Below are 144,179 nucleotides of genomic sequence, written 5' to 3'. Positions count from 1 at the left end.
ATTCGTCATATACCTTTCTTTGCAGGCAGAAACCACTATCCAGAAAATCAATTAAATTTCGCTCTCTGTTGAGTCACGGCCTCGCCTGGTGTGGCACGCTAAGACCGTGACCTTCTTAACCGGCAACATCATAGCAGGAATAACACAAGAAACCTCAGCATCCAAGCTGAACAGGTTTTCTGAACAGGTTTTCTAGCGAAAGGAAGGTTGTGCTGACATTGTACAAGAACTGAACAGAACTATTGAAAGGAGAAGTAACTACGCTATTACAGCATAGACAGAGCTTTGAATACAATGACTCGATGGAAAAGCGCGGACAGTGAAGTCATTGGTGCTCAGTACCATGCTTCGTGCCTCCATCCTGTTACGGCTTAAAATGCAAAAGCACTGCCCTTCCTGAAACAACAGCAGAGCAGTATTTTCTATATACCATCAGTTTTAGACAGATGTCGTCATCCCCCCACAGGAGCCAGCTGCGAAAGGAAGACTACTCCAGTCCCTTGTGGAAAAGGTGCCGTCGACAGACGCTGTGTCCGATTAGCTGCGGGCCTACTGGGCTGGATCTGAATGCTACCGTCTTGTCGCCTCCTAGCCAGCAGACTACCTTCTTCCATCTCCTATTGGCCATCTTCCTTGGTTGTGCCATATGGCAGCCCTACTGCTGACTGCCATCATGTTCTGGCTTTCCACTATCGACTAAGCGTGCAAATTTCGCTGCTGCTTACCGGCACCAGCTAGACAGTGATGCCACCATCTATTCTGGAGTGCATGCCTTGGCGTGCCGAGCTCTAAGGTGCATTCGCAAACCGCGTTCACAGCCTTCTCTGCCCAGGGCCGGACTTGCCAGATCCTGGCGCCAAACTGTCGATGGACAACTGTGCCCGCTTACACCTCAGCTAATAAGGCCTCTGGGGATGGTTGCGGGGACCAGCATCTCTTGGACTTGTCTGGATGCATGATCGACTCTGGCCGATAACCATGTTCGCAGCAGTGTTGTGTTGATGACGTAGAATCAACGATACTATGAATCTACTGTCGAAATGACAAAATGTTGGGGAGTCACCCACAATAAAAATGCTTAGGATGCAGAACTGCAGGCTGTCCTGCTGTCTAGCTCCAGCAACCATTTTAGACTTCATGAACGTCTGACCCCTAGATTTGACTAATAAGTATATATGGAAGAAGAAATACAGTCAGGCACTAAACATATCCAGAAGGATCCAAACAATGCAGCTAGCATAATATTTTAAAGAAACCAACTTCAAAAATTTTGCACGTCATTTGGCAGTTTCAGGTACCACGCGTGCTGTGGTTATCAGCCAGCAGCAAAAGCAAATTTCACCTTTCGCAAATCTTCTGCAGTAGTGTGCTAACAACATGAAACATAACAATGGGTTCTGCCATTACCCAAATGAATGGTTTCATTCAAGAATAATCAATATGTCGTGCATAGTAGGGCTTACCTTGACGTTGTGTACAATCAGTAGTATAAAGAAATTAATGGCGATTTGTGCTAACACTGTTAGTCATTCGCCGTCCAAACAAAATCTCACAACGTGGTTCAAACTATGCTTCTGGAATACAGAAGTACACTGCATTCGCCATCATAAATGACAGAGTGAGCAACATTACAGGGCGTTGCAAAATAAATGAAAGGATTCTAAGGCTTTGTAACATCTATTTCATCCAACTTACAGTTATAAATAATACTTCGAATCAAAGATCAGCTGAAATTGTTTTTCTTACAAGTGTTCACTTAGGTGAAATATCAAGTGATCACCGAAGACGACCCGATCCAGAATACCTTCATCGTCATGTAAAGCTGACACATAAAGCGAACGCTGTAGGCTTTTGACAGCTTGTAACAACTGCAGACGATAAGGATGTAATTGTAAGCGTCTCCTTAAAGATCTCCACAGACACATCACTGGAAATGCTAAATCACGACTAGCCATCAAAACTGATTTCTTGGTGCTACGCGTGAATGGCACTCACTAGTTCAGCACGTTCTTCAGTCACTCTTGGTCGTTCCAGTGTCTTCCCTTTGCGTACAGGTATGCAAACAAAACTGTCTGAGTTGCTCTTTCATTTGATGCATTATTTATATTTGTAAGGTGAACGTAATAAATGCTACAATGCCTTAAAAGCCATATATTCAGTTTGAAACACCCTGTATTTTCCCAGAAACACTAATACCATTGAAAATGGATAGTATTAGGGGAATGATGTTGTCGACAGCATTACGCAGAACGCAATGTATCAATGAACAACTGTGCGGTTCAGGAAGTAGGGCTTACCTTGATTACGCGTATAATCAATTGTATGAGACAACTGATCTGTACTGCGCTATTACTCGTTCAAGATTAAAAACCAACTGACAAAGGTGGGTCGTATTATGTAGCTCGTATTATGTCTCTTATACTCGGTGGTTCTGTGATGGCGCTATAAACTTTCAGGAATAATGGAGGAGGGTAATTTATCACTTTGACGTAAGGGAGTCCGCACCATAAACGACCGAGACGAAAGTTATAAGCTAAAATCGTTCTTATATCTCTGAAGTGGAGTACATGTACCCATGTTCCTGGAACGTATCCCACTTTTTATTCGTCAATGTATGGGGTTGCAGCATGATGGAAATCCACTTCACTCTGGACTGAGAGCTTGTGAACATCTGGAGCAAACGTTTCGCGAAAAGTTAACAGGAAGAGAAGGTTCTGTTTTGTAGCTTGCAAGTACTCCTAACCTCACCGTAGTTGATTTCTTCCTGTGTTGCCACATTAAATGCCTTTTCTACGAGACGCCTGTCGAGACTGCAGAGGATCTCCTGGTAACAATTCTGCCTGCCAGCATCACTGTTCCCAAGACTCCAGCAGCTTTGTGAGACGATTCCGTGCCTGCATTTACTCTTGGGGACGCCATCTTGACCAACCATTACTTGTCGATTGACAGGGGAAATTATCTGAGGGTTCTGAGCAGTATTGAACGAGAATACTGTACATCATGTTCAGGGTTCTGAAGTTGATGACTTTAGTATGAGTGCTGTGCGAGACTAAGGGAAATCTTGAATAGATTTTCGCTTAGAATTTTTAAATCGATGATTTCTGTACCAGGGTTCCTAACTTCAACCTGACACATTTCCCCTTTTCCACTATCCCCGGAAGCTTGTAACATCATCTAAAATCATCCTGTAGACAGTTACGCTCACGATCATAAATGACACGACTATTCGATGAGATTTCGGGATTGCAGCCGGATCACGTTGACTTCTTGCCACGATATTTCGGCTGGCAATCGTCCAGCCATCTTCAGGTGAGTGTGCGTCACTGGAGACTGCAAGTTCCGGGAACTTGCAGTCTCCAGTGACGCACACTCACCTGAAGATGGCTGGACGATTGCCAGCCGAAATATCGTGGCAAGAAGTCAACGTGATCCGGCTGCAATCCCGAAATCTCATCGAATACTCAGTACGCCGGGAAAACTTCAAGAATCACAATGACACGACTGATTATTTTTTAAGTATGGTCTCTTTCATCATACTCATGATGGAGTAACTGTCTCCACGGAGTTCTTCGTGGGTGTTGGATTTCACATGATCTGCAAATAAGTATGGGTGGTTCGTCATGTTATTTTTTAAACGATGTGTATGTGCCGATTCTCCTCGCCGATAAATTTCAGGAAATCCCCATTCAGACCTTTTTTTTTTTAAGAATACAGATTTAGTTCACAAGAAATTTCTGGGGGTAATTCCCTCTATAGTTTTTCTTAGAATCTGGATTCTGAATAAGCCTCGCCCCATGGAATTCTCACTATAATATAAAAAAGTACTCATGTTTCAAAACAGGTTTTAATTTGTTATTTTTAAAACTTTCTCGCAAGACGCCTCCTCTGCCTCTAAACACGGGCGGGAGGTTTTGGCAGTCGGAGATGCTGAGCTGCTGTAAGTCCCAGCAAACAAGTCTCAGCTTGCTTGTTTCTTGTCTGAGAAAACATGTCCCACCGTGCTGTTTCCCTGTTTCCTGAAAGATGATGCAAGACTCGGACTTGTCTGTCAGAACAAACTTCGTATGAGAAACTGAGGTTTTCAGGAATGTTTCTGTGCAAGCTCTGTCTAACCAAAGGTTACTAAAAGGAACCTCCCTCTTTACAACATACCTGTTGGAACATTCTTGGAACATGCTGAGTGCGCGTTTACCAATAGATAAGAAATTTTGCGGAATCCCACACCCATAATTTGCACGGAGACAGAGACAGGCTTCCAACTGCCTGAACTCTTTTCTCAACATCGTGCGTATAGGTTTGGAATTGGGAGAGGGATATTCTAGAAAAAACCGTTTCTTCTTTTTTCTTCCTGAAATCTTTTCCTCTGCTATCATTTTGTTGTACGTGTTTCTCACATACTTGGATTTTCTCATTTAATGTCACAATTCCTGCTGTGCTCAAGCTCTGATTCAGCAGTTATGAGATAAATAAGAGTGCTGACTCAGCAGCAGCAAGAAGTATTCAGAAGTATTCAGTCAAGGGCGTGACAAAGGTTATAAGACCATCATGCAGAAGTCTTCCTGTTAAATCTTCAGAGCTATAGAAGCCTTTTTTTGAACTCCTGGAGCAGTGGAGTTTTTTTATGATCTAAGAAAACGGTTGGCAGCCGTATATTCGGGAAAATTTGTAAATAGTCTTCCTCATCTCACGAACACTACAGTTCAAAATTTTTTGTCGTATCTATTAATACTTGTTAGTCTCGTCTCGTGTAATGATACAAAAACTTGCAGAATTCTTGATGAAGCAGCGGAAAACCTGTAGGCTGACCGACGAGCAAGAGTATGTAAATAATGAATAACTTTGATCTTGACATCAGTCAAATATTACATCAGAGTTATGTGTGTGCACATAAATAATGTAACTTGACACTATTATTATCTCAGAAATAATGAATATCTTCCACATTCAAGGAAATGAACACTGTTGGATTTCCAGGTGGAGATTGCATATTTTTTTACTGCATGTATGATTATTTTTAAGACGACACTCTGATTGACTGGAAAGAAGGTATAGTGTACACAGCTGGATATATATAAATAATGTAAACTGACGCCATTTTATGTGCAAAGTAATTAGTGTCTTCGACATTCGATTGAGTTACGTAATTTTTACTGTTTATCTGACATAATTTTTAATACTACAATCCGATTGGTTGCAAAGAGGAGAGGTGGGGAAGGGAGGGATGGGATATAAAGCTCAACTGGTGCATTTACGTCATCCTGGAATTATTTGATTGGTGGAAGATAGGGAGATAGAAAGGGTGAAAGGAGACTGATTGATGTTTGTTGTTGCGTATAAAGTAATTTGATACTATATTCATACACCGTTTGAACACTACATTCCAACAGGATGGGGCTTTAAATTTAGCGCTAACAAGACTGACCTGTTAACACCTTCGAGGCTTTTTTTTTCATTTTAATACTGCACTGTGACTGGCTGGAGATATGGAGCAGGAGAGGTTTCTAAATTTTCCTTTAGCATAATTGAGCCATTTCCGAAGTTTTGGATTTTGACTGGCTCTTTCATTTTTAGCACTGCATGTGACACTAGATTTTGCCTCCAGCTGCTTGCAAGTGAAAGAACTGGGAAAGGGTGGGACTGAACAACACCCGCAACATTGACAAGTTGCTGAACAACGTTTATTACCCGTAAGGACGTTTGTCGAAACAAGATTAAGGTACGATGTTGAACAGAATAGTTAATGTTTTGCCAATAATGAAATGTGAAAGATAATTAAATTGTTTACTCCAGTCATTTAAAAAGAAACATTTCAATAGTTAATAAAACACGGAAATAGTTTGCCAAGATTAAGAACATATTAAAATTCTAACCTAGAGTCAATAAGTTCACTAGAGAGTCCCAAAAACAATTTCTTACATGAAGACCTGCGAATTAATAACATTGATGCCAAAGTTGTAAATCAGAGTACCAAAATATCTCCAGAGCGTAACTTAGTTATCCTGTGGCTAGCTAAATTTTACTAAGTCCTTTTGGAAACACAATATAAAGACAATGGTTTCACACTGCCTGCCGCTAGTGGTCCCCACTCAGAACAATTAACAAACAGAATGGCTCCGGATTTTCTGCTTTCGTCTTCTGGAACACACGTATGAGACACATGTAACTATGTAATATATAATGTAGTTAACAGTTGGACAATTTGAAATTATGGGTGCAGAGAGAGAGGACGCTGTGTCAGGGAGCACCGTAACGCCCAAGAGAACTGTATAGCGCGACTGATATGATAATCGCAAAATTTGTGTATAAATTATAGAACCATTGAAAGACATTAAATACACTACTAGCCATAAAAATTGCTACACCAAGAAGAAATGAAGATGATAAACGGGTATTATCCTGCTGAAATGTAGAGTTTCGCAGGGATCGAATGAAGGGTAGAGCAACGGGTTGTAACACATCTGAAATGTAACGTCCACTGTTCCAAGTGCCGTCCATGCGAACAAGAGGTGACCGAGACGTGTAGCCAATGGCACCCCATACCATCACGCAGGGCGATACGCCAGTATGGCTATGACGAATATACGCTCCCAATGTGCGTTCACGGATGCGACCATCATGATGCTGTAAACAGAACCTTGATTCATCCGAAAAAATGACGTTTTGCCATTCGTGCACCCAGGTTCGTTGTTGAGTACACCATCACAGGTGCTGCTGTCTGTGATGCAGCGTCAAGTGTAACCACAGCCATGGTCTCTGAGCTGATAGTCGATGCTGCTGAAAACGTCGTCGAACTGTTCGTGCTGATGTTGTTGTCTTGCAAACGTTGTCTGTTGCCTGTCACCTCTACTGCTAGTGATACGAGGCCGTTAGGATTCAGCACGGCGTTCCGTATTACCCTCCTGAACCCACCGATTCCATATTCTGCTAACAGTCACTGGATCTCGAGCAGAAATGTCGCCATACGATAATCCGCAATCACGATAGGCTACAATCCGACATTTATCAAAGTCGGAAACATGACGGTACGCATCTATCCTCCTTACACGAAGCAACAAATCAACGTTTCACCAGGCAACGCCTGTCAACTGCTGTTTATGTATGAGAAATCGGTTGGAAACTTTTCTCATGCCAGCACGTTGTAAGTGTCGCTATCGCCGCCAACCTTGTGGGAATGCTCTGAAAAGCTAATCATTTGCATATCACAGCACCTTCTTCCTGTCGGTTAAGTTTCGCGTCTGTAGCACATCATCTTCGTGGTGTAGCAATTTTAAGGGCCAGTAGTGTATAATCCGAAGCCAGGTGGTAGAATTTTGCACGGAGCATAACTTAATCATAGATAACACTTGGTTCAAGAATCATGAAAGAAGGTTGTATATATGGAAGAACCCTGGAGATACTAGAAGGTTTCAGATAGATTATATAATGGTAAGACAGAGATTTAGGAAACAGATTTTAAGTTGTAAGACATTTCCAGGGGCAGATGTGGACTCTGACCACAATATATTGGTTATGAACTGTAGATTAAAACTGAAGAAACTACAAAACACTGGAAATTTAAGGAGATGGGACCTGGACAAACTGAAAGAACCAGAGGTTGTACAGAGTTTCAGGGAGAGCATAGGGGAACAATTTTCAGCAATGGGGGAAAGAAATACAGTAGAAGAAGAATGGGTAGCTTTGAGGGGTGAAGTAGTGAAGGCAGCAGAGGATCAAGTAGGTAAAAAGACGAGGGCTAGTAGAAATCCTTGGGTATCAGAAGAAATACTGAATTTAATTGATCAAAGAAGAAAATATTAAAATGCAATAAATGAAGCAGGCAAAAAGGGAATACAAACGTCTCAAAAATGAGATCGACAGGAAGTGCAAAATGGCTAAGCAGGCATGGCTAGAGGACAGATGTAAGGATGTAGAGGTTTACCTCACGAGGGGTAAGATAGATACTGCCTACAGGGAAACTAAAGAGACCTTAGGAGAAAAGAGAACCACTTGCATGAATATCAAGAGCTCAGATGGAAACCCAGTTCTAAGCAAATAAGGGAATGCAGAAAGGTGGAAGTAATATATAGAGCGACTATACAGGGGCGATGTTCTTGAGGACAATATTATGGAAATGGAAGAGGAGGTAGAGGAAGATGAAATGGGAGATATGATACTGCATAAAGAGTTTGACAGAGCAGTGAAAGACCTAAGTCGAAACAAGGCCCCGGAATAGACAACATTCCATTAGAACTACTGCCAGCCTTGGGAGAGCTAGTCCTGACAAAATTCTACCGTCTGGAGAGCAGGATGTATGAGACAGGCGAAATTCCCTTAGACTTCAAGAAGAACATAATAATTCCAATCCAAAAGAAAGCAGGTGTGGACAGATGTGAAAATTACCGAACTATCACTTTAATAAGTCAAAACTGCAAAATACTAACGCGAATTCTTTATAGACGAATGGAAAAACTGGGTGAAACCGTCCTCGGGCAAGATCAGTTTGGATTCCGTAGAAATGTTGAAACACGTGAGGCAATACTGACACTACGACTTATCTTAGAAGAAAGATTAAGGAAATGCAAACCTACGTTTCTAGCATTTGTAGACTTAGAGAACGGTTTTGACAACCTTGACTGGAATACTCTCTTTAAAATTCTGAAAGTGGCAAAGGTAAAATACAGGGAGCATAAGACTATTTACAATTTGAACAAGAAACCAGATGGCAGTTACAAGAGTCGAGGGACATGAAAGCAGTGGTTGGGAAGGGAGTGAGACAGGGTTGTCGCCTCTCCCCGATGCTATTCAATCTGTATATTGAGCAAGCATTAAAGGAAACAAAAGAAAAGTTCGCAGTAGGTATTAAAATCCATGGAGAAGAAATAAAACCTTTGAGGTTCGCCGATGACATTGTAATTCTGTCAGAGACAGCAAAGGACTTGGAAGAGCAGTTGAACGGAATGGGTAGTGTCTTGAAACGAGGATATAAAATGAACAATAACAAAAGCAAAACGAGGATCATGGAATGTCGTCGAATTAAGTCGGGTGATGCTGAGTGAATTAGATTAGGAAATGAGACACGGGTAAAGTAGTAAAAGAGTTTTGCTATTTGGGGAGCAAAATAACTGATGTTGGCCGAAGTAGAGAGGATATAAGTTGTAGACTGGCAATGGCAAGGGAAGCGTTTCTGAAGAAGAGAAATCTGTTAACATCGAGAATAGATTTACGTGTCATGAAGTCGTTTCTGAAAGTATTCGTATGGAGTGTTGGCATGTATGGAAGTGAAACACGGACGATAAATAGTTTAGACAAGAAGAGAATAGAAGCTTTCGAAATGTGGTGCTACAGAAGAACGTTGAAGGTTAGATGGGTAGATCACATATTTAAATAGGAGGTATCGAATAGAATTGGGGAGAAGAGGAGTTTGTGGCACAACTTGACTAGAAGAAGAGATCGGTGGGTACGACATGTTCTGAGTCATCAAGGAATCACCAATTTAGTACTGGAGGGCAGCGTGGAGGGTAAAAATCGTAGAGGGAGACCAAGAGATGAATACACTAGCAGATTCAGAAGGATGTAGGCTGCAGTAGGTACTTGGAGATGAAGAGGCTTGCACAGGATAGAGTAGCATGGATAGTTGCATCAAACCAGTCTCAGGACCGAAGACCACAACAACAACAACAACAACACCTCAATAAAACTTTGGTTCGTTTTGGATAGTTAAATTTGTTTTATCTCATAATTTTCTAATAAATACCAAAGTCAGTTCGTGACAAAATGCAAGGGATGGCAAAGAAATGAGGCCTGGTCAAGCTATTGCCTAACATATAATGACCACGTATTAAAAAGTAAGTAGTATTCAAAAACACCACATCTTTCAATGTTAGTCTGCAAGTGAGCATGAACCACCCACCTCTGTTCATATTTTTCAAACTAAGATTTTGTTTTAATTATAATGTCCCCATAAGGAAGGACCATTGCATTTTTGCGATGGTGGTAAATTAAGGGAGGTAAATAGTTCGTTTACATGAAATACACCTACTTTACCTACAAGGCCTACTATTTACAAAATAACTATTATAGAACGAATATCCGTAGAAATAATGCTCCAAACAAACGTACATATTAAGAACATCACCTTCTATAAAGAAGATCTGAAATTTTCTGAAACTGTTGGTCATTCCACGACTTTCATTGGAGAATTTTTTGAATACATAATTTGATATATTTCTAAGGTATTTCCAATCCTTGTCTTGTTTAGGAGTAATAATGAATTTCGTGCAATCTTATCCTCAACAATGACTTCACATTCCTACTAATAACAACGTAAGTAATCAACACATTAATTACTAAACATCGTTCGGTTCTTTGTGACAAAACTACCAAACTTCTTCTTGTTTATTCGTCGGAAATCGTTACGGTTCCTGATTAATCTTTGTGTATCCTGACTTTTTGTTTGTCTTAGTGGCTGATAAATAAATTTTTGAAGACAATCTTTCAACGGCAATCCGCCTTCGTCTGAGGACGTTTCCCAGGTATCCGAGATAGATGTTTATTGATCTATCCCCAGGACGACTGTTCCTGCGGTCAGGATTTTCATTCCATCCCTTATATTTCCTGATCATTCTTCAGTTCCGTATAGCTAGGCCTTTACACTGATACGCGATTACACGAAATATCCTCTTCCAGCATCTGAAAGTTAGAGCAGTAGACGCTTAAACTTTTCAACTGATGATCAAATCAATTTGTTGAAAGATTATGAAAACAGCATTTGCCGTACTAGGGTCAGCGAAACAGTTGAGCACGTAAAAAAGAAAAGTGATATATATCTCAAATGGCGAGGAGATTCGGTATTTTTGCAATTAAAGGAATTAACAAAATAAAAATGTTACAGGCCAGTAATACTTCCTGGATACATTTGTATCGGAGATGCATCTTGAACATCTTTTGCTATCCATTTTGCGTTATCCAAGGCGAAAATGCTGGCTAAACCATGAAAACCTCCATAAGATCAATTTTAACATAAGGTAGAAAAGAGCTTGTTATGGCTGCTACCAGGAAAATCAGCAAGTTAGAAAAATTCCAGAACTAAAAATTAAGAACTTGTACAGGTGGATTAAAATAAACACCATTAGCGTCTAAGAGAGTTCTAAAGGGACTAGCATCTACTGAGATAAGCATTCAGTTTCTTAGCACTGCTTCACTAGGAGAAACTGATTCGTCCTCCAATGATATTAAGTGGCTAATATATGAACATTCATGAAACAATAATAGTAGACAGTTGAAAATACTAAATAGCTTCATTCAAAAAGCAGAAGGTATAAGATGACAGTATCAGCAGCCAAAAGTTGAAGCGAAAAAAATTATTTTCCGGCTCTCTCCAATTTTGCTTCCTCGTTTGCAGTACCTGATAGTCATTATAGATAGTTATAAAAAGGTAAACATATAAATACTCGTAAATAATGAGAACTGCAACACTGGAATAAATAAATCTGAGATACTCAGAAGATCTGTGGCTACACATGCATATAGATGGTTCGTTAATGGAAGAAGGACACACTGATGTAAGAATATACAGAAAAATTTTCTCTTTCGATCAAACTTTAGAATCACACTACTCAGATTTTGTTGATGAAGATGAAGGTATCAGAATTGAAACAAGTCAGCTAAACAGCTAGTTACAAACATTCGACAAAGTAGTTATATTTTGTGAGTCTAGAAAAGCAATATCGACAATTATCAACACATGAGGTACAAAAATAGTTCAAGTTAAAAAAGTTCAATAAGTAATAAAATTCTTACAGTAAAAGAATAAGACAATTGCAGTTCAGAGGATACCTTCACACTATAGTTAGATGGGGGATTTTCAGCCAAACAGGGCGCAAAAATTAGAGAGGCTGGAAAAACTAACATGTATTTAGCACAGAAAAACATTAACCAACAACACGTTTTATGAAGAATTATAATTATCCAATAAAATCTAATCTGAAGGAAAGACCTAGAAAAACCTCTGGACGACTCGGCAGTGGCTAATGGACCAAGAAGAGAAGCAGTGATCGTTTGACCACTGGACATGACTGTTTGGTCGTCGATCTGCATAAGGTCTCCATCATATCGTCTCCACAGGATGTTCTGAGTCGTAAGATTGGTTCGATTATGAACAAAGAACATTTAAAAGACTGCACAAAAAATCAAGTAATTGTGATTCAAAGTCAACAACTTTCTATCGGGAAGCTGCACGACAAATGACAATAAGTCAAGCGCAAGAACAATTTAATAATAATAATAATAATAATTTTTTTCTGGTGGCCCACGAGCTGCTGACGCGCTGATGGAATGCACGCTACCATCCACGACACAAAGGCACATACGCAACGCCACGGTATCACACAACGTAGTCCTGACAGGTCCTGCCTAGCAGGTTTCCTTTTCAGACGAGATTCTGATCTCCCGTCCTTGCAGGGACAAGTCGGGGACAAGTCGGTGGGCCGGTAGCTCTAGCCACACTGCAGGATAAAACGCGAAGACCGTCATTTTCAACGCACACAGTTACGAGAGTGATACCCGGTCAGCTACTGCAGTTAAATTATTGCACTGAGCAATAAAACCGGGGCATACACGAAAATAAGAGGTCGAATAAGGGTGGGTTGAATTGGAGGTTGTGAAGGGGCATTGATGATAGTTCAGTACAAGAGAAGTGGGATATAACAAAGATGAAAAGATGGAGGCTAATAATCGTACGCTGAGTAAGAATCGATTAAGATTTTTGGATACAAACTACAAGGTAAAAAATCCGTTATCGAAAATAAAATTCAAGTTTGCGACGACTTATTGGCGGACTTAACCGAAATGTTTTACATTTGAAACACACTTATACAAAGAAAAGACACCAATGACAATTTTTTCTGCTAACTGTGGTGCACTCTGTTTATTCGAATGCGCCTCTTAGAACTGCCACGTGATGTGTGTCGCACTAGGTTACAGCAGAGATGTTATTAAATACGACTACTTGTGTAATCGCTTCCTGGCTATCAGTGATGGCATGCGCTGCAACTGGCATTCCAGGGATTTTCTCGCCTCTTTCATATAGTCACTGTAAGCACAAAGTGTTGATAATTCACTATCTCTGCAGTTTTTTTTCATTTTCATCCATGACGAGTTGAATTCTCATGTCCGATTTTTATACATTTTCCCATTCGTGGAGGATTATTTCATTACAGTAGTGAGGCCACTGTTGCCGAGGTTTAAAATGTATTCTACATGCGATATAACGAGTTGCTTGTGCAGCTCACAAATAACACACACACAATAGATACCTCTTCACGTTTTCGGCTCTCAAATGTTTCGGCACTGTTCAAGAACTTTAGTCTCCAGTGGCTGTTTCCGATATTGACCACCACTCGTCTCACACTTGCATCAAGTTACAAGTCTATTACATCGAAAGTGCATTCTGATGACCTAGTGACACACAAGTAAAAGCGGGTACATTATATCAAGGTGAAATCACATGTTTGACTCAAGGAAAGCGAAACGCTGTGCTTTCGAAGCAGATTTGCAAATCATGCTCTCACGACAACTTTTACTGTAAAACTGGCTCACGTTATAAGTAAAAGCGGGTACATTATTTCAAGGTGAAATCACATGTTTGACTCAAGGAAAGCGAAACGCTGTGCTTTCGAAGCAGATTTGCACATCATGCTCTCACGACAACTTTTACTATAAAACTGGCTCACGTTATAGAAAAAGGTCTGATTAATCCGATTTTTTTTTATTTTGATAAAAAGTAGCACAATCAGATCAGAACAGTATTTACTGTGAAAGTTTGCAGATCGTTCACTCACCGTTAATAACAGTGTAAGCAGGTACTCCAGATCCACATTTTGTTCGATATCCCTTGAGGAGGCAATAAAACGAATGAAATGCTTACTCGTGAAGTTTCGTCCTGGCCTCTTTAGTAACATGTGTAAGATTGAACTTTATTATTTAAAAAAAACTGTTAAAAACGAAATATAATGTCGGAATTTTGACACCTACACCGTTCTTCCAAAGTGTTCCGACACATTTTACTCCTATCGTACAAGCGACGTCAGTACAATAACCTTCGTTGCAGCTGACACTAACAACTGTAAACAACACACGGACACGCGAATAGTTACTTGTAATATAGCAGTGTTAAGTAGTGCACGTGCGTCCATAGTGTGTCGACGCTACAGTGTCTTCTGACAGTTTGACATGAGTGTAATATGCTTTACATTGTATTCCCGTGCAGAAAAGAACAACACTTTAAACTTTAAAACTATGAGTCACATTTTTTCTATTTTTTTTTATTAATCTACTCTCGAAACTTTTCGAACTGACTAGGTAAACTACGAAGAATATCCCTTTTCAATAAATAGTACTGAATTTTAAAAAAAGTTAAGAAACATATGGCATCCACTACATGTAAACAGAGTAGGAAATTCAGTAAAAAGTTTTGTTGGGAGTGTAACGGGAAGACTGAAAATTTGTAGTAGCAATGACACTCGAGGGGACATTCTTTTAACAGTTTGACGATGCTTTTCAAGGAGGAAACTACGGCTATTTCTCATGCCCCAAAAAATTAAAAAGTGTTTCACTTGCTGGCAGTCACCTATAAACGTTTCCACATTTCAGCCGTAAATTTAGAAGACCGATAAAATGTTAACTCCATCACCCGCCATAGAGTGAATGGTCTATGCAGTCAGTTGTTTACGCAGACGGAATGGTTAACATCAGTTGTCTTCAACGGGTCAGAATTGCGTCGGGAAGTGAAATGAAAGGATAGTTTGGCATCTCCACCCCTCGGAAAGTAGTGGAGTTGCAAGTCTCTTTAGTTAACGCCACGTTTGGCGACTTGCGTGTAGATGATGACGTAATCCCGTCACTCAACGGAAAAAAATCTCCAGTGCAATAGGGCATCTACCCGGGACTGTTACATTGCACTCAGATGTAATCAACACTCACATAAGGAATCAGATATTGTATTGGGAATCCCGGCACACACAATGCAAAATGACGTTGACGAGGGATCGAAGTTCTGGCTTGGAAGCAGACATCGTGGGTTTTCCTGAGTCGGTGATACAACGCTCTTGAAGATCACTTCAGACGTAATTTCCGCCTGACCTGAAGTGAAATAACTGGTCTCGAGTACGCCCATCCAGTCCTCCGCCACTTGCGGATCAGGTATAACCTGTGTTAGGCAACTTCCAGTTAAACTTCCGCTGCGCGACTGCCATTGCCAATTCGGCTTAGAGACAACGCTCTCTATCTAGATGTTAAATTAATCCTAAAGTGCTTGCTTTTCTAGTGGCATGTATTAAGGCTTCTTGCCATTCAGTTCACTGCTGACACATGTGAAAAATAGCTAAGTACACTTTATAAACAGAATCTTCAGAGACTGCTGTCAGTCATAATTTTTGTTAACTTACTTAAATTATTTAATACTGCAACGCGTTTCGAGGGAAAATCTCACCATGAGACCAATAACAGCAATACAAAAATGTTTAACACAAATAGACATTGATCGGAAAATAGTAGTTTTTTGTCTTGGTATGTGCTGTGGTTTGCATGCGAAAAAGTAGAAGTACAATCCCTTGAAAGAACGTATATAACCGTTCACTGTCTGCATCTGAAGTGGCTGTATTCCTGCGGCGTATGAACTTTCGCTAATTGCTGTGACCTTCTGGGTGTTATTGCTGACTGTTTACAAATTTGTAAAGAACACAACGTGCAACATATCAGTAACATTTCTCCTTCTCTGTAGGCAGTCAAGAACAGAAGCATATTACAAGGGGGCATCAGGTTATATAGTCTGAATGTATACTAACTAGCCCTGTTATCTGACGTAAATCAATTAGGCACCCTCCAAAACAATGAATTAGGAATTTAATAACTATTAAATGTGACAAGAAAGGCGATCAGTTCCATTTATTCCGTTAAACCGAGTCATAAATCATGTGATAAACAATGACAATTCTAACTTAAAACCTTGGCGCATCTCACAAAATGGTCTTTGGTAGGATTCTAATAATTGCGGATAAAAATGAAACAACTGGGCAAATTTGTATCATAATTGCAGTGGTGAGGAATGACAGATAGTACAAGAGAAGGGAAGGTGTTGCATCTGTGGTCGGAGCTGGAAGCGCATTGGTCGTCTGAATTTGGAAGCAAGGCTTCAGAGTGAAGTCTGATGCTACTGAAATTCTACAAAAATGACTTTATTGACCTGTATACCATATCGCTGTCGTGGATATCTTTCCCTAGTCAGTATGCAGGTGGTGGCTGGAGCGAGAGCAGGATCAGCCGTTGGCGGCAGACCAACGACTCTGGCCTACTGCTAAGTTCAAGTCAGCAGGTAATCTTTCCAAGACCCTCAGTCCATGTGCTTGACGATAGACCCTGGTGGGGTCACAGGCCAGTGGAGCAGTGCCTGACTACGAAGGCTCCCGGAGGCGAAGAGTCAGAGTTCAATACCGAAAATCGAATGAATTTTTACCAACAGATTCTTAAAAGGAGAACTCTTATTTCTGCGTTTTGGGTTCTTTACCCTGTTCGGGACGGCTTGGCTACAGATATTCCCGTTACAGAACAATAAAAGCTTCCTTAAAAGATACAGGATCTATTCTGTGAGTTTTTCTTTTACGTTAACTTCTAATTCACCTCCTAAGATGTTGTGCTAAAACAGGGCATTCACTCTCCATCTCTTTCTGAGGCCAATGAAGTGGGGCCTCATCAGCGCAATGGAGTTTCTCTCTCTATTTTCCAGTTAATTTATCTTACCCAACCCTGACAGATCTTATAACACGTAGACATTTCGTTTCTGAGGACCTCACTTTCGGCAGCATTCCACACTCACAATGAGATCCAAAACTGTGGGCTCTTACTATATTTCCTAGATGTTATTTATGGCATCCAGTGCGTCCCAAAGACCGACGTTCTAAGTTTTGTTAACAGTTGTGCATTTCCTGAACATTGCTAGAACATCATTTCTTCCCTTTCCACCCTGAAGCCGTAAAACAGTCGCTGTTTGAGTCCTTGTGTCTTGGAGATTATGAGTTGCCCAGCATGCATTTGGTGCAACACAAGTACAAAGCCTCGTCTAACGTCGTACGTAGACCACTCAGATCTGAACAAAAACGTAAAACTACTGACAATCACCGGTACTAATTTGCATTTCGCTTCTCGGTACTGATTAAATTTTCTTATCTAATGGGTCTTTATATTCTGATTTTATATTAGCTACGGGAAAGTTTTGGAGACAAATTTCGAGTAACACAACACCAAAAATTACCATTAGAGAGCTAAAGAAGAATTTTACATTTTGATTAGGAAATCGTTGTAGGTGTTATCTGACGTGTATAGTGCGACGTATGATGGAAATTTGTCCCAGTATTTTTGTTTTGATTTTACCATTACCTGTTTTCTCGAAAATTATGTTTTTAGCATTTGCCTAAATATGCTGCTACATTGTGTCAAGCTTTCAAGGGCCTTATTAGTTCCGCAAAGGATATCTACATCACTTCATCATCGGCTTAATCTAGACTACAGAGGACAATAATCTTTTCCTTCCTCTCGCGAAGGATGTATCATAGCTGTAATGACTGAAACTAAATAAAAATGATTCTAAAATAAGGGAATGTGTCTGTTTTACAAGATATGAATGTTATTTATGTCTGACGTTCTCCGTTTGCGTTTGTATGCGATCGATTTTTGAAGTTTGTCGTATGCAAGAGTACAAGACCACAACTCACTGAAGAAACAATGCCGTGTAACTGACAATTGTCACCAGCAGCTTCACAAGAATCATGAATGGGTTGTTACATGGTGTAAAGCAAAACATTTTCATGAAACAATATATGTTAACATAAGCAAAACTTACTGAGTTATATTTCCCTTCTGTTGTCGCAAGTCCTTCACTTATTCCGAGGCGGCCGAAGTGGCCGAGCGGTTCTAGGCGCTACAGTCTGGAACCGCGCGACCGCTACGGTCGTAGGTTTGAATCCTGCCTCGGGCATGGATGTGTGTGATGTACTTAGGTTAGTTAGGTTTAAGTAGTTCTAAGTTCTAAGGGACTGATGACCTCAGAAGTTAAGTCCCATAGTGCTCAGAGCCATTTGAACCATTTTTGAATTTATTCCAAACGGAAGTGCAAATGTGGCGTTTCCATGGAATAATTACATCACAGCGGAACGATGAAGCTCATGGCAATATTCTGGGTAATGTAATCGCAGTGGCTTGCGATACTGGACTGTTGGAGTGTTGGAGTAACTCGTCCATGTGTGGCCCTTGCCAAGTGTGCATACTTGTCCATTGGGCTCTATTTTAATAACTTCACTGAAACCCTACATATATACTTCGACGACAATAAAGTGAACGAACTACGATAAGACAGCAATTTATATTTTAAGAGACACGACGGTAATACATGCATTAACATGTACAAAATTTGACGTGGTGAAACTGTGACTTCTTGAAAATACAGATATTCTTACAATAAAGCGAAAACCGCAGTCAGTCACTGTTAATAATGCTACTTGTTAGGGTAAGTGATTGCGTTACCAATTTCGAACCGACAGGTTCATCCTCACACTGCTGCTTATAATTTAAATTACACCAAAACTGATAATGGCACTGCTTGTTTACAACTGGCGCTGTTAACAGTGGTTAATCGTTTCTATTGTACTGTAAAGTGTATAAACACATATTGTTTCAATGAAATGCTCAGCTTCCCCATTCATTCCTACCCTGAATCTACTGATCGTTACTGTTAGACCGTAAGTACTGGTCCTTATGCATCTGTATTCACGTTGACCTTCGAAACTCGACGTTACGCAAATGTAGGGGTTTACAGATAAATTAGCTTAATGAATTGTGGGACGCACACACCCCCATATTAAAGAACCATTTCTTTCTGTTGTAGCTGATTCAGGTTGGGTTTTCTGTTGTTATTTTCTAACTCAGACATTCTTCTACCATTTGTTGCAAAAATTTCGGTTGCTGTTTTTATAATAATGTTACTATTGGTCTGAAATTAAGATCTTTTCCTCTTACTGTCTGCGTTCAATAATCGTCCAACTCTGCCGTCAGTCTGTTTATCTTTCTCTCCGAATTTCCATTTTCTGATTAGTACCAGCACTGCTGAATGTCTGTTCTGATTCACGCCCTTCATAATAGTAATTTTTCGAGTCTACGAATAGTCTGATGGTATATAAATTAATGCCATACAAGTTTACATGCTCTCTGGATACGTATTTTTATCGTTAATTTTGTTTCTCTTTATCAGCCTCATGAAGATAAGAAGGTTCGCAGCGGCAAAGTCTGATTCTCAGGAAGTGTTCGGTCATCCATGTGTCTTACATTTATTCAGCATTTTACAGGTGGCTACATGAATCGTTGGTCACGTAATGACACAATTCAAACTAGACAGTTGTCAGGCTAATCAACACTGATTGGAAGTTAACGATTGTAAGGTGTTGGGAGGGGGTTGTTTTTTTGCTTATTATTGAACTGAGAACAACTGCGTGAGGTGAAATGACAAGATTATTGTCGCAATATTTCTCACAACATTACGTATTTTCACACAGTTTTCAACTCAACAACAAAAAACAGTGCAATGGATAACGCATCTTGCCCAACATCAAAAGTGAATACGTTTATACACAACACTGTTAAATGTTCATTCTCTGAAAGGACATTAATCTTAAGCTCAATATTATGAAGGTTTAATTGGAAGTTTCTTTACATTAATTCTAAGCACAATAATATGAAAGTTTAATTATGGACGTGTCATTACAAAATTGCTCCTACACATACGTTATGATGTTGGTCAGTACTACGACAATCGTCCATTCCGGTTCAAACTTCGGTGCTATTTAAGATGACAATTAAGTGCACAGTGAATGTTTAGTCAAATGAAGTGACAAATTTGAACACAAGATTACCCACGGCCTCTCGAGTTTACAGTGAACGCAAGCTGGTGAACCAACAAAGTTTATGCCTCTGCACGCGGTATTTACCTTAAGCTGGGACGTGCTGCTGTCTGCAAGGCCGCTCTATCCCACTGAAATTCATACAAAACTAATCGGTCCTTTGCTGAACTTTCCAGCAGAAACTTTCTCGTTATGCAAGAAAACATGCACTCAGCCCTGGTCCTTTGATGTGGCGATCTACACGCGCATGGTTGGAGCAGTGTGCATATAGTAGTGCCCTCTCAGTTCTCGCAAGAACAATTAACTAACTGGGCTGGTTCGTTTCTCCACAGTTGGTGCTAAACGTTGCTACAGCTAATTTTAGCTGGAGTGCAGCGGCTGTGAATGCAGTGTCCACACCAATTTCTTTTCCGCATCGTACGGAGTGTCAAGTGCTCCGTTCTGCACTTGACGCCAATTCAGAGAAGGTTTCCCACTGAACATTTCACTCTTGTCCTACTCATGGCTGAACTGCCTCCCTCCACTTGGGTTCCTTTTTCAGGTCACGGCTTTTGTCGACCAGTAGGAGTGTTCTTCTCATTTTGTAGAAACACCCTCTACCAATCGCAACGTCCCTTCTATCAATTTGCGTCGAAACGTCAGTAGTTTTCTTCTTCCTAGTGAGCTTCCGCCAGTCGGACGTTTTGAGCCCGTTCTAGACGCCTAAAGTACGTTTACCTTTCCGTGTGTCACACTTGCTGGACGATAATGCGTCACTTGCTTCTATTCGTATCCCATTGGAATTTCGAAACACAGTTTTCTAAAGCTTCTTCTCTGCTCTTGTACCTATGGCCTCGCTACAGGCGGCCCTCCAGCTTGAATCGCCTGGCCTGGGGCCTCTGTCCTCTTTCCTACCACCCCTTTAAGTGGTTGCCAGTGTAACACCAACAGGGCGGCTTCGCTACGCCATTGTGGAGCTGACTTTTCAAAACTAAAAGTGACCTAACTCGCTTTCCCTGTTCTACCTTCTACATCTACATCTACATCTACATCTACATCCATACTCCGCAAGCCACCTGACGGTGTGTGGTGGAGGGTACCCTGAGTACCTCTATCGGTTCTCCGTTCTGTTCCAGACTCGTACTGATCGTAGAAAGAAGGATTGTCGGTATGCTTCTGTGTGGGCTGTAATCTCTCTGATTTTATCCTCATGGTCTCTTCGCGAGATATACGTAGAAGGGAGCAATATACTGCTTGACTCTTCGGTGAAGTGACTGCTCAAAGACATGCATTTTATAGCAACGATGTGTTAATTACTGTCAATCGACTGTCATCCCTTTTTGCATTACTTACTGGTAGGTAAAGTTCTCATAACTGTCGATTTACGTTAGGTGTCATCTTCACCTTCGCATTGCGATTTGTAAAGGTATCATGTACTGTGCGAATCTGACCATTTGTTCTGCCACGTTACACGATTAGAAGATTATGATATATGAGTGTCGGATTTCCATATACCCTGCGCGAGGCACTTTAATGTGACCACCTGTCAAAAGCCCGGATAACTACGTTCTGCAGATCGTACCCCTGTGATATGTGCAGGGAGAGAGTCAAAGACGTTCTGAAAAATAGCGAAAAGGATGTAGAACCTTGCTGATTCCAGTGCTGTGGTCAGATGCTCTAGATTTCCCTGCCTGATTGAGGAGTATCCACTGTTACACGACTGGTTTTATATTTGGGGAGTGTGGCGGCGAGGGAAGTAGGGTAAACTCATCCTGGTGTCCTTACAATCATGCACGTGCAGTGTGAGCTGTGAAACGTTATCCTGCCGATGGATACCATTATGCTGAGGAAGACAAACTGCATGCAGAAGTAGAAATAACCTTCAAAGATACAAGCATTTTTGTGTTGATCCATTGTGCCTGATGGATTGCCGAGATCAACCAGGGAATATCAAGAAAACATTCAACAAACTAGAACGCTTCCATCCTCTGGCCTGGACCCTTTCGACAATTATGTAAGGATATTTGCTATGAAACGTTTCACGCCGATGGGGCGTCAAACGTGATTGATCTCAACAGCTCACCGCTAAGTGAATGTCCTGTAGCGCAATTAGAATGCAGATTCCAGTATTCGTCACCAAAGAACAGTAATTTGCATGGGTGCATGAACAAGTGGCTACTGTGGAGGTAAAAAATACACAGCAGCGTTAGCTGAATGATCCGTTTCCGTATTACTATAGCAACTGCATTATTTGCAGCATCCCCGCGACACGCCTTATGTACCGTCCATTCCTAGTTCTGGATCCGGCCGTCTGTGAGTGGTTATTGCACGTTGACATCTAACATAGGTGGTGTTCGTATTAATACGACTGGACCGTGTATATTAATGAATAAAGACATTGGGTACGTGAGACCCAGAAAAGTAAATGGAGTATATTTCAGTCATTTTATTCGAACTATTTTGGACCGGTGTTTAATTTCATTTACGCTTTACACTACACAAATACTTAATAATTACTCATTGGTGTCACAACAAGTAAACGATCATACATACGTTAATATAAATCTTAATGGTGTTTTATCTTCGGATTTTAGTTATTGCTCTGAGGTAATCTCAACGTTGGTAGATAGACCTTGAACTGAGTGCTTATGTGCTTGTCACCTGCTAGGTGACACGTGGTGCGGAGTTGTTGCGACTCCCACTCGCAACATTCTCAGACGAGTACGGTGGCTCCGGCGGAGCCCCATTTACATCCAGAAGAAAGTTCTGCACAAACCTCCCAGCAGGCAGTAAAGTGCATCACACGAGGCGTAGAAGTATCTCATCTCTATCATTCTGAAAACTTTCCTTTGTCCATGGATTTCACTGATCTGCTCGATTTCTTCGTCGCATCAGTCAAGTTATTTGTTAAAAACATGTGTCTTTTTTTATTTTACGCTTAAACAAACACAATCACTAAGAGGTTTGCTCCTACGGTCACATTGATTTCATTTATTTGAAGTGCGCTGTCTGCAGGATGACTGTAACCACGATTTGCAATAAATGACACAGTGTGCTAAGCAATGTTCTTCTGTCCAAACTCCATGAATTTGAAGCGGAGGTGAGGAGTAACAGTAGCTATGACAGCCTAGAGATTCGTTGAGCGCTCTTGATATTAATAAAAAATAATTTTCTGGTTGTCTGATACCCTTGCATTTTTCACCTATTGGCCGCCACAACTACGGTTTCACATGTCTTCCAGCGGTATTAAAAAAAAACTTTTGCCTGACACTCTCACTTCTTAAATAATTTCAAAACCATCTGTGAACCCAAAATATACTAAGACCCAAACTAACAGCATTATCGCTGCTAATACGAGAATACCCTGTAGGCCAAAAGAAAAAAAAATTGAAACTGGGTTTGTAAAAATTACATAAAAGTTAAGGTGGAGTTTTTAACCCTTCACATGTTCCACATCCCCCCCCCCCCCCCCCTCTATTTGAGTAGAACGCACAGAAATTTCATACAACCGTGTGAATTGTCAGGAAAATATGTCTTTTTGATGTCGTTCAACACGCGCATTACATTGACGTGAACGTCCGTTCTGTCATCAAACCGTGACCCATCACACAGGGTGATCGGAAGTTTCCGTTGCGAGCTTTTAGAAGAGAGGAGTGAGCACAATATTCGAATAGGAATCCATATACGGAAAAGTACCGCTTCCGCGCTAGATACGTTTGCAGCAGGGTCATTCTGGGGATGTTTGCCGGCTTGGGTAGCCGAGCGGTTCTAGGCGCTACAGTCTGGAACCGCGCGACCGCTACGGTCTCAGTTTCGAATCCTGTCTCGGGCATGGATGTGTGTGATGTCCTTAGGTTAGTTAGATTTAAGTAGTTCTAAGTTCTAGGTGACTGACGACCTCAGAAGTTAAGTCCCATAGTGCCTAGAGCCATTTGAACCATTTTTTTTTTTTTGGGTTTCTTACATCCTATTGGCTTATGTTATTTCTACGTGTACCCTACTTCCCTGACCTGGTGCGGGCCTCATTCATTTGTCTGCGGATTTAGTGCAACATGATCGAGTACACGTTTACAGAATACACCGACGTGATACACCGACGTGATCCTTTAGTACGGCGAAGCTCACATAACGGAAATACTGCTCTTCGCCTTTATCAAGATCATTATGAAAATCGTTCGCCTAGGTTTTTCGCCACAATTACCGATGGGCCTCGAGAAAGGGATAACTTCACCGGCAGCAGGCTTGACTGTAGTGCTCCGAGGAGAGGAAGAGACCGTACCGCATCATGTTGAAGAGAAACCACCTACGAGTGCACGAGCAATTACGTGGGCAGTGGATGTTGCTCTCAGCACCGTCTGGTATGTTGTCCATGAGCAACAACTACATCTATACCACCTCCAACACTTCACGCCACCTCTAACACTTGCATACACTTAAACGAGGCTCGAACCAGGTGGAAGTAGCAGGACAGACAAGAGACATCAGCCAATCCAATGTAAGCCTACCCTACCGCTGTATTCAAGGTTTTATGTACTCTCTTCCCTCTGGAAGTCCTAGAATTTTGTAATGCGAATTTACGAGCCCCCTGTGTAAGTTTCTGCACTATGTTGCTTTGTGGTACTGATAACACAAAGTCTCGTGCTCTGATGATTTTTGTCACGCCAGGACTGGACGTGTTTGCATTTCACTCAAGTCATGGCAGGCATCAGTCGTTATTGCTTTTTCTTGTGGAGTCAATATATGTGGGGCAAACACTGCATACACTTTATCTCTTTTTCAAAACATTCTGGAGAATGTCTTGAAGACTTAGAGATGTTGCTCCATTGCGATTAGTGTCACAACAGTGTTGACACTTTACGGTCGCACACCTATTTAACATTGTCTGATCTCAAAGAATGATCGAATGCACATTTGTTGTTTATGCTTCTTAGTTGAATTTTCTACCATAGCTACTGCGCTGACGTCACTTATACATCAGGAATAAAGTCAGTCGCGGACCTTGTATGTCTGCCTGTAAATGAGGCCCATTTCAAAGTACTTCGGTATACTGCCGTATTATACGTCGTTTTTAGGCTCTCCCAACCACATCGTAATGGTTAGCAGGAAGAACGATAGGTGGTAAGTCTCTGTGTGAGCTTCCGTCTCCCTGATTTTAACACCTTTTTCCGAGATATACGTAGGAGGAATTAATATAGTGGTCGGTTCTTCTAGGAACAAAGCTTCTCGGAATCTTAACAGCAAACCGCACAGTGATGCAAAAGGCGTATATTGCAACGTCTCTCACTGGAGTGGACGGAGCACCTTCGTGAAGCTTTCGCGCTTACTAAATAAACCTGTAGCAGAACAGGACGCTCTTTTTCAGATATTCTCTGTTTACTCTATGAATCCTATCTGGGACGGACCCTAGACTGACGAGCAATATTCAGCTATTGCTCGAATGAGGACTTTTTAATCCTTTTTTTGGGTGGACTGCACTTCCTGAAAAACACTCCAGTAAATTTTAGTCTGACATCTGCCTTGCTAATAATTACTTTTATGTCGTTGTTCCTCTTTAAATCACCCAGTACACGTACTTCTAGGTATTTTATGAATGTGACTGCTTCCAGCGATTGTTCCACAATCCTGTAATCGTACAACAAAAATCTTTCTGCCTGTTTATGCGCAATACGTTTAATATGTTTATGAAGAGGGTCAACTATCAGTCTACGGGCCAAGGGTCGATCTTGTACAGGTCTTCCAACATTTGGGTACTGCGAGTGTCACTCCAAAAGAAATGCACACTATTTTTTTAAAAATACAGTTTTCATTCTGCATGTGTGAAAGTATTACAGCGTTTAGATACATCCTTCCCGCTTGTTTTCAAACTTAGTTCAACCTGTTCCCGTCAATGGCACCGTCTACAGCATGTCTACAAGATGGCGGCTACACTTCAAGTTCGTTAGAAGCAACGTGCTGTCATAGAATTCCTGTGCTGTGAAAACGAGACAGAGGGAAACATCCACAAGAGGTTGAAAAAGGTGTATGGACATGTTGCTGTCGATCGCAGTACAGTTAGTTGGTGGGCAAGCAGGTTACGTGATGAAAGCGGGCACAGCAATATTGAGGATTATCCTCGCAGCGGCAGGCCTCGTACTGCACACTCCAGACAACGTGCAGAGAGTTAACGCATTAGTGACTGCTGACAAACTCATCACAGTGAACGAATTACCACGCTACGTTCGGATAGGGGAAGGAAGTGTTTGCAGAATACTGAAAGCATTGGCGTTGAAAAGGTTTGTGCCAGGTAGGTTCCCAGGTTGTTGACAGTGGCTCAGAAAGAAACAAGAAAATCGGTGTGTAGCGAACTCTTGGAACAGTACGAGAATGGTGGACATGAATTTCTCCGAAGAATTGTAACAGTTGATGAAACATGGATCCATCATTTTTCACCAGAGACTAAGAGGCAAACAATGGAGTGGCATCATGCAAATTCATCTAAGACAAAAAATTCAAAACCAAACCTTCTGCTGGAAAAGTTATGGCTACGATGTTTTTCGATTCACCCTGCCCCCCCCCCCCCCTCCTTAGAGATTGAATTTGCAGTGCACGTGCACCTGTGTCATTTGTGTCACATGACATCAGACAAATCGTTCCCCTCATAGAGCCTTTCATTGTATCCATTCCCCCTATCCGCTCTCTCCTTTGCATTTAACAGTGGATTTCTCGTTGCACTCTTAATATTACGACCTTTGTTACCGAAGGACTCTTGCTTGTGAGCATCATGCCAAGCGGAACCACCATAGTTTCTGATGCGTATGTGACGACAATGAAGAAACTTCAAGCTCGACTGAGTCGTGTTCGACCACATCGGCAAAAGCAGCATGTTTTGCTGTTGCACGACCTCCGACTCCAGCTACTGGAATCTCCTTTTAGACGGAACAACACTCGGAAAAGACCGTACTCCTACGGCATTAATTATTGTGAAAATCTTAGCTGTTACAGCTTGTGAACACTATGAAAACCCGATTAAAGAAAAATTCATGTTACAAGTCGAACACACGCCTCTCACCAGCGCCACATAGTGGAATATTGTTTTTCCTCTTTGACTTAATTCGTTGTTGTAATCGGTTGTCATGTAACCTTTTGTGTGGAAGCTAATTAAGTATTGTTCTTCTTCAACACATCATGGATTAGGCATTCTACCCTTTTCTAGCTTCACTGTTTTCTCCAGCGTGTCATGTGTATTCCTCGATCCTTTCTTTCGGTCAGCATGTATTCAACACCACCATTGCATTGTTAGCGATCGGTGCAGTTCTCTCCGTTATTTGATATTTTATTATCTACTGACTCTATATTTAATACTCTCCTTTTGTGTCATACACATTCTCGTACACCCTTCAACACACCTGGAAAATCTCAGTTCTGCCGATTTTATTCTCAGTTGCTTTGGAGTCGGCAATGTAGCAAATAATTAAGACTCAGCGTCAAAACGTTAATTGTTATGCAGGAAGCTTACCTCCTGTGCTATTAATGGAAATTTAGTTTTTCTAATATTTAAAAAAAATGTAAAAACGACATATTACTCACTCTTGTACTCCTTCCTCTTCGACTCTTCGAGCTTCTACACGAGAAGGTCCTGTGTATTTGTTGGCGTAATTTTGTGCTGAAATAATAATGAGACTTTGAAATGTATTACGTTTTATTTAGTAGAGGTATGCTAAACATCCCATTCTGCACAGATCAAAAACAGTATATCTTTTTTCAGCCTGTAAAATTAGTTGAAAGTAGCCAGTTTGGTGAGAAAATAGTCGCGTGCCGTAAGTGTAGTATCATATCCAAATTACACTCCTGGAAATGGAAAAAAGAACACATTGACACCGGTGTGTCAGACCCATCATACTTGCTCCGGGCACTGCGAGAGGGCTGTACAAGCAATGATCACACGCACGGCACAGCGGACACACCAGGAACCGCGGTGTTGGCTGTCGAATGGCGCTAGCTGCGCAGCATTTGGGCACCGCCGCCGTCAGTGTCAGCCAGTTTGCCGTGGCATACGGAGCTCCATCGCAGTCTTTAACACTGGTAGCATGCCGCGACAGCGTGGACGTGAACCGTATGTGCAGTTGACGGACTTTGAGCGAGGGCGTATAGTGTGCATGCGGGAGGCCGGGTGGACGTACCGCCCAATTGCTCAACACGTGGGGCGTGAGGTCTCCACAGTACATCGATGTTGTCGCCAGTGGTCGGCGGAAGGTGCACGTGCCCGTCGACCTGGGACCGGACCGCAGCGACGCACGGATGCACGCCAAGACCGTAGGATCCTACGCAGTGCCGTAGGGGACCGCACCGCCACTTCCCAGCAAATTAGGGACACTGTTGCTCCTGGGGTATCGGCGAGAACCATTCGCAACCGTCTCCATGAAGCTGGGCTACGGTCCCGCACACCGTTAGGCCGTCTTCCGCTCACGCCCCAACATCGTGCAGCCCGCCTCCAGTGGTGTCGCGACAGGCGTGAATGGAGGGACGAATGGAGACGTGTCGTCTTCAGCGATGAGAGTCGCTTCTGCCTTGGTGCCAATGATGGTCGTATGCGTGTTTGGCGTCGTGCAGGTGAGCGCCACAATCAGGACTGCATACGACCGAGGCACACAGGGCCAACACCCGGCATCATGGTGTGGGGAGCGATCTCCTACACTGGCCGTACACCTCTGGTGATCGTCGAGGGGACACTGAATAGTGCACGGTACATCCAAACCGTCATCGAACCCATCGTTTTACCATTCCTAGACCGGCAAGGTAACTTGCTGTTCCAACAGGACAATGCACGTCCGCATGTATCCCGTGCCACCCAACGTGCTCTAGAAGGTGTAAGTCAACTACCCTGGCCAGCAAGATCTCCGGATCTGTCCCCCATTGAGCATGTTTAGGACTGGATGAAGCGTCGTCTCACGCGGTCTGCACGTCCAGCACGAACGCTGGTCCAACTGAGGCGCCAGGTGGAAATGGCATGGCAAGCCGTTCCACAGGACTACATGCAGCATCTCTACGATCGTCTCCATGGTAGAATAGCAGCCTGCATTGCTGCAAAAGGAGGATATACACTGTACTAGTGCCGACATTGTGCATGCTCTGTTGCCTGTGTCTATGTGTCTGTGGTTCTGTCAGTGTGATCATGTGATGTATCTGACCCCAGGAATGTGTCAATAAAGTTTCCCCTTCCTGGGACAATGAATTCACAGTGTTCTTATTTCAATTTCCAGGAGTGTACAACGCATACCATTAGAGACTGTACTCTGCAGTTTTGACGAAGTCCGATCATCATAGTTATTTTCAAGCAAAGAGAAGTTTGTGCATCAACCGTATCAACTGTACGGTCTTGCGTCATGAAGCTCTCTGTTTTCCAAACATGACCTGTCACTACGATAACCTCAACGTTTCAACTATATAATTTGTCTTCAGGAAGTAAAGTTCTGCGTCTGCTTTCTGCAGCGGCTCGACGATGGCGCCTCCTGCGACCAGCTGGAGGGGCCGTGGCACTCCGGCACAGAAAGGCCTGAGTTGGAGTGAGGCAGGTGTCTGCGGTCAGCGAGATGACGGGAACGTGGAGGGCGAAAATAGCACCGTCAGCGTTCGCCTACGCTAGTCGTAGTGGCGACTGCGGCTGAGAACACAGAAATAGCGAATATTCAACTAATTTGTACAGACTGTTAGAAACCTACGTACGTGACATTTTAGAGAATTTAGAGACGCTAAAAAACCACTTTTTTGTGACAAAAATGTGACGGGTACACCATTTCGCCGATTGGGGGCCATGAAGGTTTTGACGTTTGTTATGCTTAGAGACGGTGTCGAAATTGCCATGTAATGAATATTTTTCAACATGTTGTAAGTAGGCTGTTTAGGTTTTCTTATTGGTAACGCCGCTTAGCGCTCGGTATGAAAAATCACTGGCTGTGCTGTGGGCAGTCTGTGTTTAGTTTGCATTGTTGTCTGACATTTGAGTGTTGACCAGCGGCAGCTGAATGCTAACAGCGCGTAGCGTTGCGCAGTTGGAGGTGAGCCGCCAGCGGTGGTGGACGTGGGGAGAGAGATGGCGGAGTTTTGAAATTTGTAAGACTGGATGTCATGAACTGCTATATATATTATGACTATTGAGGTAAATACATTGTTCGTTCTCTATTAAAATCTTTCATTTGCTAACTATGCCTATCAGTTAGTTAGTGCCTTCAGTAGTTTGAATCTTTTATTTAGCTGGCAGTAGTGGCGCTCGCTGTATTGCAGTAGCTTGAGTAACGAAGATTTTTGTGAGGTAAGTGATTTGTGAAACGTATAGGTTAATGTTAGTCAGGGCCATTCTTTCGTAGGGATTTTTGGAAGTCAGATTGCGTTGCGCCAAAAATATTGTGTTTCAGTATAAGCACAGTCGTGTATAAATTTTTCTAAGGGGACGTTTCAATGTGTTGCTGAAAATGTAATCCGTTTCCGACAAAAAGCAACCTAATGCAAAAGGGAATGTCCGCACTGACTGACCCAGCATCGCCAAGCCAAAACCTCTAATGACAGAAACTTGAAATTAGGAGAGGGTATTGTTCCAATACTGTAGGCATTCTTTAAGAAAGAATTTTTCGAAATACCACTCCTATACTACTGGAATTGGTGCTGGAAGGTTTTTTGATTCTGTGTTGTTAGTAAGGTAATTCTGAAACTAAAACAATGGAAATTGGTATTTGGTTTCTCTGTCAGAAATAAAGAAAAACTTGTTTCAGCATTTATGGAAAATCTGTCCCTTTTGTTTTTTGGGTCATCATTCTTCTAATTGATTGCTGCTGGTCGCAGCGCATTCCTCTCCTACGCCAACCGCTTCATCTCGGAATAGCACTTGCAACCTACGTCCTCAATTATATATTGTATGTATTCCTATCTTTGTCTTCCTCTACAGTTTTGTCTCTCTACAGCTCCCTCTAGTACCATGGAAGTCATTCCCTCAGGTCGTAACTGATGTCCTATCGACGTTTGTGTCGTAAAAATATACCTTTTGTGTGGACTAAAAACGCATTTCAGAAATTCAAAAATTCCTTGCCCAGTGACAGATGTTCAGTGGACTTTGAACTTACCAAGTTTTGCAAGTCGGCACTTCTTCTTACGGAATCGGCACTGTGTTTTCGCACCGAATTTATGCACACGAGAGACCTATTGTTTCTGCCTCAAAGTTGTTAACTCAGACTCAGTGCGATTATTCACCAACAGAAAAAAAGGCTCTCGCTATTTTCTATGGTATGACAAAATTCTATCACTATTTTTTTGGTCTCAAGTTCTTTTTAGTGGCATATCACAGACCTTTTCAATCTTTGTTTCATCCGTCAAAGCCGGTTTCTACACGCATTCCTCAAAAATTGCAACGATATGCTTTGTTGGTTTCGCAGTATCATTGTGTACAGACCTACGGCAATGGATGGCAATGCAGACGCCCTGCATACTCTTCCGACTGGCCCATACTCTGATTTTCATGCAAATGCTGCATCCTGTTGCCAAATTAATGCACAGGACTGTGAACTGCAAGAATCTGTTCCCTTGCACTACAGAAAAACTGCACAGGCCGTGTAAGTAGACACAGATCAAATGACTTTGTTGCGTACATTCTCACGTCTTGTCCTGACTCATTGAACAGTTTTCAGAAATCAGCAGTGCGCCGATATTTTGCACGTCGGCATGACCTTTCGCTTCAACAGGGTTTGATTCTAGTAAAAAATGACAATGGACAGTCGTGTGCCTTTATTCCCAAAGTGTTGGAAAAGGATGTGTTGCGACTGATTCACCTAGAACGTCGGGGAATTGTTCGCACGAAATGGTTAGCGCGCCGGCATTGTATTTGGCAGGGCATTGGCGCCCAAATTGAACAGACGACGTTACAGTGTCGCGCATTCCCTGAAAACCAATCAGTTCTGCTACAGACATTCTTAGCCTGTCGTAAGACTCGATCCCTCTGGCAACGAGTGCACATGGACTTTGCAGGACAATTTTGGAACACCCGATGGCTCATAGTGGTTCAAATGGTTCAAATGGCTCTGAGCACTATGGGACTTTACATCTGTGGTCATCAGTCCCCTAGAACTTAGAACTACTTAAACCTAACTAACCTAAGGACATCACACACATCCATGCCCGAGGCAGGATTCGAACCTGCGACCGTAGCAGTCGTTCAGTTCCGGACTGAGCGCCTTAACCGCGAGACCACCGCGGCCGGCAGGCTCATAGTGGTTGACTCTCTTAGCAAGTTCTGATTTGAGGTGCCTATGGCTTCTACCATAGCACGTAGCACCATTCAAGCGTTGTCCTCCATATTTTGCATAGAAGGTTTGCAGGAAATAATTTTGTGGGGCAACGGACCACAGTTCACTACACTTGATCTTGAACAGTTTCGTGAACGAAATGGCATTCGTCACCTAACAAGTTCTCCGTTTCACCCCCATTCCAACTGAGAAACAGAACATTTCGTACACACTTTTAAACAACAGGTGGCCAAGCTTCGCACCACACATACACGGGAACAGGCGCTGCAACTCTTCCTCACCTCCTATCGCTCCCACCCGCGAGGCGGACAATCACCGTCGGAGCTTCTGCATGACCGCCACCATCAGAGAGAACGTTTGTCTTGCTAACAGGTCTGCAGAAAGCAGCTTCTGTGCCGGAGTGATTTTGTATGTATAACAATGTAGGATGTTTCGTAAGATTTCATTCAATGTTCTCGCAGGCGTGTCCAGCGTCCTGCAGTGTTGTGGCCACGTCTCCGATAGCCATCGGATTAACTGCTTTCCTGCCTCCCTCACAATGCACTTCCAAAGAACCTACCTTTAGCAGACATCGGATCAGTTCCTTTTTACATACTTCTGAACGTCGGTAAACTCCGCAGTGCTGCTGCAGCACAGACACTGTTGTTGTAAAGTGACTGCATCAGCAGTGTCCGATGCTTCAAGGAGACAGTGATGTTGGCTCCTCAGACGGTGGTTCTGCGCGTCTGGTGGTGTGCATATTCTGGCGCTTACAGAGCCGTCTATTGGGCAAACACTCGTTACTTCTCTTTTAGTTCCATGACGTGTGCGCGTGTGTCAAAAATATGCTGTTGAAATATGAAGTTGTTCTGAGCAGTGGTTCTCTTACTACAGCGTTATGAAAATGGAACTTTAATTATGGACACTAAAAACAGATCCTTCTATAAGTCATATATTTCATAGAATCCATTCAATTTTTACATACAATCAAAAAAAAAAAAATGCTGGAAAAATTGCCAAACAGTCTTCTCTTGGACAAAAGGTCTAGTTAAAAATCTGTTGAGAAGAAGAGATCTAAAAATTGTAAAAGCAATAGAGTAAATACTCTCATGAATACGGGACGTATAATGAGTACTGAAATAATAAATAACAGTTTGAAGAAAGAGTAAGATACGAAGCTTTTGTTGCCATCTGAAGATGGCAGTTTAGTCCTGTCGACAATAGAGAGCCTGTCTGTATACAGGCTCTCTAGTCAAAAACAGTAATCCAGTGTAGGTACACGCGATCAAGGCAATAAAAACTTCGTATCTGAAGTTTTCTTTACATTGACTTCATTGATCGCTCACCAACAGACAACGCCAGGTATTTATAATAAACAACATAGCAAATACCATTGGTAACTGACTCCCTACATTTAACCGACGTGGTGTTTCACATTGTCCGGAGCTCGCGGTCTGGCGGTAGCGTTCTCACTTCTCGCGCACGGGGTCCCGGTTTCGATTACCGGCGGGTCAATAATTTTTCTTGCCTCGAGATGACTGGGTGGTGTTGTGCCATCATCATAATTCATCCCCATTACGGCGGAGGAAGGCAATGGGAAACCACCTCCACTAGGACCTTGCCTAGTATGGCGATGCGGGTCTCCCGCATCAACCCCTACGCTCCTAGGAGCATGGGCATCATCATCTGTATCGCACTAGGTGAGTGTACTGTCTGCCAATTTAAGCAAACAAATGAGTCGTGATTCGATGGAAAACTTTTTAGGCCGGAACAGCAAGGAAATTAATCTGCTGCCTTCAGAAACTTAGATCCTTCTTTAGAATCACGTTAAACCTACTGCATTCAGTAACGTCATATGATTCAGTTGTTGACAATTGCTTCCCTGAACACGAAGATTACAAAATGTTGAAGAAAAGCATTTTATTGCAGTTGTTTAATTTATTTATTATTCTGTACCTCGTAATGACAAACGGAAGAATAAAGTACAACTACAACCACGCCTACAACCCGAAAGTCACATTAAGGTTAGTTTCTTTGTGTACCACTATAATACAGGCAGACTCCTCCCACATTTTCTGTTACAGTTGCGAATGATGCAAGGGGAAAATGACTGTTGATAAGCCTGGGTGTGAACTCGAATGCCACGCGGAGCGGCCGCGTGGTTAGAGGCGCCATGTCACGGACTGCGCGGCTCCTCCCGCCAGAGGTTCGAGTCCTCCCTCGGACATATGTGTGTGTGTGTGTGTGTGTGTGTGTGTGTGTGTGTGTTGTTCTTAGCATAAATTGGTTTAAGTAGTGTGTAAGTCTAGGGACCGATGACCTCAGCAGTTTGGTCCCTTAGGACTTCACACAGCCGGAGTGGCCGAGCGGTTCTAGGCACTACAGTCTAGAACCGTGGGACCGCTACGGTCGCACGTTCGAATCGTGCTTCGGGCATGGATGTGTGTGATGTTCTTAGATTAGTTAGGTTTAAGTAGTTCTAAGCTCTAGGGGACTGATGACCTCAGATGTTAAGTCCCATAGTGCTCAGATCCATTTGAACCATTTTTTGACACACTGAATCTTTCTAATTTCACGTTCGTGGTCTTTCACGCGATATACGACATACTGTGTACATCAGAGGAAGCAGTATATTGATTGACGTCTCTATGTGAAGGTGCTTAGATGTACCCTCTGCCCGCTACTTAAATGTGATTTGCAGAGTAGCCATGTAAATGTAGATGTAGATATTAGTGAGGGCTCGCTGCAATACGCAACGGCATATGGGGGGCGCTACAGAAGACCATATCTCCCCTCTCCGCAACAGCAGCGCCCTCACGCTGAGGTCAACACAGTGTTGAGCATGCAAGAGCTCAGCCCGATTCGAGACCTCAGCTACAGCAGTAAACAACCTGTTGTAGGACCAACAAGCTGTTAGTTTCAGATGAACATATGCTGTTGTAGATGTTGAACATTGTGTGTCAAGTGGACAGCGCGTTACTTAGTGCATCAAGTGATGTTTTCGTAGTCAATGACACTTGTAAATTAAGCAACAATCCTGCGGCGAAGTATGTCAAAGATAAGTAAATCAAAAAAATGTTCAAATGTGTGTGAAATCAGTCCCTAAGCTTACACACTACTTAACATAAATTACCTTAAGGACAAACATACACACCCATGCCCGAGGGAGGACTCGAACATCCGCTGGGACCAGCCGCACAGTCCATGACTACAGCGCCCCAGACCGCTCGGCTAATCCCACGCAGCTAAGTAAATCTTTTATTCATTTATGTAATAAAATGAAATAATATTTCACGTGTTCTAGTCTAGTTTTTGAAGAGGAGAAATTTGTTAACATCGAGTATAGATTTAAGTGTCAGGAAGTCTTTTCTGAAAGTATTTGTATGGAGTGTAGCCATGTATGGAAGTGAAACATGGATGATAAATAGCTTGGACAATAAGAGAATAGAATCTTTCGAAATGTGGTGCTACATAAGAATGCTGAAGATTAGATGGGTAGATCACATAACTAATGAGGAAGTATTGAATAGGATTGGGGAGAAGAGAAGTTTGTGGCACAACTTGACCAGAAGAAGGGATCGGTTGGTAGGACATGTTCTGAGGCATCAAGGGATCACCAGTTTAGTATTGGAGGGCAGCGCGGAGGGTAAAAATCGTAGAGGGAGACCAAGAGATGAATACACTAGCAGATTCAGAAGGATGTAGGTTGCAGTAAGTACTGGGAGATGAAGAAGCTTGCACAGGATAGAGTAGCATGGAGAGCTGCATCCAACCTGTCTCAGGACTGAAGACCACAACAACAACAGTCTGATGAGCATTCTCCCACAGCACTCAAAGAATCCACTGTTATGGCCAGACGAAAGTAGTCTCGTCGGTTCACGACAATTATTCTGTCCGTAAATCAAGTTCACGAATTTTGCATTTGAATCAGGCTGTAGCAGGTGTACAAAAGTCGTGGTTTTTGCTCGGAAGTCAAGATATCCGGGACATTTTTGCACATACTTTTTCTTCTTAAAAATATTCTGTACAATATCTTGAACAATTGATTTGGAAATGCAGGATTTACGACATGATACTGTTAACACACTATGGCTGCGCACTCACTAGTTAACACTTCCTCCTCACAACCGACTGAGCGAATACACGTCTGTTGTTTAGAGTTGTTAGTTCAAGCTGTCACCGTACTCACTGAGCTGACATCGCTTGTACTCCAGGAATAACATCAGTCTCGGGAATTTTTGAGCTGAAGATGTATTTATACACAATACATTACATTTGTTTACGATGTATCATTCGCAACTGGAAAATGAAATAGGGGGTGTGCTTGTGTTACAGTGGTATACAAAGCACCATAATGTGACTTGGGGGGGTGTAGGCGGGGTTCTACATGCTGATACCTGCACCAGACGTTGATCCTTTTCAGTTCCTACTGTAAGTAGGTTGTTTAGGTTTTTTTATTGGTAACGCCGCCGCCACATAGCGCTCTGTATAAAAATCACTGCCTGTGCCGTGTGCAGTCTGTGGCTAGTTTGCATTGTTGTCTGCCATTGTAGTGTTGGGCAGCGGCAGCTGGATGCTAACAGCGCATAGCGTTGAGCAGTTGGAGGTGAGCCGCCAGCAGTGGTGGACGTTGGTAGAGAGATGGCGAAGTTTTAAAATTTGTAAGAATTGGTGTCACGAACTGATTTATATATTATGAATATTAAGGTAAATACATTGTCTGTTCTGTATTAAAATCTTTCATTTGCTAACTATGCCTGTCAGTAGTTAGTGCCTTCAGTAGTTTGAATCTTTTATTTAGCTGGCAGTAGTGGTGCTCGCTGTATTGCAGTAGCTTGAGTAACGAAGATTTTTGTGAGGTAAGTGATTTGTGGAACGTATAGGTTAATGTTACTCAGGGCCATTCTTTCGTAGGGATTTTTGAAAGTCAGATTGCGTTGCGCTAAAAAAAAAATATTGTGTTTCAGTTTAAGCACAGTCTTGTAATAATTTTTCTAAGGGGACGTTTCACTACGACATTTCACAAGCATTGTGACTTCTCTGTACAAAGGCTGTAACTTAGTTTCTTTTGGAGACCTTGAGGACTTGTAATGGGGACGAAGACGATCAAGTAATTTCTGCATATGAACTCATGTCCAGGAAATTCTCCGTCGATCCTCCCTTATATTTAGTGGTAAAATAGCCCAGTGGATAGCCAGTCAAAAACTGAACATGGATCATGCATCAAAATAGGAGGAAGGTGTACTGAATTGCGAAAATAGATGGAAAACAGAAAGAGTAACCGGTCGAAGGTCGCGATATGCAACATCAGGCACCCTGCCGGAGCGACGGCGTCGTGTTTTTGCGCTCGTGGTGTGGGAGTGCGAAGGGGGAGACCTGTGTGTCAAATCTACCTCAAGCTCCATTTTTTCACAAAATTATTAACTGTCCGCCCGGTCATTGACGTGTGTGTTCTAATTCTTTAGTAGTGTCAATTGTTATACTACACACTGCTGGTAGAATATGAGTCTTGTGGTAAGTATATATTACTCTCACAAGTAAATGTGATGAATAGTGAGAGTAGATGAGATGCCACGTAGATCTCTCATAGTAATGAAAACAGCACAGAAACGAATGTAAACTATGTTAAAACAAAGGAATTCAAAAGTAGAAGTTTTCAAATCGGGGCGTAAGAGTCATAACATGTCGTTCTTGTATAGAACTAATAGGAGTTCCGTACGTCTGGAGCTCCCTTCCTCACATTCCGCTGTTGCAAACGGACGTTACACCTTGACGCAGACACAAATTTGAATACAGCGAACAGGCAAGTGAATGATCGGGCGGACAATTGAAAACTTTGTGAAAATATGGGCTTGGAGACAACATAACCACAAAACAACGTTCCTGCAATGTTCTTGATGTTGCATATCTTGAGCTTGGACCGTTTACTGTTTCCATTTTGCTTCTTCTTTCATAGATCAGTACACCTTTTTCCTATTTTGATGCTTGATCTGTGTCCAGTTTTTGACGGGCTATTCATAGGGCCATCTCACAAAACTGGGGGGGGGGGGGGGGGGGGGGCAGGTGCGGTGGGTTATTTCCCTTGTAAGCAACAAAATAAACGTTCAATCCCCAGCATTTTTGGCGCAGTTGACTGTGGTATTAGGGACGTCATTCATCTATCACCTACTCTTACAAGTCCACTATGGATTTCTTTACATTCTATTCAGTTGGGTTGCGATTTGCGTAGAGAGATTTTTACATGTCATTATGAATGTGGTCTTTGTTCATACAATACTACTGTACATTAGTAATCATTTACTGCAATGCAGAATGCAAGATTTATCTGCAATTCAATTTTAGTGTGTTGGTGTTCACCATGAGGAAAACATGTCTGCGGGATACAACGAAGCGCAATGCAATGGAAAGGTAGCCAGTCTGCTGTATGCGGAGCATTTTCCACACCGTCAGTCACCTCCACATTCCCTCTTTCCCTCTTTGCTACAATGTGCCACGGGGACACGGGAACGTGTGCATTCACCTCCAGGGGGCAGACTGTGGTGCTCCATGGCGGCAGGGCACGCTTGAGTCTGAAGAGGCTGTACTCCATGCTGTGGAAGAGAACGCGACGACGATAACCAACACCATAGCGAGTAGAGTGAATATGGTTCACCAGACTGTCTAGCATGTTCTGCATGAGCGGCAGCTACACCCATACAACCCTCAGGAGGTGCAGACAATGCAGCCACAGGACTTTGCATCATGATCCCACTTCTGCACGTGGTACTTGTACCGAGCCCAACTTTCCTTGGCGAGTCCTTTTCGCAGTACAAATGGTTCAAATGGCTCTGAGCACTATGGGACTTAACATATGAGGTCATCAGTCCCCTAGAACTTAGAACTACCTAAACCTAACTAACCTAAGGACATCACACACATCCATGCCCGAGGCAGGATTCGGGCCTACACCGGTAGCGGTCGCGCGGCTCCTGACTGAAGCGCCTAGAACCTCTCGGCCTCAAAGGCCGGCTCCTTTTCACGTGTCCGCCAGGAAATGTGTTACCAGTTTGCACAACAGCGGCGTGTAGGCTGATGAAATTCTGCATATGCCCCCCCTCCCCCCAATTAGTTCCAAGAGCAATACGGTCTAAACATTTGGGCCGGGTTGCAGGATGGACTTGTGACTGGGTCGTATCTACATTTAAAACATCTGATTGGTACCTCTTACTTACGATTCTTTGACAGCGTAGTGCAACGGCTCTTGGAAGATGTGCCACAGCATGTGCGTTAAAATATATTCTAGCACGATGGCACACCACCTCACTTTTCACCTGCTGTCGGAGATCATCTTGACCAACAACTTGGGCAACAGTGAATGGGTCGTAGTGGCCCGATTACTTGACCTGCAAGTTTTCCCGACTTAAACCTGCTAGACTACTAGGTGCGGGGTCACACGAAATCCTTGACGGGCAAGACCTCTGAGGCATCCAAAGAAGACCTAGCGTGGGGTATGGCTACGACGAATGCTGAAGGTACAGGGATCAGTGATAGCGTGTACCAGAATATGCTATGGAGATATCGTATCTGTGTGGTTGGCGCATGGAGCCCTGCTTGTAAACGAACCCAGAAGAGAAGCAGCAGCAGTCACAGAGCAATATGAGTTATCTGTTCTACATGTAGCGGGAATTCAGTACCTTCCTGGCTGTTAATTCCTTCGCTAACTTAACACTCTAAGCCAGCAAAAGTCTGTAGAGAAAAGGTAGTTACTCTCTGTATAGCAACGTCATCGGCAGGTATCCTACGTCATTTATGCATGTCCCACACAGTAATGGTCCCAAAACAGTCTGTTAGGGTAATTACCCAGTTTTTCATTTTCATGAACACCATAATTTTAAGTCTAACCACAATAACAGAATCGAGATGCAACAGAATAGAAGTTTTAAGATTTGACCTCATAATGTGAAAATCTCTGAGAAATACCATCACCTTAAATATTAAGTATTAATTGATAGATGTTTGCATAAAACCTCTGCTGGCTGAAAGATCTTGTGGTAGAAAGAGTCTGGGGCCAACAGACCGAATAAAGAAAACAACCATTATTTTCACTTTAGAGGCTCCTGTGACACAGCCATTAGTTCACTGTGTTAAAAAATCTCTGGTTTACCTTTTGTTAGACTGCCATTATGTTTTGAGATATCAACATACACGACTGTAGCATACACCACCGTCGGTTTTCAAGCATATGTACTCTCCAATACCAAACAGTAATGACTGTAACCTTTTCGTGATACTTGCGTGACAGCATAGCAGTGAAACTCTGTGATGACGTCTGCATCTCGCCTGATGACAAGGTGCGCGGCTCTCTGTCGGCCAGCACTCCATTCGCCGGTGCCGCGAGTAAACCGGAACAAAGCAGGCGCGCCGTGCCACCAGATATGAAATGGAAAGGTCACCGGTCCGCGCGCGCTGCTATTGTTCCACTTCCTGACGTCGAGAAGGTCGAAAAAGCCCAGCAGTCTGGCAGCGTAAAAGAGGACCCGAAAGTTTGGTACTTTGAAAGTCGCTTTTATCTAACTTCTCTACGTTTCGGGCCATGAATTTTTATTTAATTTCTGCTGGAGCACCTTTACCAGAAAATACACGCCATCATCAATATTAAATCACATCTAGTACACTCGAATTAATACTAGTGGCAAATAAGAAATAAGCGCGTCTCTATCAAAAATTTTACTTATCTAAATAAAATCTATTGCGCTACTGTAAGAAATGCAAAAGAAAGATTGTATAGAAATGATGGTCGATTACTAATTAATAAAGACATAAAGACCAAAATGTTTGTCCAAGAGAAGAGGTGACAGACTACTGTTAAACCTCAAGCGAAAGCTGTAGAATTTGTGATTGCTGGTGGTGGTTTGGAGTTATCCGAAATCACTTTTATGAAGTAACATATAACACCTAGGAATTAACAACATTAGCTATCAGTGGGTATTCCCTTTGTGTCTTGATTCATAGCGGCTACAGGATTAAAATAGTGTCTGTTCTTTCTGACATATCCGAGAGAAATGGACGACATACACGGAAGAGCCAAAGGAACTGGTACATCTGCCAAATATCGTACAGGGCCCACGCGAGTACACAGAAGTGCCACAACACGATGTGGCGTGGACTCGACTAATGTTTGAAGTATTGATGGATGGAACTGACACCATGAATCCTGCTGGGCTGTCCATAAATCCGAAAGAGCACGTTGCAAGGCATCTCAGATATGCTCAATAATTTTCATGTCTGGGGAGTTTGGTGGCCGGCGGAAGTGTTCAGACTCATAAGAGTTTTCCTGGAGTCACTCTGTAGCAGTTTTATTGGGGGTCGGGTTGTCCTCCTGGAATTGCGCAAGTCCGTCGGAATGCACAATGAACTTGAATGGATGCAGCTGATCACACACTATGCTTACGTACATGTTAATTGTACGAGTCGTATCAGGGGCCCCATATAACTCCAACTGCACAAGCCCCACATAATTACAGAGGCTCCACCAGCTTGAACAGTCCCCTGCTGACATGCTTGGTCCATGGATTCATGAGGCCGTCACCATACCCGCACACTTCCATCCGTTCTATGCAATTTGAAACGAGGCTCGTCCGACCAGGCAACATGTTTCCATTCATCAGCAGTCCAGTGTTGGTGTTGACGGTCACAGGCAAGGAGTAAAGGTTAGTTCGTGAAGTAGTCAAGGGTACACGAATAGGCCTACGGCACCGAAACCACATATCGATGATTTTTCGTTGAATGATTCACATGGTTCACACGCTGACACGTGTTCATGGCTCAGCATTGAAATCTGCAGCAATTTGAGGAAGGGTTGCACTTCCGCCACGTTGAACAATTCTCTTCAGTCGTCGTTGATCTCGTTCTTGCAGGATCTTTTTCCAGCCGTACCGATATCGGAGATCTGATGTTTCACCTGATTCCTGATATTAACAGTATACTCGTGAAATGGTCGTACGGGAAAATCGCCACCTCATCGCTCTTTCCGAAATGCCATGTCCCAACGCCGACTTTAACACCACGTTCAGACTCACTTAAATCTTGACAACCTGCCATCGTAGCAGCAGTAACCGGTCTAACAACTGCGCCCGCAGCGTCGTATTCTGCCTGTTTACGTTTTATTTTGAATATGCTTGTCTATACCAGTTTCAGTTATATAAATAATATACAATTGTATGGGGTTGTACTCGCTTAGTGTAAACTTGATAGAGACATTTTTCGGTTCAGCTCACTCATAACATCTATAAAGGTGCGACTGAAATCCGGTGTCTGAGACAATTATAACAGCAAGAGCTAAATCGAACCATGACGAAAACAAACTGGATATAAAGAACTGTGAAAAGGAAATACGACGTAAGAATACGAGACACAGGAAACAGGGAAATGAAACGTACAGGTTTATGTTTACACCTACATCTACAGCCATACTCTCCAAATAAACGTGATGTGTATGACCGAGATACGTCCAGTTTTACCAGTTATTAGGAATTTTTCCTATTCCGTTCACTTATGGAGCACGTCCCCCCCATGAACCATGGACCTTGCCGTTGGTGGGAAGGCTTGCGTGCCTCAGCGATACAGATGGCCGTACCGTAGGTGCAACCACAACGGAGGGGTATCTGTTGAGAGGACAGACAAATATGTGGTTCCTGAAGAGGGGCAGCAGCCTTTTCAGTAGTTGCAGGGGCAACAGTCTGGATGATTGACTGATCTGGCCTTGCAACACGGCCTTGCTGTGCTGGTACTGAGAACGGCTGAAAGCAAGGGGAAACTTCAGTCGTAATTTTTTCCGAGGACATGCAGCTTTACTGTATGATTAAATGATGATGGCGTCCTCTTGGGTAAAATATTCCGGAGGTAAAATAGTCCCCCATTCGGATCTCCGGGCGGGGATTACTCAGGAGGACGTCGTTATCAGGAGAAAGAAAACTGGCGTTCTACGGATCGGAGCGTGGAATGTCAGATCCCTTAGTCGGGCAGGTAGGTTAGAAAATTTAAAAAGGGAAATGGATAGATTTAAGTTAGATATAGTGGGAATTAGTGAAGTTCGGTGGCAGGAGGAACAAGACTTTTGGTCAGGTGAATACAGGGTTATAAATAGAAAATCAAATAGGGGTAATGCAGGAGTAGGTTTAATAATGAATAAAAAATAGGAGTGCGGGTAAGCTACTACAAAGAGCATAGTGAACGCATTATTGTGGCCAAGATACACACAAAACCCATGCCTACTACAGTAGTACAAGTTTATATGCCAACTAGCTTAGCAGATGATGAAGAAATTGGTGAAATAGACGAAAATTTAATAGTCATGGGCGACTGGAATTCGTCAGTAGGAAAAGGGAGAGAAGGAAACATAGTAGGTGATTATGGATTGGGGCTAAGAAATGAAAGAGGAAGCCGTCTGGTAGAATTCTGCGCAGAGCATAAATTAATCATAGCTAACACATGGTTCAAGAATCATAAAATAAGGTTGTATACATGGAAGTATCCTGGAGATACTAAAAGGTATCAGATAGATTATATAATGGTAAGACAGAGATTTAGGAATCAGGTTTCAAATTGTAAGACATTTCCACTGGCAGATGTGGACTCTGACCACAATCTATTGGTTGTGACCTGTAGGTTAAAACTGAAGAAACTGCAAAAAGGTCGGAATTTGAGGACATGGGATCTGGATAAGCTGAAAGAACCAGAGGTTGTACAGAGTTTCAAGGAGAGAATAAGGGAACAATTGACAGGAATGTGGGAAAGAAACACAGTAGAAGAAGAATGGGTAGCTCTGAGGGATGAAGTAGTGAAGGCAGCAGAGGATAAAGTAGGTAAAAAGACGAGGGCTGCTAGAAATCCTTGGCTAAGAGAAGAAATATTGAATTTAATTGATGAAAGGAGAAAATATAAAAATGCAGTAAATGAAGCAGGCAAAAAGGAATACATACGTCTCAAAAATGAGATCGACAGGAAGTGCAAAATGGCTAAGCAGAGATGGCTAGAGGACAAATGTAAGGATGTAGAGGCTTATCTCACTAGGGGTAAGATAGATACTGCCTACAGGAAAATGAAAGAGAGCTTTGGAGAGAAGAGAACCAAGTGTATGAATATCAAGAGCTCAGATGGCAACCCAGTTCTAAGGAAAGAAGGGAAGGCAGAAAGATGGAACGAGTATATAGAAGGTTTATACAAGGGCGATGTACTTGAGGACAATATTATGGAAATGGAAGAGGATGTAGATGAAGACGAAATGGGAGATAAGATACTGCGTGAAGAGTTTGAGAGAGCACTGAAAGACCTGAGTCGAAACAAGGCGCCCGGTGTAGACAACATTCCATTAGAACTACTGATGGCCTTGGGAGAGCCAGTCATGACAAAACTCTACCAGCTGGTAAGCAAGACGTATGAGACAGGCGAAATACCCTCAGACTTCAAGAAGAATATAATAAGTACAATCCCAAAGAAAGCAGGTGCTGACAGATGTGAAAATTACCGAAATATCAGTTTAATAAGTCACAGCTACAAAATACTAACTCGAATTCTTTACAGAGGAATGGAAAAACTGATAGATGCGGACCTCGGGGAGGATCAGTTTGGATTCCGTAGAAATGTTGGAACACGTGAGGCAATACTGACCTTACGACTTATTTTAGAAGAAAGATTAAGAAAAGGCAAACCTATGTTTCTAGCATTTGTAGACTTAGAGAAAGCTTTTGACAATGTTGACTGGAATACTCTCTTTCAAATTCTGAAAGTGGCAGGGGTAAAATACAGGGAGCGAAAGGATATTTACAATTTGTACAGAAACCAGATGGCAGTTATTAGAGTCGAGGGGAATGAAAGGGAAGCAGTGGTTGGGAAAGGAGTGAGACAGGGTTGTAGCCTCTCCCTGATGTTATTCAATCTGTATATTGCGCAAGCAGTAAAGGAAACAAAAGAAAAATTTGGAGTAGGTATTAAAATTCATGGAGAAGTAGTAAAAACTTTGAGGTTCGCCGATGACATTGTAATTCTGTCAGAGACCGCAAAGGACTTGGAAGAGCAGTTGAACGGAATGGGCAGTGTCATGAAAGGAGGATATAAGATGAACATCAACAAAAGCAAAACGAGGATAATGGAATGTAGTCAAATTAAATTGGGTGATGCTGAGGGAATTAGATTAGGAAATGAGACACTTAAAGTAGTAAAGGGGTTTAGCTATTTAGGAAGTAAAATAACTGATGATGGTCGAAGTACAGAGGGTATAAAATGTAGACTGGCAATGGCCAGGGTAGCGTTTCTGAAGAAGAGAAATTTGTTAACATCGAATATAGATTTATGTATCAGGAAGTCGTTTATGAAAGTATTTGTTTGGAGTGTAGCCATGTATGGAAGTGAAACTTGGACAATAACTAGTTTGGACAAGAAGAGAATAGAAGCTTTCGAAATGTGGTGCTACAGGAGAATGCTGAAGATGTAACTAATGAGGAGGTATTGAATAGGATTGGGGAGAAGAGAAGTATGTGGCACAACTTGACTAGAAGAAGGGATCGGTTAGTAGGACATGTTTTGAGGCATCAAGGGATCACAAATTTAGCATTGGAAGGCAGCGTGGAGGGTAAAAATAGTAGAGGGAGACCAAGAGATGAATACACTAAGCAGATTCAGAAGGATGTAGGTTGCAGTAGGTACTGGGAGATGAAGAAGCTTGCACAGGACAGAGTAGCATGGAGAGCTGCATCAAACCAATCTCAGGACTGAAGACAACAACAACAACAACATGGAGCACGGGAAGAACGATTACTTAAGACGCTCTGTGCATGTTGTAACTAGTCCAATTTTGTCCTCACTGTCCCGTGGTAGCGATAATTGCATAAAGTTGGTCCTTGAAACTATGAAATAGATTTTCACGGGAAAGTTTGCGACTACCTCCTAGCATTTGTGAGCTCCGTTTTTCCAGCACCTAATTGACGTTCTCCTATTGATCAAAAAACCTGTGACTGTTCGTGCTGTCCATCTTCGCATACCTCCAGTATCCTCCCTAGCGCCGTCTGGTACAGGTCACACATCGCTGAGCACTATCCTAAGATGAGTCATATAAAAGTTTTGCAAGTAATGCCTTCCATAAGCTGTAGACTGATTGCATTTATCTAATATTCTACCATTGCACAGGAGTCTGCCATTTACTTTCCTAGCAATGCCGATACGATCGTGACATTTCATGGCTTTAGATGCAACTCGTATCTCATAAATACACAGTACCGGGAGAAAATAAGTACACTCTTCTAGAGGTTTCCATTTAATTCAAGGTTTATTTTTGCAACAGTGCGTACGGAGTACAAGAAATGATTTCGTCGACATAAAAGTTTTCCGGATGTGGTACCGTGTCATAGTATGTAAAACTACTGCAGGATAGAAACCAACGTTTCGGCCACGGTTGCAGCGGCCTTTTTCTGGGTCTGCTGCATTGCCTGAACGCACCAGTAGACCCAGAAGAACGCCGCTGCAACCGTGGCCGAAACGAGGGTCTCTCTCCAGCAGTAGTTTTATACATTATGACGCGGTACCATACCCAGAAAACTTTTATATCGGCTGACACTGGACACAGAAGCCTACGCAGTTATATGAAAAATGGTTCAAGTGGCTCTGAGTACTATGGGACTAGCTTCTGAGCTCATCAGTCCCCTAGAACGTAGAACTAATTAAACCTAACTAACCTAAGAACATCACACAGACCCATGCCCGAGGCAGGATTCGAACCTGCGACCGTAGCGGTCGGGTGGCTCCAGACTGTAGCTCCTAGAACCGCTCGGGCACCCCAAAATGATTTCTTTTCCTTATCAATAGCAAAAGGGGTTCTGATGTACGAGATATCGACTCATGCTGAAACACCCTTACTAGTAAGTGGTGTAGCATCCATGAGTAGCAATGCAGACCCTGACTGTGGCATCCAGTCGATCGTACAAATGGCGAATACTATCGTTGGATATGTTATGCCACGCCTGCTCGATCTGAGCACGTAGTTCTGTAAGGGTTGTTGTTGACGTGTCACACTAGTCACTTACCACCCCATCTCATCTAAAACGTTCTCCATTGGAGAAAAGTCCGTAGATCGATTTGGCCGGGGAAGTTGCTGGGCGTCTTGCAGAGCACGTTGGAGCAAAATCATTTTCCTGTCTCGCCGAACGGTTCTAGGTGCTTCAGTTTGGAACAGCGCGACCGGTACGGTTACAGGTTCGAATCCTACCTCGGGCATGGATATGTGTGGTGTCCTTAGGTTACTTAGGTTTAAGTAGTTCTAAGTTTTAGGGGACTGATCGCCTCTGATGTTTAGTCCCGTAGTGCTCAGAGGCATTTGAACCACTTTTGAACCTGTTGCTAGAACGGCAAAAGAATCTAACACAATTCGGCACTTATCGAGTGCTGGCTATCATCCCCTCCAGGAAGACCAAAGGTGAACGAGATCTGTAGCATGTCGTACCACACACCATAACGCATGTGGCTGGACCGGGATGGACGGATATACTCCACGAGACAGCGGTCACCAGATCTACGTTGTACGCGCGGGCAACCATCGCTTGCCTCGAGGCAGAATCTGCTTTCACCGCTGGGACCACGGCACGCCATTCCAAGTGATCTTCTGACGGCTTAGTCGAGCGGTGCACGTCGATAGTGTGGTGCTAGTGCAAGAGGGGCCAGAGGTGTGCGTGCTGATCGTTCCACTGTTAATAACCGGTTCGCAACAGTTCGTATTGACACGGTTGGGCTCAAAAGCCCTCTTATCTTTGCATGGTAGCTGTACGATCTGCCACGGCTGCCTTATGATACAACGATTCTTGCCGGCGTCTGTCCTGCGAGGACGTCCAGAACCTCGTCTTTTGCTGTACGAATGTTAACGTGACCAGTGATTCCAGCATCGTTGCCCAACTTGCACAGCACATCATACTCGTACTTAAAGTGGCAGTTCTCCGAAAAAACCATCCCGCCAGCACGCGTGCTTTTCCCTGGTATGGTTGCCAGCTTTCTTCACACGTTTGCACCACGCTGATCGTTCTGTCTATGACCGTTCCCTATTAAAGAGTAGACACAGATGACGCTCTTGTAGCTATGCTGCTACCCTGTCTGTTGGAGGAAGATGTTGAAACCATTATCAGTAGAGATAGTACGTGCCGTCAACGGATCAAGATCGACGTCGTGTACTCATTTTCTTTTCTGATAGTGTACATTCCGGCAAGTTATAATCCAAGAAACTAAGTGACAGACCGAAACCAAAATGCACAGAACAAGATGAAAATCTTACTGGACAGCTGCTATTAACAATGTAGATCCACTTTTTTGGCAAGTGTACAACTTACCAAATATAAATGTATGAAGGATTTTATCGTAGTCAAAACGTTTATGAAGAACGTAATCGATTTCACTTTTGCTGTAACTCACGTACTCCTCTCACTTTTAAATCGAGCTTACTATTACGTTGTGTTACAGAACAACTTCCACTTATAATCAGGCATTGCCTTACAGAAGTAAACACCAAGCTCTATTTTAGCTTCCGTTTACTTCGTTTCGTCTATGGAAATAAAGCTCATGTATAACTCAAAATACAGAAATATTATGAACAAGCCACGTAAGACTTCAATATAAAATACAAAAGGATATAGTAAAATTTTAGAAACAGCGTTGTGCATGTGCGAGATGTGCGTGCTTTCAAAGGATTACAAAGGAAAATTTACGTTTGCTAATATGGAGTTTCTGTGATTGTAGTTAGACATTAAAAAGAAAGTATTTGAAATTTTTACTCAATTCAAAGGCCGGCCGGAGTGGCCGAGCGGTTTGCCGACACGGTAACTCAGCGTGTTTGGTGAGAGGGTTAGCTGCCCTCTGTAATAAAAAAACTGATTTAATGGATCAACGACGAACTGAAACGGATGTCTTGTGACATCCGCCCCGGGCAGATGCAAGGAACGAAAATGAACAAAATGAGATTTAAAAAAAATACGGTTCTAGGCGCTACAATCTGGAACCGCGTGACCGCTACGGTCGTAGGTTCGAATCCTGCCTCGGGCATGGAAGTGTGTGATGTCCTCAGGTTGATTAGGTTTAAGTACTTCTAAGTTCTAGGGGACTGATGACCTCAGAAGTTATGTCCCATAGTGCTCAGAGCCGTTTGAATCATTTTTTTTTAAATTCAGAAGTCGTTTCATGATCAATATCGTCTACTCCAAAGCGATTACAATTACTAGGTAATATCTTCAGGGACAACATTACATACCGACCAAGAAGTAGGGAACGCCCGTGATACAGAGATCACGATCGCATCAATTAATAGATGCTACTTGAAATAAGAAGGCCTGCTGAAAAGTAATGCCTTCGAACAATTTATGTGGCATGAACAATAAAGAAGTAGAATGTTAACGACGTTTTTTTTTATTGAAAAATCTTTAAGAATATTCACGTAAGAAATTTGGAGGGATTAATTTTCAGAACGCCTTCATACAAATACCACAGACCGTAGAATTCCCGCCAGGAAACTGTATACAAAATGGTTTCCAATAGCCATAACGAACTGATAATCAGTCATTATGGATCTATACCTGTATAAGTGTATTTTATTTATTCCTTCTTTTTATGTTATATCATACAAAACAAGAACATAATAAATGGCGTCACTAATATGGATACCTGGGAGGTGGTTAGAGAGTATATTAGCCATGAAATGCAAATAACACTTACGTTTTAATGATCACGAATATTCATTCACAGTTAACGGGATTAATATTTAACAATATTATGATCAAAGCTAGTGTAATAGAGCGAGTTTTGTTAACTACCTCGTTAATTTTGTCAACAATTTACCTAAAGCTCAGACAAAGTGCGAGCAGTAAATAAATCTATTTTTCCCCAACTGCCACTGATTCAAACATTTTACTTTGTACGCCGAAAGTAATACGTGAGGTGGAACGTTCTGACGATTTCCCAGCTTCAAAAATGTACGAAGCTTGAGATGTTCTGAACTGACAGAAGCAGTAGAAACGCTACTGTTTCGCTCATCTGTAACTTATTGTTATTCATTACTCACTATCTTTAATCACGTGTCTCGTTTTAATATCGTCTACGTCAAAAATGTCTTCGAATTGCTTCCACTATCGTCACTTAGTAACTCACGAGCTAAGTTATTATTTCGAGCGGGAGTTTGTAATGCTTAACAAGACTTAAAAATTTAATTTGGATGAGACGCAGTGCTTAAAAACGGTGCTGGAATTAATTTTCCATCATCGTCGTCAGATCTTCCCTCTTTTTTTATGCTGGAATGGATGAATATCCAAGTGATCAAAGTATGTGCTCCGTATTCTTTCTTTTCTTAGTGTCATGAGTTCCCCACCTTCCAAAAAAAAACAAGATTACTTAAGACAATAAAGTAATAATGCCCGTGTTGATGGTTTGACATGAGTGTGTCACAAATTTACAATTTACGATTAGCGACGATATGTGCTTAAGTCACGCTGTTAATAGGAGCTCCTAATGAAAGTCAAATAACCGAATGAAATTACTAATCCAGAAGACCATTTTTACTGAGAAATTTGCATCTAAGCGACTGAGGAGAGCGTCAAGATGCCTGAAAACGAAGTGTAAACTTTATTTTGTTGCACATCATAGGATAAATGGATTTCCCGATGACTCCAAGATATTAAAAAGGACGTCCTGAATATAGTGGTAAGATGATGGAGCCCTTTCCCATCGTTTATCCTGACACGTAACGTGTATCCACAGGACATGTGGCCTGTCGTTGAAGAAGTGTCATGATGATCTCTCCATTGGCAAAAGATTCCGGAATAGTCCCCCATTCTGATCTCCGGGAGGGGACTGCCAAGAGGGAGGTTACCATGAGAAAATTATTAAATAATCAACGAAAGGGTAACGTTCTACGAGTCGGGGCGTGGAATGTCAGAAGCTTGAACGTGGTAGGGAAACTAGAAAATCTGAAAAGGGAAATGCAAGGGCTCAATCTAGATATAGTAGGGGTCAGTGAAGTGAAGTGGAAGGAAGAGAAGGATTTCTGGTCAGATGAGTATCGGGTACTATCAACAGCAGCAGAAAATGGTATAACAGGTGTAGGATTCGTTATGAATAGGAAGGTAGGCCAGAGGGTGTCTTACTGTGAACAGTTCAGTGACCGGATTGTTCTAATCAGAATCGACAGCAGACCAACACCGACAACGATTGTTCAGGTATACATGCCGACGTTGCAAGCTGAAGATGAACAGATAGAGAAAGTGTATGAGGATATTGAAAGGGTAATGCAGTATGTAAAGGGGGACGAAAATCTAATGGTCATGGGCGACTGGAATGCAGTTGTAGGGGAAGAAGTAGAAGAAAAGGTTACAGGAGAATATGGGCTTGGGACAAGGGATGAAAGAGAAGAAAGATTAATTGAGTTCTGTAACAAGTTTCAGCTAGTAATAGCGAATACCCTGTGCAAGAATCACAAGAGGAGGAGGTATACTTGGAAAAGGCCGGGAGATACGGGAAGATTTCAATTAGATTACATCATGGTCAGACAGAGATTCCGAAATCAGATACTGGATTGTAAGGCGTACCCAGGAGCAGATATAGACACAGTTCACAATATAGTAGTGATGAAGATTAGGCTGAAGTTCAAGCCATTAGTCAGGAAGTATCAATACGCTAAGAAGTGGGATACGGAAGTTCTAAGGAATGACGATACGTTTGAAGTTCTCTAACGCTATAGATACAGCAATAAGGAACAGCGCAGTAGGCAACACAGTTGAAGAGGAATGGAGAGCAGATAGGTGGAAAGAATACATTGAAAGCCTCTATGAGGGTGAAGATTTGTCTGATGTGATAGAAGAAGAAACAGGAGTCGATTTAGAAGAGATAGGGGATCCCGTATTAGAATCGCAATTTAAAAGAGCTTTGGAGGACTTACGGTCAAATAAGGCAGAAGGGATAGATAGCACTCCATCAGAATTTCTAAAATCATTAGGGGAAGTGGCAACAAAACGACTATTCACATTGGTGTGTAGAATGTATGAGTCTGGCGACATACCATCTGACTTTCGGAAAAGCATCATCCACACAATTCCGAAGACGGCAAGAGCTGACAAGTGCGAGATTTATCGCACAATCAGCTTAACAGCTCATGTATTGAAGCTGCTTACAAGAATAATATACAGTAGAATGGAAAAGAAAATTGAGAATGCGCTAGGTGACGATCAGTTTGGCTTTAGGAAAAGTAAAGGCACGAGAGAGGCAATTCTGACGTTACGGCTAATAATGGAAGCAAGGCTAAAGAAAAATCAAGACACGTTCATAGGATTTGTCGACCTGGAAAAAGCGTTCGACAATACAAAATGGTGCAAGGTGTTCGAGATACTGGAAAAGTAGGGGTAAGCTATAGGGAGAGACGGGTCATATACAATATGTACAACAACCAAGAGGGAATAATAATAGTGGACGATCAAGAACGAAGTGCTCGTATTAAGAATGGTGTAAGACAAGGTTGTAGCCTTTCGCCCCTACTCTTCAATCTGTACATCGAGGAAGCAATGATGGAAATAAAAGAAAGGTTCAGGAGTGGAATTAAAATACAAGGTGAAAGGATATCAATGATACGATTCGCTGATGACATTGCTATCCTGAGTGAAAGTGAAGAAGAGTTAAATGACCTGCTGAACGGTATGAACAGTCTAATGAGTACACAGTATGGTTTGAGAGTAAATCGGAGAAAGACGAAGGTAATGAGAAGTAGTAGAAATGAGAACAGCGAGAAACTTAACATCAGGATAGATGGTCACGTAGTCAATGAAGTTAAGGAATTCTGCTACCTAGGCAGTAAAATAACCAATGACGGAGGCAGCAAGGAAGACATCAAAAGCAGACTCGCTATGGCAAAAAAGGCTTTTCTGGCCAAGAGAAGTCTACTAATATCAAATACCGGCCTTAATGTGAGGAAGAAATTTCTGAGGATGTACGTCTGGAGTACAGCATTGTATGGTAGTCAAACATGGACTGTGGGAAAACCGGAACAGAAGAGAATCGAAGCATTTCAGATGTGGTGCTATAGACGAATGTTGAAAATTAGGTGGACTGATAAGGTAAGGAATAAGGAGATTCTACGCAGAATCGGAGAGGAAAGGAATATGTGGAAAACACTGATCAGGAGAAGGGACACGATGATAGGACATCTGCTAAGACATGAGGGAATGACTTACATGGTACTAGAGGGAACTGTAGAGGGCAAAAACTGTAGAGGAAAACAGAGATTGGAATACGTGAAGCAAATAATTGAGGACGTAGGTTGCAAGTGATACTCTGAGATGAAGAGGTTAGCACAAGAAGGGAATTCGTGGCGGGCCGCATCAAACGAGTCAGTAGACTGACACAGCGTGCACATAAACATCGTTTCGTCGTACGTGCGTGACTTCTGTGGCATCACCCTCTGTATATTCTGTGTGTTGTATCTAGATCACACAGTAACGAATGTTCCCATACAGCGTGATAAATGCATGCAAGTCTTCAACATCTGGAGTGTGTGACATAGTCTGAGATACGACTCCATTAGAATATTCGAGATCGTTTAAGGCAATATTCGATCGTTCGACAAAACCTGTCCTTACAAAGGGCAAAATATGCAAGGGACTGCTTAAATATTAGTAACATGGCAAGCATTGTTATCTGTAAAACAGACCGTCTAGCAGCAACGTTGGCCACATCTGTTACAGGAGTTGCACCTGCTGCTAATGTCATCCATCTTGCTGTCTGTAACAAGCGTTATGATGCCACCATTCTAAGCATTTATTTAATATCCCGATCATTGTGCTGAGCTGGAAGTAAGCAGTTTTACCTTTCCTATGGAGATATTCCCACAACTCACTGATACAACGGATGCTCCTACGCAAGATGAAAACGTATATTAATCAGCTGTTTAACATTCACATGCATATAATTTTTAATGAAGGTAAAACAAGCACCAGACGTTGCTGTGCAATAACTGTTCTTGTTTTATTTGTGTTTTTACACATTAAATATGTTGTTTGACAAAAATTCCTCATAAATACAACTCGAGCTGCAAGGTTATGTGTGTGTGTTAGTAAGAAATTATGCATTTGTTTATTTTAAACTCCTGCTACAAATAAATTACACAGGAGGTGCAGCATTTAATTTCGTTAAAGAATGGCCAGGAAGTTACCGGTACGATTTGTTTACGCAAATATCTCACCGCTTCTCCAGCAAATGTTTTGGGAACACACGTAAAAATAAGTAAGAATTCATCTTCGGGATCTGCAGCTCTTGTCCTTTCTTTCCGCATTTGCAGTTACATTATAGGATATGGGTTCCGTCTTTCGGAAACACACTGTTTTCTCTTTTCACCCAAACTTGTTTCAGCATCTCTGTGCCAGCATCTGTGGGCTTTTGTTTATTGAAAAATTTAAAACGTTAACATGTTTTAGGATGTAACTGATTTAACAAAGTGAGGCCTAAAGAAAGTTTTGGTTCGTTTTGCTTCTTACCGTGATTTTTCATTATACAGTTTTGCCGGACCAACATTATGGTGTCCTGTACTGAATAGCTTGTCACCTGCAAAGCAAACGATGTAAATTCACACCCACTAATGTGGGCACAAAGATGCTGAAACATCTTTGGTAAAAATAAAAAAAACGTATGTTTGCAAAGGGGCGGAACCCCTATCCTATAATAAGTAACTGTATTCGGGTGTGTATGCGAAGCAACACTGTGCGGTAAACAATCGTAGTGCGACAATGTGATCGTGGCGAAGAAGGAAACACTGTATGAGGAAACAGGCGTGTGTACGTCCTTGGCGGTTTCTGGTATAAAACCCGCCACGCGTGCGATCTGCTCGTAGTTGCTGTGCGGTCGCCCTTGCGTCAAGTCGCGCGGAGGAGGGAGCTCTGGCCACACAGGTGATTACCGGTCTGCAGACGCGTTCGTACTCAGTAGCACACTTTGCTTATTCGCTACTTCGCGTGGCTGCTGACTATCTTTTCAAGCATAAATATATCGTAGGTCATATCTCCCTGCCGACCGCTGTGGCCGAGGGTTTCTAGGCGCTTCAGTCCGGAACCTGCTACGGCCGCAGGTTCGACTCCTGCCTTGGGCATGGATGTGTATGATGTCCTTAGGTTTGTAAGGTTTAAGTAGTTCTACGTCTAGGGGACTTATGACCTCAGGTGTGAATTGTCATATTGTCATAGTGCTTAGAACCATTTGTACCATTTCTCCATAGTAACAGGGCTATAAACCTGGAATGAGAAAGACCTCTCAGAAGTTACCGAATTTTCTTGGATAGAAGTTTTGTGTGTGTCCCGCTTGTTAATCATCACATCGTAACCCAGGCGCTCGTATGTGACTTAGTGTCTCTGTAACGAATTCTGTCTGTAGCCACTTCCTTCCATTTCCGTTTCCTGCTGTTAACTGCGATATGAATGTTGGATGAACACGTGTTGCTCTATCACTGAAGGGAAATGGTATCACATAAGTACTTGAAAATTTTAAAATTTTACAAGGTAGTGATTTCCTTGCACAGTTGATACAGAAGCCACTATGCATTAAGATACAAACGAATTACAGACATTGGCTGCTAGTAGTCATACAGCAGTCCGTGCAGTGGCGCTGACGGCCATGCCCGGATGGCGCAATGGTTAGCAGAAGACCCGCGTTCGAGCCCCAGTTCGGCACTAATATACGACTTCCCCATTGATTTAAAACAATTTTCACTAGCAGCTAATGTCTGTAATTCCTCTGTCTCTTATTCTCTTTGTTAAATCATAAATATTCTCTACTGACCGCTTATCATAGCATCGAGAAGTTCCATCACAATAGCGAAAGCCCTTAATACCATTTGGCTGCTACACGTCTCAAAGTTGGGCCCAAACAACGATGGACGTGGAGGAGTTACTCGTAATATAATTGTGCACTTTAATTCCTACAATAAAAGCGCTAAACAACAGGCACTCAGACCTATGAGACAAAAAAAATAGCTTTGTAGTTACACTTATTTAGATAGTAGTGGTGAAATCTATTCCTAGACGGAATAAACAGGTTTAGATTCCTTACTTACTGTTTTCTGGTGACTTGTTATAAAATCGGTATGTGACCTACTTACTTTTCGCGAATATGCACAGAATGTAAGTACCTCTATAATTTTCGATACACCTGCCAAAAGCACATTACGTCCTTTGTAACGTTGTGTTCAGCGTTGGATACATTATAGCTTGTGTTTTGGTCAGAAAGTGAGCAAAGTAACTAAAGCAACTCAAAACGTTAGTAGGGAAAATCGTAGTGCCTAATTAAACACTACGATGTGTCGGACCTGAGAATTATGAGCAAGTTATACGGTTCTCCACAATTTATACGAGTGATGATCAAATACTTTTCTGGGATATTCGACGCAGTATTTCAGTGTTTTTTTTCCAGATGACTGTAGGTTAACACTGAATCCTTTCTACCTAATTCTTCTTCTTAGGCACTTTTCTGATCATAACGATCTACTTTCACAATGAATATTTGTTGTCACATATGAGGAGGCTTGTTTTCTCATGCAATGTCATTCAATCCTTTTACTATAATGCAGTTATTTAGGATATCTGCAAACGAAACTTATGGTAAATACCAGAGAATCTTGATCTATGAAGCTATCCAGCCATGGTAACAAGTGTTTATTTTTAATGAAGAAAACCATAACATAATCCATGTATTAAATGTACAATTAAAGCCTGAAGTGAAGTCAGAATTTTATAGGCTTCTATAAGAATGCAGGAAAAGCAATGAGGCAATAGCATCTCTTTAACATCATCACTTTCATAAAACTTTGTTTTATGAGGACGGCCGTCAGAATTATCCAACAACTAACCAGAGCCGGCCGCTGTGACCGAATTGTTCTAGGCGCTTCAGTCCGGAACCGCGCGACTGCTACGGTCACAGGCTCGAATACTGCCTCGGGCATGGATGTGTGTGATGTCCTTAGGTTAGTTAGGTTTAAGAAGTTCTAAGTTCTAGGGGACTGATGACCTCAGAAGATAAGTCCCATAGTGCTCAGAGCCATTTTTTGAACTAACCAGAAGTGTTTCAAGTGTACTGTGTATCACCAAGATTTGGTTTGCCACCTATATGATACAGTTTCTCCGGAGCACGAATCTAGGTCGAGACGTGAAGTGGATAACTTCAGACTTCTCCAACAGAGTGCAATGTGTTCCTTTCAAAATACGACTGGACTGATTTTTACTCTTACTGGTCTGATGCAGTCCGCCACGAATTACTCGTCTGCGCTAACCGCTTATCCGTATGTTTCGTATTCGGTGATGCTACGGAGGACCTCCTCATTCCTTACCTTATCCGTCTATCTAATTTTCAACATTCCTCTGTGGTACCATATCTCCAAAGCTTCGATTCTGTTCTGATCCCGTTTTCCAACTGTCCGTGATTCACTATCGTGCAATTCAATGCGCCAACGAACGTTCTCAGAAACTTGTCCCTCCAACTGAGGCCTGCGTTTGATACTTGTAGAATCAACTTGGCATGGAACGCCCTTTTTGGCAGTGCTAGTATACATTTTTTCTCCTCCGTGCTTCATCGGTCACACGATACGCAACGCATTATTTACTTCGTGAGTATTCCAGTGACGCTTGATACGAGTTGTCTTAGTATGCTCACTCACTTTGGTCTGTCTTAGGACTTTGCCCTCCTCCCTTTCGAAGCGAAATCAGCTAAGCTGTATTTCCTGGAGATATTTTTAGCATTTCGTCTGGCAACTGACACTCAACTAAAGAAAGGGCTGGCTGATCGTTCTGTAGCAAAACCACACACGTCTTTCTAAAATTGTGGGTGGAGTATGCTCGGACAGGCAACGCGTACAGAAGTCTCTGACAAACGATACTCTGCTCCATTAGGGCCTACTACTGTCTCACTGAAATAAGACTGCACTCCTTAACGTTTTATAACTCAAAATAAGCTCAAGAACACGTGAATCTGATGATAAGTGGCATTTTATGGCGAAAGTACTTCCTTATCAAGCTTATCATCCCCTGAACTCTACGTAACTTGTGTGACTTTAACGGTGATGAGAAGGACATTTCCTTTAAGTCTGTGCGCAACCTGATTCAGTTCGGCTTAGGAACTTCTCAATCGTTCATTATCTGCTACATTTTCTGTCATGAGTGAAATCTCAGCACCATTGAAAAGTTTTATTCCTGCCGAAATCGGACGATTCACACAGTCCTTCGTTGTCTGAAATTTTCACCAGGCAGTCGTTTCACAACGTACCCCCGCAGATAAAGTTAGAAATAGAAAATGCCCGCATCTCGTGGCCTTACGGTAGCGCTCTCGCTTTCCACGCCCGGGTTCCCGGGTTCGATTCCCGACGGGGTCAGGGGCGGGGTCAGGGATTTTCTCTGCCTCGTGATGGCTGGGTGTTGTGTGATGTCCTTAGGTTAGTTAGGTTTAAGTAGTTCTAAGTTCTAGGGTACTGATGACCACAGATGTTATGTCCCATAGTTCTCAGAGCCATTTGAAGAAATAGAAAATTCATGTGATATGGCGTAAACGTGAAAAGTGGACGTCTTTTATTTTTCGCGTATTTTCCATTCCATACACAAGGTGTGCAGCAAGAGTAAGTCCGAGAGAAGGATCGTCGATTCGCAAAGTGGCCTCTCAGTGCAAATATCCAGCTGGGACTGACTACTGCTATATACTTCAGCTAGGGTCACACTGCTGCACTCATTCTGTATGTATGTATATATTGAACTGGGGACCTAGAAACGGCGGAGAGGCTTCGTCTCCGCCCTAGCTCTCATTGGTACACAACCACATAACAGGGTACAGCAGTCCACTTATCCCACCGCCACCCCACACCGAACCCATTCTTATTCTGCCGTTCAGCCCCAGTTGGCTAACCGGGCGGGCTTGCGTTCATACTAAGTTTGATATAAAGTACTGACTCCATTGGGCTAGCTGGGCGAGCTTGCATTCATATTGAGTTTGATATAAAGTACTGAGTTTGATATAACAAAAGTCTATTAGTACTTCAATTAGAACAAGAGTAGCACCATGTTATGAAATGTATCCGCTGTCTGGATTGACAACAAGTAGTATGTTTTCTGGACTGTAGTGGCATAGCAACATTCGACTGCAGGGTCTACAGGTCTCTGTTGGAGACAGTCGAATCACGTGAATACCTCATAAGAAAAGTGTGTCAGACAATAAACTCAATAATTAACTTTGTGCACAGTGACGCTATGTGACTATAAGGAAGGATAGGAACAAAACCGATTTTCTTTCGGTCCTTACACCTATAAAGTTGTATGGTGACATGACGTGCTGGTGGGAGTTTGATGAACTATAGCTCACCCAAATGGAGATGGCTATTTATAGCTGAAATATCGATACGCAACACTCATAAAAATCTAATACGATTGCGACTGATTACTGTATTCCTATCCTTCTTTACGAGGCGCGGTGTGGCCGCGTGGTTTAGTGCGCCATGTCAAGAACTGCGCGGCCCCTCCCGAGTCCTCCCTCGAGCGTGGATGTGTGCATTGTTCTTAGCATAAGTTAGTGCAAGTAGTGTGTAAGTCTAGGAATCGATGACCTCAGCAGTTGGATCCCTTAGGAATTCACACCCATTTTAATCCTTCTTTACAATAAAAACAACTTCTCTTCATTAGCGTGCTGGGAAACTACGAGTCATCTCTTTGATCAATGTTACTGGGACAACCAAATGAAACTTTTCCTCCTTAATGAGACACATTAATGAAACTGAAGTCAGGTCTATATTGAAAACCTTGAACTTAATTTCACATAACGAGCAACAATTAATAAGACAACATTTTCAGATAGCAGTCTTGAGATCGTAGTTACGAAATTTTCTGCGGTTCATAAATCCGGAAACCTAATGATTTACGAAAGAAACACAGTTGCTGTTGCTGTGGAACGGGAAAATTTATGTCAGTATTCCTACAGTCGAAGTAGATCTTGCAACTGTCTTCATTCGCTTCATAATGATCCCCTGAGTCTCCTGGCATAATTGATGGACAGGAATTTTACGTTTGGACGTGTAACCGCTGCCCGTCTACAGAGTAAACCAACAAGTTTTCACTGTAGCCTACATATGCATTATGAAACGGCAACGAATGTAGTGATATTTAAGACAGTTTCAATGTATCTTTAATTTTCCGCCCCATCTGCACATTTTTGCGTGTTTGCAATTCTGGCGTTTTTACAGTATGACGATTTTCGATCTCCCTGGATCATCTTCAGATCTATCTATGCGGATGAGTCAGTAACCTGTCGTGTCCGCATCAGAACCATACATCAGTGACCCTGGAGATCAAAATTAGTCATACTGTATACTACATACACACTAAGTATATCTGACAACTAAATGACGCATTAAAATTACTGCAAAAACCAATAAGATTATGATATTACGTACTTACATTGAGTATAATTGTATTTGTAGTTCTACCGGATAGGACTGTTGAGCATCACGATCGTACCAACACACAAAATTCGAAAAGTCTCTTTTTTGAAAAACGAAGTAGGTTTCACAGGGTTTTTACCTACGTCCTTTACCAAATGGTAATTCCTTAGCAGCTCTGTCTACTAGGTAGCTAGCCTGCCTAGCTGACGTGCTTTTCCTTTGTTTTACGGGAACGAGCTCCGATGTATTGCATTAACTTCTTTAATTCAAAATAACAAAACTAAACAATGTTTTTAATGCCACTCAGTAACATTTCATCCAGCACTGAAGAACAGGTCCATCGCCTGCGAACATTCCGAGCAATACGACCAGAAGGCTGGTGGGAGTGTATCCGGAGAGCGACATTCCTTCCATCAGGTTGCACAACGCTCCTTGCAGGAAGCAAGGCCAGCTGAGGAAACACTGTAGTCTTTTGTAATACAAATGTCTGAAACAGGAATGTCACTTTTACTTTATCTTAGAAAACAGGTACAGTTTCAGTCTACTAGGAAAAATCCAGACAGCACAGCATTCAGTATGCCAAGTTATCACAATGTCAGACGACGTAATACACGTGTAAGTGACGGAGATTTTCTAAAATGCATTCTTAATTTCCTTTCTCTTGTGATACAGGTTTTAAATGTACTGTTCTACGTGGTCTTGCGGTAGTGTTCTCACTTCCCGCGTACGGAGTCCCGGGTTCGATACCTGGCGGGGTCAGGGATTTTTCCTCCCTCGTCATGACTGTGTGTTGTTGTGTAGTTTCCATCATCATCACTCCTCCTCATTGCGGTCGGAGAAAGGCAACGGCAAACAACCTCCGCTAGGAGCTTGCCTAGTACGGCGGTGCGGATCTCCAGCATCGTCCCCTACGCGCCTCGGAGTATGGGAGTACGGGCCCTCACCATCTACGTGAAGAGATACTCGAAAAACATTTAAGTTGCCCTGGAACTATGACTCGGTTTCTAAGTATTTCGTAAATAGCTTTTCAGTTGACTAGTGCTATTAAGCGAAAGTTTCTTCGGGACCGGTAAATAGATTTCTCGTGTGAGAAATGTTTAGCGACACTGTGACTTGATTTCTGACGGGGGTCGGTAGATTCTCTCATCTCGATAATGGGATAGTTTCTGACATTAGGATGTATCATCACCGAAAACACAATAATTGCAAATATATAAGCGACAATATTCTCCTGATATGCGGCAGCAAAAACTTATGTTGTTGGAAATATGTAATTTGCTGTTAATTGTTATTAAAGATAAATAATACTAAAAATAATTGGCCTTATCTCTCAACTTTCGTTGGCATTTCAATGTCTAAATTCTCCGCATAGTGTTAGTTTACATATGTTACAGATGAGTGTTAGATGTACTTTTCTCTCTGTTCATTTGTGTCTATCCCGTGCCAAGAAAAAGGAAAAAGGTTTGCTCACATGTATGTAATGATCGCAACATTAAAGTATTTAGAGTCTGTGTCTATATCTATTTGAGATCTTACTGTACCTCAGAGCAGTGTGGCATTTGTTCGCCAGTGGTTAGTGTAGGATCATTTTTGCTTACAAACGTTGTTCTCCAAGTGCAATTGTTCACACATACGTGACCTTCATTAACATCTGTGTGCGTGACTTCTTGCACGACAGTTTTTTGGAAATGTATAAAAATACTCGTAATATAAATTTCTGCTGAAAATAGTTAAAAGATCTAATCACTCTTCAGGGCTGAATACCTGCCTTTTACACTGGCTATCATTCCCGGAAGATGTATACATGTGCCCGCGCGAACGCACACACAAACACACACACCCACACACACACACACACACACACGCACACACAAAATAACAGTACCAAATACTAACATTATATGTTGTCTTGTTTTTAACGAATAAAAAAATATAAATGTATCCATTTCATGTTCTCTTCTGACACACTGACACATGAAGGAATGATCGCTAAAAGCTTGTCCCAGTGATTATGGCCAAGGAAAAGAAAGTTCTGCTCTTGTTATTATTAATATTCCTGTTATTCTCACTACGTTCATATTATGTTGAGGTATGATACACGTCACACTTCAAAGAAATATAGCTGAAATTTCACACTAATGCCCCATTTTTGTGTAAAATCAAATATAGAGGACGATTCAGAAGCTTACCATCAACTGAAGGAAGTGACAGAGGAACTTACGATCTTGGCGTAGGAATTTCTAGAAAACTGAAATCTTTTCACATGAATCACGTGAGTACAAATGACAGTTACGCCAATACACTGCACTTTTATACCTTGTGTACGCGACACTACCACCACCTGCATATGTGCATATCGCTGTCCCATGACTTAAATCCGACGAAGATTATGTACTGAAGAGTCAGTGTATAATCATCGTTGAAATTTCAGCCAAGTGTCCACTGACTATCTTTGTTGTTTGTAGCAGTGGCTTACGATTACTTCCAAGATCACAACTTCCTGTGTTATGACACAAGAACTTCCGCATCCTGTGTCAGGCCCTACAGTCTGAGTATAAGCATTGGTATCAGCCGGTATACAAATGTAACAACGTGTGTACAAGTGACATCTTAAAACAGTGTGCATCTTATTTTCCAGTTGTTTGACATTATTATTCAACAGCATCCATACGACATCAAAACTGTAGAGTTCGCGACAGAGGGCATCAACAAGCTACAACTGATGTGTTCAGATTGCAGGGAACAATAGTACTTTTTTAAGCCTAATGAACAGGAAATAATAGTAAATTCTTGGATCGTGAGTCCGCACTACTTTTTGAGTCTCGAAGTCGATCACTGACGTGAAGCAGAGTGATCATGGCTGTAAAAGGATCACTAACGTTCGACTAGAATATTCTTGGATGAAGGCAGTCCCTGAGGTTGCGGTGGATTGTTCATACATGGACAAAGTCCAAGAGGCCGTGGTCGTCAACGAGGGATAGGCTGCTCGAGCATGGACAGCAGGAGACGGTGAGCTCGACGTCAGTTGAAGATCAAACCCAACAAGGTCGTGAACGGAGGACGTGATTCGCTCTGGGCTCACGAGAAGTATGAACGTCACAGTGAGGGGCCTATCCGCCACACTTCGAGAACGCTCAGTTACGTGCAGGGCCCACGGGAAGGCTGTATGTATTTGAAACGGTACCCGCTTAAGGTCCTAACTTTGTCCCGTGCTATAGAGAGCTTGCATGTATTTAATTGCGCAATCCATAATTATTAAATTAATCTCAAACAGTTACACGGTCTCGTCAGAGACGGCTGCTGGCAATCGTAAGAATTAAAGCATCACAAGTTTTGGCGTACGCACCACGGCCTGTCTTCTTATGCGCCTCGTATTCGCAGAAGTGTGGTAGTGCTCGCTCTGTTTACGTCTACATCTCTGGCAGCGAGGGCGGCACTACGCCTTACCGTAATGGCTGCTGGGGGTTCGGTTGTTATTGTACTGCTTTCGTTCGATCTCCAGAGGTAGTGTCTAGTGTCGTTAGTGGGTCGTTGCTTTGAAGATCTGAGGTACAGTAGTGTGTGGTCGGAGACTGTGTTGCAGACGGTAGCCTGGATATACAGTAAAAACACATACACATACATTGGGGCAGAGGCACTACATCAAACGTGGAAGTTCCTTCATACCACCTCGCTGATCCTCCTATACCAGACTCATTTTATCAGAATGCTATGAATCAATATGAACAACAATCACAAGAAAAAAGGGATGGGATGATAGCACAGGTATTAAGACATCAGGGAGTAACTTCTATGGTACTAGAGCGCGCCACAGAGGATAAAATCTGCAGAGGAAGATGAAGATCGGAATACAGCCAGTAAATAATTGAGGGTATAGGTTGCAAGTGCTACTCTGAGATGACGAGGCTGATACAGGACATGAATCCATGGTGAGCAGCGTTAAACCAGTCAGAACATTGTAAAATCTTCTGGGGCCATAGAATAAGAAACGGTGAAAACGATTGCCTAAGTCAAGCTGCGTTAACTTATCCCACATTCTTTAATATTCTAACTGTTTCAACAGATTTACAGCATGCGCTCTATACAACACTTTCTCTCAAAATTTATACACAATTCAAACCATTAGCAAATTGCTCCAAAGTTGCGCGCTTACGGTGTATCCGATGACATATGCGGTTGGGCAGAAAGTCTTCTAACAAACAGAGAGCAGTATGTCGTCCTGAATGGATAGACTTCACCAGAAACAAGCGTAACATCAGGTGTGCCCCAGGGCAGCGTAACAGGTCCGTTGTTTTTTACAATTTATATTAATGATCTGGTTGATGGTATTGACAGCGGCATTCGACTTTGGCGATGATGCTGTCGTCTACAGGAAAGTAGTATCACCCGAAAGTTGTGAACAAATCAATGAGGATTTGCAGAAAAGAAATGCGTGGTGTAATGACTGGCAGTTATCTCTCGATACTACTAACTGTAACCTACTGTGTGTAACAAAGCGAAAATCCCCATTAATGTACGAGTACAAAATAAATGCCCAGTCTTTGGAAGCGGTAACATCCGTAAAGAATCTGGGTGTGACTATTCGGAATGACCTCGAAAAGGATCGATCAGATTGCACAAGTAACGGGTAAGGCGAACTCTAAATTCACGTTTATTGGTAGAACTCTGAAGCGGTGCAGTCCTTCAACAAAGGAAATTGCTTACAATACGTTAGTTCTTCCAGTCTGTATTGTTCGTCTGTATGGGAACCTTACCAGTTGGGTGTGGTTCAAGAGATTGAGAAGGTCAAAAGAAGAGCTGCAAGATTCGTGACTGGTACATTTAGCCATTGCGGGAGCGTTACAAATAAGTTTAAAGTGGGGCAAACTTGCAGATAGACGACGCGCTAAACGGAAGGGGCTGCTCACTACATCCCAAAATCCGATCTTCACCGAGGTTGTAGAGCATATATTGAAAGATAAGGGAAAATTTGGGCTCGTACTGAGGCGTTCACACTGTGATTTTTCCCTCGCGCGATCCGTGAGTGGGACAGAGGGAGAGCAATATGACTGGCACGAGTAGTGCCATCCGCCACACACGGCTTTGGTGGCTAGCGGAATACATATGTAGATGTAGAAGTAATAAAGCTGTCAGTAATGGTTGAGTTTTATAAATTTGCTAATTGGGTGGTATAAATTTTGAGAGAATCTGTTGTGTAGAGCGAAAGCTGTAAATCTGTTGAAACTGTGAGAATTTTAATAAATGTGTGATGAGTTAACGTACCTGTGCACCCTTTCTTATTCTATAGTCCCAGAAAATGCTACAATGTTTTGACTCGTTTGATGCGGCCCACCGCAAATTCCTTTCCTGTGTTTACTTCGTCATATCAAAGTATCACGTACAATCTACGTTCTCAATTGTTTGCTGGTTGTATCCCAATCTTCGCTTTCCTCTACAGTTTTTAACCTCTGCAGCGAGCTCTAGTACCATAGAAATTACTCCATGTTGTTTAACACTTGTTTTATCATCGTATTCTTTACTTCTTGTCATTCAGTACAGGAATCCAGAGGTAAGTAAACTTTCAACAATGCTCCAATAACTGAACCTGACACCTACGCTGGAATGTAACAGATCTACAGGAACTACAATCTGTTTACAGGGTGAAAGTTATTGAGCTATATGAAATAAAATCGTCATAACTTCTTAACGGTTCCCGTTAGGATGATCAAATTGCACGGTTGGTCAAGCATGATGAGAATTATTTTCTGCACGCGTGGTTTGGTTTAACGATGAAGTCCAATTTCATTTGGATGGGTTCGTCAATAATCGAAATTGGCGCATTTGGGGAACTGAGAATTCACTTCGCGATCGAGAAGTCTCTTCACCCTCAACATGTGACTGTATGGTGCACGATGTCCATTCACGAAATATTGACGGAACAGTGACTACCCAACGTTACGTGTGAAGATTTAGGTAGATGATATCATCCCCATTATCCAAAGGGACCCTGATTTCGACGAGATATGGTTCATGCAACACGGAGCTCGACCCCTTTGGAACACGACAGTGTTTGATGTCCAGGAGCACCACTTTGAGGATCTCATTCTAACTCTGGGGTACCCAGCGGCCATTCGCATGGGCCTCGATTGGTCGCCATATTATCCGCATCTGAACACGTACGACTCCTTTTTGTGGAGCTGTGTTCAAGACAACGTTTACAGCTATAACCCCAAAACCATTGCTGAGTTGAAAAGAGCCGTTGAGGACGTCATCGACACCACCGATGTTCTGACACTTCGGACGCTCAAACAAACTTTCGGTATTCGCCTGCGCCACATCGTCAATGGTGGCAGGCATATAAAACATGTTATAACCTTAATATTAATATCTATAGTGGCCATTAGATGTTGGATAAAGTGTGTGCAACCCTTAGTTCGAAACTAATTTACGTTTTTTTCCCATATAGTTCAGTAATTTGCACCCTGCAAATTACATAAGAAATGTAATAATGCAAGATGTTCTCTCAGCAAAACCACTATAAGGATAGCAGTAGGTTTATACTTTACTTATTTCACAGATAAACACCTGAAAAGGTTTGGTATAGCATCTACCAGTGAACATACAACAAAGGCAGTATTTGGAACGGTTCCTTCCCTTTATGGGTAGCTTTCTTAGGTTCGGGCGCTGCGCGTTAAGTGCAGTATTTATATAATCAACCTGAAACTTCCTTCATATGACAGATAGAAAACAGTAGCTCAGAGTGTATCTGTAACAGGTCAGTGTTAAAAATAAGAGCTACAATGTTTCACTGATTCACTGACGCATGTGCCTACGAAATACTGAAGCATATACTGTCCACGTTTTAACGACGTCTTTAAAGTCATTACCACCACTGGACTGTTGTTTATTCACAGTGCTACGTTTACACTTACACGATCATGATTTCGGCTTCATAGTGCCGTTATCAAGTGTTTTAAGTGTTGTAAATTGCCGAAGATAGCAGCCTGTCGTATTAAAATACACTATAAGACTCATTGTCTAAGATCGATATTTCTGGCACAGCCTACTACTTTGTTTCATTAGAGAGTACACCATCATGAGTCAAAATGGTGTACTCAGTAATGAATCAAAGCAGCAAATTTACTCAAGATGGGGTACTCAGTAATGAAACAAAGCAGCAAATTGACTCAAGATGGTGTACTCAGTAATGAAACAAAGCAGGAAGATCTGCCAGAAATATAGACTCTTAGACAGTGTGTCTTATAGTGTATTTTAATACGACAATATGCAATCTTAGGCAATTTATAACCCTTAAAACACCTGATAATGGCACTTTGAAAAAGAAATCATGATTGTGTAAGTGTAAATGTAACAGTAAATAAACACCAGTCTAATGGTGGTACTGACTTTACAGAAATTTATTATGATTGTGGCCCCGAATTATGAAAAAATTATTTTAACGAAGTATGTATAACACCACGCGCAGAAGTCTTATCCCACTGAGTGACTCAAATCATGCCTCTGTAATAAAGTGCGAACACGTATGTGTTGAACCTCTACGGCTCTCACAGTGCATGAAATTCGTACCAGCGGTTTGATGAGCAAATAACAGTGCACAGTAAGAATGGAAGAATCATGATATGGCAACAAAGCCGTCAGTACACAGTACCTGAGGGAACTGAATGTCCTCCAGCCGGTGTGGCCGAGCGGTTCTAGGCGCGTCAGTCTGGAATCGAGCGACCACTACGGTCGCAGGTTCGAATCCTGCCTCTGGCATGGATGTGTGTGATGTCTTTCGGTTAGTTAGGTTTAAGTAGTTGTAAGTTCTAGGGGACTGATGACCTCAGATGTTAAGTCCCATAGTGCTCAGAGCCATCTGAACCATTTGAACTGAATGTCCGACACAGTGACGACACACAATCCGTATGCGTCTGCCTTTCACATATTCCATAAGTGCACAGCGCTTTAGAGACAGGCGTACACTGTGACAATCCTCGTTCCGACAGACCAGAGCACTGTCGTTTCTCCTTGGGCAGAGCCAAGTAAAGACAGTGTCTGTGCGTGTGGGGCGATCCTTCGTAGTCAGCGGCAACTTCCTGCTTATTCGCTGTACTGATAACAACTAGCCGCCGCTGTCACACGGCGCCTTTCGCGCTGCACTCGCGCAGATGAACCCTTATCTCTGTCAGAAAGGTGACAAGCATCGACAACAGGGATTGTGGCCAACATAGAGTAATAACTATGGTGTAGCAATTTAGGACGTAGTGCCGAACACAGTAGACACTGAATACTTGGAAATGTATCTGAAGGTGTCAAAACAATCAAAAGTATGTATGCTTATATTCATTTAATACTAAATAAGTGGACATACAATGCTGTGGATTATCAATCTGTGATATACTGCCTATCGGGTTTCGTCTGAGGGTCTTTGACGTTTCTTTAATGATTTCTCTGATGTTTCTCCACCACGAGTAGCTGGTATTGTTAGAGATTAATGCCACATTTCTGGGGGCAGACAGTCCTCCTCGGAAACGTCAGAAAAATCTGTAAGCAGACGTCAGACCAAGATACCGGGACAAAAGTCAATACAAAAGATGGTTCAAATGGCTCTTAGCACTATGGGACTAAACATCTGAGGTCATCATTCCCCCAGAACGTAGAACTACTTGAACCTAATTAACCTAGGAACATCACATACATCCATGCCCGAGGCAGGATCCGAACCTGCGACCGTAGCGGTCGCCAAAAGTCAATAGACAGCCTAACAGGTGACCACCAGAGCTTAAACGATCTTATATGGGGTGTTCGGAAAATTACCGTTACAGACGTCTAGGTCTGAGACTGAGTGGATAATATTTTGAATTGTAACCCATGTCCAGCAACGTAGAGTTCCTGTGGTGCAACCATTTGAAAGTATGTTGGTAACGCGACCACATTTGCAAGAAATTGATTAGTCGTGACCCAGTACATCTTTTGCTTTACAATTGCTCACAATAATAACCAAAGATATTGCTCGTGAACTCGCTGACGAGTTCTCTTCGTGGTGCAGTACGGCCTCTTCCACTACGTGTGAGCGGCGTCTCCTTGTAGCACCAGTTACACCGGCTGACGGTGAAGGTACCGTTTCTTGAAACCGTTGCGTAATTGTGGCGAGAAGAGTATGCGATAGAGTCGGAAGTCGTGGAGAACAATCTTGATAACGACCACTAGCAACTCGTCTATTATTACGACCTTGGTCATTCAGACGGATCATACCGGTGTATCCTGCAAACGTGTATTCAACCATGTCGATCTAACACTCACAGACACGTGAATGAGACTGGAAACAGGTCACAGACATCAAATGACCTAATTCCCCGCCACTACGGATAGCATATTGCATACCTACTTAGCAAACATGTTTTATACCGGCTGTAGCATGTTTCTGGACATAGATTTCTGTTCAAAATATCATGTGCACACTCCCCACTAACAGTCTTAGAAATTTTGAGAATGAAAACTTGGTGCAGGTAAGCTGTATTCTTTTATTATCTATGTCAGTTTCAACCTTTTGTCGCTTCTAAGCATGTATCTTAAGCTTCCAGCTTTATTTTACATTACAATATATCGCTGGTAGATGAGAACAGGAATACTTGTAAAAGTTTGTAGAGGGAATTTCTGAACACCTCGTATTAACACAGTTTTTGGTAGCTCGAGAAGAACATGCTATGGCCTGGTAGAGTAAAAGACGACTCCCCTCTCTGTGGCAGGTATGGCGTTCGAGTTCCCGACAGAAGAGCAGAAGGCGCTTGTGCGCCAGCAGCTGGGGACGAGCGACGCAGATATCCGGCAAGCAGTGGCCGCCATTCGCAACTGGCTGCAGACGCAACCGCACCTGCCTGACGTCATAGGTCAGCACGTGACCACCATCTTTCTGTCTCTGCACTGGCTAACTCTTCACGAAGCAACAGCTTGGAATCATACAACACTTAACCTATAACTCTATCACTACCTTTGAATGCTGAACATTTTCAGCATGTGACTGTACTTACAACGCTACCGGGCGTGATAGTGCAGTGGTTAGCACACTGGACACGCATGCAGCAGGACGCGGGTTCTAACCCCCAACCACCCATCCAGGTTTAGGTTTTCCCTGATTTCCCTAAATCGTTCCAGGCAAATGTCTGGATGATTCATTTGATATGGCATGATCCTTCCTCGTCCTTGACACATTCCGAGCTTGTGTTCCGTCTCTAATGACCTCGATCTTGACGGAGCGTTGAATCTAATCTTCCTTCCTTCCTTTAGTTTTTACAAGGCTCTCGAGCTTCAAAAGGTATTGTTTATCGTCCCGCAAGTAGACATTGTGAAACAATGAATGAAGACGTACAGTGAGTGATCGGACTTGAACTACATAAGCTATTTAACTTTATTTTATTTTCTCAAACTCTTATCGGTTGAGAAATGAAAACCACAGTGAAAATCAGGTGAAGCTTTGCACAGATGTTTTGTGCAACATCCCTGGTATTAGTGTCTATTGTGCCACACCTTCCTTTACAGTTCTGAGCGCACAGTCTATAAAACAGAGTCTGCTGGAAAGTGCAATGTCCTGCTGAGAGGTAGCGCCTGATTTCATGCAGCCCACGTAACATAACTGTCACCCGTTTCATATACCTGCGCACGACCAGAACTGTGGCTCTACCGAACTTTATCAGTGCATAAATTTTGCAGTAAACGGTAGGATTAAGGATAGTACTGGTAGCATTTGTAGGGAAAAAAACAGAAATGACTGTGAGACAGAAACCAGAAGCGATGACTTTTCTTTGTTCGTTGTTCGTTTGTTTTGCACCTAACAATTCAGTATAAGTCAGTTGTGTATTTTATATCCTCAAAAATGTATTTCGCATTTTATAAGTAATGAAAACTAGTTTATCATGTAACGTCTGCTCTTTCATGTAACCAAACCAATTACTATTAATACAAGTACAGTTTACATGCACAAAATAACAACATATGTATAAATGTTGATGTTATTTCGTCATTACTTTGTTTATCATGATCAACGGTGACAGTTTCCTTATTAAAGACAAGAGCAAAAGTTGTTTATGAAAAACAGAAACATATTTTATACAATCTTGATGAAATATTGAAGCAATGTTTGATATGTTATAGTTTGGCGCTTTCTTTATTTTGCCTTTCTTGGGGAAATCGCTTTTTCTGGTGCTATACGACAAATCTTTATCTTTTTTTGATTTTCACTTAATTTGTGTACGGTTTACCACTTCCAGTTTCTAGGGAAATCTAGTGTGACACTGATTGCACAGTCAGACAAAGCGATCAAACGTACGCCATAAAGGTATGCAACAAGCTTAATATACTGGTAACCCTTCTATGATCTTAAATGACGAAAGCTACTAGGAAAGCTACCGTAGTCTACAGCTACATACGGTAGTCTGAGGTAGCCTACGGTAGTTTTACAGCTGTACTTTTTCATGACAATCTGCGGCTATATACTGCATGTGCAGTGAAGATGCTCCTAGAGCGTTTGGAATGGGATGAGTTCGATCACCCATCATAAAACCCAAACTTTGCTCCTTCTCACTTTTATCTCTTCGCTCACGTCAACCGCTGGCTATGATGACCCCATTTCGTCACAGACAACGAGCTGGAGGCCAGCGTAAGGAACTGGCGAATATCACAGGGTACGGAATAGTTGGTACCCACGCTACCACAAACGATTATATCAGATCGGCATGCATGTAGAGAAGTCGCTTGAAGGTGTACCTAGAAAAATGTTACAAGAAAGGCATTTTTATTTTCGTTGTGGTATCCATTTCTCCACCAGTCGAAGGTTGAAATGAAAATAGACCTCATTTATGGAGCAGTCAATTGAAAACGAAACGAACGGAAAAATTGTATTTAAAGTGTTTATTGTTTCAAAAGTAATTGCCATAACTGTCAATAAACTGGGAGACAAGATGGTAAACGTCTTAAAGGAAAATATATACCGTTGCTGACGGGACCATGATTGTACCCAAGCGTCCACCTCTACCTCTGAGGGAAATCGATAGCTACGAACGTCTTTCTTCAGGGCTCCAAAAGTATGGAAATCGCATGGCGTGAAATCGGTATTGAATGGAAGATGTGTAAGGGCTTCTGAGCGAAACTTCTGCAGCGTTGTGGTCAATATACTGCCGTAGTTGTTTCAGTTATGTTGCAGAAATTTCTCCGGGTATCCTTATACATCCTCCACACAGGGTCGACTTCTCGTAATCATCATCATCATCATTTAAGACTTATTATGCCTTTCAGCGTTCAGTCTGGAGCATATTCCCCCCTATAAAATTCCTCCATGATCCTCTATTCACTGCTAACATTGGTGCCTCTTCTGATGTTAAGCCTGTTACTTCAAAATCATTCTTAACCGAATTCAGGTACCATCTCTTTGGTCTACCCCGACTCCTCCTACCCTCTACTGCTGAACCAATGAGTCTCTTGGGTAGCCTTGCTTCTCCCATGCGTGTGACATGACCCCACCATCTAAGCCTGTTCGGCCTGACTGCTACACTTATAGAGTTCATTCATAGTTTTTCTTTGATTTCCTCATTGTGGACGCCCTCCTGCCATTGTTCCCACCTACTAGTACCTGCAATCATCCTAGCTATTTTCATATCCGTAACCTCAACCTTATTGATAAGGTAACCTGAATCCACCCAGCTTTCGCTCCCATACATCAAAGTTGGTCTAAAGATTGAACGGTGCACAGATAACTTAGTCTTGGTACTGACTTCCTTCTTGCAGTAGAGAGTAGATCGTTGCTGAGCGCTCACTGCATTAGCTTTGCTACACCTCACTTCCAGTTCTTTCACTATGTTGCAATCTGTGAGAGTATGCATCCTCTCGTCATAAGATTTAAACATTTTTGAAGTTATGAAGGCAGACATTTGTGTGCGTCGACTTTCTCGGGCGAAGACGTGCACGCATGGGTACAACGTGTGTCAGTAGGCAACCGCAATCATTTTTCAAGAAGACATTGACCGTATTGTCTCACACTGGTAGAAATTTATTCGCAGTTATTGTGACTATTTTTGAAATAATAAACAGTTTACACACTTTTTGTGCATCTTTCTCGTCTTCATTTGACAGCATCTTCTAAATGAACGCATGGCTCGGTTGCAATTTTAAAAGTGTTTATGACTAGGCGTGGTGTATCTTAGTCGTGCACTACAAGCAAATTTAAATGATGTGGCACATGTCAGTAAAGATATTGGATTAATTCCTCCTTCACTTTCTATAGACGTTCTAATTGCAAACGTAATGAAATGATACATAATATCACTGTTTTGCGATACTTATGCCGGTAGCTACTTTTACTGTATCTACTTCCGCTCAAAATTGTTCGCCATTAACATGCTCCGACAACATAACTTGCTTTTGACCTCATAATTACAATCCTTTTCCTCATCCATGATTTCCTTACCTGTAAAAATCAGACACGAATCCCTGTTTTCAGACCTACATGTCTGTATGGACCATTCGTTCTCGTAAATCATATGGAATAGCTGTTGGAATGTTAGAGCAACTACTTGGAACCTTCTGAGATGACTGAGCTACCTTATTAATTCGTCTTCTGATTCTCATATTTTTTTATTTCACAACAGACGATGAACGGCTGGAACGATTGTACATAAGCTGTAAATGCAGGACGGAGATGGTGAAACAGATACTCGATGCCAGCTACACACTGAAGAAGAGGTTCCCCGAACTACTAATGAACAGAGATCCACTAGGGGAAGACATTATTACAGCTCTGAAGTGCACGTAAGTAAAATTCAGGAGAGAAATCATCCACATGTTTATTTCCAAACCTTCAGAGTGCCTAATATTTAACACAGTGTGCTTACATTGTATACAATTTGTTACGTACTCCGGAAATTATGAGTAATAGCCTGCCAAACGAGTCGTTATGTCCACACCAATAAACATTATTTTTAGATTCACTGCTATCCATATCGATTTCCACAGCTGAGAAGCTCTTAATTTGTAACTAGCCAGAAAACGGAGTCTACAAACAACAAAATTTTCTTTTTCCACCAGGTACCGATGGTTACTGATGGTCCAGATCTAATAGTGTTCTACGGTGCCTTTCTCTATTTCTAAAATAGGCGATCTGGTTTATTTGTGTTTGTGGTAATTATAAAACTTATCACGTTTATTTCATCTAGAGGCTGAAGACAAGAACAAGGTAATTCATTATCGTATTCAACGATTCGTTGACAGATGTTTCAGGCTATTTTACACCATGTGGTATTTTCAGCTTCGTCAGGTAAGTTTATAGACCATGCTGCACCACGACGCCTTTCAAATCTGTAGGAACTGTTCATGAGCAGTAATGGAATTTATTTTCATTCTTTGGATCTCATGAAACTTTTTATGCTGCCTTTAATCATCAACTGTTTGTACCCGTAATTTATTTCTTGCTATCAAAGTTAGTTCATCAGCTTCAGGCTATGCATAAGACACTGAAACGATACCGCGCCTAAGCAAGTTATATATCGTTTAGTGATTTAAAACATTAGCATGCTCATATGAACATATTCGGTTAAGCTATTTCACACTTTTGTTTGTTATTTGTTTTAGTTAGAAAAGAAGAAAAAGACAAAAAAGAAATTATTACATAAATTTTTGACGTATTTATAGGAAATACGTGCGTGCCATCTAGTGACTGAGAAGGATATAAAGTGTCATGTCTGAGTGTAGCACTTCACGAAACATATGACTGTGGACAAACGTTTTGTTTTGTGTATACAGTGTCTTAAATTTTAACAATAATCTATGTGCAATCGTAAATTACAATATTGCTACCAAGTCTTGTGAAAGTGTTATTTTGTTGAATAAAATATAACTGTCATTTTTTAGGTAATATATCCATAAATTAATTTGAAATAACATTTGAGGCTGTTCTCACTCTAAAATCCTGATCTCTAACACAAACGTCAGCTTCAGTCAATACAACATTTATTTTTTTCAGCGTTTTTGGTAAAATAAAACGTATATTATGCTTAGCAACAAATTATTGTCTTTTCATTTAACACTTGTGAAGTACAAAAATCAGTTATAAATTATGTTTTTGTTGAAATCAGTCTAGACATTATGATTCATACGAATCAGAAATGGAATTCTCTAGCAAATATATACTTTTAAATTGTTAATGAGAGCCTATTAGATCTTTGTCTGGTGTCATCGGCATCATTAAATGAAATATCCATATTCATGTAAACTCTTTCCGAAGTGAATTTTCTTCAGTTTAAAATACACTAAGAAGGCACAACGGTTTGCTGCCGCTGATCACGTGATGTTGACGCATGCCAAATGTAGGTGCCTAGCTATATCAGAATTATAATGCGCATCACAGGCATCTAGTCTCACTGATACCATACTTTTTTTTGTATTCTGGACTCAGATTTAGTCTCTGTCACCTGACACCCAGATCCCTGTAAAATATGTGAAGAGGAAAATCAGAATTAAAGTGCAAATGAATTACTTTATTTACGTCAGAAATCACTATTGCAATTTATTTTTCAATTATCGTTACCAGTGCGATTTATCAGATGCAGTATCTGTTTTGCACTAATTTAAGCAGATTTTAAGAGATTTATTATGTCTGCTACACGTACGTTCCTTCTATGCATAATGTCTAGCAACTCGTTTCCAGGAAAGTACCTACGATGCCTCGCCTCACGCCACAGTTTCATCGAGTTGGGGTCCTAGCCGGTATCGACCCAGACCCTACGAATATAAACCCTGTGCATGTAGTGAAGGCTAGTCTCATGATAATGAATTTCGTTCTGTCGTATGACTACTCCGTCGGATACATCTTCCTGATCGACCTACAGAACGTATCAACTGGACACTTGAGCAAGTTGACGGTTCGCGACGTTCGGGCACTTGAACTGATTTCCAGGGTACGTATTTAATTGACAACATTTGGGAGTTCTCTTTTTACCGGCAACAGTAAAGTGGAAATGATATATTAATCTCATTGTTTTCTTCAGCTTTTGAAACTAACATGCGTCTGCTACTGTCTTTTGTTTGCAGACAGCTTACGCCAAGAGAATCAGAGCCATACATTTTCTAAACGCACCGAAGATAATGAACATGGTGATGTCCATAGTGAAACCTGCTCTACCCGAAAAACTACAGAAGAGGGTGAGTTAAGTGACCAATTGTTTGTTCAGAGTCGGTGGGGCTAGACAAAACAGGGTTAATTTAGGCATTATGTTTATTTCATATGCCATATTTCAAAATAATTTTGCTAGCTGCCTATATTCACTTTATAAATACTCTATGCGATGAATTTTCCGTATCCTCATCCAAAGATATGTGCTGTGGAGTGGCAAATTTGTGACGACCAGCGTTTTTGACGCTTGTCGGTGGCGAAACCCTGGACCGAAAATCTGGGGTAGATGCGCAGAGTGGTGGTCAGTGTGAGTTGGCATGAGGAGATAGATGATTCTTATTGGCCAAGCTCAGGACGGAATTCGTGAGAATTTATCTGGCTAAAGGCACTCAGTGGAACTTGGGACAGATCAGTGTTTACCCAGACTCCAGGGTCGTGTATGAATACGGAGATATCGTGCAGCTGTGGCCTGTGCAGAGACTGTTGGTTTTTGTACAACAGTACTCTGCTAGGTGACCTATAGACATGCCGCAGCCTTCACCCCCCCCCCCCCCCCGTCCACCTTCTTTAGTACGCCGACGACACCGCCTTCCTTGCCCTCGCCCCCATCCCCCATCCTGCAACGCTTCCTACACCTTCTCCATCTTGACCGGTTCACCGCTTGGTGCAACCAGTGGTTGCTCAAGGTCAATCCTTCTAAGACCCAAGTGATCATTGTAGGCAAAACCACACCTTCCTTCCGCCTCCTCGACTTCTATGTCACCATTTATGGCCGTCCTATCACCCTCACCCCACCCTTAAATACCTTGTCGTCTCCCTTGACCGTCACCTCTCCTGGACGCCCCATCTCCAGTCATTCCAAGCCAAAGCACACTCCCAACTCCATCTCCTCAAGCTCCTCTCTGGATGCACATGGGGCTGGACCCCTCCACCATCCGCCCTATCCTCTGCTACGCGCACCCTGCCTGGGTCTCCACCTCTCCTACCTTTTAGAAATCCCTTCAAATCCTAGAACGTCATGCTCTCCACCTCGCCTATCAAATCCGTCTCCCCTCCCCCACGCAGATCCTGTACGACCATATTCCGTTCCCACACCTCCTCCTTTTCCTCGAATGGATACAGATCTTCTACACCTCCCGTAAACTTGATCACCCTCATCCACTTGTGTCTCACTTCCTCTCCCACCCACGTCTGCTACTGCACCTGTATTCCCACGTCCCACCTACTCTCCATCTCTCCACTCTCCTTACCCTCTCCCAAGGTGGCTTCCACCAGCTCCCCCTCCCTGATGATGCCCTCATCCCCTCCATCTACCCCTCCTATCAACTTGGATCCTCATCTTCCACTTCCTGTGTTTTATTCTTAGGGCACCTTCTCTCCCTACTCTCCCCCCTCCCTTCCTCCCCCTGGTCTTCCCATACCCCCATACCTTCTTTCCTCCCCCCATCTTCACTGCCACTGGCATCGGCACTCTCCCCTCTACCCCCACCACTACTTTTTTCCCCTTTTGGCAGCTACCCGGACTCGCACACGTCACGTGAACTTTAGAGCGCCGGAGATCATCGCCATCGTTTTTGTGTGTGTGCCGTCGTGTTTGTGCTTCAGTGTTTTCGCCGCCCACGCTCAGTCGCTCACGTGTGTCACCTCACTCATCAGTGTTTCATGTACAGTGCTGGGGGTTTCTTTGTTTTTCGTCGCATGTGAAAGGCTTCGTGTTTTTTCATTACTGTGTCTCCTGTTTTTTGTCCACCGTTATGTTACTTCTGTGTCTTCAGTGTGTTTCTCTCTTTGTATTGCCTGTGGCTGAAGAGCGGCGTTAAGTTGCCGCAGCCAGTCCACCTTGTGTAACGTGTAAAATGACAATAAAGGAAAAAAAAACAGTTATAGACAGCAAAGGATTAGGGCAGTACGTATAACAGTGCGTTTTTCGCCTATATTTCTGCTGTATAACTACATTTCTAGTTGTGCTGCCTATTGTGGATAGTAGTGATGACAAATCAGTATTCTATTAACATTTTGCTGCTAACGGCTGTGTTCACAAGACACACTTGACTCTCATAGGAGTAGTTGTGATCTGTATGTTAGATCCAGTCGTTTCTCGCTTCATTACTCGCAGCAGGTCACTTACAATGTGCACATTTTTTTTATTGTTTTGAGTCATCAGTTTTCGGACTGGTTTGATGCGGCTTGCCAGGGATTCCTCTCCTCTGCCAACGTCTTCATACCAGAGTAGTACTTGCAACCTACGTCCTCAATTAGTTGTAGGATGTATTCGAACCTGTTTTTCGTATAGTTTTTGCCGTCTACATCCCCTCTAGTACCATGAATGTCATTCCCTGATGTCTTAGCAGATTTTCTATCACCCTGTCCATTCTTCTTGTCAATGATTTCCAAATATTTCTTTCCTCTCCGATTCTGTGCAAAATTTCCTCATTCTTGCCTTATCAGTCCACCTAATGTGTACCATTGTTCGTTCACCACCGTTATTGAACTTCCTGGGTCAACTAAATTGCCTCCTCCTGGCAACATACTAAACGTATATTCCTATGTTCTCTGTTAGTAATTCCCTGTGTGAACTTGAGTTGAGGGACACGTTTCATAACATTGCTAACGGCCTTCGTTTCCCACCGTCAATCTTTAGTACACCTCCCTTTATTAAGTCCACATTTATCCACACTTCCGTCGCACTTGTAACGTTTCCCCACAACTCATCACTGGTTCCGTATAACTATGTAAAATCCGTTCCGCCGCTCGGTTATAATTTGGTGTAGCCGGTATTTGGGTACTAGTCCATGGAATTGTTGCAATGTGGGAGGTGCTGTGCAGAAAACCGCTGTGTTTCTATCTTGTGATTTAATAGCAACGGATTGGGGCTTAGTATTTGTATTTCCGTGTACTGGAGGCATAATACTTTTACTGTGTCTTGAATTCTAGTTTCTTATGCGTCAGTGAACTCCTTCCACAGCAGCTTCTTTCCATATTGTGCATATACTGAGACTTGAAAGCTCCGCAGAGGTGTCACATTATTACAAATGTTCCTTCGCAACTCATCTATTCCATGATTGTATTCTAATGATTCTAATATCGGTTCTCTCAAGGTTCCTTCCAAATTAGAGGGTAATAACCGTAACAATTCCGTCTCCGGAATTGTCCTATTCTTGGACATCTACCAATAATACTAAAAATTCTACTATTCGCGCAAGAGAGTTACCTGCGAAATTTTTACACCTTAGAATAAACTCTTGTAACGGATTAGGCGACTTGGTATATTATTCCTCACCTCTCCCTGATTTTTCAATATTTTCATCTGAGATTTTTGCATTTGGGGAACCCTTTATACACACCTATCATCCCAACGAACAGATGACGAATCTCTGTCGTTAGTGGTTTACATGTAGAAACGTCATCTCCCGCCACGCCCGGCTCATCCGTTAACCTGTGTTTGTAATGTTGAAAAAGTGCCTCTAGTCGTCTAAGGAGGCCAACAGTATGTCTTCATTCGCGAAATAACTCTTTATGTACTTCAAAATCCTGAAGCACAGCGCGCAATGCGCCGATGGTCTGGTTTAACTCGTCTTGGTGGAGCTTGAAAGTAATATATCTTCCAGTGGTAAGTCATTATTGCTGCACCAATTCATCCAGCATTCTTTGTGAATCGATACGTCTCTTTTTTAAATCTCGTACGAGAGCTCATCTCACCGGAAGCATGTAGGGTCTCTCAGCGTCTCCTTGGCCCACCTGAAGCAGAACACAAATGACAGCAATCTGAGTAACAGTGTGTCAGTCCACCCTAGCCAACCAGATACATTTACCCTGCTACCATCTATGCACCAGAAGGCTGTACGGACCGAAGAATAGGTGTTAGAAACGCACTCTAACGTTTTAATATTTTCATTAAAACTAAACATTCACCAATGATTACAAATGATTAAATCATTAATCAAAATATTGTTTTTTCGGTACACCTTCTGTGGATGATATTTTGCAGTGGAAATTTAGCAAATTACTTTCAATGAAACAATTTGTGGATACTCGCAACTAAATGTAACTACTTTCTTTTGAAATTTTAATTTATTTGAAATTACTAAACCAAAAGATTCGTAAAGGATAATGATTATTTACGCAGTTAAAATTTACTGAAACTTCTTGACCAGAAGAACCTTAAAACAATAATAATTATTTAGACTACACAATGCAACAGGCACAGTTTTTTGCTAATCATGGAATAGTAATTAATTAATTTTGTACAATTTATTTCCACCCGTCGCACACCAGGCAATTAAAGCATCTAACGCACTCTCACAATGAGGTAACATTAACAGCCCTTACGGTTACATTACATCACCAACATTTGAGAGAGACCAGACCCCAGTGTGGTTGACAACCCATGCGCCCCAGCAACTTCAAACCGGCTACGTAGACAATAATTTTTCCAAAAAGTAACAGAGTGATAACATATTACAATTTAGATTGTCATATAGCACTAGAACTTTACACAAGTTTCAAACACACCTGGAAAGAAAATAAGCTCAAGCATCATGTCCTAACAGCACGAGTAAAAAGCCAACGCCCTTTTTTTTCTTAAATAGAGGGATACCTTTTCATCATTCTTAAATACCAGTTACTACGTGCGTATACATTTGAGTGTTTGTCACTGTAATGCTTATATCACACAGAAATACCTCATTCCGCATCCGCCTGCCACGTGTGGCATAAGACACATATAATCAGAAAGGTTATGACGAAGTGAGAAACGGCACGATCTAAGATACGAATTACAAGTTTCAAGAGATTCAACTGCGTGGTGTAATCACAACCATTATCAGCAAAATGTCAACAGAATATTGACTTGTCATCACTAGTACCCACAACAAGGGGCGTAACTTGAAACGTAGGCACTCGTTATACAGCATAAATGCAATCGTTTGCTGACCACAGGGCACCTAGCATACCACTGTCGTACAAAACCTCAGGCCACAGTTTCACCACACCTGTATATGCAAAGTCGACCTGGAAATATGGATAAACACCGATGTCTCCCAAAGCTAATGATGCCTTTAGCCAGAAAAATGCGCAAGAAATCCGTACTGAGCTTGCCCAGGGGGAAACTGTCGTCTCCTCGTGCCAATTGGGACTGACCGCCGTTCTGCGCCTCTAGCTCCGGTTTCCGGGCCAGGATGGCGCCACCGCTTAGAGTCAAAGACGCTGGCCATAACAACCCCACGCCACATATGGTTTCAGGTAAGGATATCAATCAATCCATACTTTAAGCACCACGAACAATGCCCGTCTCTGTGACTCAAAATCGGCATTATTTTTCACATTGCACAAGCTATGGTATTTACGAGAGCGCTTTTAGTGTTAGTGATTCATATCAAACTAGCTGACCCGGCGAACTCTGTTCCGCCATGAAGCCAATAAATAATTATATTTTGGATGTTCAGTTCATTTTTTATTAGGAAATACCAATAAAAAAGTTAAATATTTTAATGTTGCTTTATGTTTTTGGTGCACAGCTTTCGCTCTTCAATTAAGTACCTTGTGATAACATTTTTTGTTTCATTATTAGGCGCAAGAAAAAACAACGCAGATGGTCTTCCGACCCATGAACATGCCACATATAGCAGACCATGTGAAAAACATGGATGTTCCAGATTTAAACCACAAACTTTCAAGGATTGGCCTTGTGATTTGTTAATGGTTATAGCGAATGCATGACGGATCGGAAATTGAAGTCTTGTAAACTCAAACGGCATATCAGTTGGGATTATCGGGATACTCGGAATGAGTACTACCTCACATTCGAATTTACCTTTGAGTATCGTCGCGTAAATAACATTGTTCATCAATTTACTTACCACCAAACGCGTACCGTTGCACAGATTTAGTTGGTTTATGTTTCGAAGCATGATTACTACGGAGCCAACTTTTAGGCGTAAATTGTGCGATGGTAAGCCACGCACATCCAAGGAGTTTGAAAATTCAATTGGATAGTTGGTGGCTTCATCTTCATTTGTTACACAGTCAACGGACTTTAATGAATGCACTTAATCAATGATCTCATTCTGAATTATGTGGTTTACGTCATCTACATATTTATTATTAGCCGTTAAAATTGCTCGCTCACTCAATCATTCATTACTTTTGTAGCTAGTAATGATATTTGGGAATACTTTGTTGATAAGTTAGTCTTTCGATGAGACAAAGTTACAGAAATTATGAGGGAATGAACTCAATCGGCTCGATTCTTCGACAGGTACTCGACCATTTCCGATAGCCAGCAATTGCTCAGAGAAATCTTCGGCAGATGCATCACTAAGCAATACAACTCTCATGTTTATTGTCAGCTGAAGTTTCTTCGCGTGGCGCTATAGATTCGATGATATGAGGAGAGCTTTTATTTCGTCTGCAGCCATTGATCTTGGAACTATATTCGATCGTGTTGGTCGCGGCATTGTTAAAGATGATTCGTAAAATACAAATTATTTTTTATAATTTTTAATTAATGATATATACTGATACCTATCCATAGACGTTTAGCTGTCATTTGCGTTTTGCTATTCCATGTCAGAGGCGTTTTTGTAATACCACGTTTTATAGTGACGTTTAGCTGACATTTCCGTTTTGTTACTCCATGCCAGATGCGTTTTTGCTACACCACGTTTTATAGCGGTCGAACGTGATAAAAAGTATCCTATGTCCGTCTCCTGGTTCTAAGCTACCTCTCCACCAATATTTAGCCAAATCGGTCCAGCCGTTGTTGAGTTATAAATAGTGTAACTAACACGAGTTTCTTTTATATATATAGATGACATTTGCAGACGCAAGACCCACGTCGAAACTATGTAAACTGAGATTATCATAAACAGTCCGAGTGAGCGGGCCTCAAAAAATTTAGCATGTTTTCACGAATTGGTTTCTGCTCGTAATATTCAAAACGCTACGTTCCATTGCAACCAAATGGATTCTTGTTGGGAGCGTCAACCGTTTGTTTGATTATACTGATTAAATATTTACATAGGACACCTGGGAGACAGCAAATGTTTCTAAAGAAACGACTCGATTACAGTCATTGTATGAATGCGTGATGTCTGTTCATTCGGACATGTACGAAAGGAAATATACGACGCGGAATCTGCAGCCGTGGTACATAACTGATGAGCCATAACATTATGTTCACCTGCTTAGTAGCTTGTTCGTCCTTATTTGGAACGAAATACATCACCGATTCTGTGTACCAGAGAACCGACTGTTTCTTGGTAGGTCTGTGGAAGTATGCAGCATTAGATATCTACGCACAGGTCACATAATTCGCGTAAATAACGTGCCGTTGATTTGCGTACGCGGTAATGGTGCCCGATAGCGACACAGGTGGCTTCCATGGGATTTACGTTTGGTCTCCGAGACAGCACTGTAATGCTCCTAAAACCAGTGTAGCTATGGCTCCAAGCCACAGTCAATTTCGCCTCTGAAAGATTACATCTCCGTCGGGGAAGATACCGAACGTGAAGGGGTACAGCTGGTTCGCAGCAGTCAGCGAGTCTTTGAGTACTACCACAGGTCCCCTGCAAGCGCAGGAGAATGTCTGCCACAGCATAATATGGTTCTCACCAGCCTGTGTCCGTGGTGCGCTGTACGTTTCGAGCCCCCGTTCACATCGACGACTGCGTTTGTGGTGACGACAAGCGACCTACTGTAGCAAAACTGTGATTCACCAGAAGAGTCAACTCGTTTTCATTTATCGAAGGTAAACTCCGATCGTCCACTACCCACTAAATGCTAACTGACCATGTCTTTAGGTCAATATATATACACATAGGGGTGGTCTGGTGCGGAGCTCCATGTCCAACAATGTGTACGATAAACCGTGTGCTCCGAAACACTTGTGCGTGTAGCAATATTGTACTCTTTCGGCAGAAATTCCACAGATCACAATCTGTCCTACTTTAGAGAGCAGACAAGCCTCCAAATCACATGTTCTGTGAAGAGTCGTGGGCGCGCCACATTTAGCGTCTAGTGGTAGTTTCACTGTTCAAATGGCTCTGAGCACTAATGGACTTAATATCTATGGTCATCAGTCCCCTAGAACTTAGAACTACTTCAACCTAACTAACCTAAGGACAACACAAAACACCCAGCCATCACGAGGCAGAGAAAATCCCGGGAATCGAACCCGGGAACCCGGGCGCGGGAAGCGAGAACGCTACCGCACGACCACGAGATGCGGGCAGTTTCACTGTCCTCCTATCCCTTTCTGTAGCTGCTCATGACAGTAGCAAGTGAACATTGGACCAGCTCCGCCACTTTCGAAATACTCATTGGCAGGCTCTACGTAATAATAATCTGCCTTTTGTCGAAGTCGCTTATCTCAATGGATTTCCCCATTTGCAGCCCATATCTTCGCTGGGGATACCCCCGTCCCTGTCTGCTCCACTTACATATTTTTGTTACCGCGTCACGTGCCTTCAGTGCCACCAGAAGGTAATGAAAGTCGCTCTGGACAGCGGCCGAAATGTATAGGGTAAATTGAAGGTGTTGGCGGGGAAATGAAACGAAAGGAAAGGAAAGGAACTAGTGATGTCAGCTGAGGGCTTTGCACAGTGAATCCACCATCTCCAGTGAGGATTCACAATTATGTTCGACCTCCCTCGGGAATCTCAAAGTAGCGAGAGTGGAGGACCACGAGGAATACTGCGGGCAGGCAGCGCCATGTGAAAATGTGGGTTGATCGAGGGACGTACCTAGAGAGTCCGAGCAGTTACGACGAACACTGTACGCGAGTGACGCAGTGGCTAACGCAAATAATTCAGCACATATTTTCGTATTTTCACTAGTTGCCGCTGATTCCGCATGAAGTCCCGATGCAGCTGACATCATAACATTAGTTCCTTCAGTTCCCACCCCCAACCCACGCCCCGTCCACCTTCCATTTGCAGGGTACTGTGCGTATCACACCCCACCGGAACAGCTACTTACGCACCTCTGCTCGAAACTGTCGAGCTCTGTTTCTGATCGTGGTACACTAGGAAAATCATGGTGTACGGCGAAAGATGCGATCGATTTCATGAAGAAATGTTCTGAGACACTGATGCTTGAAATCGACGGCTTCATTGTGCAGTTCTGAAGTCAACATCCACACTTAAATAAATACTTAAAACCGTATAGCATGACCCAGAATTACAGCGACAAAATTTCTGAAGTTGTTAGAGATATTTTCTGGGTATTTTGACGCAAGGGACCCGCTTTCCCCGTTAAAGATTATTTCTATTTCGTTTTATTTCTTACTCCCGCTTATCTTAATTCCACTTAAAATATTTGCACCACAGTGCAAGTGTCGGCCTTATCCCATGTGTATCTTGCGTAGAATCAGACATACACAATTCATAGCACCTTCTGTTGACAACAGTAAGCCGTGCGCAGGGCTATACCGATTCCACTTCTTGCGGCAACTCTTTGCCTAGCGTTGATTTAGCTACCGTCTCCTAGGCGTCTCGACTGGTGGCACACTGACGACTTGGAAGACATTTCTCAATTTATTTCACTCATTTTGTTTCTTCCTTTTAATGCTTTCCGTCCTACCTATACCCTTGTTTCCCTCTTTCATTGGCAAGATTGTTTTGCTTCCTGCATTCATCCGTAAGCTCTAGTAACCACTACGCCACGCACAGCTTATTTGTCTACACTTTCTATATTCGTATGAGTTTCTGTCCTGCCCTATTTTCTTCTTTGTCATACTCCATTTCTCTTCCACTACTCACGATACCTTCATTTAGCGCTTTCTCCAGTGCCCCACAGAATTTCTACCACATCTTATTCAGTCTCAAGTTTTATAATTCCGTATTCTCCTAGTTCTAGAATTTCAGCCTGCTGTTCATCATTTCAAGTCCATGATCTTTATCTTAATATACTTTGCAGTTCAGGAGTTATTATGGTTTCATTCAAAAAATGTTTCACTGAGCACCTGATTGGTTTATGTGCGTACGTTGAATCGCTTCCTCATTCACCGGATCGGTCACTTAGTGACTTATTTAATAGCGCCTCGTAAAAGTTGAAGTTTATAAGGCGCGTTCACCATGCAGTGTCTCAAAAGTACATGAAGCATTTTGCCACGCGTGAATGATTGGACAAAATTGGACGCCATCTAAGTCACGTTATTTAGGGCAGCTGATTATTTTGTTACGTGTTCGAAAACGGCAACGAACACTTTTCGTTTAGAGATTTGTTCAGACTAAGCAGATACTCTCGTCTAGACAGCTTATGTCTCTTCAGAGTGACAGGGGACGAAACGAAAGAAGTGTCAGAGTTTTTCGTCTTGTTTACGTCGACGTCTTTAGAAACAGATCAGGCAGTTTTAGCGGAAAATTGATCGGGCGTTACCAAACGTGTGTATTGTTTTGCACATTGCTTTGGGGAATACTGAACCGTGGTTACTGGACTTATAATCTACCCTATTCGTCCCGAATGGCAGTCTTTTGGTGGCAGGCTCGGACGTGGTAGCAAAGCATCTTACAGGTCAGGGTGACGAAATTAGTGCACTGTTTGTCCCCCATAGTATTTCAAATGAACACTGTATAGGCACGAAACTGATCATATGGATCCGTTTATTGGCGCTCAGTAGTTCCTTGACGCCAGCTGAGCTGATAACTTGCTCTAACACTCCTCAATTGTCTCACAAACGGCCACTGTACGTGAAACGTGACTGGCCCTGTAATTCACCGGAACCCGCTCCTGATGAGTTACTAATGTGTTTGCGATAACGTACTTCATTTTTGGGTGGTTGATAAATGGCAATGTATAACAAATGTTCATGATTTCATGTATTCTCTTAGATTACTGTCTACCAGTGCATAATTTCTAAAATCTTAGGTGCCAGAAAGCACCTCCGTAACCATACAAGCACGTCCCCAAACCCGTTCCCCAACCTCACCTAGCCATAAAAATCAAAGTTTTCACTTTAAAAACGTGTTCTAAAATTTAGAATGTGAAATTATTTTTCACAAAATGTTGTTTTCAAATTCAAGTTGTGAAAACATAATTTCTTATAATCAAAACAATAAAAGCACAAGATTTAATACAAGCAACTGATGCTAACGTGTCTCTCCCCCAGTAGCAGTGTCATTTTGCTTCCAAGTTCTGCTAGATATATACCGGTCAAACTGATAGTCTTGATGACTATGACGTCATGTTTCCAACTGCAGAGAGTCACAACATTCAAACAGCTACACTGTAGCTGCTAGGTGAAATTTTGTCCAGTATTCATTAATGAGGCATTTAGTGACAGACGGAAATGAAGATATTCACGGCGCGAGGAGGTCACGTAGAATTCCACCTTCCCGAAGAGTTAGAAAAACAAAACACAATGCGACATGGGGCACGGAGTTAGATGTTAGGAATTGCTCTAAGGTCATTTGTCTTCTATTCATTAATTATGTGGTATGAAACAACGCAAAGTATAATACACCTGATCCTATTTGAAGGCGAGTAACAATCGCCGAGGCCGCTGTCCAAATTTATTAATAACAAAATTAGTAAAATCAGACTATCCAACCACTTTTCTTCTGTGAACGCTGAGCATGTACAGCTCACATAACCTGTTTTTGTAGAACGCAACCACACTTTTACATTTCCTAGAGTACTGAAGGATCAATGAATTTTGCATGCAGCAGCAGGCAAAGCAATACCAGTTAATAGTGCCTTATCCACACCAGGAAAAAGTCTGTATGCTTATCAGTAATATCAGTGATAGATTTATAGCAGTTTGTTCTCTAGTAGCACAAAAGTGACCCCTCGGTGCTGGTTCAGATGAGAAGTTATCGATATTATAATGTTTTTGGTCTCTTCGTCTAGGAAACACTTAGCTTTGCGGAGCTACAAATCATCAAGCACACGTTTCACAGCACAACAAATTTCTTGTGAGCAGTTTCAGTACGAGGAAACCTGGTACCTATTCAGTTAAAGTGGCCAGAAATTACGGGAAAGGATAGTTACAATATTTGGAGTCTACTTCCCTTGCCGCCATCAGTTTCTACCAGAAAGCTTAAACGATCTTGTAATTAGAAATGAAATCAATTCTCGGTCATTTGAGGTTTCAACATACAACAATTTGTGTTTCTGTAATTGTACAAATGTTTGAATCGAGTATTTCTTTGGTGAATATGGACATCTGAGAAATCTACGACTTTTTGAACTCAAAGGGAGGCAAACATCTGTTGAATCAAATTTATTCATCACACAAATATGGCATCATGAACAACTCATTGTTAAAAGCTGTGTTTAGTTAATATTAAGCAAGTGTCGGTCCTGTTCAGTGACTTTAAAGATCTAAATACATTATAATTCTATACAGTACCAAAAGATGTGCCTATGTTTTATATTATCTTGTTGTATTATCACTGGGTGCTACTATTCATTTCTTTTTAAGCTTTACTAATGTATAACAGTTACAGAGCGTTGTTGCTTTCACAACAGTAAGCAGTTATAAAAATTATCCCAGTTTAGACACCCAGAAACATGGTCACATTAATTCAGTGCACATACAGAAGTCAGATACATGTAGAAAATTGCAGAGTCAAGTTAATAAGGATCATGGTTTGAGAAAAGCCGTGAAACATAACTTATATTGGTAGCCCTAGTTCCCCGAATCCAAATCGAGAATATCGGAATTGAATGTTTTTACAAAAGAGAAAAGGCTACTGGAGAAGTCTTCAGCCAGTGTAACAAATAAACTTATTTACCAAGATTCCTTAAGCTGCTTCACTTCCTTCCAGCATTATGAAGTGGCGAAATCAGGAAAATCCCAAATGTGTACCTAATTTATCATTTCTTATTGTGTTACGAGTAGATTTTTTATAGCATACTACCTCTGTGCGTTCTGTCTTCCATCTTCGTCTTGTTTGCTCGTTCAGAATACTGTGGATGTAAAACTTGTTTTACGTCGGGTTGTCGTATGTAGCTATCACCTCGTCGGGACTCTCTGAGACTTAAAAAATATTCAATATAATTATTTCTTATTTAGAAAATAATTGTACTGAACTTCTTGCGGTAGAGTTCACTTATTTTCAGCTCTTTCATCAAGTCTTTTTTTCCCTTTACACAGGGAGGCAAACATCTGTTGAATCAAATTTATTCATCACACAAATATGGCATCATGAACAACTCATTGTTAAAAGCTGTGTTTAGTTAATATTAAGCAAGTGTCGGTCCTGTTCAGTGACTTTAAAGATCTAAATACATTATAATTCTATACAGTACCAAAAGATGTGCCTATGTTTTATATTATCTTGTTGTATTATCACTGGGTGCTACTATTCATTTCTTTTTAAGCTTTACTAATGTATAACAGTTACAGAGCGTTGTTGCTTTCACAACAGTAAGCAGTTATAAAAATTATCCCAGTTTAGACACCCAGAAACATGGTCACATTAATTCAGTGCACATACAGAAGTCAGATACATGTAGAAAATTGCAGAGTCAAGTTAATAAGGATCATGGTTTGAGAAAAGCCGTGAAACATAACTTATATTGGTAGCCCTAGTTCCCCGAATCCAAATCGAGAATATCGGAATTGAATGTTTTTACAAAAGAGAAAAGGCTACTGGAGAAGTCTTCAGCCAGTGTAACAAATAAACTTATTTACCAAGATTCCTTAAGCTGCTTCACTTCCTTCCAGCATTATGAAGTGGCGAAATCAGGAAAATCCCAAATGTGTACCTAATTTATCATTTCTTATTGTGTTACGAGTAGATTTTTTATAGCATACTACCTCTGTGCGTTCTGTCTTCCATCTTCGTCTTGTTTGCTCGTTCAGAATACTGTGGATGTAAAACTTGTTTTACGTCGGGTTGTCGTATGTAGCTATCACCTCGTCGGGACTCTCTGAGACTTAAAAAATATTCAATATAATTATTTCTTATTTAGAAAATAATTGTACTGAACTTCTTGCGGTAGAGTTCACTTATTTTCAGCTCTTTCATCAAGTCTTTTTTTCCCTTTACACAGGGAGGCAAACATCTGTTGAATCAAATTTATTCATCACACAAATATGGCATCATGAACAACTCATTGTTAAAAGCTGTGTTTAGTTAATATTAAGCAAGTGTCGGTCCTGTTCAGTGACTTTAAAGATCTAAATACATTATAATTCTATACAGTACCAAAAGATGTGCCTATGTTTTATATTATCTTGTTGTATTATCACTGGGTGCTACTATTCATTTCTTTTTAAGCTTTACTAATGTATAACAGTTACAGAGCGTTGTTGCTTTCACAACAGTAAGCAGTTATAAAAATTATCCCAGTTTAGACACCCAGAAACATGGTCACATTAATTCAGTGCACATACAGAAGTCAGATACATGTAGAAAATTGCAGAGTCAAGTTAATAAGGATCATGGTTTGAGAAAAGCCGTGAAACATAACTTATATTGGTAGCCCTAGTTCCCCGAATCCAAATCGAGAATATCGGAATTGAATGTTTTTACAAAAGAGAAAAGGCTACTGGAGAAGTCTTCAGCCAGTGTAACAAATAAACTTATTTACCAAGATTCCTTAAGCTGCTTCACTTCCTTCCAGCATTATGAAGTGGCGAAATCAGGAAAATCCCAAATGTGTACCTAATTTATCATTTCTTATTGTGTTACGAGTAGATTTTTTATAGCATACTACCTCTGTGCGTTCTGTCTTCCATCTTCGTCTTGTTTGCTCGTTCAGAATACTGTGGATGTAAAACTTGTTTTACGTCGGGTTGTCGTATGTAGCTATCACCTCGTCGGGACTCTCTGAGACTTAAAAAATATTCAATATAATTATTTCTTATTTAGAAAATAATTGTACTGAACTTCTTGCGGTAGAGTTCACTTATTTTCAGCTCTTTCATCAAGTCTTTTTTTCCCTTTACACATTTATAAAAGCCTATGCAAGTCAGCTTGTAGTGAAACAGGTGGCCATCGATTGCTTTCATCCGTCCACTGGGTTGACATCAACGAAAGTAGTCTTTCCACAGAGGCATTGCGTGCGAGAATAGAAAAACTAAATACCGCATAATTTTAGCAGTTCGGCTTTGGGTTCAGGATTTTCTGTTTCCTTAAGAAAATAAATCCACCTTTCTTCTACAGAGTGTTTAGACTTCCATTCTACAGAGCAACTCTTAGTTTCTGAAAAGCTCTATATATAAATATGGCTTCTTAGCTCTGAAAAAATACAAAAAGCCTGGAGAAGTATGAAGTCTCTATAACTGAAATAAGAAATATATTAATCGACACTCAAAGATGTCTGAATGAAAGGAAGACTGCCAGTTTTATTGGCATGCAAACCAGGATGAACTTGAACAAATCAAAGTATGAAAACCGTAGCCAAGAATTAATTTGATTTCGAATACCGAGGAAGAGACAATGACTTTTTATACCGTAGCACCTCATTACTTAGAGAAATGGGCTGTTTCTTTTAATAAATACCCAGTATTTGATTGGATGACACTACCTGAAACCCCAGATTGCGTAATAATTGAAAAAAAGCGATTATACAGTGTATAGATAATGTACATAGCGTATATATGGTGCATAGATAGTGTCATCCAATCAAGTACTTGGTATTTATTAAAAGAAAGAGCCTATTTCTCTAAGCAATCAAATGCTAAGATATAAAAAGCCATTTTCTCTGCCTCAGATTTCGAAATCAAATTGATTATTTCTTCTCTAGGATCTTCATTCTTTAATTTGTTCAAATCCATCTGGTTTTGCATATCAATAAAACTGTCAGTCTTCCTTTCATTCAGACATCTTTGAGTGTGGATTAATATATTTCTTATTTCAGTTATCGAGACTTAATTCTTCTCCAGGCTTTTTGAATTTTTTCAGAACAAGTTTGACTGCAGAAACGTTAAGTAAATTTTAGTGATATGGCTACAGAAAAAATCTGATTTACTTTAGGTGGACTCCCTGCGGCGTCAAAAACTTGCTTTAATGGAATCCAAAGCTCAAGAATTTTCTCAACTACGGACATTAACGACAATAATCTCGTTTTTGAGTGAAATAGAAGTGTCTAATGATTGACATCAACGTATAATCAGAACTCTGTCCTTACCGCGTGTACGTGAAAACGAAATATTTTCGTGACAATTATTTCAACGTCGACAGTTAAGACTGTAGCAGCGTTTGATATAGTATTGTGGGGCATAGGGGAAGGCATCCGATTCCTTCTACATTTTTCTTAGTGCTTCTTTAATTTGGTGAACACATTCCTCTGGCCGCGTCGATGAACTTCGCAGTTGATTCAAATGGCTCTGAGCACTATGGGACTTAACATCTGAGGTCAGTCAGCTAGAACTTAGAACTACTTTAACCTAACTAACCTAAGGACATCACACAACACCCAGCCAGCACGAGGCAGAGAAAATCCCTGACCCCGCCGGGAATCGAACCCGGGAACCCGGGCGTGGGAAGCGAGAACGCGACCGCACGACCACGAGATGCGTACGGTACAGATAAGAGAACGGTAGGAGCGATGATACTTGCCAAGTTTGTAAACTGTTGTTACTTCTACGGTAGCAGTTCTTCCTCGTTATTCTCTTTAATCAAGAATGTAGAAATAGGTTTTGATGTCGATGCTACCGCGAATGTGTTTGCATCATTATTCGTAGAAATGTGATGCGTCACATCTGCCTTACCTCCGTGAGTAACTGTGGTAAAATAGCTATTAATATCACACATCGCTTCCTGATCCGTATCCGTGCGTCCTTTCTTGACAGAGGAGCATTAGTTTGTGCAATCGTCTGAAAACTGACACTTTTTCTTTCCATCCCTAGACATTTTCGTAAACTATGATAAGATGAGATTATTAGATGATAAACAGTCATCAGTAACACCTCAATCATTAAAATACATGTCGCTATAAACTTCACGTACTACATACCTGCAGTAAGCACTTCAAATATTACTACCTTGCTCTCGTATTACTTATTACACTTAGAAAGACCAACCTTATCTGATCGGTGTTCAACGGGAACTGCCCGATTCTTCCGCGTGGCGCTTCCTAAATAGTGCCAGCTCGCTAGTACTGGAGAAGTCTGTTATTTTCCCGAATGGCAGCTCTATACTTGGAGGGTGCTTGCATCGTTGACACAGGATACGCAAAATGCAACACCATCCGTGGGACGACCTTGTCAACATAAACTTGTTGACAAAAATAAAACTGACTGAGGCTGCATTTACAAATTGCCCCTAAATGGTGTTTTTCCGAACATGAGCCAAGCACTCAACAATAGTTTACAAGATCTGAACAGAATTTGATGTTTTAGGGATGTAGGCATAAGAGGGTTCATAACGGTGACGGTCTTGGTATGTCGTGACGGATGGCAACCCTAGTCGGAACCTGTCCATTGTTAAACCAACATAACTTCGTAGCAGGGCACGACTTAAACTGATGTACAATCTGAACAAACTGTAGTCAAATATTTACAGTGTTGAAATGGCTGTATAGGCATGTTTCAAAAGTCAAAAATTTTACAAAAATGTTGAAAAATGCTCTTGGATGTCTTCTAGAGGTAATGACAACAAAGCTTCTGTGCTAACGATCACTAGGAATAGCGTAGTGCACAAGATATCACACATGGAGTTCTGTCTAACCATACAATGGTCACGATGCTGTGCGCTTAGCTATAGTTGGAAAGTGTGAGAGGAAACTTCGTTCCGATACAGCTGGGATACGGCTCCTAGGCACTTTGGAGCAGTACATCGAAGAAGCCCTTAACGGAAATCGGCACGACGCACAAGAGTGGCTTTTTTCCGCCTTCATTTGATCCGCAGTACAGCAGCGTGCGTATTTTACGGAGGGGAGAACGATTCAAAAGAAATGAGGCCCGTGATCCCGTGATCCATATTCCATAACCAAGTGTCTTTAAAAAAGAGCTTCTAATTACTGTAGCATTATCTCACTGCGATTAGCCACAAATGCTGCAGCAGGATAAACAAGACGTTTCATGGAAACACTGGAAATCACTTCCAGAAGAGTATGAGAATTCTGTAATGAAAAAATAAGTATGTACTCCAAATTCTAAGGAAGCAACTGCCTCTATAGCTTTCTCCCCCTTGCGGACGCATTTGGGGGAAAGGATGTTTACGTATTGGCTATAATGTTGCCAACTTCAAGCCATTTGTACTCCGTGCGTGAAGTTGATCAGCACGTATGGTATGAATTACAACACGAATGTAACAAAGTTTCGTGAAGGCACATTATAAAGACGCTCATGTTCAAACACTCCTCACTGACACGCATAACACAAGACGCCGCCATGTTACTATATCGCTGAGCCTGCTGAAGGTCTTAAACATTGTTGTCATTCACATTGCATCATTTAACAGGCGAGTTCAAGTGCTACTGAACTTGGATTAGCAGAATTATCGGTCTTTACAACGCAGCGGCAGTTGTGCAAAAGGCTAGATTCACATACCCTTAATGGATACCTCGCTAATTGGGCATACTGGACCGCTATCCTGGCACTGGAAAAGGCCTGCAGTGACTGTGCGCTCCTGTTAACCTGTCGTCGGATCGGTTCTACATGTCTTTCTTAGGAGCACGGCACACAATCACTGTAATCCTGTCAAAATTGAGGATAATAAACAACTAGCAGCCTCTCATAAATCGCAACACGAATTCATTCACAGAATTGCCGGAGTGGTGATTGCTCATCGCATGCGAATTGCAATGACTGGTTTAGTGACATGACAGGGAAAAGAGCTAAGTAACAGATTTTCTTGAATATGCAAACTGAGTATCTACACTCATGCACAGAATAAACAGAACACCTTGAACGACTGGAGTAGGACGTACATTAGTATGTTTTGAAGAAATGATTAGCATTTCAACCATGTCAGCCCGTGGATTCAGGATCAACATCGATATCGTTGCGCAACACTACCTACCGCTAAAATATACCTACGGGTCTTATTTTCGCCTTATACCGCAGGTAAGAGTGTGACTGGTGCAGAAGTGCTGGATGCCACGTAGACGTAATCGTGAATCATACCGTCAAATTAGTCAGTCTGAAAGAGGGTGCGTTATTGGCGTGAAAGAATGATGTACCCATCAGGGAAATTGCTGCTCGTGTGGGACGAAGCGTTTCGGCTGCGCAAAGGGCGTGTGGCTAACGGTCCAATCAAGGCCCTAGGCGCAGAACACGGCGAGGTGGGTCAGGTAGCATTACCAAGTCCCGCCCCCCTCCCTTGCCCCCCCCCCCCTTGCCCTCCCCCCCCCCCCCCTTAGAAGATCGACACATCATCCGGACGGCATTACAGGAAGATATGCGTCCTTCTCGGCTCCAGTGCAATTGTGGAACACGTCGTACACTATCAGGGGTGACAGTCCGTCGCCATTTAATACGGCACGGGTCACGTACGCGTCATCCACTTCTCGCTTACCTTTGACGAATGTGCAGAAACGCGCTATACGGCTATGGTATACGAAACGACGTCACTGGGGAAAGGAAGGGCGTCAGATAGTGTTTTCGGACGAATCCAAGATCTGTTTATTCGTAAATGTTGGCCGCATTTTGGTTCCCCGTAGGTAGGGCGAGCGGTATCACAGTGACAGCATTCGCACATATCATACAGTGCCAACTCAAGGTCTTACAGTGTAGAGTGCGATTGAGTACAGCCACATATCACAGCTGGTGCGTGTCGAGGGCACTGTGACCAGTGTGACGTGCGAGGATGACATCATGCGTCCCGCAGCCATACTCTTTCTGCACAACACCGCAGACGCAATTTCTCAGCAAGACGGTGCACGAGCACTTTTTGTTGTACAAACGCGTGCCTTCTTGGTGTCATGGGGTGTCAGCCCCCCCCCCCCCCCCCCGCCAGATCGATAGACTTGGCGCCAGTCGAAAATATACGGGTATGGTGAAACGACAGATGCAGCGCTGTGACTACAGATGAACTTCGGAACCAGATGAATGCAGCATGGGCTGCTACAGCAAAGGACGTCATTCGCTCCTTATACGCGTCAACGCCAATACCTATGGAACGAATTATCAGCGCCCATGGCGGACCCTCTGTGTACTAGGCAACAGGACACATGATGAATGAAGGTGACTTAAATGTTAATCATTTCTGCAGAACATACTAATGTATGTGATCTGCGTATATGAATGTCCTATCTGTAGCTGTTCAAGGTGTCCTGTTTTTTATAAACACGAGTGCACTTTCCTAACCAAGCTATCATACTGGATAATGGGTATTACGCCATTGTGAAGCAGAAGTAGTTCTCTTGCATAGGATTCCTGACCACAGATTGGGTAAAAAAGTTAGAACACGTCTGGTACGCAAGAGACCTCAAGATGTAGGCGTTAACTTAATATATGTACGTTGTTGCGTCATCTGTCTCGAGCCCACCTATATGCAACCTGATTTTCATTCTAAACACGTAACATACGCTTATACATACTGTTGACTGTAGCTTAGACGACATCATACATGAATGCACGTGATATAATATGTATTCCTGTATAACTTACAAACATGCATTGTTTCATTTGTATTCAGTTAATCATGGACTGAATTGATATTTTTATTTTAAAATCTCGCTATTGTATGTATGTGTTGTGGAATAATATTTTTTTTCAACATTTTTTGTTGTCTGGTCTATACCAGAGAAATTTTCAGATGAGATATTTTGCATTTAGAAAGTTTGATAAAGGATAATTTTCCGAGCTATTTCCTTACGCTATGAGTTTTAGATAGCCATACGGTTCAAATATTGTTATGAAGTCCTTATTTTTATATATTTTGTGGATAATGATACTGTATAATGACTCTGGCCGATTGTGTTTGTACATCTTAATAACAGACGATACTTGCTAGGTTTTACCAAATCATCTTCACGATGATTTCTTATTGTTCCTGTACGTATTCACTCACCCAATCCCTTTCTAGCAGCATCACCCAGGAAACAAGACTGAGTACATAAAATCTTTATGGGCAGTGCAAAAGAAACTATAAGCACCTTATTAATATCACATATCGATAAGCTATTTTTAAATCAACTTGAACAATCATTCAAATACTTACTGCTAGGTTACCTCGTTAATGTGTATTTCACTTGTCTCTGTTGACAATCTTAAAATGATGGAGTCACTTTATTGTCTGTTCATTACTATTGATATTTCAGTGTTAATATTTCTCCTACTACATAAAATTCAAATGTACTACGTCTGTTACAATCTGTCAAATCTCGATTTCCAGATAGTGATCCATGAACCAGGCTCACAGACGTTGTTCGAGTATTTACCAAAAAACGTGGTTCCTGACGAAATGGGTGGCACTGCTGGCCCAGTATCTCGTATAATGGGTAAGTAGTAGTTTAAGAAACATGCATTACGCTGTGTCCCTGCAATGGGCTCTAAAGATGAACCTATGTTTAGCTACAATGATGACAAAATTACTTAAAGACCCTACTGCTTTTTCTCCAAGCTGGTTAAATGCAATAGTGAACAGCAAATTACTCGAGTACCAAGAGCGCTGCTTACTCGTACATTTTGTTCATTTCTCAGCCATCTTTCCGATTTTTGCCTTTTTTCAAGCGGAAATTGTACATTTTCTGCACTGTCAATGGACAATCTATTACAATGACACTGAGGAAATGCACGAACTTCATCAGAGAACCTGGATATTAAAACATGTAAAGAAAAACTGCTTATTTGCTAATTCTAAATTAATTAAGTTCACTGTTGGTTACAGCCTTTACATCAGGCCATTTTCAAGCAGATGTGAAACTTTCCTTGTCAATGCGCAATAGGAAAGGAAATGAAAAACATTTCTCGTATATGCACTGTATAAGTACAAAAAGAGTGTATAAATTTATTTCCGCTGTAGAGAAGTTATGCCAAATCATAAAAAATATTAAAGTCACTCTGAGAAAAATGGGCGTTCTATGATTATAAGAACAGTACATTTCGACACAATATAAGTCTTAGTCTGCTTTAGCTATAAGAAGAATTGTCTTCTGACAATTAAAAATGAGACACATATGTAGTAAATTCAATTTCGTAATTCACCTTATACTCGATAATCGCACGGTGCATGGCAACTCGTAATGTTCTGTACCAAAATAAAACGTAAAACCACTGAGTCTGTTTGAAAGCAATAGTCTCCTAAACTGCCCGATGAATATTCTCTGCTAGAGAAAGCGAATTCATTAAGGTTTCTGTATGACTTGGGCGCCTACTCATTTCATTTTCGTTTCGTTCTGTTTGCAAATAAAAATGCTTAGAATGCAGTTTGAAGACACCAGAACGTCAAGAAGACTGAGCACTATGTGATCTTAAAACTCGAATGAAGATCGCGAGACAGACTTTCTGCGGTTCGAGAACATCAGATTTTGTTCGCTTTTTGGAAACTCCTTCCGAAAGTGAGGCTCGACGTAACTGTTATCGAGAACACCGTGCATTGTCTCGCTCCTCAGAGCCCTTCACTCACACAGGCTTGTAGTTACCATCATAGAAGCACAAATTTTCATGGGAACTGGTGAAGGCATGGGAGTTTTATACCAGGTAATACTTTTATTCCTAACAATTTTCCATTTCAGTTTAAACGTGTACAGTTCCCGGTGCCTCATTTTATGTACTGACCATAAGTAAAGTACAAGGCCATACACTGAATGCTGCAGGCTTGGATCTTAGTGTCAGTAGCTTTTTGCGTGTTCAACTCTATGTAGCTCTCTCCTGTGTTAGCGAAGCAAGTAACCTCTTAGTTCATGCCTCCAATCACACAACTTCAAATCATGTATACAAAGGAGATTTCAAAGTCTAACACAAACTACACACGTATGACGTCTCAGGCACAGCTATAAATAAATATCTGGCCAACACCTGGCTTCTCAGTTAGCCTTTTATAAAATGAAGAAGTGATACTTTGTGGAAATATATGAAGAAATATAAATTCCTTCCCCCCAAAATATCCAAAGAAACGGCTCTCAATGAGGAATGCACATTGGAAACAACATTTCCTTGCACATATTCTGCCCCATAGTTCACAACTTTGTTTAAGGATTCTCCACGGGTTCGGGACTGTATCTGTTGGACAACATGGGCGGTCACCTCCAACTATTGCACGCCAGAATACTTAACATGTGATCACGATGTCTCACCCAGTGCAAATATTTAACACATTGGATGTAATAAATTACTATCAGCCTTTCCCTGGTAAAACATCCACACTGAAACCTAAGATATATCTGAATATATGCTCTTCAGATAGTACAGTTTTGTGAAAGCCTGCTTGCCCAAGACTGTCAGTTGTTGTAATGGAATGTTGTCCATTCCTGGGGCCTTGTTTCGACTTAGGTCTTCGTGTGCTATATCAAATTCTTCACGCAGTATCATATCTCGCATTTCACCTCCTGCTACGTCCTCTTCCATTTCCATAATATTGCCCTCAAATACATCGTCTTTGTATAGATACTCTATATACTCCTTCTGAGCTCTTGATATTCATACAAGTGGTTCTCTTTTCCTCAAAGGTCACTTTAATTTTCCTGTAGGCAGTTTCTATCTTACTCCTAGTGATGTATGCCTTTACATCCTTACATTTGTCCTCTATCCATCCCTGCTTAGTCATTATACACATCCTATCGATCTCGTATTTGAGACGTTTTTATTCCTTTTTACCTGCTTCATTTACTGCATTTTTTATATTTTCTCTGTTCCTCAATTAAATTCAATATCTCTTCTGCTACCTGCGGGTTTCTACTACCCCTAGACGTTTTACCTACTTGATCATCTGCTGCCTTCACTATTTCATCTCTCAAGGCTACACGCTCTTCTTTTACTGTATTTCTTTCCCCTGTTCTCGTCAATCTTTCCATAATGCTCTCTCTGAAACTCTCCTCAACCTCTGGTTCTTTCAGTTTATCCAGGACCCATCTCCTTAAATTCCTACCCTTTGGAGTTTCTCCAGTTTCAATCTACAGTTCATAACCAACATGTTGTGTTCAGATTCCACATCTGCCCCTGAAAATGTCTTACAGTTTAAAACCGGGTTCCTGAATCTCTGTCTTACCATTATATAATCTATCTGAAACCTTCCATTGTCTCCAGGCCTCTTCCACGTAAGGAACGTTCTTTCATGATTCTTAAACCAAGTGTTAGCTATGATTAAGTTATGCACTGTGCAAAATTCTTCCAGGTTGCTTCCTCTTGCATTTCTTATCCCCATTCCATATTCACCTACTACATTTCCTTCTCTTCCTTTTTCTACTAACGAATTCCAGACCCCCAAGACTATTAAATTTTCGTCTCTCTTCATTATCTGATTAATTTCTTTTATCTCATCATACATTTCTTCAGTCTCTTCGTCATCTGCGGAGCTAGTTGGCGTATAAACTTGTACTACTGTGGTATTCGTGGTGCTCCGTGTCTATCTTGGCTACAATAATGCGTTCGCTATGCTGTTCATAGTAACTTTTTTATTCATTATTAAACATACTCCTGCATAGCCCCTATTTGATTTTGTATTTAGAAGCCTGTAGTCAGCTGACAAAAAGTCTTTTTCTTCCTGCTATCGAACTTCAGTAATTCACACTAAATCTGAGGTTAACTTATCCGTTGTCCTTCTTAAATTTTCTAACTTACCTGTTCGATTAAGGGACCTGACATTCCTCGCTCTGATTTGTAGAACGCCAGTTTTGTTTCTCCTTATAACAACTGGAGCAGCCTCCGCCCAGAGATCCGAATGGGGGACTATTTTACCTCTGAAATATTTTACCCAAGAGGACGCCACCATCACTTAGCCATACAGTAAAACTGTATACCTTTTCATATTATTATGGCATTAGTTTGAATATTTATTCATTCGGTTTACGATATTCTATTCAGTTGGTATTTTACTGACTGTCACTGATACCAGCTATCCATCTCTGTCACACATGCACTTTTTTGTGTGAAGATTTACATATTGCTTAGAGATCTTTGGTACCAAGTACCTAACAGTTAAAATCTCTATATCGTTTTTCTCCGAAGGAGAAACTATAGCTCCCAACGTTCTAAGTACAATATATATATAATGTATAAGTAGTACTTAATCATGCGAATTTGATCTATTGGTATATCATTACTACAGTTATTAGAATATGATTTCTAGGCATTCTCATACTGTCTGATACTAATTATGACCAAAATAGTGAGCAGCTACCAGTTCATCAGTGGCCTGATCATTGCGCCACCCCATTCAGTAGATTAATAATTTAAAAAAAAAAAGTGTTGTAAAAACCTCTAAACAGCATCCTAAGCCCCTTCCAAAAATGCTGAGAACGGGAAGACAGTTTCAGAAAAATGGATATCTTGTAAAGTTTAGTCACCCATTACGTAACTGTGCAGGAATGTGATCAAATTCAGCATCTGACGAAATTCAGCTCTCTACAACTAAATGAATTGGATATAAGTGGAAACTATATTGTAGGGCAGTTGCTCTTGTAGTGTTGTTGTTCACTTTATATTGCTGTAAGAGTTTGTATCGTTGGGCTGAGTGAGAGTGTAACAAAATGTGTAGGCGAAACTAGTTGTCAGGACATTTCATCACAGCTATGTGGGTGTGGGTTATTCACATGGTGCACTCCATCGCCCTAGTGTGGTAATAAGGGCTTCTTTATGTGTCTCCTGTTAACAGGGTTTCGTTTTAGTAAAAGCATTACCATCAGCGTCAAAAGTCACAGCCAACAACTGGATGACTGATAAGCTTTCCTGTCGACACGCCCACATTGTTTCTGTGCAGAAATTTGATATGCAATAGCACATCAAACTATATAACATCAACACGTGTTCAAACAATGCGTTCAAAAACATTTCTTTACGGAATGAAGAATCCTTAATCTCACAAGAGCACTTCCGATAACAGAAAACGACTTTTCATATACTCTGAAGTTCGAATAAGGTATAATTGAAAACTATAATAGTTGACGGCCCTCTCTTGTTGTTTGTGAAGAGATGAATGACTCCTATGTCTTGTAAAAGTATAAGAGCTAGTTCGAATAAATTTTAAACAAGTTTCAGTTTGAAACTTAAACCCGAAGTTTCAAGTATGAATTACTAGGTAACACAATCTGACTGGCAAAGTCTTGGTGGTCATGTGGTGAAACGTTCACAAGGGCAATCGTGTTGTTCTATATAGTGCATTACTGGAATTCTGTTCCAAAATTAATAAAGAATGAGCCCTGTAGGACTTGAGCATTGTTAAGCTACTACTACCAGCTGCACCTTAGGATATGCATTGTGCCGACCTTAACTGACTGCTGAAAAATGTTACAAAAGGTGGCAAGTGTGTGCATTGTAAAGTAAATAGGTGCTACACAGGGTAATTAGTTTAGATGCCAATAGCTCAGCTAGCATCAGTATGAACAAGCTTTATGAATTGACAAATGAGAGTTCTCTATTTGAATAAATGATGTACATGCTGAAAGACTGATAAATGAATGTTAGAATGTCCGAGATATTTTACAGGAATGATGTCTCGAAATGGGTGTTATAGCTTGTCAATACAACTGATGCACATGTTCACAAGTCACACAATCGGCAGTCATTATTGCTAATAAAAGCTACAAAATGCTTCCAAGGTATTTTACGAGAGAGGGACAAGGAGAGAGAGAGGGGGGGGGGGGGAGGGAAGTGGATTAGTGGAACCCTTTTCTACTCGTGGACAGAAAAGTTATAAAACAGATATCGTCACCCACGTGTTCATGCCGATTCTAATAGCCTGAAAGGAATATCGAATATCCATAGGAAACATATGATATGAGAAGATGCTGTACTTTAACATTATTTGAAAAATGAGAACAGTGGACGGATAACGAGTGAATGGCACAGTCAGAGCATTCAGCAGCCAGCAACACTCTTACTCAATTGTTGAATGGCCGTAAGAAGCTGCACATCTTTGTTGATGGACAGAGAAAGATAGTCATTTTGTTAGTTCCAGAGATGAAGCACTTCTACTACGTGCTCGCCTTTTCAGCGGTGCAATTGGTCTAGACTTCCTCTTTGTGCCGGCCGGTGTGGCCGTGCGGTTCTAGGCGCTTCAGTCTGGAACCGCGTGACCGCTACGGTCGCAGGTTCCAATCCTGCCTCGGGCATGGATGTGTGTGATGTCCTTAGGTTAGGTAGGTTTAAGTAGTTCTAAGTTCTAGGTGACTCATGACCACATATGTTAAGTCCCATAGTGCTCAGAGCCCTTTGAACCATTTTCCTCTTTGTGGCCGATAATGCACGTCTGTTTACGCTCTCATGGATGAACTTCTTGAACGTGAAGATATCCTCCGCATGGATTAACCAGTGAGGTCCCCGGATCTGAAAGCTATAGAAAACGTCGGGGATGTGTTTTGAGAGGCGAACTGCGTCCCAGCAGCCTGTAACAAGGACACTTCTGGTTCTCCACACCGCTCTTCCTAAGAAATGGGATCGTCTGCTAAGAACGCTGTTGAGCCACCTCATAGAGAGAATGGCACCTCTATGAGCAGCCTGTGTAGCTATTACAGGTACCCGTAACCGTTGTGTACAGCTTTTTTTCTGTGGAAGCGATTTCCCAATTTAGTTATTTTCTTACAAAGGTGTACCTAAGCTGTCAGAGCTTTTCTGATGTTGTTCATTTGGACACTGTTGTACGGCATATATCTCGTGATTGAGTAGTAGCTTGTTCAGTAACACCTCTGACACATTGAAAAGTATGTCCTCTTTTTGCGATTAGGTTAACTTTTGGGCACTACTATTCGAGACGTTTTATATCCTCAGCGATGAGCGTTAACTGGTGTCCCCTGACTTCACAAAATTACTTGAAACGATTAACATATTGTTTCATAGGGCTACCTGCAGTTTTAATAATCTACCCAGTCGGTGTTTGTGGCGATGTGATTGAACTGCTAGAAGACAACTCAATTTCAGTGCAACAAGATGTTAGTTACTGATGACACTTATTCACAATAGTCATAAACAATAGGCGAAGGGTGGCACAGTTGTTGCTTACTACGGCTACTAGGCTGCGCAGTCCCACTGACCGCCAGCCATCACTCACCTTCTGAACAGCTGACTCACTGTATACGACGTGTCTTGCACAGTGGAGCTCTTTCAAACCAGCACTGATATTACCATTGCGACGGTTTACAGGATGTTGTGGTCGCGAAGTCAGTTCCTAAGACAGCCAGGGAGTCACACAAATACAGTACTGTAAATTACCGATAAAACATGGTTAATAAAGAAAGACAGGCAGCTGCAATACTAGAAACAATACACATATTGCACATTCATGAACGTCATCTCAGAGTGCTTTGTGTGTACGCTACTCTGGTACCGCGCGCCGCGGAATTTGAATCCCCGCCAGACGTCATGGACGTCGATCACCCCTAGATGTCTCTGCACCAACGCTCCATAAGCCGTGGCGGCGCTCGCCTCCTGGCCCACATATGGTGTGAGGGCGCCACAGTGGAACACGTGATCTCAGTGGCCAATAGCGGCGCCCCCGATCATGTATTTCAGCGCCTGCCTCTCGCTCAGCCAGCCAGTCTTGCGTGCGTCTCTGGACACATCGCCTTGTCTTAGACAGCGTATTTACTTTCTTCTTTTGCGTACGAGTGGAAGTGGTTTTCTTATGATTCCGTTCTTTCGATCTTGTTGTTATTCGTTATGTCCTTCGTTGATTGTGGTCGTCCTCTCCCGTTGTGTTTTTCGAGGGTCGCTCCGTGGGTCCCGCCGCGTTTTCCGTCACGTCAACCCCGCTACCGATCCGGTCGCAGCTACAATAGCTACAGGCCGTATATTGCCGATAGTGTTGATTCACGAACTATTAAGGTGTCACCTGCCTGGCTAGGTCTACCGTTTGGTATAGCAGTTCCTCAACTCATTGTACTGTACAAAACAGTTCCAACTCAAGTCGACTTCATAAGAAAAATAACAATAGTTAAGTTTTAGAGATGTACAGTGCAATGTTTCTGGTGGCAATTGCTTTATCACTCAATTTTTATGTGCTCACCTTCATGCCATTTGAATACGCGATGCATTTCCTCTAGATTTTACACGATCGAGATTACAGACGAGGTGGTTCAGCATCGGAAACTACACTCATGCTCGTAAGTTAAGTATAATGCTGATACTTGGTGGAACACCCCTCTGGTGGGCGGTTTGAGGGTTTAAATCTTCTCGGGGTATGACGAAGCGGTGCATTTGACTTGCGGTCGTCGCACGGTGGCGCTGGCAGTAGTCCACATACGCAGAGGTGTGTTGGTGTATGTGAGAGTACGGTGCAGCGAGTAAGTGTGCAGACGTTTTCAGACGTGCTGATGGTGACAGTGTGTTGAAAATGGGTCAAAGAACACATAATGATGACGTTATGAGGGGTAGAATACTAGGGCGACTGGAGGCTCGTCAAACACAGTAGGTCGTAGCACGTGGCCTCCGTATGCCACAAAGTGTTTTCTCAAGATTATGGCAACGATTCCAGAAGACACGAAACGTATTCGGGCGCTGCAGTACGAGACGTCCACAATATACAACACCTCAAGAAGACCGGTATCTCACCATCAGTGCCCACACACAGCCACGGAGCACTGCAGGTATCCTTCCTCGGGACCTTACCGCAGCTATTGGAAAAGTTGTCTCCGGACACAAAATCTACAGAAGACTGAACAGACATGGTTTATTCGCCCAGAGACCTGCAAGGTGCATTCCACTGACCCATGGTCACAGAAAAGCCTGTAAAGCCTGGTGTCAAGAACACAGTACGTAGTCATTGGAACAGTGGCCCCAGGTTATGTTCATTGACGAGTCCAGGTATAGTCTGAACAGTGATTCTCGCCGGGTTTTCATCTGGCCTGAACCAGGAACCAGATACCAACCCCTTAATTTCCTTGAAAGGGACCTGAATGGAGGCCGTGGTTTGATGTCGTGGGACACACGCGAGACAGATTACACCCCAGCATGTCTTTGACGGAGGAACTGTAACAGGTCAGTTGTATCGGGGCGTCATTTTGCACCAGTATGTCCGCCTTTTGAGGGATGCAGTGTGTCCCACCTTCCTCCTGATCGATAATAACGCATTGCCGAACCGTGCTGCCATCGTAGAGGAGTACCTTGAAACAGAAAACATCAGGTGAATAGAGTGGCCTGCCTGTTCTCCGGACCTAAACCCCATCGATCACGTCTGGGATGCTCTCGGTCGACGTATCGCTGCACGTCTTCCAACCCCTACGACACTTCAAGAGCTCCGGCAGGCACTAGTGCAAAAATGGGAGGCTCTACCCCAGCAGCTGCTCGACCACCTAATCCAGAGTATGCCTATCCGTTGTGCTGCCTGTGTACGTGTGCACGGTGATCATACCCCATATTGATGTCGGGGTACATGCTAAGGAAACAGTGGCGTTTTGTACCACATGTGTTTCCGGACGGTTTTCTCAACTTATCACCAATACCGTGGAGTTACAGATGTGTGTCGTGTGCATTCCCTAAGTGCCTATCTATTAGCGCCAGTTCTGTGTAGTACCACGTTTTGTGGCACCAGATTCTGCAATTATCCTTAATTTATGAGCATGACTGTATTATCGGCCTTGAGACACAAAGATATTTTATCAGCAGTTTTTAGTATTATATGAAAATCTTAAATTGGACCTAGTAAACTGAAGTGAATAGAAACATATTAGAAAATGCCATCAATTCCATTATTCACGAGTTTATAGTTGCAAAATATTGAACTTTGAAGCTTTATTCTAGTGTATATATAAATTCCCTACATGTCAATGATATTTTAACCAAGAAGTGTGCTCACTATACAAACAATAAACGGAAATGTCGCATAGTTGGGGAAACAATGGAAAATTTCAGTTCTTGTGGTTTCTTGGGGTGACATTTAAACGTAGCATTGAGCAGATTTTATATTCAGAAAAATTATTAATATACTCTGCTAATTCCAGAATTACTATGCAAAATACACTGCAGATAATAAACTTGTGACCATGTGCGTAATAGCGTGTATATCCACCTTTGTAACGCAAAACAGCACCGATTGTAAGTAAAATTGATTCGGTAACTCTCTGCTACGTTTCTGGTGGTAAGTGATAACAGATGCCTACATACAGGTCATGAAAATCCCATAAATTACTGATTGTGGTGGTGATTCATGAACTCGGAGATGGCACCCAACAGTGTACCAGATGTGCTCCATTGAGTCCAGATCAGGAAAATTTCATGGCCAAGACATCAACGAGTGATCACTATCATGCTCCACAAACCATTATTTTGGCATTGTGACAACGACAGGTGTCCCACTGGAAGCTAACATCGCTGTCACGGAAGACATCACCCACGATGTACTGCAGGTGATCCATTTATAACTTTTACTTTTGAGCTTGTTCTTTCAGTGTGCTCTTTTACACTACTGGCCATTAAAATTGCCACACCAAGCAGAAATGCAGATTATAAACGGGTATTCATTGGACAAATACATTATACTAGAACTGACATGTGATTACATTCCCACGCAATTTCGATGCATAGATACTGAGAAATCAGTACCCACAAAGCCACGTCTGGCGGTAAAAACGGGCTTGATACGCCTGGGCATTGAGTCAGAGCTTCGATGGCGTGTACAGGTACTGCTGCCCATGTGGCTTCAGCACGTTACCACAGTTAATCAAGAGTAGTAACTGGCGTATTGTGACGAGCAAGTCGCTCGGCCACCACTGACCAGACGTTTTCAGATGGTGGGAGATCTGGAGAATGTGGTGACCAGGGCATCAGTCGAACATTTTCTATATCCAGAAAGGACCGTACAGGACCTGCAACATGCGGTCGTGCATTTTCCTGCAGAAATGTGGGGTTTTGCAGGGATCGAATAAAGGGTAGAGCTACGGGTCGTAACACATCTGAAATGTAACATCGACTGTTCAAAGCGCCCTCAATGCCCTCTTAAGGTGACCGAGACGTGTAACCAATGGCACCCCATACCATCACGCCGGGTGATATGCCAGTATGGCGATGACGAATGGACGCTTCCAATGTGCGTTCACCGCGATGTCGCCAAACGCGGAAGTGACCTTCATGATGCTGTAAACAGTACCTGGATTCATCAGAAAAAGGACGTTTTGCCATTCGTGCACCCAGGTTCGTCGTTGACTATACTATCGCTGGGCTTCTGTCGTGATTCAGCGTCAAGGGTAACCGCAGCCATGGTATCCGAGCTGATAGTCTATGCTGCTGCAAACGTCGTCGAACTCTTCGTGCAGATGGTTGTTGTCTTGCAAACATTCCCCTCTGTAGCCTCAGGGACCGAGACGTGGCTGCATGATGCGTTACAGCCATGCACATAAGATGCCTGTCATCTCGACTGCTAGTGATACGAGGCCGCTGGGATCCAGCACGGAGTTCCGTATTACCCTCCTGAACCCTGTGATTCAATATTCTGCTAATAGTCAGTCATTGGATCTCGACCAACGAGAGGAGCAATGTCGCGATACGATAAACCGCAATCGCGATAGGCTACAATCCGACCTTTATCAAAGTCGGAAACGTGATGGTACGCATTTCTCCTTCTTACACGAGGCATCACAACAACGTTTCACCAGGCAACGTCGGTCAACTGCTGTTCGTGTATGAGAAATCGGTTGGAAACTTTACTCATGTCGGCACTTCGTAGGTGTCACCACGGGCGCCAACATTGTGTGAATGCTTTGAAAATTTTATCATTTGCACATCACAGCATCTTCTTCCTGTCGGTTAAATTTCGCGACTGTAGCATGTTGTTTTCGTGGTGCAGTAATTTTAATGGCCAATAGTGAATTACAAGACATAGTTAACTAAAACTGCACTTTCCGTTGGCAAATCCATCAAATCAGTAAAAAAATCAAAGCAGCATTACTATTTTTTCTCGTCTAGTAAAAAATGATTCAATTATCTTGCAGAGAAGAGAAAGAATTGTACAAAAGTTGGTCTAAATGGTCGAAATAGAACGCTATGAATAAGTAGCAACATACCATGAACTGTACATAATTATCTGTGATTATAACTGTTAATAAAGTGAAACCTAGCGATTTCCTTAATCATTATGTCTCATTCTTACATATTCTGTAGCAAGTAGGCATAAAGTACTAACATCATTAAGAAGTAATAAACATATATTATTTTTCAGACGGTATCTACGACGAGCTGGTTAAGCGAAGAGCGTGGTTTCTGGAAGAGGACAAATATGTCGCGGACGAGAGCAAGAGGCCTAAGGACAACGGCTACACCTACGACCTGTTTGGTGTGGACGGATCCTTCAAAAAGTTACAAGTAGACTGAAAACTAGCAGAGGCAGAAAACGAAAGACAAGTGTGGTGATCATGCTGTATGGTGCATTCAACCATGGCGAGGCTTCCTGGTGCTCACCACACGTGTTTTATCGTTATGATAAAGTGACTGAATGCAAAATTTTGCTCTCAAATAATCGAAAATGAAGATACACAATCACAAGTAATGTACTATGAATATGTCACATAAAGAGTAACATCTGATGTAGTGGAACCAGTTCCATAGAGTTATGTTTAACGTAAAAGCGGTTGCTGGCTTATGCCGTGCCTGATTCCTCGTAAACGTTCTTCTTTAAAATTCAACGTTTCGACTAACTGGTGGAATATTCCTCTGTAGCTTCCTGGTGTCGCCAAGTGGCTTGACACATTTGTAAACTTGTGCCGAGGATGTTATTTTGCGCTTTTCATAATAAATGGTGTAACTGGGTAAAATCCATGAGGCTATCTTTGGTAGGCCAGCGCCATTGAGTAGATACTAATAACTGAAAGTGTGGCAGAGGGAGAATGTTACGGATATATTAAAATTACTGCATCGACGAGCTGGCTTTCTGGCAGTATTCTTGTCCCATTATGGCTGATGGTTACTTCCTAGATTACCGGAAGCCGACACCCAACATTTCTTTGATTAGGTGTCATATTTAACTTTCTATCAGCAATTGTAATGTACTTTGTTCTTATAGCTGAAACACTTTACCATCTGGCTAAATGTTTAACTGGCACAGGTAAACAGAGCCAAACACATATTTAGAGGAACCACTGATTTCTTGGTCATTAGTCACACACAATATAATTTGGCTTTCCAGTCCCTCGCCATGTATAACTAAAGTCATGCATCATTAGAGAGGATTTCGGTAGGTAAAATCCGTTTCTCTCACTTACTTTTTATGAAACAAGGAATAAACCGGTCTTGTAGAGTGAAACTTTGCTATGGTCACGCCAAATACTTAAGGACCAATACCTTACGGAGTCTAAAAACGGCGGTTTCTCGCAGCTCTGCACAGTTAGACGTTGCAAAATTGCAGCAGATATTTAGACTTCCAGTTAAACTGACACTTAGCTACAGATTTATAAAGCATCTACTTAAAAAAAAAGGTGAAGTTTTCAGAAAACAATATGACTGCCCAAAGAAGCTGATACTGCCATATTCTAACAAGACTGCGAGTAATCTATAGCCTTGATTTACAGTACAGTAACATATAATGAAAACACCTATATATTCCGATACTGATTGCTTAAGATTAGGGTTTGTAGGGTTCCCTGTGCACACATGATAATGACAGTATACAGTACCTGGAGATACTACTGAACAGGTAACAGAATATTAAAAAAAAAGAGAGAGATATTGGAGAGGAATATTATACAGAAACTTGTGCCAAATGTACAACATTATCTCCAGATAAATAAAAGCTTTCTAATATGCCACTATATGCCAGTTTATCCTTCACAACCTCTCACTACCATCCCCGTGTGTGTGTGTGTGTGTGTGTGTGTGTGTGTGTGTGTGTGTGTGTGTGTTTGTTTGTTGCATCTCCCATTGCGAGTAAGTAACTTGGGAATGATTTGGACTGGTTTGGGGAGGCCACGAGATATAATATATAATTGATGTGCACATAACTCTTCTCCTCTTACAAGTGTTAAGTAGTTCAACATGTCTTTGAATGCGGAACGTATCGATATGCTCAGGTCATGTTCATCCTTTCATCTGTTTGGGAATTCTTTGGATCTTTGGGAATATATCGGAATTTTCTACAATGTTCTAGAACGTTTCTAAAACGAAAGTGTAATACTGTAAAGTGATCAATAAATTTCGTCTAGAAAGTTTCGACACAAATTTTATTCCTGGCGCATAACCGACGTAAGGTCGTCAGCTCAGCAACCACGGTAACAGTTTGAACAACAACTGCAAACAACGGATGTGAATTCGAACAGTCAGTCGAGAGCATGTAATGTTAAACATGGATTATGCAACATATAAAAGATATAAAGATTAATGGCACAGTAACACTCAACTCACTCGATAAAGAAAACATTAATTCCAATACAATGTTAACAGACACTTTTCCATTATCTGCAAAGATGGTCAACTGCCTGGTGAATAGATTAATGGAATTGTCACATCAACAAATTTATAATGGAACATAATTACTTCTAGTTTGACGATGAGTTTTAATCATAAAAGGATTGATTTGTTATGGAATTCCCAGTTCCAGGAACCTTGGCAATTGTTTTATAAACCATATTGAACACATCACTTTCACAAGCCCACTTGCAAAGGAAAACGTATTACAGTGGTTCAGAGATGCAAATGGACATTCTCTGCTACTCAGTAAATGAACAACAACAAAAATTCAACAACTACACACCAGGATTGATAAGGTACTTAAGAAGTTTAAGTTCGGAGTTGGAGTATAATATAATAACCAAATTAACTTTTTAGATATAACAATAATATAAAATCACATGTTCGAAATTTACCCCAATTTGACTGACATGTCCATCCACCAAACTTTGAACTAAGCCTAATGCACAAAGACAAAGTTCACGCTGAGACAATCCCATAGACTCAATACAGTGTAATTCAGCAAAGTGAACTAGAAAAAGAACTAGACATGGTAGTGTGGATAGTAACAAATAGTGAATACAATAGCAACATAATCACATTACTAAATAATAATATTAAAAGAGGGACTCAAACATTACACACAAATCCGGAATAAATAACGCAATATAACTCAATACAAACCCAATTACCCAGTCCATAACACCATAACAATAGTGGGAACACAGAGCATACAGGAAAATATAAGAGAAGAAGCAAACTGGTATACAGTGGCATACAAATACAAAAGACAAAGCATAAAAACAGATAAGTAACAGTGCTATCAAAACCAACACTTGAAATGTGAAAGTGTCGTAGTTTCATGGGATATTCCTGGGACTGGTTTGACGCAGCTTTCCATGCTACTCTATCCTGTGCAAGCTTCTGAATCTGCTTTGTGTATTCATCTCGTGGTCTCCCTCTACGATTTTTACCCTCCACACTGCCCTCCAGTACTACATTCGTGATCCCTTGATGCCTCAGAATATGTCCTGTCTACTATTCCCTTCTTCTAGTCAAGCTGTGCGACAAATTTCTCTTCTCCCCAATTCTAATCAGTAACTCGTCATTAGTTGCGTGATCTACCCATCTAATCTTCAGCACTCTTCTGTAGCACCATATTTCGAAAGATTCTATTCTCTTCTTGTCCAAACTAGTTATCGTCTATGTTTCACTTCCATACATGGCTACACTCCATACAAATACTTCCAGAAACGACTTCCTGACATTTAAATCTATACTCGATGTTAACAAATTTCTCTTCTTCAGAAATGCTTTCCTTGCCATTTCCAGTCTACATTTTATATCCTGTCTACTTCTACCATCATCAGTTATTTTTCTCCTTAAATATCATAACTCCTTTACGACTTTAAGTGTCTCATTTCGTAATCTAATTCCCTCAGCATCACCTGACTTTGTTTGACTACATTCCATTATCCTCGTTTTGCTTTTGTTGATGTTCATCTTATATCCTTCTCTGAAGACACTATCCATTCCGTTCAACTGCTCTTCCAAGTCCTTTGCTGTCTCTGACAGAATTACAACGTCATCGGCGAACCTCAAAGTTTTTGTTTCTTCTCCATGGATTTTAATATATATATATATATATATATATTGTCTTTTAAAACACTATGAGACATGCAGGAAGAGCGTCAGTAGAGTTTAAAAACGTACAGGCATGGATGTGGAGCCATTCCAACTCCAGTGTCATACTAGCTATCTTGGTTGAATATCTATTTCACAAACAGTCCGGTCGAGGTAGGCCAATAGATTCTCGGTAAGATTGAAATCCTATGAGTCCGGTGGCAGGAGAGTATGATAAACTCCTCCAGTGCTCTTCGAACCCCGCTCGTTCCCTACGAGATGAGTGATATTTTGGATTTTCCTGGTGGTGGAAACAAGTTGCATGTAGGGAGCACATAGTCTCCAAGCAATAATGCATACTTATGCAGATCCGTTGTGTCTTGCCATATAAAGAGATCACCCAGGGATTGCGACGATATTCCCTAGACCATAACGCTCCCTCCTCCAGGCTGTATACTTCCAACGGATGTTGCAGGGTGCTTGCTTTCAGACATTTCCTACAATTCTTTTGAAAAGATTACCTATAGCCAGTCAAAGGATGTCCATTTGCGGTATTGGCGTGTAAATTCCTGCCTTCGGTGCCAATGAACCGAAGTCAGCAAAAGTCCATGAAAGAGGCGCCAGTTACAGAGGTCCATATGCAGCAACTTTTCATTAAAAGCTCGGTGAGGAGGCACCTTTGATAGCTCCTTTAGTACATTTTGGTGGCCAGAAGCTTAATAATTGCACATCAGTGCACCAACACACATATCCCTAGTCATAGACCACCTATGTCATCTATGGACTATGGCGCATGACATCTACTTTGGCGCAAGCTTTGGGTTACGCCTTTTTGTCTGTCACGGTATATTGTAATTGAAACATGGACGTTTGTAATAAGTGAAACATGTACGTTTGAAATATGATTGAAATTGCGTAACTGGCAGTAGTCTGAAACACAACTGTTAGAATTGGAATGGAATATACTCGAGTATTTTACCTTGTGGCTTATGCGCTTTTCCTTGAACTGAGCTTTTCTGACTGCAAGAAAGTAAACTGTCAATAACTTTAAACCGAACCAAAACTACATAATTTACATTACACAAAAACTGAATCTGATGCAATACTATTGATTTGAAACTGACCCTGGTAATAAACAAGACTTTATCAGTTTGGAAGTAACGGTCCTTGTACATAATGAATGCTATCACTGAAATAATAATATTTCTTATTTTTATCTGTGCAATGATAACACTCTTTGCACTGCTCTCTCTTAGTACTTTAAATTGTGTAACTAGCAAATAACTATTGCGCAACGCTGTTGCTTAGCATATATTTTAATTGAATCCAAAATGGCTGAGACAATAACTTCTTGAGAAAAAGAGCTAATCAAAAATGACACGGATGTGGTAACTCGAATTGACTTGAGGGAGTAACAATATGGCACTAACTTTAAATCTGCTATTTTGACTCTTTGAAAATTAATAATGCTCACAATCAACACACTCAATAAACTGATTATACATTAACAATTAGTTTTACAAAATCATTGGATGTGAGTGCTATACATTGTCTAAATCATCACTCATCAATATGCGCACTGCATTATCAAAAATCACTTTCTTTACCTTCATTACTTCCAACTACTGTTGAGAATCCTTTCACAGTCAGTAAACCTCATAGTATCTTGGAAATAAAATCATTATTGCCTGTAGCGAGTAAGTATTTATTGGAGCACACATCAGATACAACACATCTTTACACTGAGCATCCTCTATACAGTTCTCGATCTAAAGTTACTCCAGCACATTACTCATAACACGTAGAATCAGCAGCTGCTGTTGAGCAGCGACACTATGATCTCTGGTTCAATATAATGTTTTCTTACAAAACTTGAAGTAATTTACCCTGTGTTTATACCTTTCATAACTCCCTTGCCTCCTGAAGAATTTGGAAGGGTTTTATGGCAGTTGGAACTAATTACACAACAAATTCCTCTCATTAGATAAGTGTATTCTGATAAAAGTGCAGGAATGTTGGATAAAAGAGATAAGTAATAAATAAATACCAATCTTTGTGAGCAGATGGATCTTTGAATGGCGTAAAAGTATCATGGCTAGACTGTGATGCATGTTCCTTAAAAATCTAACATCTGTGGTTAGGAATTATGAATGTATAAATAGTAAGTAAAGTAGTCATGTAGTCTTATATCTAAGAAAAAACCAACAGTATGAACAACTCGCTCTTTACAAAGTACTCAGGAATTATAACAACATGAGTTATACAACACCGAGCTATAGAAGAATATAAATAAGTATATACAAACTTGTTAATTAATGTAGTGCTTATATGCTCTAGTATGTGTCCGTTCATAATGCTCATTTCAACAGCTATGACTAATCATAGGCATTGTTACCAAGACCAAAGTTAAGCTATGTCACAAGTAGAAATTACAGGGCAAAGAGTAAATAAGTCAAGAAAAAAGTCATGGTTGAGCAAAAGTTACAGTCTGGAATGTCTGTGAATGGAGGATCGATAGACATTGCTTCATATTTCTTCATCAGAGCATTATGTTTTTAAATCATGTTATCTTGAATATTTTTTGAACATCACTAGGTGTGTCAAAGTAGGGAGATTTGGCACTGAGCAGACTCATTGATGGCAGCAGTAGATATGGTACCCAATGACAACTCAACTTATTATATATTGAGTGCTGTCTGCTAAAGTTGTGAGCGCTATGAATGGTGTCATTACAGCTCTTTTATTTGCAGTGTATTATTGTCGACATCAGTAAGCTTGCATATATTAATACTGTTGCAGTCAAGTAAACAACTGTATGTTTTGTGATTACCTCAGTGGATAACGTAGAGAAGGACAATAGCATCAAGAGAAAATGAAATTTAGAGAGGCATTAAATTCTTTTAAGATTGCAAAATTTGACAGTAGTGGATATTAATGCAAAATCCTAAACTTTTCCACGTGAAACTGTATTATTATTGGCAGCACCATCAATATATAAGAGAGAAATTGTGTTCATAGTTCATTATCTAACAAAATGGTACACAGTGTTTTAGATTCATAGTTGAGTTATCCTAGTAGTAGGCTAGTGATAAATATATTTACTGATAGTGACTGTCTGCAGAATAGTAGTACTTACATGTAGAATATTTGTGGCTGTGCCAATAAGTAAACTTTAAAACTTTGTGTGTACAGGCAGTAATTCTAGAAAATAGAAACTTTGTGGGTACAGGCAGTAATTCTAAAAAATAGAAACTTTGTGTGTACATGAAGTAATTCTAGAAAATACTACATGAAGATTGACAGTAACAAATAACAAAATATGTAGTTCATAATTAATCAGTCTATATGCTGTCAGAGCTGTTAAGAAGGATCAGTAAAGTTGAATGTCTCTATAGTACATGATATTTGAAAACGGTATTTGTTGCAAATATTGACTGTATGTAAGTAATATATCTTGTGAAAAGAAGTGAAATTGAAATAATAATAGCTGATGTAAGGATACACAAGACTACTGGGAAAAGTAGGAATAAGGCAAGTAAGTGCATTTTGGCTGCAGATGAAAATCAATATCGTCTGTAGTTGTCAAATTGGTCAGTCAAAGTAAAGCAAGATAAATATGTGTTACCATAAGACTATTCTATGTAGAGGCAAAAAATGTTAAAGAAATCAGAATGACTTAACAAAGCAGAAGCGTATAGTACATGTATAAATTGCAAATCATACAAAATAAAAAAAAACTGGTGATGAGATATAGCTCGTTGCACCTGTATACCATGAGGAAATTAATGGCATAGTTAACACAAACAAGGGTAATATCAGCAGGTGCTAAATATCAGTGTATATATTATGTAAAGGCGTCATTAGTTCAGTATTTCAAGTGGAACATGCATGACTAGTCTAGGAGTAATATGTGAGTGTACTAATTAATGTCATGTTCTTCTGCAATAGCTGGAAAATAGTATCTGCACCTCCATTCATCCATTTTGTTTTTTCGTGAACTTCAAATTATCATAATACATTTCTCATTATAACAGTGTCATCTCTGTGTCATCACTTTTCTCTACTTTATCATTCGCATTTAATCATTATTATCATTAGGAGGACATCATAATGTCTCCATTATTATTTTATAAAATATTACCATAATGAAATTGAAACTTATATGTAGCATACATAGAAATATCATCAGTACATGTCATTCTTGGAATTGCTGTAATACCCATATAGCGAACTGGAAAACAATTGATTAGTGACCACACATAACAGAGTTTGCAGTTTATGGATGCTATCCTTAAGTTTATACTTCGTTGTTTGTTGTAAAACCTGCGAGAAAAGAGAAATTAGCTGGTATATGACGGAGGATGGCCTTTGTTGCAATTGTTTCATTGATTTTCTATTAATGTGTTACATACCCTTGATGCTTCAAAATGTACATATGTTTACCTCTTTTTATTTTACTTACATTGTAACAATTCTTTCTGAAATAGTGAAAGAGCATGATAAGTAAATATTAATGACTATATACAGTAAACATGGGAAATTTTGTCTAAAGGGCAGCTATCTGTAAAAACATAGTAGTGCATAAAATGATACTAAGCTACAAGACAAATAACAAATACATAGTACAGAGTGGAAATAAAGTGCTAAAACTAGAGAAAAACACAGAAGGAATTATTACTTCATACTGAGACAGTGTAGTATCAAATATCAAGCCAATCAGGAAAAAACTGGTTCCATTCAGTAAAATGTTTTGCATTACTGATATGATGGTTCGCTCCTGACTTTCCGTATGCAAAACTTCTATATGTACAACATGTGGATATGTCTTGTTCTGTATGAACTACTCCACAGCACCTCGAACATGTTTCACCTACTTTTGTGTTTCTTGGGAAGATGATGAGTACGTACTAATAATTAGTGATAGATGCTAAATTTGCGGAGATGACTTACCTGTTTCTTTTGTCTCTATCTTTGTTCACCTGCACCCTTAATATTGTTGACTGCAATGTGGATAACTTCATGGTGACGTAGTCATCGTGAAGCAGGAAACGATTCTAATTCCTTAATTTTATTCAGTGGTTCAACATTCTTTAATACCATGTACAGAGACAACAATGTAGAAATATTTGGAATGGAGTTAATAATTTCTTGAAATGTTTATGCCAGTCGGTGTGTTTCTTATGACAATACAGATGACTAAGCTTACCAGTTTCTTTCGTAATGCGTCAGATGGGTTTCATAAAGCATGGTACCTGGGTGTGTCATTAGGTGTAATGTTTCTAGCTTTCAGAGTACGTGTCCATGTAGCTGATCTGAACTGTGCTCCATTATCAGAATCAACTTCTTGTACATGGACAACAATCGGTAAGTAATGTTTTGATAAAGGTGCTGATACAGTTTTGGCTGTAGCCTTCTGTAACTGTGTGAATGTTACAATTGTAGAGGTTCGTTCTACTGCTACGAAAATGTAAGAAAATCCGTATTTGCTTCTGGGAATAGTTCCATAGGAATCCACGGTGGCCATGTGACATAATTTAGTTGGCATAATGGGGTATAATGGAGCGAGTTAAGAAGTCCTTCCATGTAGCTAGTGCACACTGTATACTTTTCTCGTATTTGGAAAGTACCAATTCTGTCTGAGAATGAGGAAACACTTTTTCGTGAACCATAATGTGCATGAATTAAGTGCCTGTACCAAGAAATTTGTTGGCTATATCTTCAGGTATACTTAAGAACCAATTGTCACTATGTAGATGTCTATATCGAAAGATAATATTGTTGTGCACTTCTTAATGAAGTCTGATTGCTGAATTGGTCTTGTGATGCCAAAGCTGCTTAATAGTTTTCCAGATACTGTCCTTATCGTGTTCTTTGGGAAGGTCCTTAAGAGGTAAAGAAGTAAGGTTTTCAAACGCTACTTATTCTAAGTACAAAGTACTGTAATTAGTTTTGCCAAAACCTGTGGCAACGAGTTGTTATCTGGTAGTAAGAGAACGGAATAAAGCATCAGCTACTACGTTTTGAGAACAGGGAATATGGGTTACAGTAAAGTCAAATTCTTGTAAATAACTTCCATCGTCTGAGATGGTGGTGAGAAAATTTTGTGGAAAGTATAAATTGAATGCCATGGTGGTCAGTATAATCAGTGGTATGTCTTCCATACAAAGTGAGTCTACATTTGACATAGGCCCAAACAACAGATAAGGTTTACAACTCTGTAATCGAATACTTGCGTTCCGCAGCAAACAGACTGCGGCTCACAAATGCAATGCTTTTAATAACAATGAAGAAATCGTCTTCTGTCTCTTCGAAAACGTATAAGACGAGAGCTGTTTGGGAAATGCCAGTTGCGATCGAAAAGTTCTTAATGGGATGAGGGTGTGGCAGTATCGGTACATTCAAAAGTACTTGCTTAAGCTTAAAGAATTTGGGAAGAGCATCCCATGTTCAGGTAGTATTTTCGCTTGTTAATTGACATAGTCTCGGGGTAACCAGTGCGAATAATGAATGAGGCAACAAAAATGTTTATCAGCCCCAGCAAGCTGCGAAGTTGCTTTCATGCAATAGGAATTGCAATGTCTCAAATTGCTTGAAGATCTTCTGGATTGTGCACTAGGCCGTAGGCAGAAGTGAGATGGCCTACAAATGTATTAGCAGCGTCACCAAAGTGGGATTTACTCAACTTAACTATGAGGCCTTGATGAAGAAATGTGTGAAGTAAAACTTGAATTGCTATAATCAGAGCAAGTGGGTTCAGAAAATAAAATGTCATAAACCTAAGTGCTTATTCTGTCTTTCAATTCAGTTGGTATCTCTGTGTTCATATCTTGTATGAACGCAGCAGAAGTTATTTTCAAACGAAATGTTAGTTTACAAAACTGATACTAATTGCCTAAACAGAGAAATGCCACATATTTTATACAGTTGGGGTGAAGTCTGTAACACCCCAAGAAACCCGAGAACCCATATAAGAATGTCATGATAATTTAAAGTAGGGAACAGTGTTATCCTGACAGATACGACAACTTTGACAATAATATAACACCTTCAAGTTTTGAAGAACATCAGTTTCAACAATTACTGAGTATGTCATGATATAAAGCTAGAAAGAAAGAAAGATTATACATAGCTATCAAATATCTTAGTAATAACCGCAAATCAGTACGACAAAAGCTAAGTCCAAAGTAATATGTCGGTCACAGATAACATTTACTGTGAAAGAGAGTTGTAAACGCTGTGAAAAGGAAGTTCAATGCGTCTACATTGCCCGATCATAGAAAAGTTAGTCGCTTGCTAGCTTGCTTGCTAAGTCGAGAGAGAGCACAGCTTGTTATGGTACTACAAAACGAACGCTACGAGATTGTTTCTTTAAAGAGAAAAGTAATATTGTGTGATAGAGATGGACTGACTTTGTTCTCAGTGATTCTGACTTGAGAACTTGAACTGAAGTGATATTATGGTAGTGTACGACGAGTTAATGAACTTTAATTATTGGAGTTATTATTGTTGGACTCAGCCTTCATCACAGTGGACAGCAACAACGAAGAATGGACATAGTATTTAAGACTGCAATACCTCATTATCCAGGAGCAGGAAACATTAATAGGACCAAACGAACATAATACAAATACGCCGATTGTAAAAGTTGTCGTAATTGTCACGATCACCGAATTGAAAAGAATCGTTAATGATATGATCCATCGGTGTGCGTGTGGTGTGATGATTATAAACTAATTGCTAAGAAGAAACAATAAAATTATTCGTCAGTAATTGAAACCTCACGTGTTGGCTCCATCAGTAATTGAACTGTGTGATAGTTGATAAATAAAATTAATTAACTGTGAACATTTTAATCAAAAGAGTGACTTGATGAACATTGAGCATTGAAAGGAGAGTTTTGCCGAAATAATGTCAAGACGCACGAAAGCAAGATCGCATTATAGATTATCTCTGGATTTGCGTCGTGCCGTAGTGAACAATTCTGCCCAGCAACGTAACAACTACTACTGATACTGAACTGCAAATGTGGTGTGAAACGACGCCGGTGATGAACGAATCACTCAGTACTGCAACAACTAACTAAGCGGGCATAGCAAATCATCATAAAACCATAACCGACAATTAGAAAAAGCAGTTCGCATCGCTGAGTAGTTTGTGCGGACTCGCAAACGGACTTTCCTACATTACGCGAGGAACAATTTTCTTTTTAGAGATTTTCAGGTGCTGTTCCACGTTATCCGACGCGGACAACCATCACTGCGCTTCACGTCTCCATTTACCGACCGAGCTGTTGCAGTAGCGGTTCAACATCAACAGCGACAACAAAAAGGAGAGAGGGGACGTCACATCAGAAATGTGTGAAGCAAAACTTGTATTGTTATGGTCAGAGCAAGTGGATTCCGAAATTAAAATGTGATAAACATACGTGGTTATTATGTCTTTCAATTCAGTTCGTTTCACTGTGTTCGTACCTCGTATGAACGCAGCTGAAGATATTCTCAAACCAAATGTTAGTTTACAAAACTGGTAGCAATTGCCTAAACAGGGAAATGCCACGTATTTTATACAGTTGGGGTGAAGTTAGATCAGCTGAAAACCCTTTAAATATAGTGTTGAATAAACAGATGAACCATGAAATTTCTGTAAAAGTTCATCTAAACTCTGTGATCAATCAATTTCCGTTACTATAAAATTGTCGTTGATCTGACGTGAATCGAGAACAAGACATAATGATCCATCCTTTTTAGTAACAATATGCAGTGGACTTATGTACTGACTAACAGCTTCGTCAAGCGTCGCTTGAAGTTCCTGTTTGACTTGTTCTCTATAAATAAATGGTACGTAATAATGTTTAGAATTGAAACAATCGTGATATTTGACCTGAAATTCATAGTAGTTGTAATTTTTTTCAAATATTCGTGAATGCTACAGAAAATTGGCACGTAGTTGTTGCCATTCGTAATCAGTTGTTGTTTGGCTTACAGTTACCTTGTATTCCATATCGTCTGGTACAATATAACAACGAAAAAGAGTGTTACTGTAAAAAGATGTATACAAATGCGTATTTTTGGTAATACAAATAAGTTCAATTCTATTACTGTTTTCTTCCTTAGATGATAAAGTTTGTTGAAATTCCAAAGCAACTTGGTTGTAATTTTGATTTAGTATGAGGTAGGAGTTTTTGAAATCCTAAATATCTTTGTTTGACCAGAATGTATATACCTAACATAACATCGGTGGTGAGTAAGCGAACGATCCCAAAATTAGAATAAAATGTAAATGTGATGTCGTACGTCGACGCCATTACTAGAAACTGCACCACATGCAATTTTGTTCTGCTCACTGGAAAAGTCAGACAGAATTTCTCGTGGTTACCTTTATTAAATGCAGCATAACTTATCACAGTAACAAGAGTACCTGAAACTATCACAGCAGTAAATTTATGCGTTCCTGTTTATACACTCCTGGAAATTGAAATAAGAACACCGTGGATTCATTGTCCCAGGAAGGGGAAACTTTATTGACACATTCTTGGGGTCAGATACATCACATGATCACACTGACAGAACCACAGGCACATAGACACAGGCAACAGAGCATGCACAATGTCGGCACTAGTACAGTCTATATCCACCTTTCGCAGCAATGCAGGCTGCTATTCTCCCATGGAGACGATCGTAGAGATGCTGGATGTAGTCCTGTGGAACGGCTTGCCATGTCATTTCCACCTGGCGCCTCAGTTGGACCAGCGTTCGTGCTGGACGTGCAGACCGCGTGAGATGATGCTTCATCCAGTCCCAAACATGCTCAGTGGGGGACAGATCCGGAGATCTTGCTGGCCAGGGTAGTTGACTTACACCTTCTAGAGCACGTTGGGTGGCACGGGATACATGCGGACGTGCATTGTCCTGTTGGAACAGCAAGCTCCCTTGCCGGTCTAGGAATGGTAGAACGATGGGTTGACGGTTTGGATGTACCGTGCACTATTCAGTGCCCCCTCGACGATCACCAGAGGTGTACGGCCAGTGTAGGAGATCGCTCCCCACACCATGATGCCGGGTGTTGGCCCTGTGTGCCTCGGTCGTATGCAGTCCTGATTGTGGTGCTCACCTGCACGGCGCCAAACACGCATACGACCATCATTGGCACCAAGGCAGAAGCGACTCTCATCGCTGAAGATGACACGTCTCCATTCGTCCCTCCATTCACGCCTGTCGCGACACCACTGGAGGCGGACTGCACGATGTTGGGGCGTGAGCGGAAGACGGCCTAACGGTGTGCGGGACCGTAGCCCAGCTTCATGGAGACGGTTGCGAATGGTCCTCGCCGATACCCCAGGAGCAACAGTGTCCCTAATTTGCTGGGAAGTGGCGGTGCAGTCCCCTACGGCACTGCGAAGGATCCTATGGTCTTGGCGTGCATCCGTGCGTCGCTGTGGTCCGGTCCCAGGTCGACGGGCACGTGCACCTTCCGTCGACCACTGGCGACAACATCGATGTACTGTGGAGACCTCACGCCCCACGTGTTGAGCAATTCGGCGGTACGTCCACCCGGCCTCCCGCATGCCCACTACACCCCCTCGCTCAAAGTCCGTCAACTGCACATACGGTTCACGTCCACGCTGTCGCGGCATGCTACCAGTGTTAAAGACTGCGATGGAGCTCCGTATGCCACGGCAAACTGGCTGACACTGACGGCGGCGGTGAATAAATGCTGCGCAGCTAGCGCCATTCGACGGCCAACACCACGGTTCCTGGTGTGTCCGCTGTGCCGTGCGTGTGATCATTGCTTGTACAGCCCTCTCGCAGTGTCAGCAGCAAGTATGGTGGGTCTGACACACCGGTGTCAATGTGTTTTTTTTTCCATTTCCAGGAGTGTATTTCAAAGATGGGGTGTGAAGCTGCTTTCTTAGTCTGGTTCTTTTCTTGTTAAAGCGTTTCTCTAATGTCGTCGAAAGTGATTATATTTTCTTAGTGTTTAGTGACATATTAATTGCTGACTGTCGTTTCAGGCTGAAACAACGGTGTTGTTCTCTGCTCTTTCTTACTTGTTGAAGCTTGTTGAGGCATCTCAATAATTTGTTCAGTTCTGCTGTTGTGGTCATTAGGGTTTTGAGGTGGGTGTAAACGAACGTCAAGTTCTTTCAGAATAAGTGGAGTTGTTGTCGAAGTTGGTCTTGATTATGAAAAAAAAGTTGTTATTACCGTAATTACACTGAAAATTCTGAATATGATCTCTTAGTTTGTTGCTGTAATTATTCTAATACAAAATATTTCGGTTGAAATGCGATGTCTGCTTTCTGTACACGAAATTATTATCTGGTGATGCAGTATTATTGCTATTGTTTTGTAGGTTCATGTATGTTTGCGGCGAACCATTAAAGTTTGTTTGATATTGCTGAAAATACTGTTATCCGGAATTTCCAACTTCCTGGTTGTTGAGAATTCTGGTTTTTGCTACCAAACAGTTGGTACTGTTGTTGTTTTTGTGAATATTGAATATTAAAATTTCTGAAAGTTGTTGCCATTGCTAAACCTCTTATTGATAAAGGAATGGTCAGAACATTATACTTCCAAGAACTGTAAAAAAATCTGGAAATGCATTAATGCTTTCTTTTTGTTGCTCCATTAACAGGGAGATTCGTAATGAACACGGTCATTTAGAGAGGTATAGCTGTATTAATGTTGATTGACTATATGGCTCGGTAATGTGCTGATTTTCTTGAACCATGTTATCAAAGAATTACTTATGGTGGTGAAGGTATAATTTTCAAAGGACGGTAAATTGATTAACTGATGTTTAGTTCCTCGTATTATAGTTTCCGAACAATAAGCTGACAAAAAGCTGTTGATTCCCGTCTTGCGGGCATAATAACATCGGAAACCTTTCCACATGATCACGTGAGTACAGATCAAAGCTCCGCCAATATACTGCACTTTTGTTTCTTTTGTACGCCATACTACCGCCGTCTGACATGTGCATATCACTATCTCATGACTTCTGTCAACTCAGAGTCGATTTGCACGTGCTCTTCACTGCAGGTGGGGACGCTGCTCTACACGGGCCCTAAGTATACAATTTATGTTGTTCAATGCCACTAGCGCAAACGTTTCGCAGCACGACCGAGCGTGCCCAACAGTGCTCCAGTAATAAACTCAATTGATAAGTGCTTCATAGAGCACAGCCGTTAACATTGCTTTTTCCGGGAACCATAATGCTGACATTTTCGTAGAGTAGAAGAAACACATCACGTACAAGAAGTACTGCAAATCGAATTCCTTCCATGTAGATATCAACTGCAGAACTTGGAAACAAACATGATTTCACAACAAGAATCTATAGGGGCTCCTCATAGCACATCTCAATTCAGACGAAAGAGAAATCACATGAAGCGGAGCGTTAGAAGGTTAAAGCGAAACTTCACATTTGACGTCGCATTAACTGTCCCCAAACAGACTACAACCACATCGTGGGCTTAGGCAAATATCAAAGGACAGTCTTCTTGTAGAAGTAAATTCGGACATTCAGAATCACAGGCGTAACCCCGAACTGTTCATGATTTACAAATTCTCAACGAAAAGGTGAAATTTCATCCAGACCCTAGTGCTTCTTTTACTCCACTTACCAGGCAACATACGAATAAATTTGATGCTCAAAAGTTAAGCAATGAAACCTGCATTTCACGAATCATAACGACAAAAGAATTTCTACTGTTAAGACGTTTACAGTACCAGAAAAACACAATACTACTAACCAATGTTGTACACTATAATTCAATCCATCACCAGTCGAAACACATTTGAGATGAACGCAATCTGTCCGTCCAGGCTGGAAATTCAAGATAATCTTCGTGCAATCAGTACTCAGATTTCACAGGAGTGCATTAAACAAGTACTTGATAAATATAAGCATTTGTTTGGTGGGACGCTGCGTTAATCCTAGGATTTCACAATAAAAATTATGCTTAAATATAATGTCATAACTAAATTTCACAGAGCACATTCAGTAGCATAAGCTATTGGAAAGTAAGTAACAGACTGGTGTCCTGCAAACCATTTCAGATGTACTGCGACACATTTCAGAACGCAAATAGGCGTTTTATATGGTAATCGCTAGCAAAGACGATAGTAAATGTAGCATTTGTGCAGATTTCAAAGCCACTGTAAATGCTCAAACGGTGAGCGATTCATTTCCACTACCACTCACCGAGAAAATAATAAAGAGATTAGGAAGAGGAAGAATTTTCTCTGAAATAGATTTAGCAGATACTTACCTGCAACTCGCTCTTGACAATGAAATAAAAAAAAATCACGATAAGTAAAATACAGGAGGCCTCCTGCATTGTATCAGGTTTAGTGCCTTCGCTTCGGATGAATCTCAGCTTCTACGGTGCACCAACATTTCTTAAGGCAACGTGTCATCTTCTGATTATTGGGACAGTATATTTCAGTCAGGAAAGAGGCCGGGTGAATATATCAGGAATTTGGAAAGTCATTTCCAAGTCTTAACTAACGAAGGACAAAATTCGACCTGCAAATGTACTTTTTCCTTAATACAGAAGATGAATGTTTAGAACATATCATTGATGCTCAGAATGCGCATCCCATTATCAGATATTTACACTGGCGTGACGAGAATCATGGGCAGCGATATGCACGTATGCAAATTGCAGTGGAATCGCGTACACAAGGTATAAAAGGCCAATACATTGGCGGAGCAGTCATTTGCACTCAGGCAATTCAAGGGAAAGGCTTCCGACGTGATCATGGCCGCACAATGTGAATTAACAGATCTTAAGCGCGGAATGGGAATTGGAGATTTACTGCGACAACAGTGTGACGAGAACAGCAAAATTCTTGCATTACTTCTCATCATGGATAATGCAGTGGCCGACGGCCTTCACTTAACTACAGAGAGCAGTGACCGTTGGCTAGAGTTGTCAGTGCTAACGGACAAGCAACATCGCCTCAAGTAACAGCAGAAATCAATGTGAGACAACTACAAATGTACCCGTTAGGACAGATCGACTTATCCCTCAGCGAATCTCCTATGCTCGTGATCAAATCGGCTGAACTCTGGATGACTGGAAAACCGTGGCCTGGTCACATGAGCCCCTAGTTTCAGTTGGTAAGAGCTGATGGCATGGTTCAAGGATGGCGTAGACTCCACGAAACCAAGGACCCAAGTTGTTAACAACAAGGCACGGTGCAAGCTAGCGTCTTCTCGATAATTGTGTCGGCTGTCTTTACATGGAAAGGAATGGGTCCTCTGTTCGAGCTGGACAGATCATTGACCAGAAAGAGTTATTTTCAGCTACTTGGAGGCCATTTGTAGCCACTAACGGCCTTCATGCTCCCAAACAACGATGGGATTTTATGGATGTCAATGCTGCATGTGATCGGGCCATATTTATTCGCAGTTGATTTGAAGAACGTTCTGGACAAACCCAGTGAATAAATTGGCCACCCAGGTGACTTCCCGACATGAATCCCATCTAACATTCATGGGAGATAATCTAGAGGTCAGCTCGTGCACAAAATCATGCACGGGCAATAATTTCGCAGGTATGGGGGGCTACATGGACAACATCGCCCTGTAATTCTGGTGGGAACTACCAACGACTTGTTGAGTGCATTCCAGTCGAGTTGCTGCACTACACTGGGCAAAAGTAGGCCCAACACGATATTAACAGGTGCGCATTATCTTGGTCACCTCAGCGTAGAAGCCATAGAAAATTACGTTTTCTAGATGTTAACAATAACAATCAAATAGAGCCGTGTGTGTGTTAGAGCCTGCCCTTCATTAACGTTTCTGCTCTTCGTATCTCGGCGACGGGTTTGCATGCGTCATGCGAGCGTCACTCCGAGATGATCGCATTGCATTTATGGTCCTCCCAGGACAGAGTGTTGGCTCACTGTCCGGCCTAGTAACTAGGGTTGCTCAGTGATGACGTGGAAGAGTGCATGTACCATATTTGAAGAAGTTGTGCCCTCCCCCAGCGTTTGTGATTCGCATTTTCAGAGTCGGGATGTTCCTTTTCTACTGATGTGGTTTGTGAATGCTGCGAAGTCAGTATTTCCTATACACCCAAGAACTGGTGTAGAAAGAAAAATGTTAGCACCTCTTCGTATGTGTGATTGGTGTGTTGGTTGTCATTATCAAAAACTACTATTCTCTGAGTGAGACTTTCCTACACAGAGTGAATCTGGGTTCTTGCACGTAATGCTGTCCAAGTAATGACCGTCATTTTGTCATTAATCCCCCAACGAGGATCAGCATTCTGGATTGCCATTACAAAACTGAGTTATTTTAAGCCTACTAGAAAAAGGCAAACAGAATTTACAATGTAATGTTGATTGCTTCATGGAAATCTTATTTCATTATTTGTTTACTAACAACAAATTCATTTCGTAAATTGTGTGCTTCTTTCAAAGGTTCGTAGGCTAAAATTTCAAAAGGAGTTGTTCTCCTTCATACATTCATACTGAGTGAAAGTTAAAACATAAAATGAGCTTTCATTTATTTCTGTTGTTGTCATATGGTTAAACTTTCCTCTGTGTGTCTTTCAGAGTACCAATTGTCAGAGAGAGAGAGAGAGAGAGAGAGAGAGAGAGAGAGAGAGAGAGAGAGAGAGAGAGACAGAGAGAGAGAGAGAGAGAGCGATGTCTGGGTCATATTATGACGATTCCTCATAAAACATCAAAATATTTTTTCCACGTGTTTGAACTGAAATTAATACTATCGAGGTTTTCACTGTTGAAAGTAGGCTAAAATTAATTTTCAATAACACAATTTTGCTAAATGTTTTTAAAAATTCCTTAAATGCAGTACTTAACAACTTATCGTTCTTTTTGTGAGCCCCATTAAATATTCTATTATTGGTCATTGGTGAGGTGAAGTATTGGTAAGCGGGGCAGATGAGATGCTGGAATTGAATGCTGACCAAATTTTAGAAGACAAAAATTTATTTTCACCGCCTTAATTAAAACAGAGCACTGGCAACAACACAACGATTAATTCGCAGTTGCAAATTGCGGTTATTTACACCGATTATTCAACTGTAGCGAAAATAATTCAAAAATTTTTAAAAGAATAACAGCCTTATGGCTCCAACTTTAAATTAATAAAAAATGGCTCTGAGCGCTATGAGACTTAACATCTTAGGTCATCAGTCCCCTAGAACTTAGAACTACTTAAACCTAACTAACCTAAGGACATCACACACATCCATGCCCGAGGCAGAATTCGAACCTGCGTCCATAGCAGTCTCGCGGTTCCGAACTACAGCGCCTAGAACCGCATGACCATCTAGGCCGGCTTTAAATTAATAAAAAATTTCTTAATACAAATATAACTTTAACATAACTGCAGATCTGATCTCACTAGTTGTGAAAAGAAGTTAATTATTAGGACTTGTGAAAATGAAAATTTAAAATTTGTAAAAAATTTCCAAAATACTCAACCAACAGGATCTTATAAATAGGTGTATTAACTATTATAGAAAATATTTGTCAGTATGATATTATGATAGCCTGAAATATCTACACACCAATCAGCACATTGTGAACGTTTAGAGTTCACATCGGCCGCGCGGTTTCATTCCGTGCTCGAGAGCTCAAGTGACGACAACAGGCAGGAGGGCCCGCGCACTCCAATAACGGCTTCTAGAACACACAGACCCAGTATTAACACACAGTTCACTAAAATAACAAAACCAACAGCAAAGCACTGGGTAGCGCCAAATGCAGGAAGAGATGTAAATATTATAGTGTGACAACCGCAGTTATCCATAAATTTATAAGCCACAACTGGCCCAAGGTGACAATCCACCAAAGCACCGTTTGACGGTGTTACTCTTATATACTACTGGCCATTAAAATTGCTACACCACGAAGATGACGTGCTAAAGACGCGATATTTGACGAACAGGAAGAAGATGCTGTGATATGCAAATGATTAGCTTTTCAGAGCATTCACAGAAGGTAGGCGCCGGTGGCGACATGTACAAAGTGCTGACATGAGGAAAGTTACCAACCGATTCCACATACACAAACGGCATTTGACCGGCGTTGCCTGGTGAAACGTTGTTGTGGTGCCTTGTGTAAGGAGGAGAAATGCCTACCATCACGTTTCCGATTTCGATAAATGCCGGATTGTAGCCAATCGCGATTGCGGTTTATCGTATCGTGACATTGCTGCTCGCGTTGATCGAGCTCCAATGACACTCAGCAAAATATGGAACCTATGGGCTCAGGAGGGTAATACGGCCTCGTATCACCAGCAGTCGAGATGACAGGCATTCTATCTGCATGGCTGTTAATGGATCGTATAGCCACATCTCGATCCCTAAGCCGGCACATGGGGACGTTTGCAAGACAACCATCTGCAAGAACAGTTCGACTACGTTTGCAGTAGCATGGACTATCAGCTCGGAAACCGTGGCTGCGGTTACCCTTGACACTGCATCACAGACAGAAGCGCCACGATGAACGTGGGTGCACGAATGACTAAACGTCATTTTTTCCGATGAATCCAGGTTCTGTTTTGTTTTCAGCATCATGGTGGTGGTATCCGTGTTTGACGGCATCGCGGTGAACGCACATTGGAAGCGTGTATTCGTCATCGCCACACTGGCGGTATTACCCTGCGTGATGGTATGGGGAGCCATTGGTTACACGTCTCGGTCACCTCTTATTCGCACTGACGGCAGTTTGAACAGTGGACGTTGCATTTGAGATGTGTTACGACCAGTGGCTCTACCGTTCATTAAATCCCTGCGAAACCCTACACTTCAGTAGGATATGCACGACCCCTTGTAGCAGATGCCGGCCTTTCTGGATACAGAAAATGTTCGACTGCTACCCTGGCCAGCACAGATCTCTCACTAATTGAAAACGTCTGGTCAATGGCGGCCGAGCAACTGGCTGGCCACAACGCGCAAATCACTACTCTTGATGAACTGTGGTATCGTGTTGAAGCTGCATGGGAAGCTGTACCTGTACACGGCATCCAAGCTCTGACTGAATGCCCAGGCGTATGAAGGCCGTTATTAGGGCCAGGGGTGGTTGTTCTGGGTACTGATTTCTCAGGATATATGCACCCAAATTGCGTGAAAATGTAATCACATGTAGGTCTAGTTTAATATTTATGTTCAATGAATACCCGTTTATCATCTGCATTTCTTCTTTGTGTAGCAATTTTAATGGCCAGTAGTGTAGTTGCCAAAAAGCAAGAAGTTTGCAATTGAAACTGAAATTAGCGGCTGAAGTTTTATACAGAAACTAAACTTTGATTCATAAAATTGGCCACTTAATATATTAACAATAGTAATAAATGAAAGAATCGCCTATTATCAGCCACACTATTAATTCAAGATAACTGCAACGGAACCAGGGCACGCCGCAGTTACATAGACTTGCAGTACCAAGTATCCCGGACTCACGTCCAAGTGGTTTAAGGAATAACTAACTAAAATCAAAGTGGCTACACGGAGCAATCACATTCAAAAGTTCCACCACAAAATGGCTCACCATTTAAAGTTACTCCTGGAGCCCGCTGTTAACCTGCACGCCAGGATAAACTCCTGCACTCTCCTCAGGATTCGGGATAGACACGAGTCTCAAACAGAGCCAATGTTGACCGGTGACTGCTTCCGGATTCGAGATCCGCTCGCTGCCAGACAAAGTCCCCGGAATTTCAACACCGTGCGTCCTCGCAGCACACAAAGCGCTGTCTGACTACTCGCGATGCTCCGTGCGCTGCTTTCCCTGTGTCACAGTCGGTGACCGAGTTTCTGTCACTATGCCCGACCGAGTCTCATCTCGCGAGCCGCGGCCGTCCAACCAGGGCGCCGCAAAGCGCCTAACTTCAACAGAGAAACTATCCTGCCAAGAGCATTGCAGGAAGTAACAGCTCAGCCATATTATACATTTTGTCTATTCTGAAATGCAACTGAGGCAAATAAACGTTGCTATATGTTTTTTTATGCATGATTGAACAACCCCTCTTAATTTCATGCTCCCAACCATTTCATTTGTAGAATCTTACAGATCATTAGAATCCAGGCCCGTTTAAATCATTTGCGTAAAAGATTTCAGTGTTCAAGGGAGGCGGGGGATCCAATTAAGCCCCCATTATTGAACTATTGTGAGATTAAGCTAGTCAGTGTCAAGTAGTACCCTAATTTAGGAAGATATCACTAGTCAGAATAGAGTGTACCGTTTGTCTCATGAGTGTAGAATCACGGATAGAGATCATGGGGGCAGGTGGAAAGACTTCAAGAGATTAACTAATCTGCTTTTCCTGATATTAAAAAACATGAATAAATTGTCGACTGAAACAAGTTGTGATATTATATACCATTTGCGGTTAACTTTTCGGTTTCGAGATGAGGCTAAGGTTGTTGAAATAGAACATTCAGTAATATTTTAACTTACCCACCCAGTAATCTATGACAGATTAAGCAGATTTATATCTGAATCCCTTGATAAGAATGAGTCATCTGTTAAATTGCGTGAAAGATGGCTTTATGAAAATTTATCAAGGACAGCTAACAATGAGTTGGCCAGCCGATATTTCTTTGTATTAAAAAACGTGATGATTTGCCCATCCAGTATACTGAAGATATTCGGAAGGCCATATTAGAACTGTGCCTTAAGGTTGATGACTAGGAAGCGATTAATAGTACCCTAGAAGTTGTGCACTTGAAAGACGGTTCTCGTATTGTATTCTCTAACAAAGTTGATACTTTTGCCGAGTTATGTGCCCGTCCTGAAAAGTAATAGGCCTGAAATATTTACTGTGCTCTCAGAATCGATTGTCACGCATATTGCTCGATGGAATGTCCGCGCATCGCTGACACAACTCTCTGCCAATAGAGTGCTATCCATGGTTGGTGTAATATGATGTGTGTAACGTAAATATGTAGGTGTGTGAGAAACAGATGCTGTAATCGACCCTTCCAATAGCAGAAGACGAAGAATGGAAAAGCATACGAGAATACTGAAAAAATAATTCTGTATATAAAGGTACACGAAAATCTAATAGTCATGGAGGATTGGAATGCGTTTGTAGGGGAAGAAGTGGAGGAATGGTTCACAGAATACTATCGGTTTGGTGGTACGAATGAGGAAAAAGAAAGACTAAATTTCAGCTACTATTATCAAATACTGTGCCCAAATATCACAGGAGGAAGAGGTATACTTGGAAAAGCCGGGAGATTTCAATTAGATTACACCATGGGCAGGCAGAGATCGCGAAATCATATACTGGATTTGAAGGTGTACCCAGGAGCAGATGTAGTGATGAGAAGTTTGAAGTTTAAGAGTGGTCAGGAAGAACCAGTGCGCAAAGAAGTGTTATAAGGAAGTACTAAGAAATGGAGGGATACGCTTGAAGTTCTCTGAGACTAAAGATACTGCAAGGAACAATAGCTCAGTAGATTGTTCGGTTGAAAAGAAATGGACATCTCCAAAGGAGCAATCACGAAAGTTAGAAAAGAAACATAGGTACAAAGGAGGTAACTACGAATAAAGCATTGGTAACAGAAGAAACGGTACTTCAGTTGAAAGAAGGAAATACGAAAATGTTCAGAGATATTCAGAAACACAGAAATAAGTTACTTAAGAACAAAATAAATAGGGGTAGAGGGAAGCTATGGTGAAAAGGCTGCATGAGAAGTGCAAAGAAACCGGAGAAGAAATAATTGCTGGAACGATTGACTCGGCATAAAGAAAATTTAAAACAGGGATCAGTGATACTGGAAGCAAGGGTAGTAATAAGACTGCGATGGGAAGTTCACTGTTAGATGCAGAGGAGAGAGTGGATAGGTGGAAACAGTAGACTTCTATGAGGGGGCAAGACTTGTCTGACGACCCGATATAAGAACACACAGGAGTCGGTATAAAAGATTGGAGGATCCAGCACTACAGATTTTCAAAGTGTTTTCGATGAGTTGAGATCTAATAAGGTAGGTGGGTAGGATAGTATTCCATCAGAAATTCAAAAATAACTGGGGGAAGTGGCAACAAAACTAATGTTAACGTTAGTGCGTAGGGTGTGCAAGTAGAAGTACATACCATCTGACTTCCAGAGAAACATCATCTTCACAATACCGAACCCTCAAGAGCTGACAAGTGCGAGAATTAACGCACAATCAACTTTACAGCTCATGCATCCAAGTTGATGACAGGAATAATGTACAGAAGAATGAAGAAGGTTATGGAAGATCTGTTAGATGACTAGCAAAAGCTAAAGGAACCAAAGAGATAGCTCTGACATTGTGGGTGATAATGGAAGCAAGAATAAAGAAAAATAAAAACAACTTCATTAGATTTGTCGACCTGGAGAAAGCGTTCAACAACATCAAATGGTGCAAGATGTTCGAATTTCAGAGAAAAATAGGGGTTAAGCTACAGGGAATGATGGGCAACACACAGTAATTACAAGAACCAAGAGGGATCAATAAGACTGGAAGAACAAGAACGAGGTGTTATTATTAAAAAGGGTGTGAGACAGGGATGTAGTCTTCTGCCCCTACTGTTCAATCCACACATCGAAGAAAAAATAGCGGAAAGAAAAGAAAAATTCAAGACTGGGATTATAATTCGGTGTAAAAGAATGTCAGTGTAAAGATTCGCTTATGACATTGCTACCGTCACTGAACTTCAGGAAGAATTATAAGATCTGCTGAGTGGAAAGAACGGTCTAACGAGTACAGAATACGGACTGAGAGTATATCGAAGTAAGTATGAAGTACAGAGTAGTTCCAGAAATGAGAACAGCGAGAAACTTAATATCAGGATTGTTGATCACAAATAAACGAAGTTAATTAATTCTGCTACCTGGGCAGCAAAACAACCCATGACTGACGGAGCAAGGTGAACACAAAAAGCAGGCTAGTACTCGCAAAAATGGAATTCCTGGATAAGGGAGGTCTACTAATATCAAACATCGGCCTTAATTGGAGGAAGATGTTTCTCAGAAAATACGTTTGCAGTACAACATTTTATGGCAATGAAAGATGGACTGTGGTAAGAACGGAACAGATGAGAAGTGAAGCATTTGACATGTGGTGCTACAGAAGATTGTGAAAATTAGGTGGACTGATAAGACAAGGAATGAGGGGATTCTCCGCGGAATGGCGAGGAATGGAGTATATGGAAAAGATTAACAAAAAGAAGGGACTCGATGGTACGACATGTGTTAAGACACGACGGAATATCTTACATGGTAACAGGAAGAGCTGTAGAGGACGAGAGGAAATTGGAATACATCCAGCAAATAACTGAAGCCATAGATGAAGAGTTTGTCACAGAAGACAAATCCGTGGCGGGCTTCATCTAACCAGAATACTGATGAAAAAAAAATTTGAACTCGTGCTTCCTGTTGAAGTACATAGAGGAATAGAAAATGTGTACGGTGATTACTATCGATATTAGTAAGGTGCGACGATGGATTTTTCGTGCTCATAATGAAGGAAACGGCGGTGCTAACCTCAACGTGTATGACAGGGATCGTAGTGGACGATCGCTTACGGCATCGAGTTGACGACCTCATCAGGGACAATCGTCGAATATCACAAACGCAGATCTCAGACAAGTGTGGCAATATCGCGAGAGCATATGTGGGTCATCACTGGAGAACTGCGGTACAGAAGACTGTGTGCTTGGTGGGTGCCTTGAATGCTCACTCCTGTCTCACACGGAGGAGATTGGAGATTTGCCAAAAATTTATTTTCCGTTTTGAGCTTGTGGGTGATGGGTTCTTTCAGATTATTGTGAAAGGTTTTGAAAGCGGAGTTCCCCATTTTGACCCCAAAAACAAGAGAGCATCAATGGAGTTCGGCCACACAGGATCGCTGATGCCAAAAATATTCGAGAGCATTCCATAAGCAGGTAGAGTTACAGTCACAGTGTTCTGGAATGTTGAAGGTGGAATACATGCCTATGGGCACCACACAAAACTAGGCAAAGTACTGTGAGACCCTTGGAAAACAGATAACATGAATTTGAAGAGGTTATTCATACACGGAACATCCTCTCCTTCAGAACGACAACGCCAGACTGCACACAGGTGCTACGACTTCTGCAACAATCCGGCGCCTTGAGTTCACGGTCTTCGAACATCCTCCCTTACATATTTTCATCTGTTTCCAAAACCCTCTACAGTGGCGGTATCAACAAGCTCGTCGATCATTGGGAGAAATGTGTTCGTCGTAAGGATGACTATGTTAAGAAATAAATATGTATACATTAGGAATAAAGATGTGTAATGTTAATAAAATTTATTTTGGTTTAAAATTTTTAACAATGTCCATGATGTCCACATTTTCATTACGCCCTAGAGGATAAGGTGGGGGCAGGTATAGCGACGAAAAGCGCGGCGCCCGTGGATGCCAATCTGAGCCTTTTCTGCAAAAACCACATTATCTGATAACAATGCGAAAACGTTTTCATCACATAGTAGAGAATGTTTGCATGAATTAGGTTACGTAGTGCATGACAGTCCGATACCGCAAGAGAAGTTAAAGAGTCTTGATGCCATCGGATGCTGGCTCTCCGTTAGGACGGCTCTGGACTACCAAAAGGCTGTAATACGGGAAAGGGTAATTCGAGGTCGAATTTACACTTTCTTTGTGCAGCGGTAAACCACGAACAAACGTAAGCCTTGCTGGCCTCAGGGAGCAATACTTGTCTTCTTGTTTATCAGTGTTACTGTAAGCACGCTCGCATCTGTAAATTTCCTGTCTTACAATTACTTTTCAAACAATGCCACACTGTCAGTGGGAATTTCTGTCTACAGTATTGGAAATCTGTGTCAACACAGGTGTTCGAGGGTTGTCACGGCCATCAAGTTTAGTTGTCAAGTACTTGTTCATTGGTATGTTTCTCAGCTAGAGCTTCATAAAGGAGACAGGGTGGGTAAACAGTTTCCTTTTTCAGTTTTAAAGCCGACAAAACATACTGCTATGTAATCAAAGATGTATTCAGCCACTCCGTAAAGTTGAAGACGACGTCGTTAATTTTAGTGGATCTCAACTGAACGAATTAGGAACACACACCAATTGTTTAAATTACTTGCTCTATTTTTCGATAACCTCACCGACCAATGGGTGTTCATGAACAAAAATGAGTGTCAAATTCAGCTAACAGATCAAATTCCTATCACGCAATTACCTACCATCTGTCTCCCCTAAAATGAAGTAACTATGTTAAATCATAAATCAAATTTTAGTTGACTAGGGGAATAAGTCTTCAGTTTCACGGTGGGCGTCATTTGTTTTTCTCGTGCTGAAACCGAATGGTGAGAGGTGTCGGCCAACGGCCGTTGTTGTCGAGCGGTTCTAAACGCATCAGTTCGGAACCACGTGGCTGCTACGGTCGCAGGTTCGAATCCTGCCTCGGTCATGGATGTGTGTGATGTCCTTAGATCAGTTAGGTTTACGTAGTTCTGCGTCTAGGGTACTGATGACCTCAGATGTTAAGTCCCATAGTGCTTAGAGCCATTTTTCTGTTGGATTACAGGTGCGTGAAACAAAAGGTGATAACAGAATCGGTTCCTCCCGCTGAGCTCCATAACTGTTCTCATTTTTCTCTGGAGCTTTGTATTTTTCCAGTCTTGGTGATAATCAGGCTTATCATCAGTTGCCATTTATAGAAGGGTCCATGTCACTTTTCGCATGTCATTTGCACTGGGATTCAAAGACTGGAATTAATGCGAATGCAATCTTGTCCCCTTCGCTTTGTCCACCAGAGTGGCTGTGTTGTCGCTTTTACTAGCTTCTGTTTCAGGAGAACTTAGGCTTAGATGTGTTTACAAGTATCTAGATGACGATGTTCTACAGAGGAGAGCATTTCTAAATACCTGGATCATGTTTGAAAAGTTTTGCACGGTTTACGGGAAGCCAGTTTAAATATAAATCTTAGCCCGTTGGGAAATCTCCCTTTTGGGACACGTTGTCTCAGCTGATGGCTCCGGGATTGGTCAGGATAACATTAAGGCCATCGATTTCCTCTATCTAATAACAAGAAAATTGTGGTTATATTTAAAGGAACGGTGAGTTCCTTTAAGAAATTCTTATGTGGCCCAATTGGTCACATGTTTAAATCAATGACGTTAGAAATGTGATAAGTTCCAGTAGACTGGCCCCCAACAAGCTGGCGTTGATGGCTTGAAAATGAGTTTTGGTAGTGATCTTGTCATGGCTATCTCGAATTTTGTAAGATTGAGATTGTCCTCCAAACTGACGCATCTAATTCTGGGATAACCGAAGAATTGCTTCAAGAGTAAAGTAGTGAACGAAAGTCGGTTGCCTATCGGTCAAATGCCTTTTCACTTGCAGAAATGTAATATTCGACGTTCGAGCTCGAAGCCTGCGCTGTCCTGTTCCGTCTTGAGAAATTTAATTTCTATCTCGGCATTAGCAGTTCCCGCTGAAAATGGGTAACAAGTCGAGTGGGTACTGTCCAGCTCCTGTAAAACTGGTAGGATAGACTGCTGGACTGTCAGTTTTCAAGTAAGGCCTGTTAGAGGTATCGATAACCAAGTCTCTGATGCTTTTAGTTATATATTTCAACGTGAGCTTGAAATAATAGAATAACTGCATGTCAGCCAGTATCCGCAGTGTCTTCCTACAGTTCTGAGTGAAATACCAGCGTCTTTTGGTGACTTGAATAAAAGACAGAAACAAGATGCCCAGTTAAGTAAAATCAAGAAGAAACTTGGTGATGGTTAGCAGATTTCACAATATTCTATAAACAATGGACCTTTTTGTTACCACACGAGCTATAATGGACAATTAAATATTTCCCTATTCAAGGAACTAGTTCCACCAGTCTTTAAGTACTTCCAACAAACGCTTTTTTGGAGGCCGTTTGGGTACCTACAAAACAAACTAGAAAAATTAAGGAGCATCTAACTTGGGGTAGTTTGAACTCCGATATAAAGAAATTAATTCTGTCAACGTGTGGACTGTGTGAGTATTGGGACAACAGCGGTATGGCACCAAAGTACCGTTATCCAAGACGGTGGCGATGACGTCATCCAAGATGGAGGTTTTTGGCGGGAAGTTTGAATTTTGGCAGGAAAGTGCCATGCCCCCTTCCCCCCAGAAAAAATGGCAGGAAGTTCCAATTCTATCAGGATAATGCACCACACCCCAGTTATCTCTACTAAGCAAAGAAAATCGCAGGATGATAGCTCACTTGGCCTACCTCCACTAACCTAAGTCATCTGACTGCCACCTCTTCCTATGAACTGGTACCAAGTTAGAGTTTTAGTGGTAAAAACTTGGGATTTCATTGCTAAGGTAAGAAAATGGCGCGAAAGAAAGGACTCTTGTACTATCCTCAGTCTCCCGACGGCCACCTCGTCCTAAAGATTTGTGGGGGGAAAAGGTCTTCGAGGTAAGTCTTTATTATGTATCCAATTTCATGCAGATGTGCTCGCATTGCGGTCCAGAGCCCAACTGCCTTAGTACACATTGCCACCAGCAGAGAGTGCTCTCAGCTGTGACGTAATCCAAGACGGCGGAACCCAATGTGTTCATCACGAGGTCCAGAGCCCAAATGACTTAGTAGATTTCGTCGCTGCCAGAGGGTGCTACCTTGTTGTCAGATGCTGACGCAAGTTCCCTTATTATAGATGGCGGTTAACAGTGTATTTGCCACATGGTGTGGGCCTAGTATCCAGTACCTGCACCACAGGCTGCTGTCGTCAGTTTCGTGACGTAATCCAAGATAGTGGGAGGAAATGGTGGGAACCAATAGGAACCCTTAATCGAGTCACGTGTTCGACTTTAGCCAGTAGGATGGATGTATCTGTTGACGTCATTGTTAGACATATAGGTGAAGCTCAGCAGCTTCATGGCCTCATTCTCGTTCAGTCAGTCTGCAGTATAAGAATAATAATAAGAAGAAGAACCATGAAGCGTCAACAGCAGTCACACTCCAGCACAGTCATGCAGAACAAGATTAAACGTAAAAATAAGTATCACATATCACATTATTCTCTCTCGTTAGCCATATTACTATTATTATTATTCAAAGTTTTCACCTATTGGCCCATATCTAATGCTTCCTCGTCTTTGTTCAACAGGGTCGAGCGCCAACATGCCTAGCTCTGCTGACACCTCTGGACCTGTAGCAATATCACCTGCCATCTCGTCAAGACCTACACCAACAGCCTCCAGTGCGTCTGAATCAGTATCAGTAGCGGCCACGTGGGATCCTGTAGCACACATAGCCCACTTGTTGGATTAGTACAAGGAGCTGCTGCCCTCCATCCCACTCACTGATTTATGTGATGAGGACATGCAATCAGCCCCCGATACATCGAATGCTGTCGTTGGTGGTGTTAAACAACAACAGGATAGAGGTCAGTTATGGGCGCCAACATATGACCCATCCCAGCAGAACATACCTATGATAGTGCACACACAGAGTGCAGATACTGTAGATAAGATGAAGACATCGAGTGCACCTATGCTTTTCACCTCAATATGCAATTTAATTCCCAGTGGATCGAACCATGTGAACATTGCTCTAGAAGCACATCATGTCTGGGGATTGCATGCTAGAAAGGAGATTAAAAATGTATCCAAATGTGTTAAAGTGCCAATTTCCGTGTCCGACTGAGATGAAATATGTGGCGCAGAGTGATCAATCAGCATATGAATATGGAATATTATCCAACTCATTCTCCCCCTGTCATTCGCCTTGCTGGTATGACACTTTCTATTATAACAGTGTATGATGACTGTGCATTATGTGTGAAACTGGGTAACAACTGTGTTTATCGAAGACACCTCTCAGTTATGAAGTCGTACGATCTGGACTCTGCCATACGTCTTGCACTTGACAGACTGAATCACTGGTTGCCTAGCATGGACTCGGCATACGTGTGCATGGTATACATGTTGACAATCTTAAGCACCACCTTGGTTCGCATATGAAGCACAAACCTAAAGACAAACAGATCAAATGTGTGTGTGATAAAACCCGAGTGCTGTGAGTCATCTATTGGCTTGAGTGAGATACGTGCTGAATTTATTGCTTGCCAAAAACCTGTATTTGATCAATACTGTACAGGTGCGAAGCAGAAGAATATACATGCAAATTGTAATGATAGCCCTGAAATACTATACCCCTCGGATAATTTTTAAATAAATAATGTATCTATACTTTGAAACCATATTTGTGTTCTATTTCACACCCCTCTCTCGTTATAATCAAAGTACTAAAATTATTTCTTTTTTTCATTGCTATACGAGTTACTGAGATGGTCATGTTACTCTTCATACGTAAAATATATAGCTACTTTCTCTGTCTAGTCAATGTAACTCAGTCGGTTAACTGATCGAACTATAGTGGCTACAAATACTATTATTATCCTTTCAAGTGTATTTTTCTAGACATATAGGTCAACTACATATCTGTACATGGCGAATTTAGCATCATGGCGGGCTGGGTGAAGCACCTTCAACGAAAGGATTTTGTTGTCGGTGACTGGTACTGTGAAGATGCAAATGAAGACCTGAAGAAGAACAAGAAGAGCGGAATTCTCCTTCTTGATAATATACGAGCAATTATTGTAAGCCCATCCAACTGTGGGAAGACTAATGTTCTCATGACTCTGCTAACACACATAGATGGGGTCCGATTTGAACATGTTTCTGTATACTCAAAAACACTGTTTCAACCCAAGTATCAGCTATTTCAGGAGATATGGATCGGTGTAGATGGTGTTACATACATTACATTCAGTGAAGGCGGTGATATCCCCCCACTTGAAAAAGCAAAGCCAGACACCGCCTTCATATTTGACGATGTCGTTGTGGAAAACCAAGACCAAATTCGAAAATATTTCTGTTTCGGTCGTCATATGGGTGCTGATGTGTTTTATCTAAGTCAAACATATTCCAGAATCCCAAACAGCTTGTTAGGGATAACGCAAATCTCATTATAGCTTTCTTATAAAACAGTCTGAATTTAAAACACATTTTCCAAGCACATGTCGGATGGGACATGTCGTTCAATGATTTTGTAAAGACATGTGCAGATTGCTTGAATCATTCAGAGTATGGGTTTCTCGTTACTGATAAAACAAGAGAACTGACGATGGTAGGTGCAGACGAAACTTTCAGAGTTTTTGCATATATAGCACAGTAAGAGAGTTCAGTACATCAGTCTACGCTATTCCATGGACAAATTCGCGCGTATGGCCACCCCTCAATCCGAGAGGATTGGTGTACACAGACAGAATATTCGCCTGTACTTGGATGCGAAAACTTAGGCTATGACGTATAAAGTTGCAGGTATGCGCATGGAACTAGGGACGTATTACCAAACTCTTCTGAGAATGGTGAATGAGTTAAATGAGCTAGTTAATCAAGTCAGTAAGAAAGCAACTGACTTACTGAAAAGGTCGATGCTATTCAGGGGAAAACTGACAGACTTCCTTGTTGTTGAGAAAGGTGATCAGGATCATAGTAAGAGGAGGAGCAAAATGACCGGATATATAAAGCCTCACGCCGCGGAGATGTCTGATTAGTGTACACCGAGATGTTGACGAAGCAGAAAGTGATTCAGGCGCATACAGCAGTTCGTGAGAAATTACGGCTGCTGAGGTTAGGGCATATGGATCGACAGCAAACGCTAAGAGAGATCTTTAAGCTGGTAACTGAATCTCACCGACAGCTTTCAGCAATAACAAAAATACACCATAACGATGGTGCTGCCATTGATGAATTTTTTATTCGTCACACCCCAGGTCTGATAAATAGAACATTCGGCGTTCGCAGGGGGAGATCGTACATGTTGGATGTGCATCGTATAACTGTAACTGAAGACAAAAGACAGATCGATCATAGACGGTTTGACAGAACACCCGGCTTAATGAATCTTATTTTCCTAAGGCCTACCAAAAAATCCATAAATTATTCAGTTAATGATAGGGAAACTGCACAAGCTAGCACGCAAAACATACCCTCGCAGGCATTTTGTGATTAAAGGGTTGGATGACCTGTGGCAAGCTGATATTGTAGATATGAGGAAATATTCACATGAGAATAATGGGTTCTAATACATTTTAATGGTTATTGATAGATCCTCCAAATTTGCCTGGGCGTTTCCTGTCAAAACAAAAACCGGTCGAAATGTCGCTGATGTTTTTCAGCGTTTGCTACAGGCATGAACGAATCGATGCCGAGACAACCTCCAAGTCGATGACGGTGGGGAGTTCTACAATATGTATTTCAAGACAGTGATGCAGCGGCACGGGATACATCACTACTCTACATTCGCTCACCTGTAGGCGACGATCGTGGAGCACCTGAACCGAACAATAAGAAGTCGAATGTGGATGCGTTTTATCCTTCGCGGCTCACACAATTGGACAGATAGCCTCCCAGAAATAATTACTCAGTACAATCGAACCAAACATAGCACAATAAAAGAGAGATCAA

The 144,179-nt window shown here is 41.6% G+C and overlaps 1 protein-coding gene across 1 annotated transcript; it reads left to right on the top strand.

Annotated features, from left to right (window-relative positions):
- Positions 1-55,024: 55,024 nt before the first annotated feature.
- Positions 55,025-111,461, top strand: LOC126267259 (alpha-tocopherol transfer protein-like). Its single transcript, XM_049972324.1, has 7 exons — positions 55,025-55,080; positions 70,322-70,462; positions 74,213-74,372; positions 76,267-76,516; positions 76,650-76,760; positions 97,965-98,070; positions 109,875-111,461. Exons 2-7 carry the CDS (start codon positions 70,324-70,326, stop codon positions 110,024-110,026), a joined length of 918 nt encoding a protein of 305 aa, XP_049828281.1. The 5' UTR covers positions 55,025-55,080; positions 70,322-70,323; the 3' UTR covers positions 110,027-111,461.
- The last annotated feature ends 32,718 nt before the right edge of the window (positions 111,462-144,179 follow it).

The sequence above is a fragment of the Schistocerca gregaria genome, chromosome 4, assembly GCF_023897955.1.
Source record: "Schistocerca gregaria isolate iqSchGreg1 chromosome 4, iqSchGreg1.2, whole genome shotgun sequence".
NCBI lineage: Eukaryota > Metazoa > Arthropoda > Insecta > Orthoptera > Acrididae > Schistocerca > Schistocerca gregaria.
The sequence above is the reverse complement of the archived record's forward strand: the minus strand, read 5'-3'. Positions and strand labels throughout refer to the sequence as shown.

Coding starts and splice junctions, on each gene's coding strand:
- LOC126267259 (XM_049972324.1), top strand. CDS start 70,324: ATGGCGTTCGAGTTCCCGACAGAAGAGCAGAAGGCGCTTGTGCGCCAG. Junction 70,463..74,212: donor GCACCTGCCTGACGTCATAG/GTCAGCACGTGA, acceptor ATTTCACAACAG/ACGATGAACGGCTGGAACGA. Junction 98,071..109,874: donor CCCAGTATCTCGTATAATGG/GTAAGTAGTAGT, acceptor ATTATTTTTCAG/ACGGTATCTACGACGAGCTG.